The sequence below is a fragment of the Pogona vitticeps genome, chromosome 5 (genome assembly GCF_051106095.1).
Source record: "Pogona vitticeps strain Pit_001003342236 chromosome 5, PviZW2.1, whole genome shotgun sequence".
NCBI classification, from domain to species: Eukaryota; Metazoa; Chordata; class Lepidosauria; order Squamata; family Agamidae; genus Pogona; species Pogona vitticeps.
The window spans coordinates 126,018,826-126,140,721 of NC_135787.1; the positions used below are offsets into that span (position 1 = coordinate 126,018,826).

The window sequence follows — 121,896 nt, forward strand, 5'->3', positions numbered from 1 at the left end:
ATGGTCTTTCACATTTTCTTCATAAATATGTCTTTTTAGAGTACTGTGTGTAGTTAACATTTGTTGCTCCTTGGAATACGGTAAACGCTTTATTTTTTTTTCCAGTTGTCCCCTCCTCTGCATCCAAGTGAAGTTGCTGAGAGAAACTCACTGATTCAGACTTGCCATTAGTTGACTTTTTAGGGCGTCAGTTTTAAGAACGCCACACACACACAGCCTAGGGACACCATCCATTGTCCTGGTTCACTTTTCAGGGTTAGTGCAGACTGAGCAAGGCAGTCCTCTTTCCCTTTCTGTTGATTCAGATGTCAGGGGAAAAAAGAGGCTACCTACCTGTAACCATAGTTCTTCGAGTGGTCCTCTGTGAATCCACACAATTAGGTATTACTGCACCTGCGCAGGACCTTTCGGAAGTTTCTAGAGATTAAAAACATGTGATTAGTGGGACACGCTCCACCCGCCAGAGACCTCCTCGGTTCCCAAAAGTCTGCCATTGTTAGAGGTAAGTGTAGATGACCAGTAACGGACAGAGGGGAGGATGGGCGGGATGTGTGGATTCACAGAGGACCACTTAAAGAACTATGGTTACAAGTAGGTAGCCTCTTTTTCTTTGTGGATTCTATGAATTCACACAATTGGATGACTACCAAGCTCACTTACCAGATGGTGGGACATCACTGAAGTAAGGAGGTTTGGACAGCTCACTCTTTGCTTGAACAGCTAGCCGATAATGCAAGACAAAGGTTGACGGGGTGGACCAAGTGGCAGCACAGCAGATATGAGATGTCAACGCCACGTTGAAAGGCAGTTGAGGTTGAAAGAGCTCTGGTAGAGTGCGCGTGAAGAGCATCTCGAGCTGATTTGCCTGATAGCTCATAAGCTAGAGTGATTGTCTGGATAATCCATCTAGACAGAGTTTGTGAGGATGGTGCTGAGCCTTTATGAGGGCCATGAAAACATATGAAAAGTCATGGAGTTTTTTTTTAAAGATCAAGTCCTGTCAAGGTAAAAAGCTAAGGGGCACCTGACGAGCACATGGAGCATGCGCTCAGCATTAGTTTGAGGAGATGAAAAAAGTGAAGGTAAGATTAATGGTTGGTTTAAATGAAAGTTCGATACAATCTTTGGAAGAAAAGAAGTATCCGGGTAAAGGCTAACCTTGTCTTGAACAAATTGTATATAGGGTGGGTCGGATCGGAGGGTTGAAAGTTCACTAGCCCTTCGAGCTGAGGTTATTGCAACCAAAAAGACTGTTTTGAGAGAGAGGAGTTTGAGGTCAGTGGTAGCCATGGGTTCAAATGGAGGCTTTGTAAGTGAGTTAAGGAGGACCTGTAGAGACCACTGTGGGAGAAGGGGTCGGTGGGTAGGTCGCATGTTACAAAGACCCTTTAAGAATCCTTTTAAGGTTGGATGTGAGAATAGTCGGGCCGATTTGGAGTGTGGAGGTTGGTGTGCAACAATCACAGAGATATAGGCCTTCAGTGTGAAGTAAGACAATCCACAGTGAAAGAGATGTAAAATGAAGGTAAGAAGAATCTTTAGAGAGACTGGTGAAGATATCAAGTTATTGGAGGTGGTGAAGGAAGAAAATGATTTCCATTTCTGAGTATAGAGGAATTGAGTTGACAGCTTTTCAGCTCTATCGAGGACAGCCTTTAAGGTGGGAGAATCCTCCATGCTGTAAGCTTGAGATATATTAAATCTGGATGGTGGATCACTCTGTTGTCTTGTGTCAGGAGGTGAGGAATGGATGGGAGGTGAAGATGGTCTGATGACATCTTCTTGAGCTGGGTGAACCAAGGCTCTCTGGGCCACCATGGTGAGATCAAGATTGCATCGGATTGAGACTGATGGGGTTTTATGATTGTTTGTTGGATTAGTGGAATCAGAGGGAACAGATATAAGATCAAGAAAGCATCTCCCTGAGAGTGAGTGCCTATTCCTGCTCTTGAACAGTACAGGATGCACTTTTGAGTTGTGGGGGGAGGTGAAAACATATATTGTAGAGGGATACCAGTGGTTGCACAGTTGGTCGGAAACTGTGTTGTCTAGTGATCATTTATGCATTGATGTGGTTAGCCTGCTGAGATGATCTGCTAACAAATTGTCCTGGGTAGCTACATGGACTGCCACGGGAAAAACGTGGTGGGTGTAGCACCATTCCCAAAGTCTTATTGCTAGATATAGAAGGGAGAGGGAGTTTGTGCCTCCCTGTTTGTTGACATAGAATGAAACAGCCATGTTGTCTGTGGTGAGTTGGATTGCTTGTCCAGAGAGCAAAGGTCGGAAGGCTCGAAAGGCCTTGATTATAGCTAACAGCTCTAGATAGTTTATATGAAGCTGTTTTTTCCCCTTATAAGTATAGGGTAAGGTAGGGGACAACTGGAATGGGGGTGCCCTCGGAGGGGCGGATTTGAACGGATACACTAAGATCATTAATTTCCATAGTAATTCTATACATTCTATCTAATAATATTTCTACATATCAAAAAGAAATATAAAGATTGAGCAAAAGGGAAAATCAAATTTGGATTGTTATATTATTGTTTTGATTATTGATTATTTAGCGGATATTCTTTATCCATTTTCATATATTTTTCTTTAATTTCTTATATACCATGGCACTTTTCTTTTTCCCCAGGGGATATATTTCAGTGTCTTCCGACTCCTTCCTTCTCTTTGCTTATCTTGCGGGGCATTATTTTTGTGTGTGTAAATAATGAGGAAATTCTTCTGGCCCCGTCTATGTTCCCCTTAATTTCCTCCTCCTCGCATTCCGCCCAATCTGATAATAAGTCAGTTGTGACTTCTAGGAGGTCTTCATTTTGAGTTTCTAGTATATTCTGTATTCTCAGAATATATAATGCATTCTCTATCGGATTTTGAATTGCTGATGTCTCATATTGGTTTTGTCGGATTTCTTAAATCCTTCTGAAATTCTGTTACTTTCTCCATTTTCTTTTGCTAATCTAGCTGTCTTCTGAATCACTGATGTCTCATATTGGCTTTGTCGGGTTTCCACTTAAGTCCTTCTGAAGTTCTATTACTTTCTTCTCCATTTTCTTTGCTGGTTTCGCTGTCTTCTGTATTTCTTGATTTTGCTGTGTTACCGCCTCTTTCATTTGACCCAGTTTTAAATTTATATCCTCCTGCCGTTTAGAAAGGTCTGACACTTTAATTTTCAAATCCGAAATATCCGACTTAACTTAGTAAAACTTCCTATCAAAATTGGCTGTCTGTTGGCTGAACATGATGCTCATGAGCTTCTTGAAATTTTCTTTCATTAATAAAGAAGAGTGGGTTTCTTGCATCAGTCTCAGTGGTGTAATTTCTGGTGCTGGACTTCCTCTCCCCACCTTAAGTTTTGCAGCCATTTTTATAAGAACCTTTATACGACAGTTCTTCAATATTCTCCACTGGTCTCTGCTTTTTCCCTTCTCCCTTCTTATGTAGATTTAATGAATCCAATACATTAATCTAATACAAACCTTACAGGCTGGAACGACTGGTGTACAGAGGGCTGCTTCCTCCATTGAGGGTGCCGATATCTGAAAATTTGCTGAGTTTTGTAAGTCTTTGCTGTTTTGCAAATCTTATGTAAGTTGCCCATAACTTCATCAATTTTGTCATTAAATAGTCCAGCTCCATTGAAGGGAAGGTCTTCGAGAAGGGTTTTTGTGTCATCAGAGACTCCAGTGGATCTGAAACATGCATGGTGGGGTAGGGCAATGGAAGTGACTATTGCTTTCGACGCTGCATCTGCTGTGTGGCTGGAAGATATGCACTGTTGTTTAGCTAGGTTTGAAGCTTCAAGATATATGTTTATAGCTTCTGACTTGGTATCATCAGGGGCTGCCTGGAGTATAGGGAGTACCTGATTCCAAAGTTGGCGCTTGTAGGCTCCCATGGCAGCTTGATAGTTCGCGACCCTCATAATGAAGGATGTGAGTGAATAGAGACATCTCCCTAAGATATCAAGTTTTCTCCCTCCTCTATTAGTTGGAGCCACAAAGGACTTGTTCTGGGCTTGAGACTGGTTGGATTCGACTATAATAGAGTCTAAGGCTTATTTTTGAGGTGGAGGTTCTTCTACTGCAAGCTCTACAGATTTAGCTATTAGAACCATTCGGCTATACGAAGTAAAGTCCTCTGAAGGGGACGGTGGGTGGTTTTCTGCCACATCAGAGTTTGGAGTGGGAAGATTAGAGGGTGATTCTTGAGAAGTGATTGAAGAAGGAGCATGATTGGAGGTAGAAGAAGTTGGTGAAGAGGAATGGTATAGTGGTTTTTATGGTAAGGGTTTTGAGGTCGGGGGCTGTTGTGTGGAAAGTGGATCAGACTCAGACTGAGGGGGGTGGACCTGTGTAAGTAGTAGTGGCTTCAACAGATGAGGGGTGATGTCGACTCAGAGGTTGAGATGTAGTTGGTATCGACCATCCCAGTGTCATGGAAGGTTTAGACCATTTAGCCGGCGGGTGGTTGGCATGTTCCGGATGGGATCTCAAGGCTGGTTTGACAGGTCGAGGTATTTGTCGATAAACTGTGCTTCTGGAAGGTCGGTCATTATGTCGATATCGAGGTGGAGATGTGGAGGGTGATGGAGAGCGCGTGGGTGGATATGTGATGGCATATCTTACACATTTAGGTTCATCATAGTAAAGGGTCTCCTCGATATTGTCTCCATGGGAATATGTTTCATAGTGTACGTGGTACGGGTCTTGGTAGTCATCTCTCCGATGGTATTGGGAGGGTTCTCTATAATATACACATCCTCTGTGTGGTTGTTCATATTCCACAGGAGAGAGGTGTCTGTTTTTTGCTTGATGTTTGCAAGGGGGTGATCTCAGCGCATAGTCGAGCTTGGAGATTAGTGGAGATACTGCCCACCCTGATAGTGCAGGGCTGGAATGGGCCGAGGCTGGGCTGGATGGAACATCCGCCACTGAGGGGCCAATACTCCGAGAGAGGCTATCAGCCAAAGCAATGGGCTGGCCTAGAGGCGGAGATGAGACATTGCCTAGATCTGAGACAGTCTCTGGAGTTTCTTGTGAAGATTCTTCTACGATCGGCGATGGTATGGTCATCTGAGGTGGATCTGGGTGAGTAGGTTGTGAAGATTTTCCTAGTTTTTTTAAATCTTAGTTTTGTCTCCTTTGATTGAGATGGGTCCTTTGATTTTGGATGCTATGATGTCAGCTTCAGTCTCGAAGACTTAGGATGGTCTTTTAACTTTGGAGAAAGTGTGGCTGGGCTCAAGATCGAGCGAAGTGAGTCTTGCCAAGAAGCCGGTGGAGAGCCTGATTCCATCTGTGGAGTGGGCAGATGAAGAGATGTCTCCCAATGGTCAGATCTGAGATGCTGTAATCTCAATTTGAGTGCCAGTTTAGTTACCTTTTTACACTCTGCACAGTTATGGGTTTGATGTTGTTCTCCTAGGCAAAAAAGGCAACAATCATGCCCATCAGAGAGCGGGATTTTGTTAGTGCAGAGCACACACCACTTGAAAGGCCTGGGGGGGCATAAAAGAAGCGAGGAAAATGAGGAAGCGAAGGGAGGGGAGGGGGGAAATAAATCGAGAAGGAAAGGAGAAAATGGGGGAAGAGGAAGAACTCACGAGAGAACACCAACTTAAGTAAAAATAGCTGAGAGGCACGAAGGAATAAAGCTTTCAAAAGCAAAAGTGGTGGCTGTAGCTCATTGAAAGGACTGACCTGAGTGGCGGCTAAAGGTACTGAGGAGGTTTCTGGCAGGTGGAGCATGCGCTCCACGGGGGAACGTCCCACTAATCACATGTTTTTAAGCTCTAGAAACTTCCGAGAGGTCCTGCGCAGGCGCAGTAATACCCAATTGTGTGCATTCACAGAGACCACAAAGAAGAAACAAAAGCTTCCTCACTTGATTTATTTGCTCTTCCTTACAATAAAGCCTTCGTTTCCCCCCCACTCCCTTCCTGCTGTGCACTGACAGCTTTGCTGATTGGCTCATTCTTTCAATGAAGGAGGCAGTTTCTGCCCTGGCATAGGCTCTGAAGTACAGTTTATGGTTTTTGTTATTCAGACAACAGACAATTGGCTTCTCACTATATATAAAGTGACTCTCGTGGGAAATGTGCACATTACATACTTTCAATTTTTTAATATTAAAACCATGATGTCGGTATAATGAAACTTGTGGAAACAATCGGCAGAAATTAATTTGCTAGTTAGCGGTAATATTGACTAAATACTAAACTTTGCAAATACATCTTTTTAAAGTTTATGTTTAAAGACAAATAAATTCCAAACCTAATGGGATCTCAGTATTTGTATAGAGCTAGCATTTACTTATTTCAGTGGCTTGGTTCCCAAGCAACCAGGCACAGGTTTGAAGCTTTTGAATGTAACCCTACCCTCAGCCACCTAGATGAAACCATCGCCACTGAATTTGCCTATGAATGGACACGTACAGGGACTGCATGGTTAGCTGGAAGCTGCCCTGGCTCGTCACTGTTCTGTAGAACCCAATAACTGCAGTTGCAATGCTAAGTGTTCTGCCTTTGAAAGAAATGCCATTAAAAGTGTTCACCTCAATCCAAAGTAAATTAATTGCCTCGGGACTCACTGAAAGCAACAGAACAAGTGAATTAAACCTGCCTTAAATCTCACTGAATTGCTTTGCATCAGAAATGATAGAATAAAGGTTAAATATTCTCTGTGTCAGTATTCTTTTAATCATCCTTGGTTTCCTCCCAAATCCAATTAAACTTTGCTTGATTTTACTGTAAATTTAGTATAATCGTTGCATGTTCACTGGAAGCATACAGATGGCAGAAGTAATATTATTCTCATAAATCGTTTGTCCTACACAGAAAATGCATCAATCTTAAAATTATTCCAGAAGCACATTCAGTGCATGCTTCTTCACAAACGTCACAACTAGTCTAACATAAAACCTTTCTCATCTTAAATTATCCAGTCTTTGGTTACTGGTAACAGTAGTTGGAAATGGTGAGGTAATATGAATTTTTCCATTTGAAAATACCATAAGAGGAGAGGGGTATTGAATTATAGAAGTTAACCTTAGAAAATTCAGCTTGGTATTAACTGAAAATTAAAATTACTAAACTATTATTTTTAGTTGTCACTTACCACTGTAAATAGGATAGCAGGTCTTTTACTGTTACAAACCTCTTTAACAGAGCTGGGCAACTGGCTCACCAGTTGTTGCTTATCATAACTTCCATCTGTTCCAGCCAGTATGAGACTGACACAGGGGGTGGGGACCTGCTTCTGATTAAAGATGAATAGGGTTGCACTGCAGAAATTCAACAAACATTAAGGTGTATCCAATAGAGAATTGTTATCCTTCTTATGTGCCTTCAAGTCAATTCTGACTTACGGCAGCCCTTTCCAGGATTTTCAACATATAGAATACTCAGAAGACATTTGACATTCCCTTCTGAGGGCACTCTGGGGATGTGCAGCGTACCCTAGGATCTTTTCCTATAAGGCTCTTTTCCTATAACTGAACATCTAACCCTTGGTTCTGCAGTCAGGTGCTCTGACTCACTGAGTTAATCCAGTTCAGGAGAACATAAACAGATATGTAAACTCCCTGAGTAAAAGTGTGAATAGCTGATGGCCAATAATTTTCCTCAGTCACCTTAGAATAGTCTTTTGAATATATGATACCTGGAGGCAAAATTATGTGAATACTGAGAGGAAAAGGAGTGAGTGGAAGTATCTCCTTTAGAACAAATACTTCAGGAATATTTTCTCTATTGCTAGAGTTAATAAACACCAATGCTCTGGATCCATTCCAGTTGGGCTTCAGGCCATGCCACGGTATGGAAATGGCATTGGTCGCCATGTTGGATGACCTGCTGGGGAAGGCTGACAGGGGCAAAATGTCTTTGTTAGTCCTCCTCGATATCTCAGCCACCTTCAATACCGTTGACCATGGTATTCTTCTGGGGAGGCTCTCTGAGTTGGGAATTGATGGTCTGGCACTTGCCCAGCTCCAATCCTTCTTGGACGACTGTCCTCAGAGAGTACAGCTTGGGGAGAGTGTTTCAGCCCCATGGAGCCTCAATTGTGAGGTTCTGCAGGGCTCGATTATCTCCCCAATGTAATCTTGAGATTAGATTATAATGTATGGATGAATTGGAAACTACCCTGTTTCCCCAAAAATAAGACCTAACCTGAAAATAAGCCCTAGTATAATTTTTCAGGATGCTCATAATATAAGCCCTACCCCAAAAATAAGCCCGAGTTAAGTGAAACCCCACCCTCCACCATTGTGCAGCATTGTGCAGCAACCAGAAGATGACATGACTCTAATATAAAACATCCCCTGAAAATAAGCCCTAATGTGTTTTTTGGAGAAAAAATTAACATAAAAACCCCTCACTTCTCTCTCTCTCCCATCATGAACAGGCTTTGCATTAAAGATAGCAAGGTTGATAACAAGTTGCAGAAAAATACCATGAACTGTAGTCAGGGAAAACAAAATGGAAAGGGAAAAAAAGAGAAAATACTAATTCCTCCTCTTTGCCTGCCCACCACTTCTGTCTGTCTAACCTAAAGTTAACATTAGAGGGTGACTGTATGGGGTTTTGTTTGGTCTGCTGCAGGGAGGGGCTATCTCCTTTTGCTGGCAATTTCACTAACCCACAACCTCATAAAAAGGGACTTTTAAGGTGGTGGACCAAATAGGGTCAAATTGAGGTGCATATTCCATGTTGATGCAAAGAACACACCACATGGCATACTGGATCTCTTCCTGACCTCAAGTGGCTTATCAAGACCCCATGCTACGTTTCCCTTATTATTCCTATGTTCTGCCCCCTGTTGAAAGGGGATCCAGCTTCAAGTCACACATAGTATTCCCATGTGTTGGCCAACATAAAGACTTAAGGACTGTCATTAAAAATCACGAGAATAAATGCTCTGTTTTTAAAACAATTTATTGACAAGAACAGGAAAGACAGGCACTCCAAAAATACAGAGAAAGTGCTCTCATGGGGAGCTCGGCTCTTCAAAGCACTCAAGTGTGTGAGGTACACTCCACTCATTAGGACTCAACACCGTGGACCACTTCAGGTCTAGATCACTAACAAAACTGTGCTCTGCAGTTTTCTAATGCTATAGGAAAAATGCTGGGAGACTTTAATGATGTCAAAAAACAATGATTTAATGGACTGACTTCCAATTGTTGCTCAATCACTCTTTGTCTATGAAACTGCTACACACATAACTACATGTATATATTGTGCCTAAATTCTACAGTGGCCTCTTTTCCTAAAGGCACTAGCTATAAATTAAAAAGAGAAAACAAAAATACAACAGAGTCAAGGCAACTCTTAAAAACAATACATTGGTTGTATGGATGTCCATTTTTGTTTCAACATACATTCATGCTTTAACTGTACAACTTGAAAATAATAAAAGAATCACCATATTTGGCATCACAACTGATAAGATGAGACATGCAGAGAAGACACAGTTAAAAAAAATTCAGTGCATCATTTGTCAGAATGAAGCAGTTCTTAATGTTCTGTAATTATTACATTCGTAGTACAAGGCAAAACACCCCCCAGATAAACGTTTCTTCGGCATTATTTATCTGCTTTTCCATACCTTTTCCATGATCTTTGGATAGTAAAGTCTATGTTTGTGGTATATGAAATTAAATTGCAATGCAATATGTTTAATAGTCTTCATAGTACAGTATGGCAATAAGATAAGGATTGTCTGGAATTACTGTTCAATTTCAAGGCTGTCCATCTTTAAATCAGGTGGTTTAAAGCTGATCACTTCTTCGTACGTAAGTTCTTTAAAGGAAAGATAGAGAGGAGGAGAAATCAACGTTGATGTGAAATATCTTAATGTTAGATATTAACAGTTTAGATCTGGGTCAACCTCTGAAGGCATAAACAAACTCCATGAACTCAAAAAGAACAAAGATACTGATATAGGGAGAGGATGTCACAAGCTCTGTGGTGGAGCGCATTTCTACACGCAGAAAGAAAAACATTTAAATTCCCACTATCTATAGGCAGAAATTCTGCCTGAAGCTTTAGAGAGCATCCACCAGTCAAGGTTGACAGTGCAGGGTCAGATGGACCCATGGTTTAACCTGGTCTAAAGCAGCGTCCTATGTTCATGTATTCAAAGAAAACAGATCTCCCCCCCGCCAAACGCATAAGGTATGAATGTTTTCTAATTTCATTTGTTTAATTCATCAAGGGACTTAGACCAGGCTGATCACAAGGAAAGTAAAGTAGCTACCACAGGGCGCAAACATTGAGAGAGAACAGCTTGATGATGAGTTGCTGAAAAAAAGAACTTCCGTTATGCTATTCAGCTAGAATCCGAGCAGGAACACATTTCTCACAGTGTATGTGTTTATTGTTTTTAAATATGTTTCAGATGCCATACTACCTTCCCATTGTGAAAGTGCTGTCTCATTGGTTAAGTGGAAAGAAGATCTAGCTGCAATCTGGTTGGCTTTTTCCATGGAATGGGAAGAACTGCCAACTGCCTTCTGCCTGAGGTTGCTCTGCAAGGGATGGCTCGTCCCTAACTTCCTTCTGCCAGTAACTACATATGTAAGGACATGATGAGCTGGCTACTGCGCTATTTTAAAAAAGGCATGGCTAAAGAACACTGTATATGCAACTTTCTCTCAAACTGAAGATGACCTCCCCAATTTTATGTGAGAGATGTCTCATAACATAGACTGAAGGCCACTTGAGACTGTATGGTTCTCTTCCTAGACAGCACCACACTGTAAGAATAAGCAATGAAAGGCTTGTATGTTCTGCCTTCTGTGCAGGAATATTAACCTTAAGATCTGAGATAGGAAATATTTCTTTGATGGGCAATCTCCAGAATCCCACGGGCAGCATGGTAAGGGCCATGCTAGCTGTTGGGAGTCTGAAAGTTACATCCCCAAATAAAATAAAATAAAACATTTTCCATCTTTGTTGAAGACTATGCTTATATTCCAATCTCCATCTTAAAAGTTGAGGGTTGTTTCCATTGCTTCTTTCAATAGTCACACATCCAAGCCCTGACTGAGGTGAAACCCAATTCCTTCAATCAGATCAAGTGACTCTCATTTCACCAATATTCCTGAACATCTAAAATAGCCCTAGTGGACTGTGGCTTTTGGTTTAGATAAAGAGACTGGTTTCTCTTAAATGCTTTCAAAAATGGCTTTTTTCTTCTATATATTTCAAAATAAAGCTAAGGGGAAAAACCCCTCAAAGGCATAGAGAGCTACTGAGGTAAGTCAGGCAAAGAAGTTTCAGTTTGCTGTATTGCTCTTTAGTCCTTACAGTGGAATCAAGAGATTCTTTTTTTTAAGTCATAAAATCCTTCTCTCTCTCTGCCTTCTACAATTTTTTAGAAGACTCCACAAAGCTGATGAATAAATGGCAATTGCACAAGTCTTTACAGAAAAGTCTTATGTAAGACTGCCTAGGCACTCAATTATTCACTGGACGGAATGAAAGCATGTATATTCTCTTGAACATAGCAGCTGAAATATTAACTCTGCTGCTGTTTGGAGAGAAAAAATGAACATCTAGATGTGTCTCTCTGTACTCACTGAAATTAAATACCACAACAAGAGTTCAAGACACAACCTTTGGATTTCCCCAATCTCTCTTTGAGAGGGGAAAAAGCACATTCTGTTAGAATATATTTTCTAAGGCTGCATGAAATTTCACTAGCAGTCATGAAATACAGAACTACAAGCACGGCTTCCATGATGTACTTATATGCGTTTAAAACAGAGTATGGACAAAAATGTAATGGGGTCATAGTGTAGAAAAGCAAGTAGAGCTCTAGATCATGGCTTTCAAAATATGTGGGCATCTGCTTTCTGGACATCAGGTCAAAAGTAAAACCCCATTAAATTTCAATCTAAACTCTATTTTTCAAGTGCAGTTAAGTTGGTCATGAAACTGGAGCTTACAGTTCTGTACACTAAATTTTTCTTTTTAACCCACAGTAATTGAAAAGTCAGGCACAAAACATATTTATTTATTAAATTTATACCCCGCCCATCTAGACCGAAGTCTACTCTATTAAAAAAAAACTTGTTTACATTGAAAAAAACTGGGAAAACCCCTTAATATTAACTGTGCTTTCAGATTTCATTTGTCTGCATAGCCATTCTAAGGAAGCCATGGAACATGGAAAGAAAAGAAAGAATTGAATAGGCACAAACTGGTGGTTCGGCGGTTCATGCCAGTTCATTTAGTGGCCAAACTGGAGTTCAGTGCTTCAAAGCCCCACCTCCTCTGCCAGGCAGTGCCTGGGGGTGGCGGGGCAGGGAAGACAGGCTGCTGCCTCCAAGTGGGTGCCCACCAGAGGAGATGGGGCTTTGAAGTGCCAAACAACTATTTGGTTTGTGCCCATCTTTAAATGAGGACTTGATGTCTCACACCAGAGCAAATGACAGGCACGGAAAACCTCAGATCATTGAAAATGTAGTCATAATTCATACTGGACAAGATATGTTTATGCACGTAGGTGAGAAAGATAGTACATTTCCATCGGCGAATGTAGAAAAATAAGAGAACAATATATTGGTGGAGATCCTTTTAGTTGAACCTGCTGGTGTAACACCAGTAGTAGCACTTTCAGGACTGAACTGCTATTAAGTCAGCACAGGCATTTCCTATTGTACACCAACTGCATGACTCTGTATGGCACAGGAAAGACGTACTATGACTGTTCCACTAGCAATTCATCACTGAAATGTCCAGTAAGATTTCAGCCACTATTATTTTTTCCTTCTCAACTGTTTTTTTCACTTGTTAATCCTACATGAATTTACAATAAAAGCAAGGAACAGGAAGGCACAACATGTCTCGAAAACTAATCAAAAAATTAAAAGTATAACCAATTTACAAAATTGCTTTCATATTTATAAATATTCAGGGTGGCATTTCAGGACACAGACTGTTCGAGTTCTACTCACCTTCAAAGTCAGTTTGGAGCAAGATATTTTAATACATTTCCTAAAAACCTTCACATGTTGTTGCTTTGTCTAAGATCAGGATGAGACCAACAGCTTGCATAAGAGGCACTGGGAACTAGTGGTCCTCTAAATAATCTTGGACTACAACATCTATCATACCTGAGACTACTCTACTACCTGAGGCTGACGCATACTGTAGTCTAGCAACATCTGAAAGGCAGCCATCCCAAGAATTTTTCTCCCTTAATACTCCGCATTACTCTGTATACATCTGCAGCTACATGACCACCAGACTTGATCTGTGGCCTATTCTCAGGTATGTACGATGGCCCTTGTTGATCTTTCCAGCACAGGTCGAAATTCCAACAATGCAGCTATTAAAATGATTTTTTAAAAACTTTTCTCTCCCCTTTTTTTACTTTACCTTTCAAGTCCATTAAAAGCAATCCCTTACCTTTCCATTCATCTATAACCCGTTCTTTGTTCTCTATTGACTCATCATATGGGTCTGCTTCAGGTTCATCATCGGGGTCATGATACTGTACAAAGTAAGGGTGTGCAAGTGCTTCTGCAGCAGTTATTCTTTTATCGCTGTCCAAGATAAGCATTTTCTCAAGCAGGTCAACGGCTAAAAGGGATTTATTTTAAAAATAAAAGTTGAAGTTGCTGATCCATTTTACCTTAAGCAAAGAAAAGCCTAATTTGGACTTCAAAGTAACATTTTCACATGCCTTCCCAACCAACATCAAGGCAGTAATATACTTCTTTTTCAGGATCTCATGGGGCGGGGAAGGAAAAGGAATCAGAGCATAACCAACATGTTTATTTAGCACCATATAATGCAATATACTTATTATTCAGGAATAAGTTTCCAAGTAAAAAATGCATGCAGCCAACAATCACTCACACACACCGCTAAATTTCATGGTTTCCCCCTTCAGAATACAGACAAGGCAGGCTGAATGGGCAAGATTTTGCCCTCATTTTATGAGTATTTTGAAGAAATTAAATAATGATTTGTACACACATTTCTTTCACACTTGATGCTCTTATGTATTTCTAACATTTATAGACAGCCATTTGTCCACAAGGAATCCCAGGCTGGTTAGAGTACATAATGTTATAAAAACAAATAATAATACTAAAAACAAAATAAGAGGTATCTTTACAAGGCAAACAGCCATCAAACGTCAATACAGTGGTGCCTCGCTTAACGACGTTAATTCATTCCAGCGAAATCGATGTAGAGCGAAAACGTCGTAAAGCAAAATAAAAAAGCCCACTGAAACGCATTGAAAACCGTTCAATGCGTTCCAATGGGCTGAAAAGCTCACCGTCCAGCGAAGATCCTTCATAGGGGCGGCCATTTTTGCTGCTTGTAAAGCGAGGAATCCGTCCAAAAAAACAGCGGGGAGCCATTTTGAGCACCCAGTGGCCATTTTGAAAACCCGATGATCAGCTGTTTTGATTGTTGTAGTGCGAAGAATCAGTTCCCGGAGCAGGGAACTGATCTTCGCAAAGTGAAACAAACCCATTTAAAACATCGTTTTGCGGTTGCAATTGCGATTGCAAAGACATCGTCGTGAAGCGGATTCGTCATTATACGGGGTAATCGTTAAGTGGGGCACGACTGTACAAAGAATGTTTGCACTGATGAGGCAGCATAGAAATCAAAATTATTGTTGTGTTGTTATTAGTTCTGTATTTCCTCATCAGTGCAAACACTTGCTGTATTGTTAGGGTTGCCAGATGTCAGGCAAAAGGAGGACATGTCCTCCTTTTTAACCTAATGTCCTCCGTCAGGCAGGCAAAGATAAAAACCTTTAAAATGTCAGGCTTTTGTATATTTTATGTTATAATTTTGGATGGGGGGGAGAGGTGGAAGGACCCCCTTCCCCCTGGCTTTCCCCGTCCCCACCTGCCCGCCCATCCCCGGTATTTTGAAAAAAAGCCTTCATTGAATTTATTTTTAATTTTTAACATGACTGTTTCTTGGTCGGTTCACTAAGAGACATTTATTGGCAGCTATTGTAATAAAATTGTATTGATTGTGGGTTTAATCTGGAATGATTCAAATGAAACATTCAATATGTCCTCCTTTGTCCTCCTTTTTGTCTTTCTATGTCCTCCTTTTAGTACCCGTGCATCTGGCAACCCTATGTATTGTCATCTTCTTTTTTCTCTTCTTCCACATGCACATATTTTTAAAACAGAATTTTGACCCAGGGGTTTTAAACAAGGCTAATTTGATCCTGAAAACCAAGCAAAGTTAGCATCAACTGTCTTTTCCTTGGAAGGGCATTCCAAAGCCAAGGACCCAGAATTTAGAAGGCCCTGTTCTTTGTAAATGTACAACGTATTAATTTCACAAATGATATCTGCATATGGGCCTCAAGGTAACGAAAGGCACATTCAGCCGGCCCTAACAGCAAATTGGGAGCCAATGTAATTCCTTAAAAATCAGTACAACAGAGTTTCATCTAGATCAATCAGGGTGGATAAAATGTGACCTAAAGGCCTTACGCGGCCCCTCAGCCTCTGGTCCCTGCAGGCCCCACACTCCCAATTTTTGAAAATAAAAGTATAAAACAGGTTTTGCTTAGAAAGTCCCTTGCCTCCTCTAGAAAATGTGGGGGACAATGTTGCCATGTTTTCAGAGCCCCAAATACTCTGGGAGGGACCATAGCATAGGCATCCTTCAGTCTCGAGAGACTATGGGAGGGACCATGTTCAATAAAAACTGCATTTTGCCCACTAGATGGTGCACAGGGCCTTTTTCAGACCTTCTCAAATACAGAATCTCAAAAATTCTTACCTAAGGGGTTAGCACCACGAAATACTGCCTTCAAATCCTGTTGTGGCATGTGGGGTAGAGATTCTATGTACTTTCTGGCCTAAAATGAAAGAAGGCATAGATATAATTTTAAGTTTGTAGTAAAAAAATATTGAGCTGTGGAACATGAACACACATGTATATCTAGACGTAAGAATAAGTACATTTAATTACAATCAGCCATCCCTGAAGATCTGCAAGGTTTACAGGCATCATTCAGGAGGCAGAACAGTTATAGAATTACAGCCAGAAAACAGAGATTTGCCACTTTTTGATTCTCTTCATCAAACCCATTTCTGCTAAAAGGTTTTACGTAATGCAATCCCTTATATAAGCTCCTCTACTGAATACGTGGCCTCTGAACAGTTCTGGAGAAGTGAGCTAGAATGGGTGTGATCTCCAAAGAGTATCCATTGTTCTCCCAGACATATGTAGGAGTTATAAAGCCATTATCAATAGCTTGCTGTGAAAATTTTGCACAGTACTTGCAGGCAAAATCTCTCAGATCCATTCTTACTTGGGTGCTATAGTTAATACAGGTCCCGTGGATGTAACTATGGCTCCAGCTTGTCCTGTACTGATGGATAAGTTTCAGTTTTTGCAGCCTGATGATCTGGGCAGGGCCCTTGGAGAGGTGAAGGCTCCCACTTGTCTGCTATACCTTTGCCTATGCTGGCTTATAATATCTACCAGAGAGGGACTGGCCAAGTGGGTCCAAGGAGTAGTGAATGGCTCCTTGCAGCAGGGTAGGACCCCAGCTTGCTTAAAGGAGGCCGTAGTAAGACCATTATTTAAAAAACCCTCCTGGGACCCCCTGGTACGAGTAATTACTGGGCAGTCTCTAATACCCCATTCTTGGGCAAGGTGCTAGAGTGGGTTGTGGCTTCTCTGCTCCAGGGGTTCCTGAATGAGATGGATTAACTAGATCCATTTTGATCTGGTTTAAGGCCTGGTTGTGAAACAGAGACTGCTTTGGTCTCCTTGGTGGATGATTTATATCAGGAAATGGTCAAGGGGAGTGTGTCCCTGTTGGTTCTGCTGGATCTTTCAGTGGGTTTTGATACCATTGACCATGGAATCCTTCTGGGCTGTCTTTTTTGGGATGGGAGTTGGAGGTGCTGTTTTACAGGGGCTCTGGTCTGCTCTGGAGGGAGAATTCAGAGAATGGTGCTGGGGGACTCTTGTTCAACACTTTGGCTGTCGGCCTGTGGTCTCCCTCAGGGTTTTGTTTTGTCTCCTATCCTATTTAACATCTACATGAAATCACAGGGAGAGGATGTGCAGAGTTTTGGGGTTCGGTGTACCCAGTACACTGATGATACCCAATTTTATCTCTCCTTTCCATCTAAATCCAAGGAAGCTGTTTCGGTTCTAAATCAGTGTATGGTGTCAGTAATGGACTGGATTCCATTTTGAAGGAAATCGACCCTGAGTGCTCACTGGAAGGACAGATCCTGAAGCTGAGGCTCCAATACTTTGGCCATCTCATGAGAAGAGAAGACTCCCTGGAAAAGACCCTGATGTTAGGAAAGTGTGAAGGCAAGAGGAGAAGGGGACGGCAGAGGACGAGATGGTAGGACAGTGTCATCGAAGCAACCAACATGAATTTGACACAACTCTGGGAGGCAGTGGAGGACAGGAGGGCCTGGCGTGCTCTGGTCCATGGGGTCAGGAAGAGTCAGACACGACTTAACAACTAAACGACAACAACAATGGACTGGATGAGGCTGAATAAACTGAAACTTAATCCAAACAAGATGGATGTGCTCTTGGTTAAAAAAAAAAAGCAGATCAAAGAGAAGGGTTGCAGCCTGTGCTGGATGGGGTTACATTCCCTCTGAAAACACAGGCATGCAGCTTGGGAGAGTTCCTGAATTCTCCCCTGAGCATGGGTGCACAGGTTTCAGCAGTGGCCAGGAGTCCCTTTGCACAGCTAAAACTAGTCCTCCAGCGGTACTCACTTCTTGAGAGGTCTGATCTGGCCGCGGTGACACATGCCCTAGTTACATCATGGCTGGCTAACTGTAACACACTCTACATGGGTTGCCTTTGCAAAGTGTCTGGAAACTTCAACGGGTCCAAAATGCCACAGCCAGATTGTTAGCTAGGGCTGTTTACAGGGAACATATAACTCCCCTGTAAAACCAGCTTCACTGGCTGCTCATCCATTTCCAGGTGCAACTCAAAGTGCTGTTTTTAACATATAAAACCATAAATGGCTTGGGTCCAAGCTATCTAAAAGATTGCATCTCTTGATATGAGCCTGTCTGGGCATTAAGATCATCAGGGGAGGCCTTTCTCTCAGTCTCGCCACCCTCTCTGTTGCTGCTCCCAGACTTGAGAACTCCCTCCCATGAGAAGCTAGGCTGGCCCCATCTTTGCTGTCCTTCTGCAAGCAGGCAAAGACCTTTCTCTTCAGGTAAGCTTTTCTTTAATGACTGGTGAGCTGAAAGAAGTTTTTAAATGGATTGTTGTGTTCTGTCATTTTAAATGTCTTTTTATATTGAATTTTATTTACTACTTTAATAAAATACTTCTTTTATTCTTTTTAATATATTTTTTACTTACTGTTTTTAGCTTTTAAATACTGTTTTTAATGGTGTGAGCCACCTTGGGTCGTTTTAAGGAGAAAGGTAGGATAAAAATATTTAAAATAAAAAGTAATAATAAATGATTCACTTTAGAGGGATGGATATTCTTATCAGTGCCAAAACATACTGTTGCGTCAGTAAAAGGATTGATGTGCCATTCTTTCTCATATGCTAATAAAGATCAAACTAATCTCTGAATGTTTTTTTAGGAGTAGTATACTTTATTATGGTCAAAGACCAGTAAAACCAAATCAATATAAAACAGATACATATAATTATTGTTTAGTAAAGTCGGGCAGGGTAATAAGATTCCATTAAAACATGATAAAACAACGTCTTCTATCCAATTAATAACATAATATATCCTTAATATAGGTAAAACCTCAGGCAGTGTTATATTAAAAACATTATATTGTCCATCTAAAATCACCTACCCAAACATTTGTTTACGAATAACCATTGCTGCAGCACAGAATTTGGACACTTGTCTTGTACTATAAGGAGTATTGTCAGAGAGTAGCCACTGCACATAATCCTCCTCTGATCTCCCAGGAGATTTGCAGATAATAGGTGATAAAAGCTCCATGCGAAGATCCCGTTAACAAGTACAGAAAAGAGGAACATGACCAACTGATTCAACGTTATCACTATTACAAGGGCAGAGACAATCTGATGCAGGCAAACCTCGAAATCTTCCCTCCAGAAGCTTAGAAGGTAGTACATTAAGCCTAGCTAGCGTAAAAGCCCTTATGGCTTTAGATGACATAGTGCTGGCTAAATATGAGGAGGTGATAAAGGCAGATTTCTTAAGGAAGTTATATTTCCCTAACTGGCCAACATGGTCCTGTAGTTCAATGTCCCATACCCTTAACTTCACCGATTTAATGGCATCCGTAAGACCCATTGCTATAAGTATACTGAAAGAAAAGCCAATTTTTGGTATCTCTTCTGTTATATGCTTCTTCCACTTGCACTGAAAGGAAACCTCTGAATGATTTGTTGTGTCTGTTGTTTTCTATCCCATGTTCTCCTTCCCCTATCCCCACTTTTGTATCAATACAAAATTCAGATATGGATGTTAGCAGCTCAAATATGCTTATTTTTACAAATGACAAGTCACATCTTTTCTCTGTTACTCTGACACTCATTAATCTGCCACCTCCTGAGGCTATTTTCTTTTAAAAAGACACCCAACATCTATTGCATCTTCCTTATGTACATTCGAATATTCAATGTGCTTCAATTGGATTTCAACACTAGTTTGGCTAGATCTTGTTTATTTGCTGGTCTTTCCTACACGTTCCTTTAAGCTCCCCAAATAACTAATCATTCAGAACCCAGAGTGCTTAAATAATTCTGGGAATATCACAATTTTAGAGTAGCTCTCCACCTGAGTTAACAGATGGATACCCTTTTCAGTAGAACACACAGCAAACAGAATCTATTTATGCACTAATCCATGACATTAAGCCACATCCAGGCAGATGGGAGAATTTTACTTTTGATAATAACTGATATCAACAAGGACAATCTCTATTTTAGGAATCCATTGATGCCTATAAATCTGAAGAACAGTTTTTCCCTTCTAGCAGTAGAAGCCCATTAACCTTCATCTACTCTGGAGGACTTCGGGACCATCCAGCACATACTGGTGGTGAGGAAGGGAACATTTAAGTTTTGGGAACAAACATGTGCTCAGCCAACATTAGATGTCACCCAAAATGTACTGAAAGGATGATAACTATGATCTAGGTAAGGACCGCTACATCCAAACTGCATCTTCCCCCATGCATTTCAGAGAACTGGAAGTGTCATCCTTTGCCATGATAGTGGCAGGTAGTGATCAACTTGACTGCAGGGATGATAAATCTGGCCAGCCTACAACTCCCCAACAGTGTTGTCATTATGAGCTGTCACATCACTTCGAACTGATGGGTTTCTTGTGAATCAACAACCTCTGTGAGTACTTATCATTAATAGTCCTGCTCAGGCTTTGCAGACTAAAAGCTGTACTTTCCTTTAATTGATTAAATTTGCCCATGTTTAGGTCTTCCCTTTTTCCTACTGTCTCCCATTTTTCCTAGCATTACTGTCTAGTGCATGGGTGTCCAACCTTTCACCTTCCCTGGGCCACATTAGAAGATGAAAATTTGGTTTGGGCCACACATACATTCGGTTTGGGCCACATGGGGGGGGCAGCCCTAGCCGTCCTCCGCAGCCCCGCTCTAAGCGCGCTTACCAGCAGCTGCGATCTTAGACAGCAGAGGCTGCCAGCTTCGACTCCGGCGGCTTTATGGGGCTGGGAGGGGGTCCGCCTATTGATGGGGAGGGTGCAATGCAGTCACGCAGCCCCCCTGTCCCCTCCCCTCCCTCTCCTTCCTTCCTTCCCTCTCTCCCCCTCTACTGTTGTGACATGCCCCGGCCACATTCTGGCCGCAAGCGCCGGCAGTGTAACTTGAAACTTTGAAATTTCTTTAAAAATAAAAAATTGCACTGGGCCGCATTACGAGCTGACCTGGGCCGCATGCGGCCCTCGGACCGCAGGTTGGACAAGCCTGGTCTAGTGAGTCTTGTCTTCACAAGAGATGCCCAAACTGTGATAGCCTCAGTTTATACATTTTAGCTTCTTGTGAGACTTTACTTTTGATTTGGTCTAGAATCCATTTATTTGTGTGTCTGTTGATCCATGATATCAGAAAGGCTCTCCTCTAGCACTACACTAGGAATGAGTTAATTTATTTTTCCTGAAATATGTCTTTATTGTCCATCATTCACATTCATGCATTAGTCAGGAACACGACAGTTTGGATGATCTTGCCTTTATTTTCCAACATGTTCTTACACTTAAGGATCTTTTTGAGATCCTTCTTGAGCTCCTTATCTTAGTCCCAGTCTTCTTCTAATTTCTTGGCTCCAGTCTCCATTTTGACTTATAATAGAATCAAGATATAGAAAATCTCTAACAATTTCAATTTCTGCAGCATCAGCATTAAAGTTATGCAATTACAGTGGACCCTTGACTTACAGATGGCTCGACTTACAGACTTTTCGAGTTACAGACTTCTCTGGCTGCAAAATTTAGGTTCGACTTGCAGCTGGAGAATCGACTTACAGACCAGAAAAAAACAAAATGGAACAAAAATAGAATAAAAACCGCTGGTTATGGGATTAATCGGTTTTCAATGCATTGTAAGTCAATGGAGATTCGACCTACGGACTTTTCAACTTGCAGCTGCCATTCCAATACGGATTAATTCCTTAAGTAGAGGGTCCACTGTAGTCTACAGTTATTTTTTAAGATGTAAAAAATAGCTGTAATCCCACTTTTGTACAGATTACAAAATGTAAAAGGGGAGAAGGAATCCTATAACCAGAGGATTTTATTTTATAGGCATAATATTTTAAAATTTTGATTTTTCCACTATATTTGTTATTGTATTTGGCTATTATATATGCTTAACATAAATAATAATAATTGCATGCTGAATTGCATCAATTCTGACATATGGTGACCCTTTCCAGTGTTTTCTAGGTAGAAGATACACAGAAGTGGTTTCCCATTCCCTTCTTCTGGGGGTATCTTGGGATTGTGCAGCTTGCCCAAGGCCACACAGGCTGGCTCTACATACAGGAGGAACTGTGGGGAATTGAACTCCCAACCTTTGCCTCTTCAGCCAGATACAGTGGTGCCTCACTTAGCAACGTTAATCCGTGCAGCAAAAATCGCTGCTAACCGAAAACATCGCTAAGCGATTTTTAAAAGCCCATAGGAATTCATTGAAACCCCTTCAATGTGTTCCTATGGGCAAAAAACTCACCTTTAAGCGAAAATCCTGCATATGGTGGCCATATTCGCTGCCCGGTATGCGAGGAATCCGTCTCAAAACACAGTGAGTGGCCATGTTTTTTTTCTGGTGGCCATTTTGGAACCACCGATCAGCTGTAGGAAAAAGATCGCTATGCGATAATCGGTAAGCTTACCGATAATCGCAAAGCGATTTTTTCCTATTTAAAACATCGCAATGCGATCACTTTTTCGATCGCAAATTCTTCGTCGCGAAGCGGTTTCATAGTTAAACAGGGTGCTCGTTAAGAGAGGCACCACTGTACGTAAACCACTGAGCTCTTCAGCCAGCTGCTTAACATAAATCTATAGAATAACTATTGCTACTAGAGTGGACGAATAGTCCAGATAGGCAGGGTAAAAATCAAATAAATAAATAAATAAATAAATAAATACTGTTAGGTTGGCAAATGTTAAGGAGGACTTCACTACACATCAGATAAAGCTGTATGGTAAAATATGTCCTGGACCAGTTGTTTGGGATTATATCCAACAGTGCTTCAGTTCCCTGTGTATGCTCTACAAAAGCATGCTCTACAAAATGCAGTCTTCAGACTGCTTAGAGTCCTGTATTACAGACATTCAGAAGAGGAAGACATGATAAAGTGAATGATTTGTATCTACCACAAATCATTAAAAAGATAGCATTTGTCTCTGTCCTGGATTAATATATTGTGGAGTAAAGCATTTAAAGCATTATACAAAAATCAGTAATTTATCTGTCCAAAATTATTTGGCTTTACTTCGGTAGAATAGAATAATGGAGTGTTATTTCTACATTAGCATTTATACATTTTGTAACCAAGTTACCATCATTGCAACAACCAATTTGATATTTTTCATTCCCTTAATCGTTTGTTCACCAAATGAGAAGAGAATGAATCCCTCAATTACCCTTTTAATCCATCTACATTAATCCTGCAGTTACCCCTGTAATCACACAAAATATATTTAATAACATTTAAATGTGTGATTTGCAAAACAGGCTCTTATTCAAAAAAATGCTACTGGCAAGCATTTAAATACAAAGACATGTTCTGCTTTCATGTGCTCGCTTAACTGGCTGAAAGGCTACACTTACAGCTGCTAAAGGAGTCAGAATGAGTGCCCTCCAGGAGACCCATCTGTCCATCCATCCTTTGGTGTGTTTATCTTACTCATATTCCCAATACATAAAACAGAGCACACAACCAAACACCACATTTAGGATGTTTCCAGATGTTAATAACCCTACCTATTTTATGGTATGGTATTGGGGACAGGGAAGTGTTTGTTTATGATTCTGTCTTCAACAGATAACTCACCTGTACTTTCTCAAGGAAAACATATTCTGCTTATTTTAAAAAAGTCTGATAAGGAGAGAGAGAGAGAGAGAAACAGAATACTGTAGCGGCAAAATATCTTTTGATTGTGAGTGTTACAGACCCTCAGTCTTGGAGCACTTTTAGTCAAACTTGGAATAGGAAGGTTATAATAGATAGGACTTCAGTTAGTTGTGAGCAAATCTAATTGATTTTTCCAAGAACTCAGTGGTTTAGGTATGGCTGTAGATTCAGAGGTTGGATGTTCAATGCCACACTGTGCTCCCTCAACAAAGACTGGACTCAATGATCCATGGGGTCCCTTCCAGTTCTAAGATTATTATTATTTGTGAACCCTGGGTCCAACCCACTTTCCAGCATGAATTACTGCAATTTATCATCAGAGACCAATAACTCAGTCTGGACAATTGCACTTTTTCTCAAAGGTCTTGTTCAGTTCCTTATCAACACTCCCTTCAATACCATTATCTGTCACTATCAGCCTTTGTGGCATTATAATATTACCAGGTAACATGCCCTCCAACTTCTACATGGCAAACACACAATCACATCTCTATGCAAGAGAACAAACATATACAAATTGAATATAAATAATGGCTGAAAACCAGTAGAAAGTTGCAACTGGAGTAGGCCCACTGAATCAGTGGGAATTTGATGAGTCAACTCCTCTGTAAGTTCCACTGATCCAATGGGATACTCTAGTTGTGACTTAACTAGATTGCAGCCAATGGTAACATTGAGAAACTAGCTGGGCATTACAAGTAAGGTTACCTGTAAGGGTAGGGAGGAAACATGGAAGGAGCAAGAGCCATTTTTTAGACTGGGGGGCTGCTGGGGGGCTGCACTCCCCTATCTAAAGTGGGAAGTGCTATTTCCAAAATGGGAAATTGTATAATCATTCGGACAATGAAAATCAATGTCTTTCTTCAAGTTAATTTATTAAACAATGAATTAAACAGAATTAATTCATAGACTTCTACATTTGTTTAAGCATTTACACAGTCTAACTTTAATAAGGCAGCACTGAGGAGTACAAAACAACACAGTACCAGAAAAACAGGGGTCTGTGGCTCTCCGATGGCTAACAGTCCCCCAGACCAGACTGAAGCCTCCTAAATAACACCTAAGTTCTAAAATAACAAGATGCTTAATTCTCTAGAGAAGTGCAGGGGAAACACCTGGGAAGAGGGAGACAACTGAAGGCTCCCTAATTAAAATGACATTGTCCAAAAGGCTTGCTTGCTGCTTTATTGAGGTTCTGTTTTAGATGCAGAGGTTTGATGCTTGTTTTCATTTTTTAAAAAGTATTTTTCTGGGGAACATGGGAGATCCTGGAAGGCACAGGGGGTCACAAAAATGGCCTAGGGGCCAGCATTTGCCTATCTCGTGTCTCATGACACCATCAAGGGTAAAATGTTTTATTTGCTTTATGATTTCCTAGACAGCTGCACATCAAAATGTACCTGCATCTATAGAGACTGGCTGCAGTCCATGAAAGCAGACACCAAACAGAAATGGTTCTTCTTTGAGATGCATAATGAACTTAACCTTTCAAAAGGAACCTAACAAGTGGGAATTACAGTTACAATGCACTAGTAAAACGACTGACTCTTTCTAGCTCCATAATGGATTTTTAGAGACATTTTGATAGGAATTGTTCACATTTTATGCTATTTTAGTCCAGTCTATGGATTGTTTTAAAACAGCAAAAGAATAAAAAATTATTGAGCAATGCTGCAATAAACTGAGGCTCAATCCAGACAAGTCTGAAGTGCTGCTGGTAGGTGCCCCGCCAGATAGGTTAAAGGGCCATTTCCCTGCCTTAGACAGGATTACACTCTAAAGGACAGAGTCCGCAGCTTGGGGGTGCTCCTTGACCCGGGTCTGACTTTGGAAGCCCAGGTGGACTCGGTGTCCAGGGGTGCCTTCTTACAGCTGCGGAGAATATATCAACTTCGCCCTTACCTGGATGAGCGGAGCCTGGCAGCAGTCACTCATGCACTGGTAACAACCAGACTAGACTACTGCAGTGCGCTATACGTGGGGCAGCCTTTGAAGATGGTCCGACGACTGCAACTGGCACAGAACCGGGCTGCGTGGCTGGTAAGTGGTGCCACCGCACGGACTCGTATCACGCTGGTTCTGAAAAATTTGCACTGCCTGCCGGTTGCTGCTCGGGCCCAATTCAAAGTGCTTACTTTGACATATAAAGTCCTAAATGGCTCAGGACCTGGTTACCTAATGACTGCCTTCTTCCATATGAGCCTGCCCGTCCTCTAAGATCAGGCCAGGAGGCTCTTCTGAAGGTGCCATCCCTGAAAGAGGTGAGGGGGATGGCATGTCAAAATAGGGCCTTCTCAGCTGTTGCCCCCCAACTTTGGAATGCCCTCCCTATAGAGATCCGCCTGGCTCCAACACTCTTGGCTTTTCGGCGCCAGGCAAAAACCTTTCTGTTTAGCCAGCATTTTAATTAAACAGTATTCCCTAGCTGGCCACATGAGCAGCAGGACTTATTAATTTTAATGTTTTAAGAATTATTTTAATATATGATATTTTATATTGTCTTTTAAAATGTTTTTAAGTTTTAATGTTGTACGCCGCCCAGAAGCCACTGGTAATGGTGCGGCTAAAAAATATTGTAAATAAATAAATAAAATAAATGCATGAATAATGAAATGTTATTTTATTTAAAGAACAACAACTGTAATGAGCAATGGCAACAAACAATTTTACAAACACTATAATGAGCAACAGGAATGGACTATGTTTCTAAATTCATGTTTCAAGGTGTGTCTAGGACACATTCTGCTATAGCAGTAGGCAATTTGAGGTCCCAAGGCCACACCTTGAGCTCAGGATGGGCCTCAATCTAATTACAGAAGTCCTGGACAAACAACCAGTCAGGCTTCAGCAAGGGCAGTCTGTCCCATCTCAAATATCATACTGGATGGGAAGGGGTGGTGGAGGAAAGAGAAGTGGTGGTATGGAGAAAGGGTGGGCTGGCCTTTGCTGATCCCATCCACTGCCGGATACGGCCCCTCCCACTGCTGACACTCACTGATACATTATCCCTGAGGGAATGTGGCCTTCATCATAAAAGTGGTTGCCCAGCACTACTCTACTGTTAATCAAAAACACACCATGCATGAGTTGAAACCTTTCAAAGAGAAGTAATAGTATGAAATTTATGAACAAACACGGTCTATTTAAATATTATTTATATTAGACCTTATCAGAATGATGCATTTCTTTCTTAGTACAACCATAAAATTAATGTAGCATAGCAAGAAAGGTAGTATTATCTCCTATGACTGCTTTTATGAAGGACTCGCTTTGCATATAATCATCAACAGTTCATGCCTGTGATGATGTAGGTTCAAATCCCTGACAATTTATGATGCAGTATTACTGTTAGTTCTTCATGGTGCCAATCTCTTTTTATTCTTCTTTTTACTAAATAAACATAGAATCATACAATAACTGAATTGGAAGGGGCCTATAAGGCCATTGAGTCCAACTCCCTGCTCAATGCGGGATTCAAACCAAAGCAGATACGACAGAAGGTTGTTCAATTTTCTCATGAATGTATCCAATGTTGGAGCGCTCACCATTTCCAGAGGTAATTGGTTTCACCGTCCTATTGCTCTAACATCATTAAACACCTGTGTGTTTTTGCCTTTGAACAATGACCAGACATGAACTCCTTCACAAATCATTGTCAATCAAAAGTGCTTTGTTTCTGAGCAACTTGGGGAAATCAATATGAGAAAACTGATAGATTATAATGAAGAACTGATGACTGTAGTGGTAAACCGTAACACTTACGTGTTCTGATGAGATCTTCTTGAGAAGTTCAGAACTGGGTGTACCAACTACTTCCATTATTCGTTTTAGTTGGTCAATATCTGCAAGGATTTAAGAAAACTATAGGAAGAGAGAATGATGGCAAGTAAGTCCTTGTAAGAATGATGGCCAAGTAAGTCAAACCAGGACAGGAGAACCTGTGGCTTTTCAGATAGTAGTAACTCATCACTAGCCAGGCTGGTGGAGGGAGATGGGAATTAGACAGCCAAACCTACTGACAACCTCTGCTTACTCATGGAACCCAATAAGAATAGAAAGAATGTGGACCTACAGGTGTGAACATGAACAGCACTAAGAGAAAACACGCAGAGGGAGGAGGTCTTTGCCCATGCCACAATATTTCTTTATAGACACATACTATGAGCAGGCATGTGGAAACCGACACACAGGGTCACAGGGTAACCAAAGCAAAAAAACCCCAAACAGACTTTAAGACAGATAGATGGCTTGTGATCCTTCAGATGCTGCTGGACTATGACTTCTATCAATCTTCACCATTCACTATGCTAAGGTCTGTAATCTTAAAATATCTGGAGGACCAGAAGTTGCCCATCCTTGCTCTATGCACTCAGTTAAGGTAACAGGTTTAAATGAAGTCTCAGATTCTTACTCAAAGAGGAAAAAACACCACGTTTATATACTGTGAGGAGGTTGTTGAGGCCTGCACCCCAAGCAGGCGATCAGATCTTGCCTGGCACCCCCCAGAAGTCAACATAGACTACTAGACCTCAGGTGGGCAAAGTGATTGGCCTGTCCAAGAAGGAGAGGCAACCATAGGACCCACACCAGGGCCAAGGGACCAGGGTGACATTATATGAGCAGGTGGGGGCTATATATTTAGAGGGGGAAGAGGCAGAATCGAAGTAACAAAAATCGAGAGAGATGGAGGCAGGCAACTCAGAAGAGGAGGAGTATTGGATGGACACTAGGGAAACAATGATGTTTTCTTTGGAAGCTGAGTCCTGGCAACTGGACTTCTTTCTTACTAGGTTGAAACATAATTCGTTACTCACCCAAGTAGCTTCATCAGTCTGTACTTCGATGAGTAGCAAAACATTTCAACCCAGTAAGAAGTCCAGTTGCCATGACTCAGCTTCCAGATACCCTCAATTGGATGACTGAGAATTGTCACAGATATGATGTCTTCTTTGAGTACATCCTCAAGGAGAACTTGGGTCCAGTGGAGATCCAGGTTACTAAGGAGATATCAAGAGCCTGCACCACCCCGAGACCTAGACGACTTCACCTGAGACATCCAAATTGAATCCAGAAAGAACAGAAGCCACCAAAACCCATCCCAACTCCAACACCTTCACAGAAGAGGTGCTGGAGATGTCAGTGCCAAAGAGAACACCTGCACTGTCAGAAATAACCCAACTCCCAAGTGAGAGTCCAGGACCTGGCATAAGCCCTCCCTGAAAGAGGGCAGGGGACAAGGGCAGGGGGAAGAACTATCGGTGGCTCCTCAGTTCCTATTCCATCCATCCTGCTCAAGCTAACTGGGGACCACAAAGAGACTGAGCTTGCTCAGGGGCCACTGCAGGAAACCTGGCTCCCTGAAGATGGGATTTGTGGGGATGGGGTTGCCAGTGGAGAAACGAAAACTGTCAGTCCTACCTCCCTGTCAATTAAGTTAGGGTTGCCTCATCCTTCCAGTCTGGAGCCTGTGGATATCCATATGAGGGTTTACTTGCTGCTCTGACACTTGTTTGTCTCATCTAGAATAGATCCTTGAACAAACTGAATTGTCAATTTAGTTAGTTTTGTGTGTGTGTGTGTGTGTGTGTGTGTGTGTGTGTGTGTGTGTGTGTGTGTGTGTGTGTGTGTGTGTGTGTGTGTGTGTGTGTGTGTGTGTGTGTGTGTGTGTGTGTGTGTGTGTGTGTGTGTGTGTGTGTGTGTGTGTGTGTCCCTTTAATCTAGTGGGTTTACTCAAATTGGAAATAACATAAGGATTGAGCCCTATCATTCCAATGAATTAGCCAGTTGCACTACACTTCCAAGATAGGTGGTTTTCAGTAAACTCCAAAAGAGGAAAAAGAAGTGGATATTTTATCATGCCAGGTACTGCTGAAGCAGAAAGGGATCCTCTGTCTGTCAGGCAGGTTATGAATTTCTTGACAGCTCTGATCTCCAGCAAATGCTCAGACAACCACCACTGCTGTCTTTCATGCTGTGATTGTATCTAGGTCATTATTTAAATGAAGCATACAAAACAAATATTTTAGGTGCCCTCCTGTGGCTTAAAGACACAATGTTGTCACACTTTATGGCTGTTATTGCGTCCAACTGTGAAAAACAGCCTCTGTAACTATTAGAAACATGTTTGCTGTACCAATTTTTGGTAAATGACTAGACATTGCCTTAAAAGCAATTTCAGTGATGAGGGCAGAGGGAAAGAGCTGGAGTGTTATTTGCATTTCAGTAATTTCACTGTGGGCGAGAAGGATACAGTCGTTTCCAGGAAACAGGGCCTTCCCTTTCAGCAGCTCGGCCATGATGCATCCAACTGACCAAATGTCAACTGTCAAAACAAACAAGCCAAAAGTTGGGAGGGCTCTGCGTAAAAATGGTCTTTTGACTTACCCCGCACACGAAAGGTAGATTTTGTTATAGCAATATTATTTATTTTTATTTATTTATTTATTCAATTTGTATCCCACTCCCATTAGTGTCACAACACTACTCTGGGCGGGTTACAATCTCATAAAATAGAAAACGCAAATCAAAATAGAAATATTAAAAACTGAACACAAAAACCTTACAGAAAGAAGAAAAAAAAAGAAAACCAGATTGCACTGACTAATCTCAGAGCAGATGGAGAAAAAGAGAGGAGGGAATAGGAGGAGGGAAGAGGGGGAAAAAACAGCGGGAGGAAGGTGGTCAGCTGGGATTGTCGTGGAAAGCTTCTCTGAAAAGCAATGTCTTTAATTGCTTCTTAAATGTCCACAGGGAGGGGGGCTAGGCGGAGCTATTCTGGAAGCTGGTTCCATAAGGTTCTAGCCACCACAAAAAAGGCCCTACCTCTTAGAGAGGATTTATGATCCTCCCTTGGGTTGGTCACCCTGAGGAGCCTCAACTGGGATGACCATGTTGGTCGGGCAGATGACATTAAGTAGAGGCACTCCGACAAGTAACATGGACCAAAATCATGAAGCGCTTTGTATATGAGTGTCAAAACCTTGAACGTGATCCAGGACGCTATGGGCAACTAGTGGAGGCAAGCCAGAACTGGAGTGTTGTGGTCAAATGTACTTGCACCAACCACCAGTCTGGCTGCCGCATTCTGGACCCACTGAAGACTCCGGATCAGGTTCAAGGGAAGCCCCAAATAGAGGGCATTGTAGTACTCAATCCAAGAGATGACCAGGGCCTGCAGCAAAGTCCTGAGGGAGTCCTTGTCTAGGTAGGGGTGAAGTTGGGCAATTAGCCTAAGCTGGTTGAAGGCTGATCTGGACATGGCTGCAATATGGGACTCCTAAGAGAGAACTGGGCCCAGAAGAACACCCAAATTACACACTTAAGCCTCTAAACTGGATGGGATTACCATTCAGCCTAGGGACCATCCCCCCTAACCTATTGGAGCCCCCCCCCCCCGGAGCAAAACCTCTGTTTTGTCCAGGTTCAGTTTGAGCCTGTTTGCCCTGGTCTATTCCAGTACTGCAACCAGGCAACACTCCAACATCTGGATGGCATCCATTGCAGAGGTGGTAACAGAGAGAGAAAGTTGCATGTCATCAGCATACTGATGACCCCTTACTCCAAAACTCTTTATGACTCCCCCAACAGCTTAACATAGATATTAAACAGCATTGGGGATAGTGCCAATCCCTGAGAAACCCTACACCGAAGGGTCCAAGGTGACGACACCTCCTCCCCTAGCTGAACTCTCTGGACACAATCCTCAATGATGGATCAGAGCCAGCTCGATGCTAAGTCCCCAATCCCAAACTCTGAGAGCCTGTTCAGGAGGATACCATGGTTGATGGTATCAAAAGCTGCTGAGAGATCTAGGAATACCAACAGAGTGCATCTGCCCATCAGCTTCCCTTAAAAGGTCATCCTGCAGCGCAACCAATGTCATCTCAGTATCCCATTGTGACCTGAATCCAGACTGGAATAGGTCAAGGCAATCCTGCTCCTCCAGGTATGACTGCAGCTGATTTGCCATCACCCTCTTTTCACCTTGCTCAGGAATTGCATGTTAGTGACTGGACGGAAATTGTTAAGCTTGTCCAACAGTAAATGGGGGCATTTGATGATGGGTCAGATGATGGTTTCTTTTAAACATGAGGGAAGCATCCCACCCCCTCAGTGATGAATTAATAATGTTCACGACCTGATCATAGCCCCCTTCGTGGCTCCGATCAGCCAGGAAGCAGTGCACCTACAGCTAGCCATCAACCAGGAGGCTTCCTCGTCGACTACAGGGTCAAACTGAACCAGCTGGGCAGTGGGACATGGGGCAGACCCGGATCAGCTAAACTCTGGTGGAGTTAAGGTCGACAGAATATGCAAAGAACAGGAAAATATTTTAAGTCTCACCTGTCTGATTGTAATGCATCCAATTTAACATGATTTCTGGGGCTCTGTACCACCGTGTGGCCACATAACCTGTCATTTCATCATCAGTTTGCCGGGCCAAGCCGAAGTCTAAAATCTACAGAATAATGAATCAAAAATTATTTTTTTATACAGACATTTATACTTTCATTACTCTGGCTACTGTGATTTTATTTGAACCAGGCATTGCCAAGATAAATGTCTGGTCCCAATGTGACCCACTCCACCCCAGAAAGCTTCTATGTACCACCTTAGAAGATTTTGTTTCAAGCAGCTGGTCTTTACAATGGCTTTACATAGATCTCAGAAAACCACTGAGTAACTTGGCAAAAATATATGGGCAATTTTGCTAGATAATAATGTAATCTCTGTTACTTTTTATGGGAACTCAAAGTATTATGGAACACCTCAGATATTCCAGTATCCTAGAACATGCTAGGAAAGTTGAAGTCAGCAGGAAAAAAATATATAAAAAACCAAATATGAGGTGAATCAATCCCATAAAGAAAGCCACAGCCTTCAGTTTGCAAGAGCTGAGCAGAACTGTTTATGACAGGATACTTTGGAGGTAACTTATTCTTATGGTTACCATAAGTTGCAGTCAACTTAAGGGCACATAAGAAAAACAGTATATTTCAACATCCAGCAGGATACTCTGATAACTCTCTTCCTGAAAGAGGACTAAAGTTAGCAAAGAACCAACTATGAGGCTGCCTAGAAGAGTATGTCAGTGAGGATTGGGAGAATTGATGATGATATACAGAACAGAGTATCAACAATAGTGCTGGCGGCTGAAGGAGGATTTTTACTCCCATCTGAAGTTTTTATTAGTTTAACAGAGTGAAATAACACAAACCATTATTCCAAGCTTTCTCAATACCCTCCAAAGTATTTTAGATTTCAGCTACAATATGCCACATGCAGCATGGCCAATGGTAAAGGATCACAGGAGTTTTAGTCCATAATATCTGGAGGAACAAATGTTCCCTATCTCTGCTTTACCAAATGCATTTTTGTCCACAGGATCATAAGACACTGCCTTATACCAGATCAGACTATTTGCAAACCATGTGCTCTTCTACTAAGGAATTGTCTCTTCTGAGTTCCACCTTATCCTCCCCATGTGCAATCCTACTTGAAGGACAATTGCAAAACATACATGTAAGATGAGATGGAAACACAACATCCTGAAGATAAATCATCTAAGAATCACTTACAAACAGATCTTAAATCGTTGTTTTCTTGGCTAGCAGAACCTTATGGCAAACTCTGAGGACGTTCGGTTTAGGAAAGTTTATCAGAAAAGAAACTATTCTGCAACAAGTCACTAGTGAAGCTCGATTTAGCTTTTTAACATTTCATTAAGGAACATGAAGGAACATGAAGGAGAGAATTCAAGGGCCATGTAATTTGACATCTACCTTTTCATGGTTACGTGCAAAATGAGTTAAAAAGTGGGATCTCATAATGATAATGCCTTAATGCTAACTGGGTCTTAAATATGTGACTGCAAAACAAACTAATTCACTGCATGTTTACGGTCCTAAGGATGAAACCGATTTCTTTACAATGGCACCTTGATGCTAAATATTTGACCTGAACTATCTGGCTGCAACATCGTTTCAACTACATACTGAGCAAAAAAAAAAAAAAAAAAAAAAAAAAAAAAAAAAAAGTATTGTTCCATGTATGGGTATCATCATAAGCATTTCTTAGGGTGAATTATTCAGAACATCTTCTGAAAATACACCATGTATTGTTGGCATTGAGAGCTATTTAGTGATACCATGTAATAGGAAAGAGAAGAGTGTTCAGTTTCAGTCATTAGGATCTACATAATATTTCTGGACATGGATTCCACTTCAGATCAGGCTCATACTGCAAGACTGCACCTTTTGTTGCATAGCCACTGTGAGAAGTATTTCCCATGTTGGGTTGCAACTGTGTATGAGCAGTGATAGATGTGCATTAAGCACCATATTTCTCCATGTATACAATCCCCAATGTATAAGACGACCCTCAATTTTGACCCTTGCTGGAGGCGGAGAAGCAGTCAATGGGCAGCCGCGAGGAGCGGTCCAGCACAGCTGCTCTTCTGCCTTCTCCGCTGCTGCCACCTGATCACCTCCTCCACTGCCACTCACGGGCTTCCTTCTGGCAGGGGACAAGGTGGCGACGTGAGCTGGAGGTGAGCCCTGGCAGTGGCGCTGTAGGAGGCAATCAGGCAGCGGTGGCGGCAGCAGGAAGAGGCGGAGATGCAGCTGTGCTGGGCCGCCCCTCACAGCTGCCCATTGACTGCCGCCGCCACCACCCGATTGCCTCCTCCAGCGCCGCTGCAGGGGCTTACCTCCAGCTCATCTTGCTGCCTCGTCCCCTGCTGAAGGGAGCCCACGAGTGGCACTGGGGACAATGGGCAGCTGCAAGAGGCGGCCGAACGTGCCTGGTCCTTCACCTCTGCCTCCTTCCGTGTATAAGACGACCCTCAAGTTTTCCTCTAATGATTTTAGGGAAAAGTGTCATTTTATACACAGAAAAACATGGTACTGTCAGCTACTACTACATACAGTCATTTCTGGATTGGAGCCTATATTATTTATTTATTTATTTATTTTTGAATTTATATATTGTCCATCTAGCAAATTGCTCCTTTGGGCAGTGTACAACAAAGAAAAGAAACATGGATTATATAATTACTCTAAAATACTCAGCTATTGTGAGAATAAACACACAACCAAGATGGTGACAAGTAAAAAAAAAATCAGAATATACAGTGCAATATTCTTCTTCTCCTTCCTCCATTGTCCCAATTAACTAGGAAAAGCCTCTACAAAAGCTTCCCTAAAGAACTCTGTTTTTAGGAAATGTTTAGAGATCCAGAGGGAGGGCACCTGCCATAATTCCTGTGGGAGAGAATTCCGCAGGTAGCTGCCACTGCTGATAAAGCCCAGTTTCTCATTGATGTTCTGATGGCTTCTCAGGGTTTCAATATCCGCAGGTGGAAGGTCAAATAAGGGAAGCTGACCTAGGCAGGTCATTCAGGCACGTAATAAGGTCCCAAACCATTTAGGGCTGTATACAACAAAACCATAAGCTTGAACCTGGCATGGAAGCGGACTGGTAACCAGTGCAGGTGAACCAGAATTGGGGTGATATCTCTCAACATCCTCACCCCAGCAACCATTCTGGCCACTGCATTATCATTTTATACTTGCCTCTGTTCTCAAATAGATTATTATTCCTTTGGAAAAAGTGTCTTTATGTAACGCATTGGTGTGTGTGGGGGGAGATATAAGGTACATTAACAGAAGATTTCATCTCTCAGTTTACAGGAGAAAAAGTGGGATGCAAATATTCAATTTATTGATTCAATTTGACCCATACAGACAGAAAATATACAGTAAAACAATGAGAGGGACTACAGGGGGATAGGTACATTGAAAGATTAGGTAATCGGGACAACCTCCGCCCTCTTACACACTGCAGCTAGGAAAAACTTTGCTACCTGGTAGAAGGGTTTTAATCTAATAAGCAGCATTGTACTAACCTGTTCAGCAATAGGTTGTTCTTGATTTGGTCATAGAATAGGCAGTGTAAAAACGTATGTGCAAGAAATTCAGGGGACCCTTTTCCAAAAGGGCAAAATCTTTCTTGGCATGGGATCCCTAAAAATCTGCCCTGAGATGCAAATATTATTAACCAAACTTCCCAGTGTGGCAGTTGATATTTTGTACAATGAATCAGAAATATGGGTACCAATAATGTAATACCGAGTTCTATAAGTTAAACCACAAATCAATTCCATTTTGTTGATGGAATAGCTATTATCATAATAGCTTCTTACTAATGGGCTAAATCCAGTTTCAGTTCCAAGTAGAGTGAGATGCATTCAAATCAATGGGGCTTGTTAGCCAAGTTAGTAAATGCAAGTCTCATTGATTTCAAAGAATCTACTCTATTTGGGACTAAAATCAAATTTAGTCCTCTGTATCTTCTTTTCAAAATGCCATTTCTACACTGTAATCACAACTGTTTGTAAATCTGTCACAGCTACCTTTTCATCTACCTTTCTCAAAACGGAATTAATCTTTCATGCAAAAAGGCACCATAAAAATGGCAATGAAGGCTTTAAAGAAAAGATGACATTTTCAGAGCAACCCATTAATAATCAGAGAATTTGCAGTTATGAATTAAAAGATCGAGCATTTGGTATAACAGTTGGGATGTTGCCTTACTCAGAGTCAGACCCTTAATCCCTCTAGCATAGTATTGTTATCCTTGAGTGGCAGCAGTGACCCTCCACAGTTTCAATGAGGAGTGTCAACCAGCTCTACCTGGAGATTTTGGAGACTGAATCAAGGATCTTGTTCATGTTAATCAGGTGGTCCACCAAGCCACTCCCCCACATTTATCACATGCCATTTATTTGAAAGAGCAACAATTAGTGAAAATTTTGACATCTTATTTTCTTGCTCAATACGAAAAAGGTAAAAAACTGAAAACAGATGTCTGCACACAAACAGATGTTGCTCAGCTATGTATTTCCTCTAATATATATTTGGTCCAGATTTTATTCAAGTAATCAAAATAGCATGAATCCTACCCTTAATTCACAGTCTTCATTTACAGCTAGGTTACTGGGCTTCAGGTCCTGCATCAGAATGAATAGTTAAGAGTATTAAAAACAGGCTAAAGTTAATGAGGTCAGCCTTTAAAGCTGCAATCTGACACCCACTTAACTGGGAGTAAACCCCACTGAATTCAATGGGATTTGCTTCTGAGTAGACATGTATAGGATTGTGATGTAACTATTTCAGTACAGTGCATTGTACCGCTAACATGACTTACCCGGTGAATGATTCCGGCTGAGTGAATATACTGAAAAACAAAGAGGGAATAGATAAGGATTTGACCTCAAATCGAAGTGGTTATAGACAGAAAGAGATGTTGCTCTGTCTTCACTTCCAAGTTCGTAGCAAGCATGCTATAATACAGGTAAGAAAAAAACGGGGGGGGGGGGAATGGCAGAATAACCATAACTTGAAATTAGGACTTTTAAAAAGCCACAACATTGTTAAAAATGAAATTTTAATGACAATAGAACAGCACACTTTTTTTTTGGCCCAGTATGCAGTTCAATAAATTATACTCTTGAGCATGTACACATTATTTCCCTCTAATTACCATCTAACCACAGCCAGGTTTCCATCCACCTGAGATTCAAGGGGAGGACCTTCACGTCAGACAGCAGGACTTCCACAAATACTTAGATAACAATAAAACACACATTAAGTTTGACACAAAGTCTACAGAAAGATGATTGATTAACTTTGGATTTTCACAAACACAAAAGCCAAATGAAGTATTTAATCCTGAAATTCTTGTTATAAAGAATTGTAGCTAACTTGTTAAGATCACCAGCTTACAGGGTGCCTGTTTACATTTTCAGTTAGAGATAAGACCCAGTAGCAGGACCATGCCGGCTGAGTAGCTCAATGGCCTAGGTATCTGACTGCGGACCCAGAGGTTGGGAGTTCGGTTCTTTACTGCGCCTCCTATGATTACAGCCAGCCTGTGTGGCTTTGAATAAGCTGCATAGTCGCAAAGTGGACTCAGAAGAAGGGAATGATGGACCACTTCCAAATATTTTCTATCTGAAAACCCCTGAAAGAGTCAGAATTGACTTGGCAACACACGATTATTAGTATTAGCAAAAGGATGCATTTTCAACTTTCTTCAATAATGATTGGTCCATGCTTTGAGCACTGAAGAATTTTATTTCTTATTCAGTCACCAAACTCTTTCTGTGCAATTATATTTTTTAAAAAAAGAAAAAAGTGCTCTCCTAAAAGTTAGTACTTGGATCTGTATAAAGGAGAAGGGTCAACTTAGAGGCAAGAAGAAAGTAAAAATATCCTCCATCTATCCAAGAAAAAAGGAATACGTGGAGCGAGCCTGATGCTGTGCTAGTACTGCGTGGATCTTTCTGTGCTGCCTTTCCTTGACATTGTCTTGAGATAGCAGACAAACCATGGCATGACTTTTAAAATCACATCTTTTTTTTCCTTATTTTACCATTTCTCTGCTTGTTTTTTTGTAACATTTTGCCTGAAGAGGGGACCTGGTGTTTTGAAAAGCTGTACAAATTTTTGTGCCTTTTAAAGTTGACCTAATAAAACCATAATATGAATTTTGGAGTTCTTCACTGACATCAAATTACTTTAACTGAGTCACAGCCCTAGTCAAAGAAAGAGAGAAGGAATGAGGGGAAATGGAAGATTCCAGCTTCTTTGAAGTCGTCTATTTAAAGTAATTAGTTCACCTTTTAGAAACACACTACCATATAACTTTTACCTTAAGCCCTCGAAGTAACTGATATATAAGAAACTGTATATGGTCATCTGTCAATTTCTGGCACTTCACAATATTATTCAGGTCAGCACCCATTAAATTTGTGACAAGATACCTGCAAATATAAAACAAGGTTACTTATGACTTAGAGAAGCTATTGACTGTGCAGCTGTGTACAGCAGGACATCAAGAGAAAAATGTACAGGATGCAACCTTGTTCTTAGATATATTAGATATATATCCTGGGTATATTTTGTAATCTAAAAAAGTATTTTTGTTTGGAAACAGCTGGGTTGTGAGGCACACTGAATAGGCAGAAATCAGTGGAATTTGTATAATTCCAATTTCCAGTTAAGGTGTATAAATGTTTTATAGTCTATAACCATTAAAAATGGCTATATTAGATATCTTATCTAACACAAAGAATTGCTAAAGGTGACTGAACTCAGTCTAATATTGCTGTAATCACAGGTCTGGATGTAAACACTGGCTCCCTCTGTTCCAAAGAACTCCTTCCATCTAAAAAAGACTCTCTTTTATTGATAAAAGAGACGTTTGGATCCAGCCCACAGAGGTCAAAGGATAGTTTGGTAACAGTACACTGAATAACAACATACTCAGGTAAAAAGATTAGGACAATAGCATACAGCAGGAAAGGGGATTTTTTTTTTTTACTTTCTAAATGCTGTTTGACTCCAATTCCCATCAGTCCCTGCCAGCATGGTTAACAGTCAGAGATTATGAGAATTGTAGTCAAAAATATCTGGAAAGCCATGGACTCCCCATTCATAATGTAGGGAAGCAGCAATTCACAAAAGAAATAAGACAGGAATAATCCAGCAGAATGGTGTTTCATGATAACTTTTTATTCTATAGGTAAAGGGTTCTTAATCAATGCTTTATTTATACAAAGCCCCACAGTGCAGTTTCTTATTGAACATTTTAAACGGCACCCTCTGCAGCCCTGGTCCAGACAGAGATCCGGTATGTGTGATGAAGTGAACAATACTTCCAGCCTCTAACTTGGAAAAGTTACTTCTTGTACCAGAAATCCCAGAATGTCCCAGTTGCTCTGGATGTTGCCCATGCTGGCTGAGGGATTCAGAGACCTGAATTCCCCACCTCCATTTTTCCAAGCCACACACCTTCCAAAAACTTTTCCAAGCCACACACCTCCCCAAGGTGAGTGAAAAGATGAAGTCAGAAAAGAATTCATGTTGTATCATAGGTATTTACATGCATTTGAAAATCACCTTCCTTTTAACTAATGCAACTAATTACTAAACGTCCTTAACATTGGTTGGACAGTGTTTTATTTTAGTGGTTTACCAGCTATCAATATTTATGGCAAACATTACTTACACTTCATTAAAATTTTCTATTGATGTTGCAGGAGTAAAAACATCTAGTAATCCTATAACCTGGAAGAGAAGAGAAGAATCCTCAGTTTACCTAGAGAAGTGTATGAGGCGATGCTGCATGCTTACCACCATTTGTACCTACAAGTTTTTAGAATGAAGACAATAGGAATTCATATGAGAAGAACAGAACATACTTAAATCCAAATAAATCAGTTCTGCCTACGTCCGCATTTGAATTCTGGACCCACAAAAGGTGTAAAATCGCACATGTTAATTATAACTTGCTTTTTCCCCCCTTGTAGCTCAGACTGCATTTCACAAGCAAAGTGAATGCTGATTCAGTAGTTTGTCTTGACATTCTCCCAACACTTCAGGCATCTTATCTGGCTTTATATTTTGAAAATCCTACATGTCTATTTTAAAAGTAAATCCTAGAATAAATCTATAAAATGGAAGAAAAAACAAAAGCAAAACAAAAAGAACCCCCCCCCCAAAAAAACCACAAACCTACACTGCACATAACCATGCTTGAGAGAGGAAGTGGTGTCACCTTTTTTGTGCGTATTGGCTTTTATTGTAAATGCAGAGAAGCAGATTCCTCAGCTTCCATCTGAGTGGGGAGAAGGGACTAGTCTTTGAAACAAGACATGATGAAAATACTGCCACAGCAGGCACACTGCTCAAGGTATCTTTCATTGGAATGTCTAGTTTATGCATATCATCCTTTTCATAGTTTGGCTATAAATGTCAAATTATGGTTCTCTGAAAATGAGGAAGTGTGAAAAAAATCCACAGTTAGGAAGGAGCGTGCAAGACTATACACAGGTCCAATCTTCCAAAACATCTGGAAGACTGAGACTAGTGAATTGACTCGATGCACTGGGAGCAAGCCAAGAAAGTACAGTTGTGCCTCAACTTACGAATGCCCCTACTTACGACCATTTCGAGTTACGACCAGCTCCAACCGCAAAATTTTGCTTCTACTTGCGACCTGAGCTTCCACTTACGAACAGAAAAAGGCAGGGAAAAATTCAAATTTCTAACTGTAGGTGGCGACGAGGCTGCTTCTTTGTAGCTCTTTCGCCCCAACAGTTAGAAAGTGTGCGTGTTTGCAGGGAGGCTTCGGTCACCCTTATAAGGTAAGGTGCTGTTTTCTGCTTTTTAAAAAACTTCTGGGTGTTTATGCAGCATGGTTTTGAGTTGGGGGGTTATGTTTCTGTGCTGTGATGGGTCTTGAGGGTTTGGTTGCTTTTTTGGGGGGGTTCCCCATTTCTGATAGGTCTTGGAAGGTTTGTTTTTTTGGCTTCCCCCCCATTTCCGATGGGACTTGGGGAGGGTTGGTTGCTTTTTGGGAGGGTTTCCCCATTTCCAATGAGTCTTGGGGGATTTGTTTATTTTTTTGGCTTTCCCCCCACCATTTTCCATGGGTCTTGGGGGGGGGTTGGTTGCTTTTGGGTTCCCGCCATTTCCGATGAGTCCTGCATGCTTCCCTTGCTTTTTCCTTTGTTTTCTTTGCATTTCAGACCTGCCCCCTTTGCATTTCCGATCTGTTCCGTTTGTTTTCTGTGCATTTCCAATGGGTCTTGAACACTTGATTGCTTTTCTTTTCTTTTTTCCCCTTCGGCCAGAAGGGATTAATCGCGTTTCCAATGAGTCTTGCAGTGATTTGTGTGTGTGTGTGATTTTTTTCTTTGGCCGGAATGGATTAATTGCATTTCAATGCATTCTTATGGGAAGTGGTGCTTCGATTTACGACCATTTTGAGTTATGTCCATCTTCTGGAACGGATTACGGTCTTAAATTGAGGCACCACTATAATTAGTAAAAAGAATACTTATTTATGGAAAGTAAGGTTCCAGGTGTTTCAAAATGGAATGAAGGTTATGAGATATTAAGATGCAGGAGACCTGATTTCCTGTTACAGCTGTTCCTCCCATTATAATCAAATCATGTTCTACAATTTTTTGTACTTGCAGCAAGCACAACACATTTTTATATGCTGCCTGCAACCATAACTTTACAATTTTCATTGTATTATTAATGTGCCATCAACACTGTGGTCCTAAAATGAGAAAAAACACAGGTGTGTGGGACCATGTGTGTGTGAAGAGATGGCAATTTCCACATTTCCCAGTGTTTTAGTCCTCTTACTGTGCACACTATAGGAAGGTTGCTTGAGTTATCTTGTTTGGGCCTGCTTAAGATTTACATACATCCAGTGGCCTGGATCTCATGGGGTATGTGGTGTAAGAAGCCCTGTCAGTGATTTCTCTTCCTACACAGCATTGGCAGGAAAAAAAATGGATTCTTTCTCTCCTTCCTCTCCAGTTTTCCCGAAACCTAACTCTGGGGGATTTCCCAGTCCCCAGGAGCAGATACTAAGGGCATGGAGGGAATGAGAACAAGGAAATTGCAAAAGGAGACAGCTGGATTCTGGCCAGTATGCCTTGCACGTGCAGCTACATTAAGGAACCGAGATGCAAGAGACACTGGAATACAAGGGCCACAAACTGTCCTGACTCTTTGAAGAGCCCTGCACTAAGCATGTGCTCCTTATATGCGCATGTGATTGATTAAAGAGGAGCTTAACTGAAGGAAATGAATAATAAACTACAAACTTCCCATGAAAGATTTACAACAGAACAGTTTCTTCACTCACGTTTTCATGTTTCATATGCTTGAGTAATCTAAGCTCCCGGTAAGTCCTTCTGGCATGAATGAGGGACTGGAAAGGTCTTGAAAGCTTTTTGACTGCCACCTTCTGTCTTGTCTTGGTATCATACGCTGAACTGAAAATAATTTAGGAATAATTTAGTCTTCTATTTTTACATTTTCAGCTTCCCACTCACTCAGCCACCAACAGATATTTCTTGTAGTTTGCTTTTGTATTTGTTTTCCTTCATTGAGTTCATATGGAGAAAAGTACCTCAGTAACTCCATTGGCACCAACTACTCTGTATACTTCCATTTATCAGAAACCACCCATCTACACATCATACACATGGACACACACAAACCCACAACTGAAAAAGCCACAACATCAAAACATTCCAAGGAACTGAGTTTGTCTAATATGTGTGAACCTATGGGCTTCTATGCAAAGGAAACAATGATTTGATTTCTTTTTCCAGAGATGTATCATATCAAGAGGTTGAATGTATCAGGAACCACATCAATGCATTCTAAACTTGCAAGTTTCAGCTATAAAGGGAGATGAGATTGCTGTAGGACACAGAAACAGCCTAGGACAGGGAAACAGTGAGAGCACAAATAATTCTATTGTCCAAAAATTGCTCTTTATCTCTCATGAAATAACTATATAAAAACACTATGACTACGAGTTACCAAACCCAACAACCCTAACACACCAGTTCATAGAAATAGGCCGGTTGTTTTCACTGTGGATATGGCAAGTACTGACCAAACTTCTCTCACACACCTCTGACTGCACAAAAGGTATAATGCCATCATCAGTGGGGAATTGCTGTTGATTAAAGAGTTCTTTTCCAATTTCAAAGTACACACTGCTTGCATGAAATGAGATGAAGTTCTGTGCACCTCAAAACTGAAAAAGGGAGTCTTTAATCAGCAGCAATCTGCTGCAGATGGCAACATCATTCCCATGGCACAGGCCAAGTTCAAAAGAATTTCACCTGCTGACTGGTCAATCTTTCTGAAACAAAACAGATAAAATAATAGTTTGCATTTTACCAAGATCAGCTTGAATTCACTTTTGTTGGCTGAAATCCTTTGCTTAGTGCAGTTAATACACAATTAGAGTAGGCACACTGAATCAATGGAACTTATGGAGGAGCTGACTCACCAAATCTCTGCTCATTCAAGGGGCCTACTCTAGTTGTGACTACACTAAACTATAGGATTTCACTGAATGAATGAATGGGCTGGATGCTCTGGCTAAGTCCCACACAATGCCAGCACAAGCAAACATAGGTCGTTTTTATTTTATTTTTTAAATTCTCTTGCTGTTTGTTCCATACTTTTTGTTATCTCATGACAGCAACTCTTTACAGAAAACTCTGCTCTCAGTAAATTAGTCCTTTTTGTAATAACACAGAGGATTAATCCCAAGTTAGCACCCTTCTCACAACTATCATGACAAATAAACCTGAAAACTGGCTTCATTAATTTGGCTTCCTGTCTTCTGTATCCCCAAGTCAAGACTCCTTAGGGAGCACTAAAATCTGAATTCTGGGCCCCTTGTGAACAGGCAGGAGCCTCTATTAATTACAAAGTCTGCCACCCTGTCTAGGTGTATCAAGTGTTCATTATGCCTGTTGAACATTGATATGCTGTATGTAATCTTCTCATGAGCACTGTTAATTAACATCTCCCAAATTACAAGGCTATAAAAGGTTGCCTTGGGCGCCACTGACAATAAACAAGTCTTCTGTACAAATAGCTGAGGTTTTGATCACTTGTTTTAAGCCACAATGATTCTATCTCATAATTTTTCTTCCCAATCGCCTGTCATGCTTCCTGATCATTTGGACATTTCTCTCTCTTTTTATAACTCATAAGCTGAATTTGCTCTAGTAAGTGCTATCATTACAACCTGATGCATGCTGAAAATAAAGTCGACATAATTTAGGATTCTGACCCCGTATGCAATGGCTCCATCTATTGTTTGCAACTGTTGCCTAAAGGACAATGTCTGACATGAATTCTCATCTGTCAGGAACAAGAAGGAAAACCAGTGTGGGCATGCGCAAAATGTTACCATCATAGCAAAGAACAGGAAACTCCTGAACATGGAAAGCTCCATGCATGTACCACAGATCCTACTGAGCTTTGATCTGCATTTATTTTTTTCACCTTGATTACATCACATTGGTGGGACTTACTTCTAAACCATCTGTTACAAACAACGCTGGTAAACTGCTAGCCCCTGACAGTAATTCTGGGCCACTTATTGCAGGGTAGTGAATTTGGTTGGCTTATTAACATGGTTGGATTACTGTTCTTTTTCAGAGGTGTATATACTTGAAGCTCAACTGATCTTTCATGGATACCATCAACTTCTTTAGGCACAGGTCTGAGTGGAGGGGTAAAGGAAATGCACTGGATTACAGATCTATTTACCAGAAGTGAACCCATTACAGTCCCTACTCTTACTGAGCCTCTAACAAAGAAGCCAATGTCTTGGTTTGAGAAATGACAGATTGGTGCATGTATCTTCATATACATGAACAATATTTGAATAGAGGTGCACGGCCCCACACAACATCACCAGAGGTCAGTCAATGATGGATCAAGGAAATCTTATTATTCCTCCTGGAATAATTTATTCTGACACTCTTCTGATTGCTTATTATATACTATTAAAATAAGCCAGTTGTGTGCTGCTCTAGAGGATTTGATGGGGATCCCAAATGTACAGCTACATTTATATTTTTAATAGTATCATCTTCTTATGAAATATAATATTGAAGCAGTAGTAATAATAATGGTTTTAATAAGCTGGACCTTATATTTCTGGATATGCAACAGAGAAAAACATACTGTATAAAATTTGAAGTTCCATCAACAAGCCACCTCAAAAGTACAGATAGTACAAAATGGCAAAGTACCAAACATAAAAGTAAGAAATTAAAAGAATATGCCTATCCTCCTTCCCATACGAAACTCAGCAACTGGAGCAATTCCAAAATTGCCAATAACTGCCAATCTGCCTCCTAAAATTAAAAAAAACAGTTATTTTGCAAACATACCATCCGAAAATGTTTAGGACTTCACTCCTAATGTTTAGGTTTGACCCTTTGGTATGCTGTTATGCATGAGTAATGCTGAGAAATAAGAAATGCAATATAATAAAAACAATATACTTCTGGGAAGACATGTATAGATTTGCAACATTACAGTACACTTCTATGCATGCCTATTTCAATTTAAAAGAACTCAAATTCCTGAATAACTTCTCCTAGTGCTTTCACAAATATGTTTAAAGGACATATAAACCTATCTATGTCTCAGGACTGACATCAGGATTCCTTCATGCTGGCCCACCACTGAGATAAGTCAGATGGATTGGCATTTCTACTGTTGGCTTGAAGTTTATGGAACTCATTTCCACGAGGTCTATCCCATTGGCTATGTCACTGATTACTTCTGAACACATTTTTAAAGACTTTTCTGTGCAAGATTACTTTTAACTCATTAAAAATACTGTTAACGTCTAGATTTTTTTTCCTTTCAATTCTTTCATTTTAGGCTCAGCCTTAAACGACACTGAAGAATAGTCTGAACGGAATGTTAAAGGAGTTACTCTTTACTAATCTTCCGTGAGATATTTTCCACTTTGTGACTTATTTTTATTTCATTATTTTATTGCTATTTGTGAATTTTGTATCATATCTGTAAGCTTCCTTGAGATAACTTTGCCAGATAAGCTAACCTTAAAATAATAAATATGAAATAATTGAACAGCTTGGGAATCAAGATGGAGCCCTTGCAGAATCCCACAGCATAAATCCCATGGACCTGAACAACTGTCTTTCACCACCTCTTTCTGCTTTCTAACTGGACTACCAGAACACAGAGCCCTCAAAGGCATTCCTTATCTCTTACACTCTATGAGCAATCTCTCCTTCCAGCTATACATAATAAGAGCAAATAAACAAAGAAGTTCAAGGAAGGAGAGAATAAACTCCTCTCCTCTCATCTACCCTGTCTATATTCTCAGCCTCCAAAACCTGAAATTCATCTAAGGAGAGGTCAATAATTGCATGCTGTCAAGTTGTTTCCCACTTACGGCAACCCTCATAGAGTTTGAGGTATGTGAAATTTTCTAAGGGCATCTTACTTTTGCCACCATGGTCAGTTTCCACGGCTGAGCAAGGCTCTGAATTCAGGTCTCCAAAGTCCTAGTCCAACACGATCTACTGCAAGTCTCTAATTTGAATGACTGAAATCACGGAATCCAAAAGAAACCACATACCAAATCATCTAATGATGATCTGAGAATGAATTATGACTGTTGGGGGGATAGAATGATTAAATCGGTTTCTATGAGTATCATCTAGAAAGTATCCAGCTACACTTAAACCCTATCAAAATCAATGGTGGTTCAATATACACTTGAGTCTTATTTGATTTCAAGGGTATTTTACAGCATGCTCAATCCTTTCAGAATTCTACCTTGTAGCTGAAATCATTTTAAACCCACTGATTCACAACAGACAGCAACAAGGAGCCTATCATATTTATTTCACTGAGCAAAAATCTTTGTAGTTTGAAGCCGTTGTGGGTGTACTGTAAAAACATGCTTTACTTTTAATGCGTACTGTTTTATTGTTTTATTCTTCAAGTTCTTCCCAATTTTGTTTTTCAGAGCTTTGTTCCTAGAACAAAAAGGAGGAGGGAGGGAAGGAGATAAGAAAAAGTGAAAGAAGAAAGACAAGAGTCAGAACACATAGGAAAGCAAAAGATCGATACAGGAACAGTATCTAGGGCTTGCCTGTTTTGCCCTTCTTATCAGGAACATGCTGTTTTTTGCTTGTTTAACTTCTCTCTGCCCTTCCCATATCTCTTGGCAGAGTTTTCTAAATTTACTGTTTGGAATATAACTCTAAGGCTACACAAAAGATTCTGGGCATTGTAGTACTGGAAAAAGTTGCCTTTCCAAATTCTTGTCTCCTCTTCCCCATTTTTACATTCACCCCAAATCTTAGGAATTCAAAGAGAATTTATTGAGCCCAGTATAGTGGATCTCATGGTGATCACAATCGTTAGGCAAAAACAGCCTCCTCCATGTGCAGTCTTGGTGAGGAATGAGTCAGGAGTTCCTAATTGTAGGAGATGCAGACAGACGGTTCCTCGAGATAATGGGAAGTATCTTCTGGTGTATGCATACCATGCAAAAAGCAAGAAGGGAAAGAAAAGGCTCAACTGAATTCTATGGTGGCTACCTTTCCCCAAAACTGTTTGATTTGAATTTTTCTGATAAATAACCAATTAGTCCAAAAAGCACTGGGGATTGTTTCTTATCTCATCTCTGTATCCCTATACAGATTATTTTTTGCTACAGCTTTTTAAGGAGTTGCCCTTTCATCTCGTCACACTTCACTAGAGAACACCCAGGGCAAGCTTCATTAATGTGACCAAAAGTGTAATGGTCAAAATAAATGTTATGGCTTTCCTGTGTGCATCACACAGTGAGCAACTATCTCAATGACACCATAATTGGTCATGCCACAATAACAATGAAATATTCCCCAACGTCTAGAGACAGCTGCATGCAAGAAGATACAGCCAATATGTGGAATGATTTAGAGCAGTTGTTCATGTTTAAACTAGCTATTAGCAAACTCATTAAGTTAAAATAAAGACTACAGAAACAATTCCTTTGTCTTTTAACATGTTTTATTGTTTTGTGGAATTTCAAAGAAATGCATTATGTAGCTTTCAATAAGTCAAACAAGAGTCAAAAGCATAAATAGAACTACTGCACAGGAAGCACAAGACAGAACCAAAGTCTGCTATAGACACATCTTGGCTGATTTCTCTGTATCACAGATTTCCTGTAATCTTTCTTAGAACTGCAGAGCTGGAAGGGACCCTATGGATCATCAAGCCCAGCCCTTGTCAAGAGAAACAGTGGGGAACTGAACTCCCAACCTCTGGCTACACAGCCAGAGATGTAAACCACTGAGTTGTGTTTGCTTTAACCAATTTCAACACTGTGGTCACAGCTGCACATAGACAAAAATCATGGTTTAACAAATAAGCCAGATGGTTGTTGTGGGTTTTTCGGGCTCTTTGGCCATGTTCTGAAGGTTGCTCTTCCTGACGTTTCGCCAGTCTCTGTGGGCAGCATCTTCAGAGGACAGCAAGAGCACAACTTGCTGTCCTCTGAAGATGCCAGCCACAGAGACTGGGGAAACGTCAGGAAGAACAACCTTCAGAATATGGCCAAAGAGCCTGAAAAACCCACAACAACCATTAGATCCCAGCCATGAAAGCCTTCGCGAATACAAATAAGCCAGAGTTCATTCAAGCTGTAGGCATCCACATGCAGTCTCTTTCTTCACACTTGGCCATCCTTTACAGGTGCTGCTAATCTCACACAAGACATGGCAGTGTGTTTCTGGAGTAAGGAGGGATTTTAACACCCCTCTCCCTTTGGTCTAATGGTGATCAGTGATCAGGAACCCCCATGATTGATTAGGCATCCTTCAGTCTCAAGAGACTATGGTAGCATGCTCTGTATGGAGGACTTGGAACAGTGTCTAGTGTGGCTGAGAAGCCCAATTCGAGAGTGACAATCCCTTCTACATTGAGGACAAATACAATCTGTCCCCTGTCCAGCTCCCCAATTTTGCTGTTTTTGTGACTTCCTCTTTGCCTCAGCCTGCTGGACAACGATCTCTTCAAAATGAGAGAGGCCATGATGCAATGCCTGCCTCCAGGCTGAAGGCTCAGATGTCAAGGTTTCCCATCTGTTGAGGTCCATTCCTAAGGCCTTCAGATCCTGCTTGTAGATATCCTTGTACCGCAGCTGTGGTCTCCCTCTGGGGCGATTTCCCTGTATTAATTCTCCATACAGGAGATCTTTTGGAATCTGACCATCAGCCATTCTTACGACATGCCCAAGCCAACATAGACGTCACTGTTTCAGTAATGTATACATGCTAAAAATTCCAGCTCGTTCTAGGACTATTCTATTTAGAACTTTGTCCTGCCACGTGATACCAAAAATGTGTCGGAGACAACGCATATGGAATGTGTTCAGCTTCCTCTCCAGCCGTGTACATATTTATTTATTTATTTATTTATTTATTTATTTATTATATTTATATCCCGCCCATCTAGTCATTCGACTACTCTTGGCAGTCCAGGACTCACGGCAGTACAGGAGTATGCTCAGGACACAGGCTCTATAGACTTGGATCTTGGTATATGCCGTCAGCTTCTTATTAAGCCATACTCTCTTTGTGAGTCTAAAGAACATGGTACAGTAGCTGCTTTGCCAATGCTTTTATCCAGCTCAACATCTAGGGAGAGAGTGTCAGAGATCGTTGAGCCAAGGTACACAAAGTCATGAACAACCTCCAATTCTTGTGTAGAGATGGTAATAGAGGGAGGTGAGCCCACACCCTGGCCCATGACTTGTGTTTTCTTCAGGCTGATAGTCCAAATTCTTGGCAGGCCTTGCTAAAACAATTCATGAGTTGTTGGAGGTCTGCAGCAGAGTCGGCAACAGTGGCTGCATCATCAGCAAAGAGGAAGTCCTGCATGCATTTCAGCTGGACTAGAAAGATTGAAGAGCTTTCCATCTGATCTAGTCTGGAGATAGATACCTTCTGTTGCAGTTCCAAAGGCGTGTTTCAGCATGACAGCAAAAAAGATCCCAAACAGGGTTGGTGCAAGGACACAGCCCTGTTTCACTCCACTTTGGATGTCAAAGGGATCTGATGTTGAGCCATCAAAAACCACAGTGCTCTTCATTTTCCTCATGAAAGGACCTGATGATATTAAGGAGTCGAGGTGGACATCAAAACTTGGGAAGGATGCTGAAAAGGTTGTCCCTGATAATCAAATCAAAGGCCTTTGTGAGATCTATGAAGACCACAGAGAGTGGCTGTTGTTGTTCCTTGCATTTTTCCTGCAACTGTCTGAGTGAGAATATCATGTCAGTGGTGGATCTATTAGTTCGAAATCCACACTGTGATTCTGGATAGACTCTGTCTGCAAGCACCTGGAGTCTCTTCAGCACAACACGGGCAAGCAGCTTCCCTACAACGCTGAGAAGAGAGAGGCCAGGTAGTTATTTCAATCACCCCTGTCTCTTTGCATCCTTCATGTCCTGTGATATTCCACCTTCCCTCCAGCAAAGACAAAAGACTTCATACAGCTCGGTGGTAATGATATCTATACAGCACTTCAGCAAGGATGTTATCCTTCCCAGGTGCCTTGCCGGAGTCAAGGGAATCCAAGGCCACTTTTATTTCTGCTAAAGTTGGTGTGCTGTCCAATTCTTCCAAGACAGGCAGGCACTCAATGTTATTTAATGCCTGTTCAGTTACTACATTCTCTCTGGAATATAGCTCAGAGTAGTGCTGCACCCAGCATTCCGTCTGCTGTGCTCACTCCTGGATGATCACACCTGTAGCAGACTTCAAGGGAGCAAATTTCTTCTGTATTGGACCTAATGCCTGACTGATACCGTCATACATTCCCTTGATGTTACCTGTGTCCTCTACTATCTGTATCTGAGAGCATAGCTGAAGCCAATAATCATAGGAACATCTCCTGGCAGCCAGTTGGACTTGGCTATGAACAAGCTGAAGAGCCTGCAAGTTGTACTCACTCGTCGTTTAGTCGTTTAGTCGTGTCCGACTCCTCGCGACCCCATGGACCAGAGCACGCCAGGCCCTCCTATCTTCTACTGCCTCCCGGAGTTGTGTCAAATTCATGTTGGTTGCTTCGCAGACACTGTCCAGCCATCTCATCCTCAGTCGTCCCCTTCTCCTCTTGCCATCACACTTTCCCAACATCAGGGTCTTTTCCAGGGAGTCTTTTCTTCTCATTAGATGGCCAAAGTACTGGAGCCTCAGCTTCAGGATCTGTCCTTCCAGTGAGCACTCAGGGTTGATGAGTATGCTGCTAGAGCTCTCCTCTTATCCTCGATGCCTGGCATCAACTTCTCCAAATTGGCTTTGAACCTGTCTGCCGTCTTTTTGGTCTTCTTGCCAAATGTGGGCAAGGCGGTGTTATAAACAGTGTTCTTGAAATGTTCCCATCATTCAGGTGCATTTGCATCAGCCAGGCGTGGAAGGGTTTCCTCAAGCACTTGGGCAAATTCCTCCACTTTTCTTTGATCGTGAGTCTTGCTGATGTCAATTCGTGGTCTTCCTTCCTCTTTTGTATGATACAATCTCTTTGCTCGCAGTTTTACTCTACTACACATCAGGGAGTGATCAGTATCGCAATCAGCACTCTGGTAATTGCGTGTGATCGTAATACTAGGAAGGCTAGAATGTCTAGTGAGGATCAAATCGAGCTGATGCCAATGCTTCGATCTTGGATGTCTCCAGGAAACTCTCCAGGAAACCCCATGATTGCTACTGAAATAAACAAAAAGCAACACCATTCTGAGAAATATACTTTTGCATTTCATATACTAGTCTAGTCTGGCCCTGAGGGTAGGTAAACCACAAAAAAGAATGAGAAAGAAAAGAAATGAAAAGAAAAAGCACCTGAAGATTTAATCATGGTTACGAATGTGAAAGTACTAATTCTGCACAGGACTCGTGTAAATATTTTAATTTTTTTTATTAAGCACAGTATATTGGTGAACAAACATGGGCATATTCAATCATACTAAGCAGAATCTATGTTCTACAAAACTTAAAACATTCAAATCATACTGGGCCAACAAACGAAATCATTTCACTGGCTTTGCATCTTGAATGGTACTGGGCAAACATGGCAACTACCATCTAGTGAACCACAGGTAAAGATAAAAATGCACGGACAAAAATAAAAAGACAGAATATTGCTAATGGATTTTTTATAAAAGATAGCAGCCAACAGTTATCTGAATATGGCTACTTATTACTTCTGCTCCCAAACAATCTGGACTGCTTAGCTAAAATGAATCTCCTAAAACGAAATGAATATATCAGTACAGAGTCAGTAAAAGTCTGTAGTAGTTCATACAATTTTTAAAATTTATATATAAGTTTTATTCTTTTCTTTGGGGGTAGGATTTTGGGTAAGGGGATTTATGGTTAGGGGGTAGATATAAATAGGGAAAGAGTAAAATTCCAAAGAGTGAGATAGTACATTTACATCAGCTCATACAATTATACTCGAAAGGCAGATAAAAAGAAAAATCAAATGTTCCTGTACTGTATTACTATATTTACTAATCTATTTTTTCCCTAGTTGGACCTTTCACATCCTTTTTAGTCTATGCTTTCCAAGCTATCTTTCAAGTCTAATTGTGAAATTATTCCCTATAGATCCACCAAACATAATAAAATCCTCCTCCTGTGTTTTATGTTTCCCACACTTTACATTTTTATATCTTTTTTAGTTCGTGACATATTGAAGATACCACCTTTTACCAGATTTGAACAAGTTCTGACAAAAGAGGAAACATGTTCACGCAATGCAATAGCCATCCACTGCATTACCTATACAATGTTTCTATGTATAAATTTAAAGATAATAGCCCCCACACTATTAATTTCAATAATTGAAATTATTTAATTTTTTGACACACAGGTATTTATTTTTAAAGGCACAACCTAGGTTTACTTTTACTGAATACTCTTGGATGAAAATTTAAACAAATCCTCAGTGAAATCCATCTTTAATGAATGAGTTGTCAGCAGAAATGGTATGACAGCCAGGTGCATTACTTGTATGAAAGAAAATCTCCACATGGTACCTTTTAAAAAGAGTAAGATCTTATACTGTTTAATAGTGGCTAAATTCCACTGCATTATTCCAAAATAATAATTCTGGACAGTAACTCCAAGAATCCTCTAGTACCTCTTATGAAATTGGGGGCAGAGAACATATTGCCCCATAGGAGCTGTTCAACGGCCCATTAGTCCAGCAACATCTGGGGGGCTGCATGTTTTCTTCAACCCTGTATTACATAGTAGTGGCTTGCACTGGATCACAGCCAACCAGAGTGGTGTACTGGCCAGGCTACCCAGGAGACCTGGGTTCAAATTTCTACTCAGTCATGGAAACTCATTCGGGAGGCAGCAATGGCAAACGCATCCTAGAAAACCTATCAGATTGCCATAAAACAGGTCAGAAGCAATCTTATGGCATGTAACAACAACAGCAAGAACAAAATAGGATTACTAATTTCAGTATTCATCTGCATCCCAACTGTAACCAAGTAGACTTTGTCTGGGGGGGTTAAAAATCTAATAAAAGTACAGTAAATTAAAGTAACCAGTTCCGATACCTTATTATTCCAGCAAACAATAACATCAATGCACACTGGAAAGGGGTTATTCATCTACATAAGATCATAAGAAGAAGAAATACTGCTTTGATTATGGCACACATCTTTCAACTTCATTAACAAGCCCTTTACAACACTTAAAATTGATAGTCTTCAAGGATATGCAAAATGTAACTAAAATTTCACTGTTTTTTCTGTCGAAAGACAGTTAGTTTTTAAAATATCTTTAATGACTTGGGCATCTAAGCATTAAGTGAACTGTTTGCTGTGCAGAATCTCAACCTTGTAATATTCACAGACATTCATTTTATAGTGATATTTTGCAGGTAAATGCTGTTTCTACTGAAAGAAGGAAGAAAGTTTTACTTTCTCATTTGACTACTAATGCCCTAAGATGTTTACCGTGTTTTCCCAAAAATAAGACAGGGTCTTATATTAATTTTTGCTCCAAAAACGCATTAGGGCTTATTTTCAGGGGTTTATTTTATTTTATAGTCATGTCATCTTCTTCTGGTTGCTGCACAATGCTGCACGATGGTGGAGGGCGGGGTTTCATTTAACTGGGGCTTATTTTGGGGGTAGGGCTTATATTACGAAAAATCATACTAGGGCTTATTTTCAAGTTAGGTCTTATTTTTGGGGAAACAGTACTAAAACTGCCAAAACACGCAAAGAGCGAATCAGAGTAACATCTTTACTCCTAGTGCAAAGCTGTATTTCTATGTCAAAGAAGCCCAACAGTTAAAAAACAGATCCAATTGTGTTTTTCTTAATATCATTTTCCCCTTTCACAATTGAATATGTTATTTATTACAACTTTAAAAGAAAGTAATATTTACCAATCTCCTTCACAGATTGATGCCTTGTCGTGGCAAAAGGGCTTGAGTAATTCAGAGAAACTATGGGCTATGCCATGCAGGGACACCCAAGACAGACAATTCATAGACAAGCCACTCCATTATCTTTGCCAAGAATACCCCATGAACAGAAACAAAAGGCTAAAAGATATGATGCTGGAAGATGGGACCCTCAGGTCGGAAGACATCCAACATGCTACTGAGGAAGAGTGGAGGACAAGAAGCTTCAGAGCTAATGAAGTGGTTGGGCCAAAGCCGAAAGGACACTCAGCTGCGGATGTGGCTGGAAATGAAAGGAAAGTCCGATGCTGCAAAGAAAAATACTGCATAGAAACCTGGAATGTAAGATCTATGAATTCTGGGAAGCTGGATGTGGTCAAATAGGAGATGGCAAGAATAAACATTGACATCCTGGGTGTCAGTGAACTAAAAGGGACAGGAATGGGCGAATTCAATTCAGATGATTATCATATCTACTATTGTGGGCAAGAACCCCATACAAGGAATGGAGTAGCCCTCACAGTCAACGAAAGTGGGAAAAGCTGTAATGGAATATAATCTCAGAAATGATAGAATGATTTCAATACAAATCCAAGGCAGACCTTTCAACATCACAATAATCCAAGTTTATGCACCAACCACCAATGCTGAGGAGACTGAAACAGACCAATTTTATGAAGACTTACAACACCTTCTAGAAGTGACACCAAAGAAAGATGTTCTTCTCATTATAGGGGATTGGAATGCTAAAGTAGGGAGCCAAGAGATAAAAGGAACAACAGGTAAGTTTGGCCTTGGAGTTCAAAACGAAGCAGGCAAAGGCTAATAGAGTTTTGTCAAGAGAACAAGCTGGTCATCACAAACACTCTTTTCCCACAACACACAAGGTGACTCTACACATGGAAATCACCAGATGGGCAATACCGAAATCAGATTGATTATATTCTCTACTGCCAAAGATGGAGAAGCTCTATACAGTCAGCAAAAACAAGACCTCGAGCTGATTGTGGTTCTGATCATCAGCTTCTCATAGCAAAATTCAAGCTTAAACTGAAGAGAGTAGGAAAAACTATTGGGCTAGTCAGGTATAATCTAAACAAAACCCCTTATGAATACACAGTGGAAGTGAAGAACAGATTTAAGGAACTCGATTTGGTGGACAGAGTGCCTGAAGAACTTTGGATAGAGACTGGTAACATTGTACAGGAGGCAGCAACAAAAACTACCTCAAAGAAAAGGAAATGCAAGACAGCAAAGTGGCTGTCCAACAAGGCCTTACAAATAGCAGAGGAAAGAAGGGAAACAAAATGCAAGGGAGATAGGAAAAATTACAGAAAATTGAATGTAGACTTCCAAAGAATAGCAAGGAGAGACATGAGGGCCTTCTTAAAGGAACAATGCAAACGAATAAAGGAAAGTAATAGAAAAGGAAAAACCAGAGATCTGTTCAGGAAAATTGGAGATACTGTATTAAAGGAACATTTTGTGCAAATATGGACATGATAAAGGATGAAAAAAATAGGGACCTAACAGAAGCAGAAATCAAGAAGAGGTGGCAAGAATAAACAGAGGAATTGTACCAGAAAGATCTGGATGTCCCAGACAACCCAGATAGTGTGGTTGCTGACCTTGAGCCAGACATTCTGGAGAGTGAAGTCAAGTGGGCCTTAGAAAGCATGGCTAACAACAAGGCTAGTGGAAGTGATGGTATTCCAGTTGAACTACTTAAAATCTTAAAAGATGATGCTGTTAAGGTGCTACATTCAATATGCCAGCAAGTTTGGAAAACTTGGAAAAGATCAGTCTACATCCCAATCCCAAAGAAGGACAGTGCCAAAGAATGCTCCAACTACCGTACAAATGCACTCATTTCACACGCTAGCAAGGTTATGCTCAAAATCCTACAAGGTAGAGCTTCAGCAGTATGTGGACTGAGAACTCTCAGAAGTACAAGCTGGATTTCGAAGGGGCAGAGGAACTAGAGACCAAATTGCTAACATGCGCTGGATTATGGAGAAAGCCAGAGATTTCCAGAAAAACACCTACTTCTGCTTCATTGACTATGCAAAAGCCTTTGACTGTGTGGACCACAGCAAACTATGGCAAGTCCTTAAAGAAATGGGAGTGCCTGACCACCTTATCTATCTTCTGAGAAACCTATATGTGGGACAGGACGTAACAGTTAGAATTAGATATGGAACAATTGATCGGTTCAAAATTGGAAAAGGAGTACGTACGATAAGGCTGTATATAGTCCCCCAGCTTATTTAACTTATATGCAGAATACATCATCTAAATCCAAGGAAGCTGGTTTGGTTCTAAATCAGTGTTTGGTGTCAGTAATGGACTGGATTCCATTTTGAAGGAAATCAACCCTGAGTGCTCACTGGAAGGACAGATCCTGAAGCTGAGGCTCCAATACTTTGGCCATCCCATGAGAAGAGAAGACTCCCTGGAAAAGACCCTAATGTTGGGAAAGTGTGAAGGCAAGAGGAGAAGGGGAAGACAGAGTACGAGATGGTTGGACAGTGTCATTGAAGCAACCAACATGAATTTGACCAAACTCCGGGAGGCAGTGGAAGACAGGAGGGCCTGTCGTGCTCTGGTCCGTGCGGTCACGAAGAGTCAGACACGACTAAATGACTAAACAACAACAACATTTACCAATAATGTTAAAATAAATTCACAATGTCACAAAAAAATTCATTTAGAGAGATACACGACAAATACCTCATCCTCTCCCATGCTTTAATAGTTACTTAAATAGTTACAAAGTCATCCCACTGAACACCTCCATCCCTGTACAACAAAGGTGGGGAAAGTTTTATGAGGAGCAAAGATTCAGCCTTCTGCTATCCAGACAAGGTCAGGGGGCATTGGGTATATCGGGTTGAAAATCTGCTATAGAAAATAGATTTACATATTTACTATTTCATGAATGTCGTGTCAGCAGCTTTGTAGGAGCCATGAACATGAAAAGAAATTCCACATTGCATCCTAGAAACCTACTGTTGTTATACACCGTATACGACCACGACATAAACTATTGCATCAGTAAGGTCAAATCTATAGACCTGTATACAGGACTGATGCTCATCAACTCAAGTAGCTGCACAAGACCAAAATACAGCTCAGGAAACTCTCATAGGATAGACTCTCTCCACACCTTGATGAAAACCAGCATGCTTTTCCAAAGTTTTATACACTGTAACTTGACAAAATATATACATAAGGTTTAAACCAGGGGTCTCAAACTCAATTTACCTGGGGGCTGCTGGAGGCAGAGTCTGGGTGAGGCTGGGCCGCATCGGATTTTCCGCCAAGTGGAGCAAGACGCTGAGGAAGACACCCAGGGTTTCCTTAGCCAACAGACAGGTGGGCTGGCTGGCAGGCTGCAGTTCTGGATGGAGGGTGCAAGAGGTGCTATCTTGGGAGAGAGCTGGCGAGCGAGGCAAGGCTTTTTTTTTTTTACTTTTGACAGCAGAGGATATGTGGGTGCTTTGGGGGGGCAGGCAAGGCGGGGGCTGCAAACTATTGTCTGGCAGGCCGCAAATGGCCCCTGGGCCGCATGTTTGAGACCCCTGGTTTAAACGTTAACTAAGGTAATGTCATGATCAGATGCCTAGTATTTTTCATCCTGAAAGTCTCAATGGGTCACTTGTAGGCATGAAAAAATGCAGCACAGATGTCCTGAGCGCACACACTGAAGATAATCTTAGAATTGCACAGCTGGAAAGGACACTATGGTCATCGAGTCTAGCCCCTGTCAAGGAGGCAAAGAGAGGAATCAAACTCCCAACCTCTGGCTCTGCAGCCAGATGCCTAAACCACTGAACTATCCATCAAAAGCAAGGATGGAAAGATAAAATAAAACTACATATGCATACTCAAGAAGAGCAGCCTGTTCACATTAAGGGGTTAATAGCAATCCTGAAGGCAATGTGTTGTGAGAAAATCAATAAGAATGGCTGCCTTGCATAGCCAATCCTAGGCTGTTGTTTACAGAGTCAGGATAGTGGCCCATCCACCTGTCTCCTCACTATACCCACTGAGAGTCGGCTTTCTAGGATCCCGGAGTGAGGTTTCTCCCCACCCTGTTACTCAAGCTGCTCTGGAAACTGGAGATAACTGCCATTCAACCTGGAGCCTCCTCTACATGCAAAGCATGTGCTCTATCACTAAACTACATGCTAAAGAAAGATTGTGAGCCTTGTCAGATCCCACTATCCGTGGCCTATGGAATTCAGGGCAGATCTTGCCACAGCCTGACAACTCTTGCAATCATAATTTAAGATCCACAGCAAATGTGGCTACGGATTGTTACACTGCAGTTCTCTTTTTCTATCATAGTCAAGATACACGGACCGACATGATTCAAAATGTAGTGTGAAGACTGAAGCTGAGCTACCTTACCATCGCAAGATAGACTCCAATTTTTTTTATATTTATTTATTTATTTATTTATTTATTTATTTATTTATTTATTTATTTATTTATTTAGCTTCCTTGCTACATCTTGGGCCAGTCCAAGGTATTTTCTTGCCTCAGGTACTGCAAAATGTGTTCCAAGGTACAAAGTTAAAAGGTTTGAAGTGTTACTTACCCACCCTTTATTTTTATTTTGTTATTCTTTATACTTTGTCATAATTATGATTATTTTTGCTGTTCATTCACAAGTGTTCTCTTTGAGGAAAAAAAATAATCTCCACAAATCATCTGTGCTTCTTGTTTTGAAGACATGAGGCAGAATAGTATTGCCCTTGATGTTTTCTTGTGTTTTCTGGCTTTAGCCACTAACTCTTTCAGCTTATTTGAAACGTTCTCCCTATTCCTCTTGGTTTCTTCCCTTATACTGGAACAGAACTGCTGCTGCTGGGAAAGTTAACAATTAAGTCTTGTCATTAACTCAAGAATATTACGGCATTAGGGCATTTTCCCCCTTTGGCGTAGCACTGGCCTCTGTCAACACAAGTGGCTTTAGGATAAATTTTATCCAGAAAGTGAACAATTTGGAAAAGTCACCTTTGTGGACTACAGGAGGCCACGAGCATGCTGGCTGGAGGATTCAAGTTGTAGTTCAAAAAGCAAATGTTTGAAACTCTGAGCACTGATGATAACATTGTACTATTAAAGTTCTTTTGAAGAGTCAGTAATACTTATTAAATAATTCTTGTTTGTTCTTTCCTATAAACCACAGAATGCTTGAAATGAGCTGAATTCTGAACTCCACACATTTCTGTGCACCCAAGATAAAAAGCACAGTAGGAGAGGATCTGAGAAAGAGAGAAGAGGGTGAATAAAATGCCTGTAATTACCTAGGGTGCCTTAACTTGTTTCGAACTTACTTTTGCCTTCTGTTAAGCTCCTATTAAGATAAACCAATTAGAGACTGGAACAAGGAATTTGCTGCCCAGGAAGACCTGAAAACACACATTTTCAACACTTTTTTAAAAAAATAAAGTAAGCCTGTGTCTTGATGTTTAATCTGTCCCCTATGCATTAGCCACCAGAATTCCTTTATAAATCAAGCAACAAGGCATGTGAACCGCAGAATATGTACACACCACTGGGAAGCCACGTGCAGCCTGTGTGACACTACATCCTTTCACTTCCGTCTTTACAGCAAGAGGGAATGGCATTCTCGCTGTATGAATGATTTTTGAGTTACAGTGACACTCTAGAGACAGGAAAAATCACCTGCAATTAGTGCTTGAAGAGTAATAATCGCCAGCTCTTCAGCTGAGGGAGATTTTAGATAAAGTTTTCTATAAAGGCAGATATGACTCTAAGAACAAGAGCCTTCTGCATTTCCTCACCAGTGATGCATCTTTTCTTCCCATGTGCTCCAGAACTGCCTGCTTTGGCAAAATGAAAAGAATAGAGACATATTGTTCTACAATTTAATTTTCTGCTTTCAAGTCCACACAAGACTGCCCAGGGTTTCAAGCAATAAAGTACTCATGGAGTGGGCACTAGGTTTCATCAAACCAAGATTTAAGAGAGCCAGGCAACAAAGTCATTTCATCTTTCACAAGCTTTTGTGTGTCCAAGCGCATTTCTTCAGCTTGGACACATAAAGGCTTATGAGGACCTGTAGTTCTTCTTGAAGCATCTCATATTTCCAAGAAAGATAACAGTTCTAGATAACAACATATGAAAACCACACACATGTTGCAACTGAGCAACAGTTATATGTGGAACAAATGTTTGCCATTGTATGATCCTTCACACACATATAGATACACAGATGCACACACAATGGGTGTGTCTGTATAGAAAATCACACTTGCTAAGTTGCTCCTCCATTTTTTTAATGGGGGGGAGAGATCACCAGCACCACCCCAATATATGCAGCTCCTCACACCGTATTCCATTTCATTCCCAGGGATCTTTTTCTAGCCCAGCTCACAGAAGCAAACTTGGAGTGAGTATTGATGGCTGTAGAGGCAAGGAAAGGTGGGAAAACCCTTTCCCTTTCTATCTGCACAAAGAAGTTTAGTACTCAAGCTACTATGTTTACAATCAGGGGCTATTGGCAGGTTACTCACATGTAATTGTAATTCTTCTAATGGACCTCTGTGATTCACACTGTGGGTGATCCGCGACTGCGCAGAGCCTCTTTGGAATATTCTAGAGCTTCTGCAGTAGCAAAAAACACATTACAATAGACACGTCCCCCTCGGTATAAGTACCTTGGTGCCAGGAGTCTCTCTTCAGTTGTGTCAACCACTGCAAGGAGAAAAGTATTGCATGGCGTAACAGAGGGGAGGTCGGGTGGGCTGTGTGAATCACAGAGGTCCACTCAAAGAACTACAATTACAGGTGAGTAACATGCTGTTCTTCTTCATGGCCTCTGTGAATCACACTGTGGGTGACTAGCAAGCTGTATTACCTGGAGGCAGGGTGTCACACCAAGGTGGAAGCCAAAACAGCACGTCCGAATGCCGTGTCAGACTTCTGTAAACATCCAGTCTATAATGCCGGACGAAGGTAGATGGTTGTGCCCATGTAGCCAAGGCACAGATGTCAGGGAGAGGCACATCATGTAGGAATGCTGTAGAGGTCGCTAGTGCCCTGGTGGAATGAGGGCAAATAGCTTGAGGGACCAGCTGTTAAGCAAGCTGAATAGTAGACACAACCCAACGAGAAACTGCCTGAGAAGTGACTTGTAGGCCTTTCTTAGGAAGTTGATGACTGACAAAAAGGCATGGAGAATGTCGAAAAGGTTGTGTACGTGACAAATAAAAGGACAGGGCCCTCCTGACGTCCAAAGTATGAAGTTGTTTGTGGGTTATGGATGGTAACAGAAAGAAAGATGGGAGGAATAGTGGTTGAGAGAAATGAAATTGAGACACCACTTTAGGAAGGAAGGAGACATCGAGAAATGGTTTTACTTTATCAGGATAGAATTGTATATAAAGATAATCACGGTGTAGGGCCGCAAGGTCGCTTGCTTGGCAAACTGAAGTAACTGCAATGAGAAAGACCATTTTGAAGGTAAGTAAACGGAGATCCACTGAGGCTAGCGGTTCAAAGGAAGGCTTAGTGAGTTGTCGCAAGACTAGGGTCATTGAACATTGTGCAGAAGGCAGGTGAACGTCTGGGTAAGCGTGTGACAATCCCTTAAGAAAGCACTTGAGTGTGGGATGTCTGAAAAATCGAGCCACTGGAGAGGTCGGTGGTTGGTAAGAGATGACTGCCAAGAGATAGACTCTAATAGATGAGAGAGAAAGGCCAGAAGATTTGAGATGAAGCAAAAATCCGACAACCATGGAGAGAGATGGGTTGACAGCAGGAAGGGAAACAGCTGTAGTAAAAGATTGATTTTTTCCCATTTATACAGGAAAAGCCTTTCTAGTTGATGGAGGACATCCATCAATCCTCCACGCTGCCAGGTGCAGAGCAGGTAAGTTGGAATGAAGGATGCGGAAGTTCTTCTGCATGAGGAGGTGTGGTAGGTGGGGGAGGTGATAGATGTCAGAGGACAGGTGGTGTAGCACTGGGAACCAAGGCTGTCTTGGCCACCAAGGAGCAATGAGGATGGTGTTGGGTTTGTCCTATTGGATTCAGACAATTACCCTGTGGAGGTGCGGAAATGGTGGGAAAAGGTATGTGAGGGTCTTGGTCCAGCGGCCAACAAATGTATCTCCTCAGGAATGCCCCATTTTTTGCACAGGTGGAGAAAAATTGTTTGATCTAATTCCCACTCGTGGGGTTGTGTATGCAACTGAGAGAGCTGGCTAGGTTATTGTCCTGTCCTGCAATGTGCAGAGGTGTGAGGCATATGTTACAGAGCATATGAGGCATTCCCATAGGTCGACCGCCAAATAGAGGAGGCTTGGGGAATGTGTGCCACCTTGTTTGAGAATGTAGTACATGGTTGTGGTGTTGTCGGTGGCAATCTGGACCACCTTGCCAGTTAGAATGTTTCTGAATTCTCTGCATGTCTTTATTACTGTTAATAGTTCTAACTCGTTGATGTGGAGTGAACATTCTCTGTGGGACCAATTGGCATGTATTTTGAGAGAGCCACAATGTGCTCTCCAGCTGGTAAGGCTGCGTCAGTTGTGACCTGTATTTGAGAACATGGTTGCTGGAAAGGGCGTCCCATAGAGAGATTTGGGATGAAGCGTCACCATTGGTGTTATGAGGTGAGTTCAGGAGTAACCCTTAAAAGAGTTTTGGGAGGATCTGTTAGTGGGTCGAAAAGTGTGAGAAATCATTACTGTAGAGACCTCATCTTCAGGTGTACATGATGTATGACTGAGGTCATGGAAGCCATGGTCCCTGTACACGTTGGACGAGGATGGCAGGAACCAAGGCATGGGGGGGGTGAAGCCTTGGAGGAGGGAGATAAAGTTTTGTTGTTTGTTGAGTGGGAGGAATGCGCAAGCTCGGGTGAATAACCTTTGTAGGCTCATTTTGGATTTTTGCATGTTGACCATGAGACCGAGATCGCGAAAAAGGGATAAGGTGAAAAGGGTGTCCTGGCGAGCTTTGCGGTGGAATGAGCTACAAGGAGCCAGTCGTCTATGTATGGGAAGATGAGGATCTTTTGAAGTCTGAGAAAGGCAGGCACTGGGGCCGTGCACTTGGTGGAGACTCCTGGAGCTGTTGCAAGTCCGAAAAGAAGTCTTTTGAATTGGTAGGCTTGGGGCCCAAGTTGGAATCTGAGAAACTGTCTGTGGGAAAGGTGGATGGAGATGTGGAAGTATGTATCTCGTAGATCTGTGACTGTGAACCAGTCATTTTTTCTGAGAAGAGGTAGAAGAGATTCCACGGTTACCATATGGAATTTTGTGGTGATGACATATTGAATGAGTTCTCTGAGGTCTAAAATAGGTCGTAAACCTCCGTCCTTTTTGGGGACGGTGAAATAACGAGAGAGAGAAATGTTGTTTTGCTGTATGGGTTCTACTGCGTCTTTGATGAGTAAATTTTTTATCTCTTCTTGTAGAGTTTGGGACAGTGGAGTGATGATGTGGTGTGACGGAGGGAGTTGATGGAAATGGATGTGGTACTTGTTTTGGACAGACAGAACCCAGGGATCGGTGGTGATGTATTGGCAGGCAGGTAAGTGTTTCCATAGGAAGGGAGGCTGATTTGCGATCTTGGTCGGGAAAACGTCAAACATGATGTTTGGGTTTGCGGTTGTTGCACCTTTGGATAGGTTGTTGGTGAGGTTTCTGTTTGTATTATTCTTATTTAAAGTATGGTGTGCAGAAGGTCCGATGTTGGGATTTGTGTTGGAACCTCTGGTAGGAACTGTAAGGTTACCTCCATTGGTTACATTGGGGATGCTGTTGATAAGTGGGATAGACGCCCCACCTTTTGGCAGTGGAATGTTTCTTCTGAACATTTTCTAAGATGTCATCAGTTTCAGCATTAGAGAGACCAGTGCCATTGAATGGGAGGTCTTCAATACGTGCTCAGGCATCTTCACTGTTCTTAGCCAGGAGAAACGTCTGAACACGACAGAGGTAGCCATGGATTTAGCCGTGGCCTTTACCATGTGTTTGGCTGAGAACATTTGCTTTTTAGTGACAGAGAGACCCTCCTGTTGGAAGGTTTGTGCTAATACTTTTTTGTCTTCTGGTAAAGAATCAAGAAAAGTGGCCATGTTATCCCAAAGAAGTGCTGATATGCCCCCATAGCTTCTTGGTAGTTAGCTACCCTCATAGTAAAGCCGCTGATGAGTAAAGCCATCTGCCCATAGAGTCGATTCTCCGACTGTCTTTGTTAGGTGGAATAAGAGACTGTCAGTGTCGAGATCGAGATTGTGAGGCCTTGACAAATATCAAATTTGGCGTTGGCTGTTTCTGGAAAACAAGTGCTCCTGGGTTGTGTATCCGGTAGAGATTATTGATTCATTTCGAAACTGATAGAGAGGAGGCTGGTTTAGTCCAAGATCGCTGAGCAGTGCTAAGAACACATGGCAGCATGGAAATATGGACTGAGGGAGTTTTGTCCTTAGAAATGGGATCATAAAGGTGATCCGCCGGTTCGGTTGTGGGGTGATGGATTTGAAGATCCAAGGACTTCACCATGCGGATCATGAGTTAAGTGTAAGTTTGAAAATCCTCTGCTGGGGATGGAGGATCTACATCTGTGAGGTCGGAATCTGGTGATGTGAGAAGCACAGATGGAGTTTGCAGTCAAGAACCATGTTCTGAGATTTTGAGATCAAGCTTAGAGTCGATAGAATGTCAATTGACCTCAGTGTCGAGAGGATGTTGGTCATAGTAATGTTAATGGTGGTCTCCAACTGAAGAGTGTGGCATGTCCATGGACGTTTGTCAACGTTGAGTTGTCAAGCGGTATCAATGTTGAAGGTGCATCCATGGACAGAGGTAAAAAAGTTGGAACCTCAGTGTCAAAGTCTACGTCTCGTAGACTGCATGTCTAGGTTGGTGCCACTGTTGAGGGCTAGCAACCGAGAAAGATTGAAGTAGGGCGTCCATGGATCAAGATGGATATTGAGAGTCATTGATATCGGAACCAGTATCTCTATGGTGTCAAAAAGGCGGCTGAGGCTGATTCGGTGGACACATGGGTAGGTGTGTAGAGTAAATCAAGGCTGGGGATGGCGAGTGAGAGGAGTGGTCTCCATCATTTTGAGCTGGAAAATATGTGCTGCGAATGCTTCATGGGTGGAAACGTGTTTCTCAACTGCCCTGATTTTTGCAGGTGGTTGATGAAGAGTTATATGATGGCTGAGTGCATCTGAGTGATAAGGCCTCTTTGACACGGAAGGTTGTTGAGATGGAAGTTTTTGGTGCGATGTTGATACCAGACCAGAGGAAGCAGCTGGTCGAGCATCCGCAGCTGGCAGGTTAGAGAAGCACTGATCAGGACAAATGTCTACCCGATGAGCATGCTGAGTGTGGGATTGGTCGACACGTGCTTGTGGAATTGCCTCATATACTGGATGCGCTTGATAGCGCACTGGTGGCCATAGAGGCTGGCCTGATGGTATAGAATAGGTCACTGTGTCTGGCTGAGGATTAGGTTCCTCTCTCCGCAGGGAGGGGTCAGTGGACAGATTAGGAGGAGAGACAGAATGTCAGGGACTATTAGGCAAGGAAGTAAGACAGTCCACTCGCTTGTCCCATGTTGGTGACTGAGAAACTGGTTGATGAGATGGAAGTCCCATTATCAGAGGGCGAACCAACAGAAATTAAATCACTGGGTTCGGAGACCTGCTGTGGAGGGACTGCCAGGGTCTTTGATTTGGTTTGTTTAGATCTCTTCAGTTTGGGGGGGCGGCTGGAACTGGATCGGGAGGAGGCTTTCGCTATTTGGAAGGCTTCGATGTTGAAGTTTTCGATATCGACTGTTTGGATCTATGCGTCTTAGAAGTTTTCGATGAAGTGGAAGGTGCATCAGAATGAGATGGAGTAGTGGAGGGACGATGTTTTGATGATTCTTCAATGGTTTTTTCCATGGCTTTAGCCTGTGAGGTGGTTTTACACATAGGTTGAGCCATAGATTTTGCCAGTTGCAAGGCCTGTTCCCAGAGATGGAGTTTGAGTCGAGATAGGCAAGAATGGAAGACTCCTCGTTTAAAATTTTTACACCGAGGGCACGAGGAGGTTTGGTGCACCTTGCCTAGACAAAAAAGGTACTTTGAATGACCATCCGATAGCGGGATCTTATTATCACAAATCACTCTGTGCTTGAATGGGCCCAAAGGGGCCACGAACAATTAAGAAAAGAAAAACAGAGGGGGGCTGTGATGGCCGGAGGCTGAGGCATGGAGGAAAAAACAAAAAACAGTTCATAATATGTATCTTTGATTAATAATAAAGAGAAATAGAGAAAAATGTTTTAATTTAGCAGTAAAAAGAACTTGTTTCACTTTCAGACTCACAGAAGATAGAAGTACGAGGCTCTTCAACACGGCGGTTGAAAGAAACTGAAGGGAGAGTCCTGGCACCAAGGTACTTATACGGAGGGGGAGGGGTCTATTCTAATGTGTTTTTTGCTACCGCAGAAGCTCTAGAATATTCTGAAAAGGCTCCGCGCAGGCGCAGATCACCAACAGTGTGATTCACAGAGGCCACGAAGAAGAACTATGATTTTCACATCAATGCCATGTCTAGCACTAAGTGTCATTCTATTTTGAAACATTCCATGTGTGGACACAACAGTTTTTCACATAATATTTTTTTGTACTAGGACAGCAAAACAGGACACAAACAAAAACAGCTTGAATGGTACACATGCCATAAATCTTTTCACATCTATCAGAGATGGTGATGGTAGGGTCAGACTATGTCTCAAATATAAATGCCATTCCTAGGTCTGTATCTAATTCAGTGCCTGTGACAGTGAAACTAGTCCTTTAAAAGGAATTCATACCAAAGAATTATTGTGACCAAGAACAACAAGGTGACAAGTCTTTTCAACAGAACAGCCACTCCTTCTATGACTTGCTAGGCCTTCTGACCTAGAGATGTGACTAGGAATTACAGTTAACAACTTACAACTTACAAAACAGAATCTTTAAAATGTATTCATTACTTCCCAATGAGTTGAGGATGATAAACATGGGCTTTCTGATCAATTTTGTCCTCAAAATAACCATGTTATTTAAGAAATGGTCCTGTGAGTTTTACGGCAGAGAAGGGACCTGAATCCATCTCTTTCCAATCTAGGGATCTAAGAGCTAGAACACTAACCCTGAGCAGATGGGTCTAGATGTCTATGACCATTAAAACAGATCATTATATTTCATGACATTTGGGAATTTCATTTTGCATTCATAACACCCTTGGCAATGGATCTGATGTATAAACTGATAGGATAATTAATATCAGTCAAAATAATAAACCTAACAACAAAGCAGCTATCTACAAAAATCATAAAGCATTAGTTCGCCCTGGAGAATGAAAATCTGAGAAACTGGACCTCTCTATAATGATATTTGATGTGGAATGGAAAAGGTGTCTCTCTAGAAGTATTTATACCATATCACAGAAAACTGGTTATTTTTAAAATCATGCCTGTTGAAGAGTTTCATGTAATTTGAAAGTGTGCACATTCTCTTCTACACAGGGACCTTCCTACCCACATGCCAGTAGTGTTTCGACCACAATCTTTCATTTGCTGCTTAAAGTCTCAAGTCAGCACTCCCACTAACTAGTTTGCCATGAGGCACATACAAACCAACATCACTGAAATTGTGAAAGTAAGTGAGACACAGGAAAACTAGAGAGCATGATAACCTAAGGGCAATAGCACAAGACAGAAAACACCAGCTTTTCTCAGAAAGTTCCTATCTGCAAAATCCAGCATGTGGCTCTTAGTGACATATTGCTACATTTGCTTCTCAGAAACTAGATTTCTAGTTCCGATTCCCACAATGACTCTGAAAAATCACTGGCACAGTTACAACATCACTGAGCAGAGAGGGCAGAAAATAAACCAATGTTTTGACAGATGGATAGCTGCTAAACATAATACTTATTTCTTTTGTATTACTGAACTGTGCTACGTTTTTGGACTTCATCTCCTTCCATGCTACTGCCTCAAGAAATGTAACCATGTAACTTAGTGGCTACAGTAGCAAAATTTGCATAGCTACACAAATGGCATAACTTTTGGAAACAACCTGTCCAAAGTCAAGAAATAACTGTAAACAGTAGCGGCTGCATGCTGATCTTACAACTCAGTATGGAACAGATAATGTCAACAGTGATTTTTTTTTAACTTGGGGCAATTCACCTCCCAAAGTTACACCATTCATGCTCTGATAACATAACTACCTAAGGGAATTTTGGCCAATAAGTATCAGTAATGCCAAATCTGACATTCACACAGGCCTTTGCCTTTATAAAAATCTTGAGAATAAATTAATATGGTTACAATGTTTTGTGACATCTCTTGAGATCACTTATCTGTCTACATAACAACAGTATAAATAATGTGAGTCAGTGTAGTGTTGTGACAAGAGTGCTGAACAATGACTAAGAAAACCTTGGTTCAAACCACTACTTGACTCACTAGATGAAACTTGGCCCAGATTAGTTTGTCAGCCTGACCTCACAAGGTTGTTGTGAGGATGATGTGTGGGGAGGAAAGCTGTTTACATTGCCTTGAGCCCATGGGAGGAAAAGCAGACTGTAAACTGACTTGATCAATAAATGATAAATATTGCAAAGAAAGGGCAATACCTCAGTAGTAGAGCATGTGCTTTACATGCATAAGGTCTCAGATTCAGTTCCTTGACATCTCCAGCGACTACTAAGAATATCCTTCTTTGAAACACTGGACAGCCACTGCCAATCAATGTGCAAGCAACACTGAGCTAGATTGTTGAATCATTTAATCATCATCATAGCAGAACTTGAAGGGACACTATGGATCATTAAGTCCTGCCCCTCTTACAGAGGTACAGTAGGGAACTGAACTCCCAACCTATGTGGCGGGATACTGAGCTTTCCAACAATAATTTAATATAAGGCTTCATCCTATGTTCATAATGCATGCTTAGTTCTTCATGCATGGCTGAAAAACCTTTTAGGCGCAACAGGGCATGGGTCTCCTCTGGGATTCTACTGAAGGGCACAGCCTCCCTGTGGACATCTGAATAGGAATACAATCCACAAACATCTGGATGGCTGCATTTTGATACTTTTTGGGCACAAGTTTCCAGAATATGAAAAAAGAAGTAGAGTCAGCTATTTTAATACTTCCCTACACATATTAAAAATTTAGAAACCATTGGCCAGAATCCTATTACAGATTTATTTCTGTATGCCCATCTTTCCTCTATACACTTCTATATGTTATAGAAGCATATGCCTGCTCACTGAGGATTTCATGCCATGTATTTGATGAAGAAACAGTAGGGGGGAGAACTTATGCTGAGACAAATGCTTTGGCCTTAAGGTTGCCACTGACTGTATATGATGGAATGACTTTTGCTCTGCTGCTATTTTGTGGGAAGTTTTCCTCCCTTTGACCTTAAAGACATATGAAGATTTCTCAGATGTACAAATCTGCCTTATTAAAAATATAAGCCTACTTGTGTAACAACTTAATTTCATTACTGGTCTGAGATGACTGCTAAATGAATAATCCTACACCTTAACCCTAACCCTACACTACACCATTGGTGAAAAAAAAAGGAAAAAAAAAACCTTTATTCAGCCTGGAGGGTAAATCCATCCAGATGTCTTTGGTCCATAGTCACCTGATGTATGGAGGAAGAGGTTATTCCTCATGGGAGCAACTCTTCAGGGGTAAGGGGATGGAAGCTGTTTATTGTGAGCCATGTTTTCCAACTGGTCATATCTCATTTTTCTCACTGACAGTGGTTCTATGGCAAGGCAAGGACTCTGATTCAGATTTTAATCAGAAATTAAGCTGGAGGGAAAAAGGAAAAATTCAAGGCTTCAAACCTGAGGTCTCAATATATTTAGGCTTTTGGTCATCATGCATGTACAGCATGTTTGCTTACACACTAAATTTTTTTAAAAAAGAGCAGAAAGGGGAAGAAAACCTAAAGCTGGCAGAAGCACTTTGGCCTGAAACAAGATTAGAAGCTGGAAGATAAAGAGGCTGCATTCCGAGGAAGTAAAGTTTAGAAGGCATGAAGGCCATGCTCACACTGGCCATTTTTATCACATGGGCCATGAGCAGAACGATGACTGCACTTACTCCTTATTCCCTTTTTTCTACTAAGAAGAGATTTAAAACAAGAACACCTCAATGTCTGTACATAAATGGGAAGGGCAGGGCCTGTCCTCAAATAGTATGGATATAAACAAATATTTCCTAATGTTAAGATGGATCTTAATATTATATCTAATGATTTCATTTAGTCAGTACCAGCATGGAATAATCCACACAGCATGTTCCTAAGGGGGAAAAATATTGATTGGTGAACTCTGGACTTTGTTTTTCTGCTGTTTGGATTTGGGATCTATGGAGGGAGTGTATGCAGAGTGGCTGAAATCCAGTAGTATGTCATAACTACAGTAATCCCATTGAATCAATGGACCATGTGGAGGGATGACTCAGCAAATCTCCACCGATTCAATGGGCCTACTCTAGTTACAACTTACTATTGTATGCCAGACAATGTTTGCTGTCACTTTACTCAAAGCTTCACTCTTTGCTGAAGACAAAATAAGCGAAGTAAGAAAAGTTCACAGTGCCAGTGGCCTACCTTGATTTCATCGTACTCAATATTTTCATTTCTTTATAAGCAGAAGTCTTCACAAAATGATCTGTCATGATTTAAATTTGTCATTTTCCCCCAGTATGTTCCAATGAAACACTGTTTTCACTAGATGGGTGTTAAAATTTAAAGACAACAGCCACATGTATTCACATGCATTTTTTTAAAATTTGGTGATCCCATTACCTACTGAGGTTTGCCCCATCTATCTTGTCTCTAAGAAACAGGAGAGTCCACATCCCTCTATTCAGGTATATGAAACTGCCTTATTCCAAGGCAGATTATTGATTCATGTAGGCCAGTAATATCTACTCCAGTTAGCAAAGGGAATCAGTCTAGCTACTCGGGAATTTATATTAAATTTTAAGTTAGAGATTGAATTCAGAACCTCATCACACAAAGCAGGCTTTCATGCGTACTTGAAAGATCCGCTCCTATAAACCTGCCCACAGCCTTTTTGTATTTTCTGAGCCCTTGCTACTTGATCTGCATCCATGAGACTGAGGACTTGATGTAGCAATATAGCACACTGAAAAACAACTGAAGGCAGGTTGGTTTCTTCACTGATGGCCTGAAACAATACTATTTGGTCAAGCTTTTATTATTTATTTTATTTTATTTAAACATTTATAGCCCATCCTACATCACAAGATCTCAGGGCAAGCTACAAAGCTGTATAACACAATTTCAAAACATAAGGTATTGAAAACAATTCAAAATCAAACAGCAAAACATTCAGACACTCGAACATTAAAACCATTGCTCCAAAACCTATGCAAGCAACAATCGTCAAATCCCAAAGGCTCCAGTAAATAAGTATGTTTTGGCTTGGCACTGAAATGATGCCAGTGTTGGTGATAATCAAGCCTCCAAAGGGGAGGGTGTTGCATAGGAGTGGGGCTACTCCCCCATGTCTCCACATAATGAATGTTCTCAATGGGGGGACATGGAGGAGCCCACTCCCAGCAGATAGTGATCAGACAAGGTGATGTATATATATAGAGAGAGGTGCTCCTTCACATATCCGGGTCCTAATCTTTTTAGGGCTTTATAAGTCATCGACAACACCATGAACTCAGACTGGAAGCATATTGAAAGCCAGTGCAAATCCTTCAGAACGGGTGTCATGTGGGTTCTGAAAGATGCTCCTGATAGCAGCCTAGCTACTACACCTGCTGCAACTTCCATGTCAAGCTTTGAATGATTAATGGCACCCCTTGATTTCAGAGAGTTCTTCTTCCGTTTCCCTGACATGTCTTAATTTAATCTAACTTGGTGGATTATGGAAGTTGCACTCCTAGCAGCATCTAGAGGGCCACTACGGCCCACGGCCCTGCTCCAAAGAAATTAATCTCTGGTCTCAGCAGCAGCTATTGTTCAGTAAGAACAGACACAATATGTTCACTACTATAGCTGTGACATAAACAGAGATTGCACATCCCCAGCACAATGAATTCTAGGGATTTCCACCATACCACATCACATAACCAGGACATATAACTTACTGTGCCTTCTAATCCCATTATTCATTTACCAGAAGCATACTGAGTGGCATTCAGATGATGGAATCTTGAGTTAATATACAGTGATGGAAATGAGTTATTTACTGAGCACACAGAGGACCACAGTTTGAGCAGGGTGTTTGCTTGAAGGCATGGTGGCATTGGAATTCTTTGCACAACAAGTGAGAACAGCTCAGTTCCAGCAATATCATGTGGTGAGGTCTCAATAAAAGTCACCATGCAAAATGATTGCATTTGCTGGAGCTAATACCACCACTGCTGACAACCACAGATACAACACTTGGCATTAATATAACCCCTTTCAAGTAATCAGATCAACACTTCGTAATCTTGGCAAAACAGAAGCATATGAAGAGACTTGCTGGATCAGACCACCTGGCCCACTGAGTCTTGCTATGGTCAGGCAATACCTGTGAAAAGCCAGAGCTTGGAAAGTTATTTTTCTTTTCTAGATTACAACTCTCAGAAGCTACAACCAACAGAATGGGGGCAGCCTGGGAGCTTCAATTCAATTTTTTCTAAGTTCTGCAAAACAGTTCCCATGGAAGGCATTACGTAGTTCCCAGATGCAGGGGAGACAGGTATCAGGAGACAGGTATCTAGTTGTCTCATGTGCTCCCAGAGGCATCTGGCGGGCCACTGTGAGGTACAGGAAACTGGACTAGATGGGCCCTTGGCCTGATCCAGCAGGGCTCTTCTTATGTTCTTCCTAACCGTCCAGCCCAGCAACTGCTATACTGCCTCTCAACAAGGAGGTTCTGCTTAGTTAACTAAAGTTTGTGCTTTTCCTGCACAAACTCATTTGTTCTCATTTTAAAAAGCATGTGACATTCCAGATGTTGTTGGCCTGAAATTTCTGCCAGACCTGGTCAAAAATGACTACTGTTGGGAGCTAAAGCATAGCTACTCTTAGAGAGGCACAGGTTCCCCAAACCTATTTTAAAATCCTCTTGGCTAATCAGTGCCGATACATCCTGTGGTTAAGTGTTTCATAAATCAGTGATCTGGTATATAAAAGTAGTACTTCCTCCTGTGCTCCCCATCAACAGCAGCAAATTGCTGCTGCTTAACTGCTACATAAGTAAAACTCCTGTCTTTTCATTTCTTTAAATGAATTTTCTCCTTTAATCATATATTTTCTATAACAAAAACAAGGCTTCAGATTCTTTAAACTTTCCCCTGCTGAGCCATACAACTCATTCAATAACAATGGGTCTCTCTCTCTCTTTCAGAGTGATTTACCTTGAAGGAGGATTAGGTAGGAAGGAAGAGCATGGCCTTGAGCTCATTTCAGGAGAATTGGGAAACAAATGAAACTACTAAAGAAAGAAAGAAATGGCGAGGCTCCTCAAACTCCTGATCTTTGTTTTTTTCTGTGCCGATTTCTATTGCTACATGTTGTGTCTAAAACAGATTGGTATTCAAATAAGGCAGCACCATAGGCTCAAAATATTTTTAAAAATTACAATACTGGACAATTTCCTTACTGCCCATTTCCAAAGAATTTTTAACACAGAGTTGGCCTTTCTTTCCTCACATGCACAAATCCAGGTTTTTGTCCACCTGCTGAATCAATGGCTTCTATGTAAGTGAACTAACAAGTTACATCCATTAATGGGTCTACCCCAGTTGGAATTAATTATTAGATTTAGCCCCAAGTTCATATTTTCAGTGACCCATGCACCATAACTTCATGGTCTCTTTCCTGGACAATCATAAGAACCTATCAGAGTACATGTGAAATTACAAAAATGTTTTGTCCCTAGGTGTATATGTTTGCAGTTTATCACAGTGAATTATACTTGCTACTTTTGCTGCCCATTCACTTAGTCTGGACAGATTCATCTGCAGTTATTCAGAATTATTCACTGGATAATTTTGGAATTCATCTTGACAAATAATTTGGTAACCTCTATACACCCACACTCCCTCACTCTTCACCCCAATTTCAAATTGTTTGTGAACATGTGAGATAGTACCAGTGCCAACACCTTAAATAGATTTGTGTTTACTACTCTCTATTGTCACAATTGTCCATTTATCACTACTTCCTCTTGCCCCAGGAAAACAGGACATTGTACATGTGATGAAATACTATCGACAAATTATTTTCTTTATTATATTTCCATCCTATTTTTCTTCTGTGGAAACCCAGGGGGCCACACATAGGTTTACTTTATGCAAGTGACCCATCCTATACTGGACAGGCCCAGAGACTGACTTTGCTTTCATGTGTCTTCAAACCATGACCTAAGTCTAAACAAGTGAGAACCAACAACATTTTCATTGATAAATAAATGTTCCTGCCTTTACAGAGATAAACTAAGGCCACTACACACGGTCTACGACAAAGAGATGGGTGAAGAGGAAACAAGGAATTTATTTCAGACAAAGGATTCTTATGTCAGTGGCGACTGGAAAAATATTTTACTCATTAAAACATCCATAAGGTTCAGTTACACTGCTCCTAGTCACAGGAAGAAGACTTCAGATATGACCACAGTAGGTGAAGGAATAAAAACATCATCCTGCCAAAGTCCCATTCATGGGTAGAGTTCAGTGGTGAAAAGGGAGGTCTTTAAAAATAGGCTAGGGAAATCTTTTTCTGTAGCTGGCATGGCCTGGGGTTACCCCTAGCAACCCATGAGGAATTCCAGCCTGAATGGCATTGTGATTGCTGCTCAGCTGTGTGTCTCTGCTCTGAACCCCAGTGGGGGCAGGGCAGGGGCAGAAATACGGACACAAAACCCTGTGACACAAAGCACAGGGAGATAAGACAAAACACGCACACACGCATGGTGGCCATTATATTGTGCATATACAGTACTCTGCCGTCCAAAAGTATACACTCCATCTGCACACAGAAACAGATGGCCCAAGACACAAAGAGACAGGATTGTCTCTGCTATGTGCATATTTTTAAAATGGCTAAAACAACAAAGAGCCTTGAGGCATCAAGGAAGACCAAGACTTTTTCTGAAGACATTTGTCTTTTGTGGACTACCGTTCACTTCACCAGATGCAATACCTTCCTACTGAAACATCTGGTTCCATCACATTCCTCATGCGGATAATCCTGTTCTCCACCCCAGAAGGAATCACCTATACACAAAACTTGTCAGTTTCTGTACATACAGAGACACGCGTTTTCTCCTACAGACAATGTTATCCATTCCCCTCCTGGCCTACTTATGCCCGCAGAGGCTTCACACACCGCCCACCGGCTATTTTTCATACCAGGCTGCTGCTGAAAAGCAGAAGAACAGCCCTCCCGACGCACATTATACACACACCCTTTCTAGATGTTGCTCCAGCTCACCAAAAGGCATGCCAGCTCTTCCTGTATGTCCTCCTCGGCCCAAAACACCCCTTGTATATATGTGCACGGCTCCCCAGCATGTGTGCACATGGACCCAAGGAGGCTCCCGACCGAGGGCAATGACACACACACAAACACACACACACACAGAGGCGACACGATCGGATGCCGGTGACCATGCCTTGGGTCTGCCCGGCCCGGGCAGCCGGCAGCCCGGATATCTTACGACACCGGAGAGAGAGAGAGAACCGATTTCTTGCTCTGGGTGCCTCTCTTGTGCTGCCTCGGCTTTCGCATCTGTGTCCAGCCAGTTGCCCGAAAGGGCCGGGCAGGCCTAGTGGCTCCCATCCCAAGCGGCTGCTTCGCATTGTTTGCTCCCAGCTCCGGCGCTGAGCCTTTTTGCCCGTGGCTTTTTCCCCTCCACCTCTTTCCCGGCTATGGTGCAAAAGCGCGGCACCTGTCCTCTCTCCGCCCTTCCACCTACCACACGGAGCCGTACGCCCCGGAGCCCACCGGGGTCAGGTGTTGGTAACGCTGGGGCACCTCCCACACGGTCTTGTTCAATTCCTGCTTATAGAAGCCGCCTCGCTCGGACATTTTCTACAGCCGGCACCGCCGGCGGTCGGAACAGCAGCAGCAGCAGCGGCGGCGGCGGCGGAGACCCGGGGAGTTACAGCTGGAAGTGGAAGAGCGACCAAACCAGCCCGAGCCGGCCGGGAGGAGGGACCAGGGGGAGGGGAAAAGGGAGGCGACGAGGCCGGGAGGAGGCGGGCCTCGAAAGGGGATGAATGAAGTGGCGGCGAAGTGGAGGGAAAGGGGGCGAGGAGGGAAGGAGAAGGGCGTTCCCTTCCCCGGGAGAAGGAAGGGGGTCTCGGAAGACTCCCTCTCTTGCTTCTGGGTGTGATAGAAGAAGACGCTCAGGCGACAAGGAAGGGAGGCAGTGCCCTCAGGCCTGGTGTGCTCATGCACAAGGATAGTATCGGTGGTGAAGGATGGCCGGCCTTTGGTGGCTGACTATCCAAATCTTGCCTCCTCGCCCCACACGCGAGTAACAGCCCTCTTTAAACCGGGGGGGGGGGGGCGGCGGGAGATTGAGAGAAACCTTCCAGTGGTTTGGGACTGCAGATCCCAGCAATCCTAGCACTGCAGTCAAGGATGATGGAAGTTGTAGGCCAATGCAACCTGAGGGACTCCTGATGAGGAAGTCTGCGGATGAGGGTTCCCCAAGAGAAGGAACATGCCTACAAGTCAGTTTCCAGCAGAATTGTGCTTCCCTTGATATATTTCCCTCACAAGTAGGGCTTTTCGGTTTTTTTTTTTTTTTTTAAGATGAGGGAAAGGGTTTCTGGATGTCACTTTGGGTCATCCCTGGGTCAAAGAACCATTGCACATTTTATGTACAGTACTTACCTGGACAAACCAGAGTTAACTGTGGTAAATGCTTAAAATGCAAAGGTGGAGGTGTGCCTCTGGAACACGCTTGACAGGAACATAGGCTGGACTCGCACCAGGGAGCAGCAATTTACTGTGGGCTTCTGGTGCACATTCTGGGGATACATTTTTACCCCTTTGCACTTTTAATTATTTATTTATTTACAATATTTATACCCCGCTTTCCTCCTTAAAAAGGACCCAAGGCAGCTTAAATTACTTTAAAAAATATGTTTAAAGCTTTATTTATTTATCCATCTAGTCAAGCAGTGTAGTCCACACAATAACATTTATTACTGCGACAGTTCACAGAAAGGAAGCTCAAGACAGAAAGCAATATGAACATTAAGATGCAGCATAAAAACTGACCCCACTTCATTGCAGCAGCAACAAAACATGAGTGTACCCTCACTGTGGTCTTAACATGAGAAGACAGAAGAAACATAGCTCTGTCCTGAATAATAGGCTATGGAGTATTGATAAAGTTCTGGACCTATTTCTGCATATAAAAGTCCTATACTGTATATTACATTTCTTCACTTCTATGTAGTCCATTACACGTGTATGCCAGTTTCACACATATTTTGTGAGACCTCCTCCACTCCTCCATGATGACATCACAGAGCTGGTGGATGTTAGAGACCTTGTGCACCTCCACTTTCCAAGATGACCCACAGATGCCCAATAGGTTTGGGTCTGGAGACATGCTTGCTAAAGAAACCTTTATCCTCAGTTTCTTTTGCAAAGCAGTGGTCGTTTCGGAGGTGTGTTTGGGGTCATTATCGTGTTGGACTACTGCCCTGCAGCCCAGTCTCCAAAGGAAGGGGATCATGCTGTGCTTCAGTATGTGTTGGCATTCATGGTTCCATCAATGAACTGTAGCTCCCCAGTGCTGGCAGCACTCAGGCAGCCCCAGACCATGACACTCCCACCACCATGCTTGACTGTAGGCATGACACACTTGTCTTTGTATTCCTCACCTGGTTGCCGCCACACACGCTTGACACCATCTGAACCAAATAAGTTTATCTTGGTCTCATCAGACCACAGGACATGGTTCCAGAAATCCAAGTCTTCTTATCTGCAGCATATCGTATTGTTGTGTACCATCTTTAAAAGAGGCTTCCTTCTGGGACGACAGCCCTGGAAACTAATTTGATGAAGCGTGCAGCGTATGGTCTGAGCACTGACAGGCTGACCCCCCCCCACTCCTTTAACCTCTGCAGCAGTACTGTCAGCACTCATACGTCTACTTCCCAAAGCCAACCTCTGGATATGATGCTGAGCACAGGCACTCAACTTCTTTGATCAACCATGGTGAGGCCTGTTCTGAGTGGAACCTGTCTTGTTGAACTGCTGCATGGTCTTGCACATCCCCAGCTCCTCTGTTTGTTTTCCCTAACACCCCGGTTCACCTTTGGGCACAACTTTTTCTTTTCTTCCTTTTTATGCTGCCACCAGAGGATATTCTCCTCCCTGTATCAAATAGGAATAATGGATCAATGCTGTCAAATATAACGATGTTTATTTATAGGTTAATAGGTAAATCACATAAGGAAAATCATGGATGGTCCTGCATTATTCATTCATTAAACGTGCTTTGGATTTTAGATATGTTTACTTATATAGATTCATTTTAATCACGGTGTTACAATGTTCAAACAATTTTATTTCTTATTACTTTTAACTCCTTCAGTTCTCAAATACACCTGCTTTCCAAGTCCTTGTCGTAATCCTAACCTAACTGTCTATCTTAATGCTTTAAATCCCTCTCTATATCTCTGTCTCTTCTCTCTAACTCTGCCAGCAGTTTAGACATTAATGGCTGAGTGTTGCATTATTTTGAGGGGACAGCACATTTACACTGTTAAACAAACTGTCTACCCACTGCTTTACATTGTAGCCAAGTGTCATTTCTTCAGTGTTGTCGCATGAAAAGATATACTAAAATATTTATGAGATGTGATGGGGTGTACTCACTTCTGTGATGTACTGTACATAATGGATGTGTGTCCATTGGTCTTTGGTTCAGTCCAGGGATGACTTGTGGTCTGAACAGGATGACATTTTGTCCATGAAAAACCAGTTATTTTGTCTTATCTTATTTGTTTACCTGAGGTCTATCAAGCAAATCAATCTGTCTTAAGCCTGAAAGTAGATTTCGATGTTATGAACAAGAAGTGACAGAAGAAATGCAAGTTAAGGTTTATTTCCCCTTTGGATTATTATGGTGTCACAGGCAATGTGAGAGTATATGGTAGGATCCCTATCCATGGGATCAGTATCCACTGATTCATTTATCTGCTGCCTGAAAACGCTAAATAAAACATCTCAGAAATATGTATGTACACATATTCTCGGGGTATATTTACCAGAATTGGACATTAGAGGAAGCTAGAGACCATGCAACATATATCATTAGATACTTCTGAGGTTTTTCATCATCCATGAGAGGGGACTTGGAATTGATCCTATGTGGATAATGCATTCCTACTGTATCTCTCTCTCTCTATCTCTCTCTTGCGGGACTTCTGTGTGTATGCGATTGTGTGAGAGAGGTGTACACTTTTCCATTTGGCTTGGTACTTACAAACAATGTGGTATAAGAATGGGTGTGTGAACTATGGTTTGGAGCTAGGCCTAGAATTAGAGTTTGAGAAAATGCCAGAATGCAACATTTAATAAACTTTGGCTGTGTTGACCAAGCAATTCTGGGAAATGAAATCCAAATAAGTAACATTTCCAAGTTCAGGCTAGAATGCTGGATAATTGCAGGCTGTGAACTACAATTTAGGGTCAAACTAGATGCTACAGGTAATTTGTCATTTGAAGCTGTTATTGTATTCGCGAAGGCTTTCATGGCTGGGATCTAATGGTTGTTGCGGGTTTGTCGGGCTCTTTGGCCGTGTTCTGTCCTCTGAAGATGCCGGCCACAGAGACTGGCGAAATGTCAGGAAGAACAACCTTCAGAACATGGCCAAAGAGCCCGAAAAACCATGAAGCTGTTATTATTTAGTCGTTAAGTCATGTCTGACTCTTCATGACCCCATGGACCAGAGCACGCCAGGCCCTCCTGTCTTCCATTGCCTCCCGGAGTTTGGTCAAATTCATATTGATAGCTTCAATGACACTGTCCAACCATCTCGTCCTCTGTTGTCCCCTTCTCTTGCCTCCATATTTTCCCAATATCAGGGTCTTTTCCAGGGAGTCTTCTCTTCTCATGAGATGGCCAAAATATTGGAGCCTCAGCTTCAGGATCTGTCCTTCCAGTGAGGACTCAGGATTGATTTCCTTCAGAACGGATAGGTTTATTTTATTTATTTATTTGATTTATACCCCGCCTATCTGGACTACCAGACCACTCTAGGCGGCTATTGTTTAGTCATTGTTGCAGTCTTGTTCTCCTTGCAGTCCAGGGGACTCTCAAGAGTCTTCTCCAGCACCACAATTCAAAAGCATCAATTCTTCAGCGGTCAGCCTTCTTTATGGTCCAGCTCTCACTTCCATACATTGCTACTGGAAAAACCATAGCTTTGACTATGCGGACCTTTGTCGACAAGGTGATGTCTCTGCTTTTCAAGATGCTGTCTAGGTTTGTCATTGCTTTCCTCCCAAGAAGCAGGTGTCTTTTAATTTTGTGGCTGCTGTCACCATCTGTAGTTATCATGGAGCCCAAGAAAGTAAAATCTGTCACTACTTCCATTTCTACCATGTACTGAATGCACATTATTCTTCCAGAGATACAGTTTCAGCCGAGCTTCATACCTCAGAAATCAGAATTGCAAATAAAGCCTGTCTTGATGACCTATCTCAAAACAAATGAAGTTATTTTGCAAGCTATAGGGGATATGAAAAAGTCATGCTGTGACAATCAGCTACCTTTGAACATATAAGGAAGTCCTACTTCTAATGAAATGCTCTTTCTTAACCACAACTTAGTCTGGACCCTGGCTTTCCTCCTAGCAGCTTTACACCTCAATCCTTCTGCATAATCAATAGCCGATTGTTTTTTTGTTTTTGTTTTGTTTTTTGCAGTGGACATTATATGTTTTCCTCTAGAGTGGGTTAAAACAGCTTCCAATACAAATTAATAAAGTACCCAGAGCACCTTTCTAAATTAATTTTGCTAGAATTTTCCTTTGTCTTATTTTATGGTACAGACATCTTGCTATCAATAGAATTTTCATTAGCCTTTCAAAATAAAACTGCATTTCACCTAACATAGTCTTATTAAAACTTAAACATATTGTGAATTTGTGTGGCCCATTTTCAATAAGTTTGAGAGTATGAAAACAAATGAGCCTCTAGAGTCACAGATTATAGGTAAAAACAAAATAACAAATAAATAAAAATAAAAGAACAAATGGAAAAGACAAAAATGTGGTGGCACTTTACAGATTAATTGTTATATTTTAATGTGAGCTTTCATGGACGAGCCCACTTCCTCAGATGTAGTAAGAGAGAAATATAACATGGCAAATATTTATACAGTACATGGCATCAAAATACAGAGGTTGGTTGGTTGGTAAGAAAGTCATTCGGTAGTTAACAGTGGAGGGATAGCCTATTTATACAGGTATATTCCATTGACGTTTGCGTTGTAAAGGGTGTTAGAACATATGTCATAATAATGGTAGAGTAACATGGATGTTAATTATACTGAGGAGACTGGCCATTTACAGTTGCTAATGAACTTTTGTTTATAGGAGGTTGTCTGAGGTAATTCACACATCACAGTGATGTGCGAATTACCCCATAAAATGGATGACCACAAGAGCAACATGGCAATGAGTTAAGACTCTCTGGTGTACCTTAGAAGTTTTCAAGTGGATTTGTCGAGGAAGAAAATATATCTGGGTGGTACAGTACAGTACAATTATTGTAGTGTTATAGAAAACACTGTCAGTACTCTCTGCTTGGCAGTAATTAGATGGAGACCATATGTTTTTCCCAAATATAGTTTTCTTCCAGAGCTTGGAAAAGTTACTATCTGGGCTACTCCTCGTTGAATCATCTAGTGAGTCTGAGAGTTATAGTCTAAATGTAAATTTTCTGAGTTCTGATTTGCCCTTTTTTGAGTTCTGAGTTCTGATTTGCCCTCAGTGTTATGGAGTATTTGACCCTGTTGGTTGCTTTTCATCCAGTTATAATATGCATCAAATCACAATCAAACAAACAAATACATTTGCTTTTGATCATGTCTGTGTGAACAAAGCAGATTGGGTAGTAGTTTTCAGATTGTCAGAATCTATTCCTGCTGGTGGATCTTTTATGAAACTATCCATTACATAGCATTAAAAAGCTCCCCTGAAATGTGTGCGACACTATCAGTCTTCCCATCTAACATGGGACGGTATGTGATGTGTTCTTCTAGGCCATACCCTTAATTCAAGCAGCACAACAATGAACCCAATAAGCCTAGCTAGTTTTCCATTATATAAGGCTATGCCTTATATAAGTCTAAGGAACTGCCCTATTTCCAGCTGAGGCTATCCAAAAGCAGCTAAGCCCTATCTGCCCTATTCAAAAGGTCACAAGGCCTCTGTTTATGCATATGTGATATAAGGCTATGCCTTATATAATGCATTCCAGAATCTTGTGGAATACATTGGGTTTGTGAAGCAGGTACATGAATATAGAAGTAAATTGCTGGAAGTAGATAACTTGCATATTATTATGGTAAGTGATATCTACACATGGCAAGATACATATTTATTCTGATCTCTTTCCTGAGAGACTGATATTTATTTTATAAGCCGCCATGGCAAAAATATGTATAGTGATTGTACTCCAACTAAGAATGATAATTTAAGACAAAAGCTATGACTCAGATTCTTAACTTAATTAACCTGAAGTTAATGAAAGCAAGAATCTCCACCACCATGACAGGTCACTACAGAAATTCCTGCAGCTCTTTTGAATAAAGCAGGTTGAGATATTAGAGGACAGAAGAATGATCTAATATCTGGATGCTCTCCTTGCCTTATCCCATATTGTTCAGACATTGGTGACTAGTATCTATTGTGAGTGGTGTGACAGAAAGCAGAACAAGCAAGAGTGAGCAAAAGTAGGGATAAAAGTGGGTCTGCAAACACAGGTGTTTTATCTCACCCACATACACAAGGATACATAAGCAGTCAGTCAGGCAAACAATCACATATGCATAAACAGAGGCCTTGTGACCCCGAGGATAGGGCAGATAGGGCTTGGTTGCCTTTGGATAGCCTAAGCTGGAAGTAGGGCAGTGCCTTAGTCTAGTGGTTCCCAACCTTGGGTAACCCAGGTATTCTTGGACTGCAGGTCCCAGAAGCCTTCACCACTAGCTGTGCAGGTTGGGATTTCTGGGAGCTGCAGAACAAGAACACCTGGGTTACCCAAGGTTGGGAAACAACCCCCAAGGCCACATTTGGGAAAGCTCTGAGTAAATAACCAACTTATGTAAACTCTAGAGTGCAACTCTGGAACACAACTGAGGCCATTAAATCTTTTGGTCACAATCACTTCTCCAAATCTTCACCTTTCCCCACAAACTGGGGAGCTATAAAGGGATAGCTCTTCAGGGCTTCTTCAGCCTCTTATGTCCTGCTGGGACATAACAGTGGAAGAGTTACTTTACCATCTCTTCGCCTTTTGTTTTAGCAGAAGATACAAGGTAAAGCTTGGTATAACCAATTCAGCTCCTACAGCATACTTCTATTGCAGAAGGTATTTTGTGAAGTAACGAAAGGACAGAAGAGTGTAAGAGAAATGAGATGAGCTAAACGTGTGACGTCTGAGTGAGTGAATAAAGGGCCAGAAATGCCTGGATGGAAAAGTCAAGAAGTAGAGGTAGAAATGACAAGATAAACAGGCTCACAGTAGTGGAAAGTAGGTAAAAGAAAGATTCAACTTCATTCTGAGAAACCAATGAATGGGAAGAACAAGAGCCGGAGATTTGAAACTTAAATTTTTAAAAAAATAATTGCCTGCTATTATAATTCTAAGCCCCATAATTAATTATTGTAGTTAAAAATTCTAAATGTAATTCTTTGCTTTTCTATTTCTTGAGAATCACTAGGATCATGAATTTTAGTGGCTCTAACACACATCCACACACTATAAACCATACAAAACAAATTCTCCTTCCGTCTGTTGTGTGAGGATCAACAGCATGGTAGGGAGTCATCATTTGACATTCCCCCTACCCTGCTGATTCCCCTCATAACTAAAAAGATAATTAAATGGTTACAAGTATGCCACAAAAGGAGTGAAGACATCCCTCATTAAGCTACATTTGTAAATCTAATAAATTTATTGTTGCAGGAAAAAGGTCTCAATTACAAATAATATGCTATTTTCAACCTCTGGAAAAGATGGGTTGCCAGGCACACATTTTTATTTTTTTCTATTTATTTAAAATATGTTTACTGCACCTTTCTCCTTAAAAAGGACCCAAGGTAGTTTACATCATTAAAAGACAATACTGTACAGTATTTAAAAGCTAAAAACAGTAAGTATGCAAATATTTTTAAAAGAATTAAACAAATATATTAAAAACAGTCAACATCAATATGAAAAACACATTTAAAAGCAACGAGGAACAACAATCCATTTAAAAACCTCTCTCACTCAGTCACTAAAGGAAAACCTGCCTGAAGAGAAAGGTCTTTGCCTGCTTGCAGGACAAAAAAGGTGGGACCAGCCTGGCCTCTCATGGGAGGGAGTTCCAAAGTCTGGGAGCGGCTACAGAGAAGACCCTCTAGTGTGCCCCCATCAAATGCACCTGTGAAGATAGCGAGACGAAGAGAAACACTTCTGATGATTGTTAAACCAACATGCTCTGCAAAGTCTTCTGAATTTTATGTGCACCAGGGTGGTGATAAAATGTATGTCTTAATCTTCCCTGTGACTCCTTCCCTTAAGGCCTCATCTCATATGAGCTGGTCTTCAGTGTACAGCCAGTGTGGAAACTCTACATTTATAATCAAAAGCACTGAAGACTATTAACAATTAGGAGATAACTGATGCATAGGCTGAAAACAACGGCAAGGGGAATGTGCTCATGGTTCATGCTTCACTCTTGTTGAACAGTCAAAGGTTAGTTGCTTCTAATTTGTAGCTTACATAGGGGGATGCATATAAATAGGATGAATAAATACTTTCTCTACCGATCCTTTTTAGTAGCAATTTTCAGTGTCACGGTGCCAGAAGGAGTCAAATGTTTTTGGAAGTAAATGAAGCAGGGAGATATTACTTAAATTCCTTGGTGGTTTCTCTGGTGCATGTTTTTAAGAAACACACAAAACCCATATTTGTTTACAAGCATGTGTGCTGCAGGGAAGCAGCTGTTGGTGTTCTCTGGAAGGAGGCAACCCATTTTACTTTCATGAAGAAAGCTGTAGATCGTTATACGTGACATCACTCTTTTGCTGGAAAACATCTTAGCAATACTGTGGCTCTTACATTTATTGTATCAGCATATTGCATCCTTTCCAACTTCAGAATTTTCCAGCTTTGCTTCTGTACAAGAAGACTTACTCAGGTGTCAAACCTGCTGACACAGTGTGCTATGAGATCTGTGAACATGAGACCTTTACTTAACCTTGTCTAGATCATGTCCTAAAAAGAACAGTTGGCTACCTTAAAACCTTAAGTTTAATGTTGTTTACGTGCTGGGAAATGCACACATTCTTTGATTACCCATTCATCTTAAGATTGTTTGATGTGTTAAGTCATTATGGTTGCTATTTGATATATGCTAATTTTTATCATTAGTGGTAGTCTTTTGATTATGTCAGCTTTATCTTTTCTTTTTAAGTCAAAGTTGTGGAAGGGTTGAACAAATGCCTAGTGTTTATGGGAATAGGCTGGATGAGGACTAATTGACTTACTGTTGTTAAGTGATGGTGGTAGGAGATCTGTTCAGAATCAAGCTGCATCACTGCTTTGTAGGATGAGAATGCTGTTAGATATTGCTCTTACTCTGGAAATCCAAATACTCTCTGTGGTATCAAGGGACTTCACCAACTTAGCTTGATGTACTAGGTGCAATTTTTTCTTGGGAAATACAGTTTTGCATAGTTGCATAGTCGGATCTGATTACAACAATTCATTGTAGATGGGGCTGCACTTGAAAATTGTTTAAAAGCTAGAGTTGGTTCAGAATGTAGTGTCAAGATGAATAACTTATCTCTAAAGGGACTATCTCACAATTTGTTTAAAAAACAAAACAAAACAAAAACACAAAACTACAACCCTCCACTATCTTCCAGCTTGTTTCTGGCTTCGAATCAAAATGGTAGGTTTGACCTGTAAGGCCCAGTTTTGGTCAGAGGCTCTCCTCTATGTGGCCCTGTTTGTCTGAAGTGAGATGAGTGAGAAACACAGAAGGGATGGATAGGTAATAGTAGGCTAGTCATGAGACATTTGCCAGAAACATGCTCTTGCTGTTTCTCCTAACTTCTTAATACGGAATTTTAAATTTAATTTTATTATTCCCTCATTCTTTTGATTGGATGACTTTGTTGCTATTGTATTCAAGATCTGCTTACCTTTTAACTGCAGAGCTGGAAGGGACCCTATGAATCACTGAGTCGAACCCCTGTGAAAGAGGCTCAGTGGGGAACTGAACTCCCAACCGCTGGTTCTGCAGCCAGGGGCCGAAACCACAAAGCTATCCAGCACATTTAATTCTGCTTTTATTAATCTGCTGCATGTCTCTTTGGGTTTTTATTTTAAAATGTTTTTACATAATCAATATGCCACTGGTGACTTTAGCATACTGGTTGTATAGATTAGTGTAAGCTGTTATTCTTCATTGCTTTCATAAATGCACACTTAGACCAAATAACGGCAACAGTGGTGTCATGGTTAAAGTGCTGAAGAGAAATTTGGGTGATCCAGGTATTCGTCCTCATCCAGCTATGAAACTTGTTAGGTAACTTGGGCCAGTTACTCGCTGACTGTCGGAGTTCATTGGATGACGGGGGGGGGAGTAGCAGAAAGACAAAGGAGCCTATGCAGGGTGGAATAAGTAAAAGTCAGTGAACCTCACTGAACATCCTTCTGAGTAAACATACTTAGAGTTACACTATAAGGTTTGTCGTTAACAGCACTTCCATCAAGGGGTGCAGGGGAATAGCTGTTCCCTGATAACAACCAAAAAGTTTGAGGCCCTGCTGAAGGAACCAACGGTACAAGTTTGTGGTTGGCAGCCACTTCCTCCTTGTTTGTTATCTGAAAAAGAAAGAAGATCAACTTTCTTAGCTATCGCCTACTAGTTTGTGTGCTTGAAGGGCAGAAGCAGTACAATTCTTACTCAGTCCTGGATGCAGGACACACACTTCCACATATGCCACAGCTATTTCCCCCATCGTACGAGTTCTCTTGATTAGGGCTGAGGAGGTCCTGGGGCACCTTGTGGTAGTTGTTGTCATGTGCCCTCATGTTGTTTTCTGACTTACTGTAGCCAATGAATTGATGACCTTTAAAAAAGGTCCAATCACTGACAGTCCTGCTTAGGTCTTGCAAACTATCTTAGTGTCTCACAGATCTATGATTAGCTTTACTTTGTCAGTGACCTATCAGAAGAACCATGAAGTGATCTGAAGTACCTAATGCAATGGTTTAAGAAAAATAAACCAGAAATCTGCATGGTTACCCTCATTACAGCTGTTGAATATTTATCTACTTTAGAATATACTGTGTTTCTTTCTTATTAAATCTCAAAGTACTTTCTGAGCTTAACCTGAAGATTTGTTTCAGTGACCAGATTTCAACAGCAACATGCTGACCTCCCCATGCTTGCCAACTGCCTCTTTGGCAACATTCTACAGAGCCCCAAGGCCCACTTGTATTATTCCCATTAGCTCCGTAATTACAAGGTAGTCACTTCTTAGGAACACAAGAAATATTGCAGCATGATAAGGGTTCCAGAAATGCCATGGATATCTGGCTTGAACGTTTTATCAGACAAGTATTGTGTTCTTCCCGTCTCAGGCCTGACTGATAAATACAACAGTCTTAAGATGAAAAATTCACAGCACGTTCACTGTTCCTTACTAGCAGGGTGAAACCATGGTCTTCTGCTTTCTGATGAGGTCAAATCCCATGAGATGTTTATATCTACTGTTGCAGATTAGAGTGGTATCATTACGGAATACTTCAGGGCTGTCAGAAGATATCTACGTTCTCCAGTGCTCATTTAAGACCAGAAAATCCAATGAAGGACGGTGTCTGAAAGTTGTCCACAATGATACCTGGATATCACATTAAGTGAGGACACAAGGTCATCTAACTATAATCTGATTCATTATGCAGATACATTGTGATTTTTATGTAAATGGTGATACTTCTAACTATACATTTATAAATTAGCATATGCAAAAGTTATGCAGGTCAGTACCTTATTTTTTGGTGATGCATTTCCTTTATTATTATTATTATCAGCTACTGGTGATACCCATGAGCTGTCTTATTGTAGCTGCAAGTAGAACTGCTTGCCTGGGTCAGGTGGGAACAGGGAGAACAGGAGATAGCCAGTTGCTTGTCCCCGGGGTAAGTCATAGGTCATGCTATGAATTTTTTGTTCAGAGCAAAGGTCATGCAAGCTCAGTCCAGCACTTGACTGTTTATAATATGTTCATACATTTGGATACAGTGTGAATCAGTCTTTAGCAACTGTAATTTCATCACTGCCAAGGCTCAGCACTAAAATGAATATATGTAAATAGCATCAGGGTAACCATCTTCCAGTTACCTACATAAATCACACATGATGGGTGTCTTGTGGACTGGACTGGAAGATACCAAACCTCAAAATATTTTAGGGTGACTTCTCACCCTGGTCCTGAGCTGTCACTAGACACTCCTGATGAATACATTCTTTGCACAACCCACTTTTTCTGCTAGTTAGAGGGAAGTTTGATAGTATCTGAAGTACTAGAACTTTGTCACTCTGTCCAGTATACCACACTGAGGTCAGAAACAACTAATCCTCAGATACTCAGCGTGGTATAGTGGGCAGAGTGACAGGCTAGAAGGCCTGGGTTTGAATCCGCAATCAGCTACGGAAGCTCACTGGGGGTGTGGAACTGGTAAAACCACTTGTTAAATATCTCACTTGAAAGCCCTATTAGGGTCACTATAAGCTGGTTCCAACCTAATTGCACATAGCATCCAAAATATTAACACTGCAAGGGGAAAAACTGGTTATGACTGTAATTAAGAAATAATAAGGAGCTGTTATGATGATTCTGATGTAATGCAACCCTTCCCAGAGTTTCTCAGCATACTAGCCCCTTTTTTCTGGTGGGCCCTCTAGGACTGCGGAGCATGTTCACAGTCCCACAGGTGCAGGATGCCTTGTCACAAAAGAGAGACTGCCACATCCTTAGTTCATCAAGTATATTTTTCAGGCATCACTCTAACTACTTGTTAGCACTCTTTAGCCTTATATGTCTGAAAATGCACCCAGTTAAAAATATCAGCGGCAGATTTTGTAAACAAATTGATCTGACATGCTTTTCTATGTTTTGGAATAAATGGGGATGTGTCTCAGTCATTCTAGCAAATGGCGTTTGGGGAGTTTTGTATGAAAGCCTGGACAGTAGTACAGTTTGTCCAATATAATGACGTGCTTGACGAAATCACGACAATAACTAACTGATAACCTTTCTGTTTAATTTCCCTGCTTGTACAGAATTTGCAGTACAGAGAAACCATAAAGCAAATAATGAACAATAATATTTTCTTACAGTGTGTCCTGATGTTTCTCATTTATTTGCTAATCAGCAGAAAAAGTAACATTTTCACTGTAAACGCTGCCTTAAGCAGATTTGTTCTAGGAAGAACTGATATATATGTATTTGGCTTGCCTAAGTATCTATTTGCAATTTATGCCCAACCTCATCAATCCTCAGTTCCAAAATAAGTTTTCAAGGCTATGCCTTGAGTAACAATTGAACATATCAGCAATTACATTTCCAGGTGAAAAAAGGTTATTTTCAAGAAACGGCTACCCTGATTTTACAGCTTCATTCTAACATACAGAATAGACAATTCACACAGCTTGCAGTGGTTCATAATCAGCATTTTGAGTAGATTCATTTCTGATTCTGGTACTCCCCAGGATGATTCTCAGTTCTACCATGAGTTCAGGTGGCCCTAGATAAGCAAAACAAAACAAAGCAAAAGCAAAGCGTGCTGCTTATATACCGCCCCATAGTGCTTCAAGCACTCTCTGGGTGATTTACAAGTGAATTATGTAGGCTACACATTGCCCCCTCCCAGTGAGCTGGGTACTCATTTTACTGACCTCGGAAGGATAGAAGGCTGAGTCAACCTTGAGCCAGCTACCTGGGATTGAACCTCAGGTCGTGAACACAGTTTTGGCTGCAGTACAGTGGTTTAACCACTGCGCCACGAGGCTCAAAACAACTAATTGTCTCGGGCCACCATTAAATGTGTCTCTTGTGGACCTGTGGGAGAGGATTAAAAATGGAATTGTAGCATGGTAAGGTTCATTTAAAATTGAGATTATAGTGTGTGAAGTGGAGAGAGGAAGTTTAACTGTCTTCCTTTCCCTCTGCCCCCACCTTCTAGTCGTTGGCATAAACTGGCCACTGTGCTGCAGTGAGATAACGGGCCCTAACATTAAGAAGAGTGAGACAGTTTCCCCAGACAGCAGATGCTGCAAGATAGTAGCAAGATGCAGTCTGTTCTTTGTCATAACTCACCACTGCCTTCCAGGGAGGTGGAAGATGCTGACTCAGAGATGGGCATGAACTAAAAAATGAATCTGAATGTTTGTTAAAAATCCCTGGTTTGTCGGTTCAAGTTAGTCAAAACCGACAAACCTGAACTGGCCCAAGCCACCATTTTTTAAACAATTTAACAAACTTCCTGGTCCGTTCCCACCCCCACAGCCTGCCCCCCACACCCTTTTTTCACTGCTTTCTATCTGGTCCCGTTGTCTCTTCCTCTTCGTCCTCTGCCTCCACCACCATCTTAAGAGATGGCAGGCCTGGCTTCCCTTCCAGGAGTTGGGCTTGCTCTCTGTGTGCAGGCCCCTGCCTGTCAGCATCCAGCAAACCAGATTTGCAGTGATGGAGGAGGAGGCAGGACCAGATAGGGAGGTGACGAGAGCAGTGGGAAGGGGTGGGGGTAGGCTGTGGTTGTTGGGTTTTTGTTTTCCCCTCCCCCCAGAGACAAACTTATTAAAAAAACAAACCAGTTTGTGGTTTGTTTTTTTAAAAGTTTGGATGGTTTGTTGTTTACAGGTAACCACGAACCACCATGACTCACCATTTGTGTGATTCATGGTGGTTCCCATCTCTGGTGGTGCCCATCTCTAATGCTGACCTATTATAGTGAAAAATTCAAAGACCAGTCCAGTCAGATTTTGCTCAAGAAATTGAAGTTGGGAGATCATCTTCTTCTTTCTGTCAAGCAGAAATATTTATCTTGGGACACCTCTGATTAATAAGTGAAAAAATAGACACCAAAGGCTATGTTGCAGCATCAGGATTTTGGTCGGAGTTACAGTAGGTCCCAGTCAGAGTTCTAAAGGAACTCTACAACACCTACAATTGAACTGAACTGAAGAAAATTAAAGAAAAGAAAAACCTCTCATAGCACTGCAGTCCTAAAATCCACTTCACCAAATGTGTGAAGAGTTGGTAGGTTTGCACAGAATCATAGAATAGTGAAGTTGGAAGGGGCCTATAAGGCCATTGAGTCCAACCCCCTGGTCAGTGCAGGAATACAAATCAAAGGATATCAGCCAGGTGGTTGTCTAAAATTTCTCTTGAATATCTCCAGTGTTGAAGAACTCACCACCTCTGGAGGTAGAGGCACATATAATTGTGGGGGATTGAAAGCTAAAGAGATCAGAGGCAAATCATGACAATTACTTTAAAGCATTCTTCCTGAATTTGATGCTCACCAGATGTTTTGGATTCCAGTTCTCATTCGGTCGAGCCAGCATGAGCCACAGTAGGGGAAGATATAAATCATAACCCAAAACAACTGGAAGGACAATATGAGAGAAGGCTTTGATAAAGATTAAATGTAACACAGTGGAAGTACATGTCATGTCACTTAAAGCAATGCAATGTGCAAACTCAGCACTATAACTGGTCAGAAAGCATTGCTATTGATAAACTAGACATCCTGGCATTGGTAGGCTAATTAAACTTCTCCATAAGCTGTTTTTCTTTGTTCTGTGCTCTTGTTCTTGCCAATGCATCTCTCAAAATATCTAAGAAGACCTATGATATTATAGTTCCCTATCAGAACTGGGAGCTAAATACATAAATAAATAAAGAAATAAACAAACAAACAAATAAATAATAAAAAATAAAAAAGTCAAAAAGTATATACACATATGCCAAACCTGCATAAAATTTGAATATATGATTCTAATTTGTATGTGCAGATGCAATATTTGAAATAATGATTAAAACTATAGTTAAAATATTAAATACATTTCATCATTGCAGGTGGTCTGTATGTTTGCTTTGTCTTGCCAACCTGAACCTGTTGCTAACTGTTTATATGCATCATCAAGGCCCCCAACTCTCCTTCCCAATGGGTGTCCAGCTTGCTGGCTGGCTTTATTTCCCTGCTTTTTCGCAAATGGTAGATATAATAGAATGATACATTTTCTAAGAGTGGGCAGTGGGTGGAATATGTGCCCCCCAAGAGGTTGTTGAATTGCATCTCCCATTAACTCTAGCCAGTAGAGATTACAGTAAATGATGATAGGAGGCATAGTCCCCCAGTATGTGGAGGGCCACATGTTCCTTACTGTCCAGTGGAGGTTCCCTGAAAATAGAGGATTACCCTACACAGTTGTTCAGCAGCAGCTGTAAACCAGAGAATGGCCAGAGCAAGGGGGTGAGATCAAATTCTCATCTCTGGTATTCTCAGATGTTGTACATTTGCTGACAGTGAGTCCTGAGTTTGTTTTTGAAAAATCTATTCAGCTTATTTCAGTGGTTTTTCATAGACCTGTTTTGCTAACTGGTGTTCTGTATATATCGGGGGGGGGGGAACGGAAGGAATGTGTGTCTGCTCTTTTTTGCTGCACAAAGATCTCACCTAGGATCCAAAGTGAAAACAAAAAATAATATATTTCTTGTGCATTCTAAGGCTAGCTTCAGCTTGTTTCCAAAGCAGCAGCAACACCCCCCCTCCGCCTGCTTTTCTGGGAACCAGCAGCAGTGAGAGGACTCTGTGGAGGAAGGCCAGATCATCTGACTTCCTGGCTTCCTTTCTGCAGAAGTAAACAGAGCCCCCCCTCCCTCTTCCGTTGACTTGCCCTCCTTCGTTTTTGAAGGGGCAGCCCACATGGGGAAAGCGCATTGCCAGATCTTAGATGAGAAGGGAAATATTTCCTGCAGTCCCTTCTCCTACACTCCCAAGCCCCATGGCCATTTCCGACTTACAATCTAATCACAAAGGAAAACCTTCCCCAACACAGACGTCAGTAGAGGAAAATACAGAGGAAGCACTTTTGGAGCAGGGAGGAGAAGGAATGCCTGCAAAATAGAAAACTCCTTTGCTATCACCCTGCTTTGATGGCCTTGCTGGGCTGAGATCCCATTATGCATGGTTTATTTTAAAAATGTATTAGCTGCCTGCCGTACAGCAAACTGCTCTTTTAAAAAGTGGAAAAAAAAACCCTAAAAGCTAGACAAAATGCACAAAAATCTGGACAATAAAAGAGTCATGGAAGAGAAAGACTAAACTGAAACAGCTACAAACCCCAGGCAGTGTATCTGCACTACACAGTTGCATCAGTTCTCACAGTTCTTTTAACATGTCTTGTTACAGAATCCTGGGACGTATAATTTGGTGAGATACCTGAAACTCTCTGCTATGATTCATGGGAGTCCACTAGAGCTTTCTGACTGAGTGCATGATCTCTTCCTCTCCAGACACTGATGAAAGCAGTAACTGAAGTGTATGTGTGTGTGTGGGGGGGGGAAGGTGCTGTGGCGCTCCCCCTTACCAAGCGTGCTCTCCACAGGCATTTTCATAATGACCAGCCGGTCATTATGAGTTCTCTGCCAGAGAGGTCAGGTGTACTCCCTCTGGATTATGGCACAGAACTCTAAATACCTAATCATACAATAAACCACAGGATTTCATAGGATGGGGCTGTGACAGGTAAAGTGGTGTAAAATTGCTGAAACTGTGTCATGCAGAAGGGCACTTATAAATAGAATATATCACAGGGTTTACACACTTAGCAATGTGGCAAAAACATACAAAGGAATAAAAAAGGATATGAGAAAGGGAGAGGACTTTCCTGGCCTTGAGAAGATAGTAAAGTAGGTGCCAGGTGGACCTCTCTGGAGAGGGCATTCCATAACTAAGGACATGATCAGATGGTTAGAAAGAGGCACATCCAGTTGCACTGGAAGAAATAGCTTTTTAGGCTATTTCTACCATCCCATTTGCAACAGGATATGGAGCCTCAGGAGGGTATTGAAACAGGCTTGGAGGGTGGTCTCTTAAGGCATTTGAGATGAACTGACCCTTGATTGTGCCTCTTTGCTTCCTCTGTCCCCACCTGCCAACCACCTGGATCCCTGCACATGCTTTTCTGCATTGGATCAAGCACTGCTTGAACCAATGAGAATGCATTCATTTAAAAAATGTGACCATCAGAGGGATAGGAAAACACTGGGGATTGGGGAAAAAATTAATTTGTGTTGACTCATACATTGTGCAGTCAACAGATTACAGTACAGCACCCTTATCCACAGGATCAGTATCCACTGATTCACTTATGCATGGCCTGAAAATATTAAAAACCTTAACAGGAAAAAATCCAGAAAAATCTATTTTCACATGTATTCTCAGAACTGGCCACCAGAGGGATCCATGCTATGAATTCTTGTTAGTGGTCTCTGGCACCTTCTAGTGGCCAGTTCTGGCAATGCACGTGAAAATACTTTTTTTCCTATTTTTCCTTTTTCTTTTACCATGCTGTTACTAAAAAGGTTGTCTCCTGTATTCACAAACCTAACCTCTTCAGGGGTGAGATGCAGTGGTATCTGGTAACTCACCATCCATAACTGATGAAACATGTATCTGGGCTTTTGCTCAGGAACTCCAACTCCAGGGCAGGTACATATGAAGTCTCAGATACCTTGGCCCCAAATTATTTAAGATTTGAATTGAGCACAGTTCCTTGAGCTGCCTTGAATTGGAAGCTGGTGCAGTTGTATGCAGTGTTATATGCAGTCTGAAGCACATGTCAGGTAACAGTCTGACAACTGCATTTTGTACTAGCTTCAGCCTCTGAACACATTTAAAAGGCAGCTCTACACAGACACTCTTACAGTACTCTAATTAGGAGTTAGCTAAGGGATGGAGCACTATGGTCAAATCTACCTTTCCTAGGAAGAAACCACACCAGTCAAACACTGGCAAAAGGCATTCATGGCCACAGTCACCTGGCTTTCCAGGAATAAAGGTGGATCCAAAAGAACTGCTAAGCTGTGAACCAGATCTTTTGGGACAAAACATTTCTATTGTCATTCAAATATGTTTTAAACTCTTTCACCAAGGAGCTTGATTTCGAAGTGAGGTGGATTAGGCTGAGAGAGAAAAGGTTGTCCAGCAGGTTTCATGAGAGTCAAATTACTTGTTTTGTTAAGCACTTGTTTCGAAGGACATGCTCACAGCTATGCATTTCATTGCTTCCACGAAAAAGTAATTTTTCCATGAAAAAGTAATTGTGGGTTAAAGGGGTGGTGCAAGCTATCTTGCCCCCGTTGTGTAGGTATCACCCCGCCTAGTGCAACAATATCTGGTGGCAGCAACAAACAAGAGTAGTGGCAAGAGGATGGCATTCCCAGATGCCACCAGAAGAAGAAATAAATAGCAATGGTGAAGAGGAAGTGAGTCATTCATGCAGGAGGGCCCTTCCTGCATTATTCTACTTTACACTACCTGACTGCTTGTACAAGTTATTTGAGTAATGCTTACGTACTTCCAAAAACTGAACATTTGTTTGTAGCCAAAGCACTATGGAAGAAGTGGGTGCTCAAAATGGACGCACGGGCAGTTTTCCTGACCACTTCTCCAGCAGTGTCTTGGGTCTGAGAGTTTAGTGGTGATGTTCACCTTCCTCTTTGTTGTCACCTCCGCCTATTGTTTCTCCTGGCAATATTGGGAGATAGGCTGTCACCTCTCTTTTGTCATACTGTAATTGTTGCTGCTTTTTCTTGGGGAGGACAGAGTAGTGTGGGCCCTTTTGGGCCGGCCCTCTGGGGAATTCCAAGTCAGGAAGTGACAAAAGCAAGGAAAATGAGACCATTGTGTGCTGTGTTTCATAGGGATAAGTCCACAAGGCCTCAATCCTTCAATGCCATGTGGGAGGAATGGAGTGGAAAACGCTTTCCATTTGAATGCAGAAGCCTCCAAGGATAACTGTAGCCTGCATCCCCTGTATAGAGGCCAGGACTATCCTGGACTGAACCTGGCTATACCAGTAACCAAAGCACAACAGTTCATGGCTCAGGTATGTTTTCCCTCTCTCTTCTTTTAAAAGTTAAATATATTATTGTATATTTTGGAAGCCTATAATAAATAACGGTTGAATTTGGTGGCATCTGATGTGGAATTGCTTTTTTGTGTTTTTAAAAAAGACTTCTTTCCCAAGTCTTTTTGTTTGTTTGTTTTTTGGCCAATGTTTCGCACCAGCTCACCCTCTTCACATATAGCAAAAACAGAGCCACTGGAACTGCAATGCTCCCCCCCCCCCCCGCCGGCAAGAGCAACATTGCCAGCCAACCAGTGCAAAGGCCTAGTGCATTTTGAAAAAGGGTGGATTGGCACCATTTTAAAACCGCAGTAGGGCTTGCATTGTGTGGAGTGACAAATGTTGCTGTGAATTCAACTCGGGGTTTTCTCTGTGTGTAGTTACAGCTCAGTAGAATTTCAGCCCTTGAATCAATGGATTGTATGTAAGTGATGATTCACCAGCAATCAATTGGGTGCATCTACATTCCCCTGGACTGACAATTAAATTTAGATTCCCATCATAGATCATTCTATATTTTCTTCCTTTTCTCCAGCTCTTTGGAGCATCACTCCAGATTTCAGTAGGTTTGGATGAGTGGGAGAGAAGCATGCACTCCACATGACCAGACAACAACATGATAGTGTAACTAGTTTAATATAAGGACAATATACCTCTGGTCATGTGTAAACCCCTCTGCACTGTGTGTGTAGTCTTCTTTTTAGCTACACATAGAAAAAGAAGGAAAACAGAACACATAATGTTCCAGTCTGCTTCACTTTACAGTGACTTGTGCTGACAACTGGCTGGAAAGATGGAAAACACTTTTGAGTGAACGAGTGCCTGAGTTAAAACATTGTTGTTAGCAACTATCTTTTTCTTGGATATTTATTTCGTTTCTCCTCTGCATGGTTTAGAGTTTACATAAATTAAGATGCTGCCCATGCCTCCATTAACAGAAGCTAGGGCACTAAACATTAATTGGCTATTCTTAACTACTTTGCATTGCTTGTTCTACTGTAACCTTCAGAGTACACAAGTCATTGTCAGTGTGTAATAAATGCATAGCCAACACAGTAAGCTTGGCTACATGGTTTTGCCAATTCCTGAACTGGCTGGCAATCTCAGTGATTCATGGTCTGATTTCTGGATTTCTGAAATGTTTTTAGGCTATGCCAGTCAGTAAAATTCTGGACTGTGATCCTGACAATTAACAGAGGTTATTTCTGGAAAGTCACAATCTAGATGAGACAGTAAGGGGCAAAACAGACACAATGTTGGTTGCATAATAACATATGCTTAAAATTTAAAATTATACCAAAAATTTAAACCCTAAAGGGAGGGACGTGGTGGCGCTGCAGGCTAAACCGCAGAAGCCTGTGCCGTAGGGTCAGAAGACCAGTAGTTGTAAGATCGAATCCACGCGACGGAGTGAGCTCCCATCACTTTGCCCCAGCTCCCGCCAACCTAGCGGTTCGAAAGCATGCAAATGCAAGTAGATCAATAGGGACCATCTCGGCGGGAATGTAACAGCGTTCCGTGTCTAAGTCGCACTGGCCATGTGACCACGGAAGATTGTCTTCAGACAAAACGCTGGCTCTATGGCTTGGAAACGGGGATGAACACTGCCCCCTAGACTCGAACATGACTGGACAAAAATTGTCAAGGGGAACCTTTACCTTTACCTTTAAAGGTACTTTTTGACTGCAGGGGAAGCTTACATTAACACCCAAACTTTTACTGAATTGTGATCAGCTCTTTAAACTAAAAACCAAGTCTATTGATTGCATCAATACCTGGCCTGGCTCAATGGATAAAGAACTACGTGTAGCTCTTGATGCTTTGGAGGGCACATCCAGCAGATGATACAGTCAGAAGTAGTGAAACAAGGCAGCAGATTAGGTTTTGGAATCTGGGAGACAGCAGGCAGCAGGGTTTTGTATACCCAATTTGCTATTTCTTCATCTGCTTACTACCTCACTAAATTCATATTCTGTATTTCCACTCAAAATGCTGCTCAAGGCAGCTAAAGAAAAAAATGCAGGGGAAAAGAATGCCCTTATCAAATTAAAGCATTAAAGCACTAATTAAAAGACTAAAACAAATCAGTTAATAAACCTATCCAATAAAATGTACAAATGAAAGACAAATAATTGACTAGAAGGAGGAAAAAACATCACACACCAGATTAAAAACCTAATTAAAAGATTGATTGATTGATTATGTGCCATCATTGATAGAACTTATAACAACCACTGTCAGGGTTCCCTAGGTATAAATAAAGTCCTTTTTGCCAGTTCCCCCCTTCTCATGGCTTTCTAGGATTACATACATACTTTACTGTTACAACATCAAGCCATACATAAAACAAAACTGAATGCAGAGCTTCAAGTACTGACATATACTGCAAAAAGCCAAATCAAATAAACAAAAAAGCAATAAAGCTACAAATATAACAATATAAGACCAATGTCTGAGGGTTTGGCTATCTATTCTGGCTACTATGGCATGCCGCCCAAAATTTTGCTACCAGTTCTGTAGTAGTCCGATTTTGATCAATTAACAATTGGTTACAGTAGTCCGAGTCTGATTGGCTTGTCATGTCTTTTAAGAGAAGTGTAATATATTTTCCTCGAATCTTGTTATGCCTGTTACATCTGAGCATCATATGCTCAATAGATTCTACCTCACCAGATCCACAAGGGCAGAGTCTCTGTTCCCTCGGGATCTTCTTAAATCTGCCTTCCAACACCACTGAGGAAAAGGCCTCACATCTAGAGAGAGTAAAGGCTTTTCTAAACATATATGTCTCAAGCTGTGATAAATAGGCCATGGGGAGCAAGCGATATGTGTGCATGGGGAATATACTAAGATTTACTTGTCTTTTCATGTCCATTATTCTCTGTTTAAGGGCTGATTTCACTTCATCCCATTGCATTCTCAGTATTGCTTGTGGAGAGAAGCCTGTAACTTGCAATTTGTTTAGGACCGCTTTCAACCACTTTGATTGAAAATTGTCCTCTAGAAGTAGATGGGTTAATCCCTGTGATTGGAAATTTATTTTAAGCCAGTACTAAAGGGAGGCTACTGTAATTTTGGCTACCATTGTTAGTGAGCTTGTCTCTAAATGAATTTGTGCATTTGTTACGCATCTTGGAACTTCAAGAATTGCTCTAAGGAATTTAGTTTGAACCCGCTCTATCGGATCAAAGCAGCTAGATGAAGGCCCTATAAAGGTGCCGTAGAGAACCTGGCTGACCACCTTTGCTTGAAAGAGTTTTTGGGCTGCTGGAATATATCGACCCCCTTTGGAATGGTAGAACCTTAAGATGGCATTTGCTGTTTTTTCCCCTTGTATATGAGCCTTTCTGTCCCCAGTGGATTGAATGGCCATACCTAGATATTTTAAACAGGAAACCTGTTCAAGAGATTGCTCATTTATAGTCCAAGACCTTTTCTTTTGTCTTCTACCAAAGGCCATAATTGTTGTCTTCTGATAATTTATTTCTAATTCTTTTATTTTGCAGAAGTCTGCAAATTTCTTAAGGCCTCTCTTCAGGCTGATTGGAGTTCTCGCTAAAAGCACGGCATTGTCTGCATAAAGAAGGATAGAAATATGTCTTTGATGTAATTTTGGAGGGTGGACACTAGGAGAGTTCAGGTATTCTACTATGGCATTTATGTATAAATTAAACAGAGAGGGGACCAGTAAGCAGCCCTGTCTTACTCCTCTATAGGTGTTAATCAGTTCTGTTAAATTTCCTTTCCTATTGAGCCTAATCTGGAGGTTCGTATTGTCATGTAGCACATGCAACAATAGAAGTAATCATTTATCTATTGAGGTGGCTTCTAAATTGGCCCATAGTTGCTATCTCGAGATCGAATCAAAGGCCGCTTTCAGATCGACAAATGCAGCATATAACGAGGTTTGACCCTTTGACACATATTTCTCTATAAGGTGTTGGATAATGAGACAATGGTCCATAGTGGATCTACTCTCTCTAAAACCAGCTTGCTCTACAGCTAGCCTATTTTCTTCAACCAACAACATATGTTTAGGAGACTAATGGGGGTGATAATTTGCCAGCTCATCTCTTAGTCCTTTCTTGAATAGAGGTACTATTATTGCAGTAGTCCATTCTGCAGAAAAGAGGCCCGTAGAGTCAATATATGTAAATAATGCTGCAAGGAAAGGAGCCCACCAGTCAATATTCTCTTTGAAGAGTTCCAGAGGCAAACAGTCCGACCCTGGTGCTTAACCTGTTTTCAGTCGGGCAATATGGGATATAATTTCCTCTTGGGAAACTAGAGGCCAAACTGGTAGAACTTCAAATTCACCAGCTGAGACTGGTATTGGAGGAAAGTCTGTATAAAGCTGATTATAAAAGGCAACCCATTTATACTAGGAGACTGGAGAATCAATTTGGCAAGGGAGGTTTTGTTTCTTAACTGTAACCAATCACCAGAACTCAGAAGAAATTTTCTGTTTCGCAGCTAGAATTACTTCCGCCCATAACGAATGAGTATAGTCTTTTTTTCCTTTGATAAATTAGATGTTTATATGCTGCTTTTTGAACCCCAAGCTTCCTTCTCTAGGATTGTTGTTTGCCTAATTCATCAGCAAATCAGCGAGATGACAAAAGTAAGTTAAACAAGTCTTTTGGATAACTAATAGAGACAGAACTAGCCTTGCCACACACAGCCTCTTTACATCAACTCTCCTTACCTTCTTTGCCAAGAATGGAGAATGTGTGGCCCTCCAAATCTTGTTGGGTTACAGCTCCTATCACAATGCTCCACTAATGTATTGACTAGGCTGCCTAAGACTGATGGGAACTGTAATCTATGAATATCAGGAAGGCCTACCTGTAACTAGGCAAAGATGCCAATTTGATTACACTGTCTCACTAGTCTGTTTAGAAAACCAACGGGAACTTGTCTTGCCAAATCCTCTTGCTTCTGTTCTCTAATTGCTTAGTGCATCACTTAGAGCACTGGTTCTTAACCTTGGGTTACTCAGGAGTTTTGGACTGCAACTCCCAGAAGCCTTCACCACCAGCTGTGCTGACTGGGGTTTCTGGGAGTTGCAGTTCAAAAGCATCCGAGTAACAAAGGTTAAGAACCACTGACTTAGAGGGCTAAAATAGTAAGAGAAAAAAATACACATTTGCCTTAATGTGTGACCACATGTGCACAAGTCTGCCAGCTGAGAGTTATCCCACATTACTTTAAGCTGAATCCACAAAACCTGGTCACACCGCCAACCGAGTCACCAAGTCCAAAGTACAGTAGGTGAAGCATGGGGACATGTGACCCAGACCCAAGTACCATTCCAAACATGTTTGATCTCAGCCTTGTGCTAAATATGTTTGGAATGATACTTGAGTCTGGGTCACATGTTGTTAGTACAGCCTTGTTAGTACAAACCTAATGACTTTCTGTTTAGCTGGGTGTTGGAATGAAACCATCCTCATGGGACTCATCTAGGACATTGATCTGTCCTAGTCTGGGACACATAGAACTATGCATACCTTTAGGCTTTAGGTAGCAGAGTGCTCACAAGCTGACCAGTTCAAGGTATTATGAAACGCAGGTGGCCTGAATTGTTTCTGCATTGTTTTAAAAGATAATTTTTTAAAAAAAGTATAAAATGATTCACACCTTGTGGTTCATGACCCCTGTGGTGAGATTTGAACTCTGGGTTTACCTGTTTACATCTTATGTTCTTAAGCCTTGCCCGTAGGATTTGTTGTTACCATTATAAATGTTATTCAGATTCAGTTCTGAAGTTGATATGAAGGAGACTCTGAGAAGAATGGAAGCTACTGAACAGTAGCATGGAAGTTTCTCAGAAACAGGAGAATTCAAAAGAGAGCCCCATCTAATGGTTGTTGTGGGTTTTTCAGGCTCTTTGGCCGTGTTCTGAAGGTTGTTCTTCCTAACGTTTCGCCAGTCTCTGTGGCCGACTGAACAGAGCCCCATCTCTTTGTTCAGTCTTTTGCCTCTCTTGAGCCTTTTGAAATCTGTTGCTGAAAGCAGTCATGTTTCTCAGTTTGCTATTGATCTTTAAGTAATGAAATGTTTTTATTCTTTCTGCTACTAATGTCTCAGAGCAAGTTACTGAGACTATGTGTCAGTTAATGAGAAATGAAGTGGATCACTTTAGGGAACTTGAGGCTATTCTTCCCTGTGAATCCCTACACTTCTGCTGTGCAGCTAAAAGAATTTAACCAAAAATTCAAAACTCTGCAACAGGTTGGACCTTGGTACTGTAGTAAAAAACCCCAAAAGAGATCCTCCAAGCCAAGAGTTTGTTTACCTCTGGAGCATAGAAGCTGAAGATTAATCATAACAAAAAGGCAGAAACAGGAGGTCATACATATACAACGACAAGCAAAAGCAGTGAGTTATAGCTGCAGTTAAACAGGCAATATGTTTTTGTTCTAGCAACTACTAAAACATTTCCACTGGCATATATTGAATCAAGTTCAAGTTAACCCAGATTCAAGAAACTTTGTGTAGAAATCTGGAAAATATTTCCCACAAAATGAAAAAGATTCTGATTTTGCGTTCCAAAGCTAGTCTTTGGTATTTTGGCTTAGTCAACAGAGTGTTTTAAATATGTGCTCCTCCCTATTTATCTGCTTCTGTCTTATTACACCATCTGCCTTTTGTCACGGCTGCCAGCTTTTAATCTAGGCTATTTTCCCTTTACAAATATTTCCACACTGTATCCAACTCCACCCTGGAAGTCCTTGTGTAAACATGCCTATGATGCATTTGCCAAAACTACAGTTTATTTTTTTTAAAAAAAATAATAATAAGTAAAATACCCTCTTTCTTTACCATTAAAAGTACAATCTACATTCTGATATTTTAGTAGGTAAAGTGTACGACAATGGGTAAAATCCTGTGAACATAAAGTTATGTGAACAGGATTTTAGTTTCCAAGACTTCCTACAGCTCATTTTTACCCCGGGAAGCCTTTGGGAGCCTCAGGACTGGAGGGGGAGAGCTTTAATAGTAAAAGTAAAATTAAAAATGCTGCCACATTGCTGGTGATTCTGATCTCGGTGCCTCTTTGACTTTTAAAGACTCTCCCCACCTCCTAAGCCTCAGAATCTAAAAGAAGAGAGACAGGTAGCTTTTAATTAACTTAAATTAAATGCTACTGGTGCCAGCTGATGATAACACCAGCTTCTGATGTATAACTTTGCATGAACAGGATTTTGGTCAATGATCAATATTTCTTCCCTGTCCCTATTCTTACTTCTCTCCACCCCACCCCCCCAGCAGCACTGCTTGAAGTGTCCAGCTCCCCTTCTATATTCTGAATCAGGAGTGAGATAATTCGGAGGGTCCTGAGGCCAATTTTCCACTCCCAAAGTCCATTGGGAACCTCACTGGCTCTGCAAATGAACACAAAGTATTAACAATTCAAAACTGAATTTTGCTGGAAATCCATTTGCTGCTTCATTTTTGTTGGTTTGAGGGGCATTTTGGGGGAGGAGGAGAGTGGCCCTGTGCGATGTTTTTCTGCAAAACCACCACCCGTACAGGCTTCCAGGAATAGAAAATGGCATTTATTTTGCTCTTCTCTTTTCGGTAATAAGGACTATCAAAGAGTCATAAAAACGGCCTGGAGGAACACATGTACGCCCTGGGCTGCATTTTGCCCAAGTTGTTAGAAATAAATGTGAATTGTTGCATCCTTGGAATTTCTCTTAAAGCAGGTCTGGGTAACACCTGTCTCTCACTGGATGCACTGGGAGCTGGATGCTGCTGCTGAACCTCTGAATTTGATGCCACACTGATGGATTTCAAAATCATGGCAGCAGCAAAATTTCAGAAAGACCTTTGAAAGCAAGGACTGTGTGGATTATGCATCTTGTTTTTAAACTTTATTTAAAGCAAACTGTACTTGCAGGTGAGTGATTCGGCTTTAAGACAAGATAGATGTGCCCTTCATGCGGAGTTTTCAAATAAATTGCTGGGGAGGGGTTGCTGGTTTTAAATTTCAAGGTAGCAGAGATCTACATGGCACCTGTATGCATAAGTATATTGCTCTGTATACTTATGTATTAACGGGATTTAGAAACATATTAAATAATAAAATAAACAATATCTGTACCATTTCAAATGCTACTATTTATCATCTATTATATCCAATTAAAACAGTGCTCAGGGAAGATATGTATTCAACTAGCCTTGTAATTCTAGTCTGAATGCTACTGATATGATAGCGTTATTGGCTGTAATGATAATTCAAGGTTACATTAATAGCAGTTTCAGTCTTCTTACTTGCACTGTTATAATCCATTAAACATCATATGCATTGTAGCACAGATATCTATCTATCTATCTATCTATCTATCTATCTATCTATCTATCTATCTATCTATCTATCTATCTATCTATCTATCTATCTATCTATCTATCTATCCATCCATCCATCCATCCATCCATCCATCCATCCATCCATCCATCCATCCATCCATCCATCCATCCATCCATCCATCCATCCATCCATCCATCCATCCATCCATCCATCCATCCATCCATCCATCCATCCATCCATCCATCCATCCATCCATCCATCCATCCATCCATCCATCCATCCATCAATCCATCCATCCATCCATCCATCCATCCATCCATCCATCCATCCATCCACTGAGTTGTAGCACATAGAGTGGCAGAATAAGACTCAGAAAGCCTCACTTCAAATCCCTGCTCAGCCATGGAAACTTACTGGGAGTGTGAAATGGGTGAAATCTCTCCTTACATATCTCACTTATGTTGAAAAACACAGTAGTAATGTTTTACATTTTATGTACTGAATGCTAGTTCCAACTTCTTGTTGGAAAAAAGGTTTGAGACACTGAGACAAAATATAAATAATAATCTTTATCTAGTTCTCCTAGGAAGAAGGTAAACAGGACATCCTAAGAAAACAAGAAAAGTACTAAAACTGCATTACAAAAGATACCAAACAGTAAAGGGAATTAAAGGCGGTGGCACCTCAAGCAATGCTCATAAACTCAGGCAAGCACACACGGTCTCTGACTCGCTCTGTCAGTCAGCACCATCGAAGGGTGAAGGGGAGGGAGAGAGAGAAAACTTTCTAGAGCCTCATTGATTATAGGGGACAGGTAAGGTCTTTAAGGAGTGGTCAAAATGACCAGATTGGGGGGGTATAAATAAAAAATAAAATAAATAAATAAATAAATAAAGGATATTAACCCACAGTGGATAGAATGTTATATCTTGCAATCTTCCAACACTTCTGAGGGAAAGATGCCCTCTGGGAATCACCTTCATCCATCCATCCATCCATCTTATTTTAATCTTCCTTCCTTCCTTCCTTCCTTCCTTCCTTCCTTCCTTCCTTCCTTCCTTCCTTCCTTCCTTCCTTCCTTCCTTCCTTCCTTCCTTCCTTCCTTCCTTCCTTCCTTCCTTCCTTCCTTCCTTCCTCTTACTTTAAGCTTCATTCATCTTATTTGCTGCCAATAAAGGGACTCAAGAGGACTTATAAAGCATGTAAAAGGGAAATGTAGCAAAAAATACCATAAATTACAAGACAGAGATTTTGAGGGTGGGCGCCCCTCCTATCAGTGGTTTGGGAAGCTCTCTCTCTTTTGGGGGGGCTCTCACCACAAAGAGTGTGGTCCGTAGCTTGGGGCTCCATCTTGACCCAGCGCTTACCATGGAGTCCCAGGTAGCATCCGTGGTCCACACTGCCCATTTACATCTTCGACGGATTGCCCAGCTGTGCTCCTATCTTGATGTTGGGGTGCTCACCACTCTGGCCTATGTGCTTGTAATCTTGAGATTAGACTACTGTAATGCGCTCTACGTGGGGCTGTCCATGAGATTGATGTGGAAACTGCAAATGGTCCAGAACACGGCCACCAGATTATTAACTGGGATGAAAAAATATAATCACATTTCCCCCACTCTGGTGGCCTTACACTGGTTGCCCATTCATTTCCGTATTGATTTCACGGTATTAATATAAAACTCTAAAAGGTTTAGGACCTTGATACCTGACAGAGTGCCTGCTCCCACCTAGCTCTACTTGTGTCACTCAATCTAGCCAGCCTGGACGGTTGAGAGCCTTGACCCCGAAAGAGGCCTGGAAGGAGAGAACTAGAAACTGGGCCTTCTTGGTGGTGGGCCCTCACCTCTGGAACATCTTGCCCCTTGAGATTCACCTGGCACCCGCGCTGGGAGTTTTTAAGAACAAGTGAAGACTTGGTTCTTCAGCCACCCAGAGTAGATTAGCTGACTCTAGATGGGCAAGGTAAAAGCCAGGAAAATAAATAAATAAATAAATAAATAAATAAATACTACAGTACGAAAAAAGCAATTAAACATGTTATTATATTAAAATATCCTGTGAATAAAAAACATTTACAATGATTAAAAAGCCTATTAGAAAATAGTAAACATTTGTGCTCCTTTAAAATCCATCTTTTTGGTAGTCAGTCAGTTACCAAAAACCTGCTTGAACAGGAAGGTCTTTGCTGGCCAGTGGAATGATTATGGAGAAGAGACCAATTTGTCCTCCCCTGGGCGAGAGTTCCACCACAGCCTGGGAGCAGTGAACTATCTCTATACCTTCCTTTATGCCAGTCACACCATTTGCTTTTATCTCCCTCCAAGACCAACCTGCAGCATTTTCTATATTAGTGCAGGAAGGGTAAGAAAGAAAGATGCATAGAAGTTAATACTCCCTAAAAACAAACACAAAGGGGGAAAAGGCTACAAAAAGGACCAGCAAGGCCAAGAGACTCCTGGGGTTGGCAAGTGGTCTCCTTCTAGAGCCGCCTAGAGTGGTCGAAATGACTCGATAGGCGGGGTATGAATACAATAAATAAATAAATGAATGAATGAATGAATGAATGAATGAATGAATGAATGAATAATAAATAAATAAATAAATAAATAAATAAATAAATAAATAAATAAATAAATAAATAAATAAATAAATAAAAAAAATTCTTAGGTATGGGCCTCAGCATATATCCTGCGATGCTAGGTGCTGGCCTTGGTACTGTACTGTCTCCCACCAAAATTCAACCTCTTCCATTTCTAGGCCTTATGGAAGACCACACTCCTTGTATCACTCTTGTTTTCAGATTGCTTTAGATTCTATGTTTTAAATCAACATAGGCAACTCATGATTGGAACAGAGGGGGGCACTCTGATATGTTGGGGTGAGGTGCACTTCCTTCACATCAGCCCTCCCAATAATTTCTATCTTTGAAGACATAGACATATGTATATTGCTTCTGCCCCCATTGTAAGTTCCAAATGCCTTTCTGTATCCAAAAACAAAGGGGGGGGGGGAGGGGGAAAACATATATAAATATGAGTTTCATGCAAAATGTGCCACAGTTGTTTTCTTAGCTACAAATTTGAACTGACTGACTTAACAGTGTTTCCTGATTGACCGATTATGATTCTGCTGAACATACAAATATATTTGTGGCATTTCCTCTGTGGGCCCAGGAGAAATGAGGAACACCATGTCAAAGAAGCTTTGTAAGGAAAATGGCAGCTAAAAACATTGACTAATGAAACATTGTTAAGAATAAATCTTACTTATTTTGTTCTCCATCAAGTGACTGAAATTGGACTGTGCCTGAGAGACCAAAGAGTGCGTTATAGGCTTTCCACTACCAATTGTCAACAGAGAGCGCTCTGGGAAAACTCTTGCCTCAGATCATTTTTGCACTGCAAGCAACTGTGTCATCTGATACTCAGCCATGGGAATAGATGATTATTCAGCATCTCTACCCTCCCTTCCAATAACATCTCTCCCATCAATAAGACACCCAGTGCAGCTATCAACCCGAAATTTCCCAAACAAGAAAACCTATTAGATCAACGAATCCACCATGAAATTAGAACTGAAGCAGAAGCATTTTACTGTATGCACCTGAAACAACAGTAATGCGACACTAAACCACTGAGCAACTGTAGACTGACTACACATGCAGTAGAAGAGCCAGATCAAACACTGCCTTTCTAAATATTTCGTTTTTGAACACCAGCAACAAGTCTTCAGCTTCTGCTGGAACATCACAAGGATAGAAAATTAATAGGCTTCCAGCAGGAGAGAATCTCAAAGATTACGGGCAATAGTGGAACAATTACTTCCTTGCCTGGCATCCACCCCTCCTCAGACAACAGGAAAGACTGGAGCAGGCCATCTAAGGGGAAGCCTTTTTTGGGACACATGATCTTCCAGAAAAGGTTTCCCCTTAGATGGCCTGCCCCAGCCTTTCCTCATGTTGGAGGAAGAGCTTCCATTTGTTTCCCAGCCCACCTCACAGTACTGATGCTGCCGACCAAGATAGTTCTAAATCACCAGGCTCAGGATATCTGAAACACATGATCTTTCATTTATCCTGGACCTAGTGATTTAGAACTATCCTGGTCAGCAGCTACGCACTGTGAAGTGGGCTGGGAAACAAACTGGAAGCCAAAAGAGATTATTAAAGGGCTGACATTATATGGTCCATACAGTCAGAATCAGCATTGACTCTTACTGAGGCTTGTTGGATTAACTAGAGTTTCCAGACATTCATTATGGACATCTCCATGAAAGCGTGTTAAAGTTATCCAATATGTTTGACCACACTAAGTGCCTCAGGCTGGAATAAGCACCTCCACACCAACCTACAATAGAAATTTATTTGTTGCTCGCCTTAGGCTGAAATCTGGGAGATACTCCAGCTTCAGTTTATTACAAAGATATGTTAATGGATAATATAAACCTTTAAGAAGAGTTGAGACAGTCTGAAAAACCGGTCTTATGATAACAGATGATTTTTAACTCCTGTCCTGCTGTGACATGGGATGGACTTATGAAATGTTAAAAGAAGTGATGTACAAGATATACACCATAAAAACTGTGCAACCTCTATGGCATTGAGTTCATAAAGTAATGATATTTCTAGAAGAAGATGATGGAAGTTAATTTATCCAAGAGCTTAAAGTAGTTCAGTAATGTGGGAACAGAAGATCTCGGATCCATTTAATGTGCAACCAAGAATTTGATATAATAATGAGGAGAACAACTACTGTACAGAGAAAATTGCAACTTCACGAAAAAGAGGGACCAGTATCTAAACAGGGAAGAACTTCTCATTGCAACAACTACAAAATCAGTTGTCACTTTGCAACTTCTGAAAGATCCACCATAAGATAGATGCCTTGACCAGACATAAAAAGGGAGATAAACCTTCGTTCTCAAGAAAATGAGAAACTGGAGAAAATGCCCAGCAACCAAGAAGACTTGATTTGGCAATGCCATTTAGAAGTCACTTTGGAATATACCTAATAGGCCCCTGGGGGCCCCTGGCACATTTGAAGGGGTCCACAGACTGGAAACAATTCTTCACACACCACCTTATAATGTTTGTTACATGACTTATACAATCCTGATTCAGCCTATATTTCTTTCATATTGTGTTTGTGGCCGGGGCCAAAAAATGTTGAGAATGTCTGCTTTAGAGGATCATAGTGTAGACATTATACCTTTATTCAATCAGTGGTCCAGTCTGAGATTATCAGACAGCAGTCATAGGGAAAGAAGAAACAAGGCTAAAACTACACTCAGCCCTAGGTCAGCTTCTGCTGTCAACCTGTAAAGATAAAACAAGGAGACAACATATCACCAAATGCAGCAGATGACATAAATTGTGTACCTTTCTCTAGCTCCAGTACCTCTTGCCTCCAGAGTTCAGGACAGTGATGTATTCTGTCTTCATAAAAATTGTCAGTTTGGACAATGAGTTGGTTAAATATAGTAACATTGGGCAAAGGGTAACTCCTTGTAACAGGGCAGCCTTACCATTAGGCACAATGAGCTGATCATCTCAAACAACAGATGCTACTGGTTGACTGCAAAGTTCTGGAGGAAAGATAGTTTTGTATCCATCCTTTTAAGGAGCCTGCTCCCTTCAAGTGTGGTGGAAGATAGTAATCCACCACCATTGTTCAAGAAAGATTCAGATGCAGGTCCATTCAATTTTTGAACACAAAGTAGAAAGATGTAACTCATTGTTCCTTCTCTCAAGCAGAAGATTATCTTGGGCCAGGCCATTTGTGAAAGTTTCAAAATTGGCAGTGGGGAGCAACCTTTGGGGTAGGGTTTGGGAGAGGGTGTTGCATTCTAGCAGTGGGTAGGCCTACACATCAGGACCCTGGTTGGCAAACCACAATTGAAATCTCCACAAGAGTATTAAGTCACATCTTATCACCCACCACTGGCTGGAGCTAGCCAAAGAAATTTGGAGGTTCACAGAGGAATTCTAACAGATGCCATCTGTTTTATAGGCAGTAGGTTGTTCATCCTTGCTTTAGTTAGAAGAGAACTCATGCTTTTAGATGTGGGAGTCAGTGACTTAGGCAAGGAGGAGTAGCCATTGACAGGTATGAATGTCCCCAAAATCTTGATCTCCAAGAATGATTGCAGTCTAAAGAAAGGATAAGAACAACGGCAGCAATAATGAGGCATCAAATCAATTAAGAGTTATGGTGACCCTTTCCAGTGTTTTTTAAGTACACAATACTCAGAAATGGTTCACCATTCCCTTCTTTTGGGGGCACCCTGGGACTGCGCACATATCAAATGGTAAAATTCTTATAAGTGCTCTTCTAAGAAATTCAGACAGAAAAGAAGGAAAGCTGCATTTGTTTTCTAAATTATTCATAAAGCATTAGAAATAAGATATTGCCACTAGAGGGCTCTTGGTACTAGATAAATACGTGAGATTTTCCTTTGTGCAGTGCTATTTCATACTGTATGTTTTGCTGTTTACCAACTCTTCTTATTGAAGATTTAGTAAATCTGTGCTTCCTTTACAGGTGTTTGCATTCTCACAAAGTATGTAGGAGAGCCAGGACTGTTGATGCTCCAGCCTCTGCATGTTAATCCAAAAGATGAGAGAAGCATCTATGATGCACTACCAGAAACCTGCCAAAACACGAGACTTATAATTGTGTGGAAAACTCAGTGCACGTCATGGGCTCAGATTCTTGGGTCAGCATGTAGAGGCTTGTTGATGGGAGTGGAATGGCAATGCAGTTTTGTTTTCCACATGCACTGAGCTGGCACACTTGACGAAGGGGGTCAGTAACCCTGCTGAACTGGACAATCCACATTCATTAAAGCCTTACCTATCCTTTCAGTACTAGAAGCATGGAGGCAAAACAACTCAGAAATTTATTAGAACAACTCTTGAAAAAGCAGCAGGAACTTAAAACAAAACTCGGAATATTGCTGATAATTGTACATTTTTGTGGTACTTCAACCTTACTTTGGATAATTTCAGTCAGTTTGCTCTTCCTTCCATGTCTGACAGTGTAAAACAGGCATAATCTGTTTGGTTGTTGTGGGTTTTTCGGGCTCTTCAAAGAGCCCGAAAACCCCACAACAACCATCAGATCCCGACCGTGAAAGCCTTTGAGAATACATAATCTGTTTCTTAATAAGTTCGATCCTGATGGGTTCAGGTAGCCGGCTCAAGGTTGACTCAGTCTTCCATCTTTCCAAGATCAGTAAAATGAGTACCCAGATCACTGGGGTGGGGTGAGGCAAAGTGCTCCTTGCATAATTATGTTGTAAATTGCCCAGAGAGTGTGGTCTAGCACTATGGGGAGACATAACAGTCAAAACAATAGCAATAAATTTACTAGAACAGTTTGCCTCAGCTGGTGCATTCCTGTGAGAGATATGGCAACTCCCATAATTCCACCGACACAGAGTGGAGAAGGAGGAACTAAACAACAATGAGCAAGCCAATCTCACTGATTAAGATGGGGAGCTGCACAACAATTATTATTTACACATCTCGACAGATTCTTACTTAATGAATGTTTTAGAGTTCATATATGTATGAGACTATGTATGAGAGAGAATGCTTTATTCATATGTGGTCCCCAGTGGAAAAACTGTTCGAGGGATCAGTTGTTAGGGCCTATCACCCCCAATGGGAGTGATCTTCCTTATCTTGTTCTTTGTCTCCTTTTTTGCTGTTTTCGCTTGTTTGCCTCAGTAAGTGACTGAACCAGAAGAGGAGTGAGAAGAAAACTCCTGGATATTTCAGCCCTCTACCTCTTGAGAGCTGGTGTTTGGTTCCTGTTTTATTGAGCCAATGGGAGAGTCAAGTAAATGGTCACTGATTGTAGTAGTGTTGAGTAGGAGAAAGTGGGAATCTTATCTAAGCCTTCCTACCTGGGGGATAGGGCAGACCCCTGCAACGAGCCCTGTGTAGGAAAATACAATCATCTCCTTTTCCATGTTATTTTATTTCTATCTTCTGAACTTCTCCAGTCATAATGTTTACATTGTTCCCGGAGGAAATGGGTATATGGCTTGAAAACATGTCAGACTCTAACACATTACCTAATTCGTACCGTGTGCTTTGGAGGTTTCTTCTTTGTTTCCTTCAATCAAATTCCTTTACTTTCTGGAAGGGAAAAAAAAGCAGGGGAGGTAAACTTGAAGGAAATGAATAAGGTCTCCTTGTAACCTCATCAGTGGATGGTTTCTTCATTACTGTAACTGTCAGAAAAGTCTGAAAACTTCCCTCAGGCAGTTTTAAACATTAAGTCATTGGCCACAGTCCAGCTTGAATTTCAAGCAATGGATACCTTACACTGAGAGGCGAATCATAGTGAAGGTAGATGGATCATTTTGGAATGAAACTGCACACATATGTATGTTTTTTGTCCTTGGGTAAATAGTTCTTTCCTTTCTTGTATAATGTGGGTGGGGGGGAAATCCAGTGGAGAAAAAAAAATCTGATTTTTAAAATAACCATACCAGGCAACAAATCATAGGAAACATTCCCAGCAATGTGTCTATAGGGACAACAGATTCAGCTAACAAGCGGAAACGCTGATCCAGTTCCAACTGATAATACGCCCAGTGAAATTGCAGCTGCAGGCCATTGCATGCCAGTGTTTTGCTCAAGCCACCTGTAAATCTGTGGCCTTGGCCACTGGGAGGTGCTGTGCCACAGCTATAGGTGACCAGAATGTCTGTAGCATGACACAGAAATTAATTTGGAAATTAAACCGTAACAAAAGGAAGGAGAACTCTGTCTAAGGCAGGCCTAAGCTATTACTGCAAGTTGTGCCCCTCTCCCCCATAGGACTGGCTTAGAGCCATCAAGTTGAAGCAGAAAATCTACCAAGCACCTCACTACTTTCCTGGCAGTTATAGTACACTGATAAAAAGACAAATGATGATTTGAGAAATGCAAGAGTGATACCTTTATTGGACTACTAAAAGACTGAACAAACAGCTAGCTTCCACTGTTAATCCATCGTCTTCCTCAGGCTGTGCACCAAGAGTTTTTTGGATAGCTTAGGGGAAAAAATGAGAGTTTCCGAAATTCATGGCAGATGATTGTGGCAGATCTGCTTCTGAAGGTGAGTTCAAACACAAGCTGTAAATGTTAGTGGGGTGGGGTGGGGCTCAAACTTCACCCCAGGTAGCAGTTGGCCAAGATTTCTCACCCCAATTTTTCAAACAAAGAACCACGGAATGACTTGCATTTCCCCCCAACATTCCCATAGATGTCCTCTTACGACACCCCAAAGCTACGGCTTAAGGTGGCCACTTCGCTGTGCCTAAATCCTGGGTGGGCGCTGGCTTGATCTCAGCCAGTGTGGCACTAGGCATCTGGGACAGAATGAGACACCTCATTTTTGACAAACCTTCTGAAAGGCATGCTCAGAAAGAAAATGCTTCAAATACAGTTTCTCATCTAAAACTGCTTATATTCTGACAGCTAATATTTGAAACAGCTTTCCAAAGCAGTACAGATGTGAAGGATGAAGGCGTTATCTCTTGCCCAGTTTTTATTCAACACGGTATTTCAGATGGAAGGCATGTAGATATTTCAAAAGAGATTTAAGGTTTGTGACAATAGAGTTCAAATGGCTGTGCTAGGATAAATGCAAGATTAAATGGTTTCTACCTCCCAAAATCATTTATTCTAAAAGCATTTTATTATCATTATTTATTTAGGAATCATATCAGCATAGTCTGAGCAGTCAGCCTTCTTTCTTTCTTTTCTTGAGCAAAAAGGATGTGAGGGGCATGCGCCTGTTCAACGGTATCTACAGCAAATCTGTTCATGAGAATCCCTCTGCTATTCTCTCATAAGTGGGACAAGACAGCAAGAACGTCTCCTGGCTATTGTGTTTCTGCTACAATCAACTAGTCCCTCCCTGCAACCTAGACACACACATAGACACACTGTGTTTCCCTAAAAACAACACACAGCAACACTGGACTACACTGCAGGGCCGTCAGGTGCTCACCACCCAGCTATTGGGGTGTATGAAGCTGCAGACCATTACATGCCAGTGTTTTGCTCAAGCCACCTGTAAATTTGATCCCTTGTTTGTAGCCTATGCCTTTTCGACCACTGGGCCTTCCTCACAACAATATGCGTATACATGCCACTTCATTTATGTTTTTAACAGTGGTGAGATGGTATTATTTGTTTTTTGTTTGATTATTTATTTGCAAATTATCTTAGCAACCGTGAATAACAACAACAGTTGCTCCAGCTGTAAAAATAACAGTCTCTTTCTTTATGAGGAGAGCAGTTCCTTTACAAGAGAGATCAGACAGCAGAAGTGGAAAGAGACAGCTCATGAGTCTGCTGGGCAGTTTCCCCAACTGTCAGCAGTTTACCCATTTGGCTTGGCCGCCTCAGAACTGAAATGAGGTTGTTGAAGGGGACATTAAGGAGAGCAACCCTGCCATTCTCTCTTACTCTTATTTACTAGAGCATAACTCCCATTAAGCTCAATTAGATTTACTTCAAGAGACTTCTGCACTGTGTAATGTGTTCTATGCCCCTTTGGGTCATGTTTGGTGATGATGATGTTGTATGATGGGAGACGTTTGCCATTTGGGGCAAATTGGGTTTGTGGCTCTTGCTATTTTAAGGAACAGAGCTAGAAGTATCTAGTGCCTCAGGCCTGCCTGTTTTGTAACCCAGCAAAGCAAAAACGGTGCACTCCTTTCAGCTATCCTGCTTCTATCAGGTACTGGTTAGGACTGGTGGAAATTGTTGGGAGTCTAATAACCTCTAAACAGCTACTTAACTGCCTCTGTCTGTCTTATGTTCTCCAAGGCAATGGATCCGAGACATGGCAAAGGGAACTAAAAGCTCACCTAACTTGTTGGCCATTTCCTCCAATATTGGATTGCATTGCTGTTTCTCTTCAGATTTGCTTCATGGGAGTGCAGCAGTAGATGTTGTGCAACAGAGCAGATCAGCATTCCATAAGGCTATTCTAAAAATTGGGGAACCTAAAACAAAAAAGTATAACTTTGAAACTGAATTTCAGATAGGCACCAAATTTGACACAGATGTAGGAGACAGTCTGCCACACTGCCAGCCGGAAAAAGGGTGCCAGATCTTACATAGCCAAGGTCAGCCTAAATGCTGACAACACCAATGGCAGCCAAGATACTCTACAGGATCCCTCTTGTACTCAATACCATTCACAAAGTGACACCGAACAAGGGACAACTCCAGAAGCTCTTTTATTCATCAGTCAAACACTTCTCACACAAACACAAAGCAATTGCCAGGGTTGTTTTTCAACTGGTGTGAATGGTAGCGGGTGGAAGAGGGGATCCTGTAGACCATCTTGACTGCTGCAATTGGTGTTGTCAACATTCAGACTGCTCTTTGCTATGTAAAGCTTGGCATCCCTTTTCCTATTGGCAACACAGGCAGGATATTGTGCAGCAACGTCAAGCAATTTCCTGGCATTTTGAATTGTGGGTATAGAAGTACAATACTGTATCCCACATTCATAAATGAGAGGTTATTTGAAGAACTGAGTATCAGTGATTGCATGTTTCTTTCTTCCCTCTCTGTGTATTAGGGGGGCTAGAGAAAGTGTGTGTGTACAAAATCTCTCACCCAGTGTGGCCAGTATTGCCAGGAGGGGAGTTTTCCAAGGGTTTATAGTTCAGAGAGGAAATTTTCCAAGTTCTATACATTAGCATAAGTTAATGTTATGCAGATCTATATTCCTTTTTACAGGTGGGATAAAGGATCCGATCCACAATGTCATCATCCAAAATATGATTTGGTGTCCTTTGCACTGCTGCTCCTATGTAGCCAAAAACAAAATAAAAAACCGAAATCCAGCAGCCAAGGTAAAATGGAGCCCTGATGTTTGCAAATGTAAAAACAGGCAAGCCAGAAATGTTAAATAGGAGGGTCCTGCAAAACAGCTCAATGGGGACTGTTTTGGATGTCGAAATTGCAGGGGGAAGATTGGGTGGGATTAGAATGGAAGCACCCTGGAAAGCGACAGGTAGAAAAAGGGCAAAAGTTAGCCCGAAACAGGCACCTTTTCCTTTTAGCATCAGGCCCTTCCCGTTCCCTCTAATTCTGATTCTTGAAGTGAGGTGCAGAGGTTAAGGAACAAAATGACGCCAGTGATATGCAAGAGGGAAGCATTAGCAAACTCATGGAAACATGCAGGCTTGCAGATGTGCACACGATCTTTAGAGGAAGCACCCTATGCTTGGGAAGCTCCAGAAGAGCCTAGTGAGGATTGAGCAAGCTCAGTGTCCAAAGAATGCTCACTGTTTGGGGGCAGGGAAAAAGGAAGAGTACAGAATGGAGTATTCGGGGACTGGGGGGGGGAAGAAGCGTACAGCGCAGCATTTGTTTCAAATCCTGCTTCCTTCCTGCTCTGAGCAGCTTATCAGAGAAGCTTAACTCCCAGTTTGTACTCCATTCAGCACAGAGTTCCATCAGAGAATATGATAGAAATGTAAAATGTCTGCAGTGAAAGGTGTCTCTGAAATCTCCCCTTTTCCTCTTGGCTCACCTGGGGCAGCGTTTTTTTTATTTATTTATGTTCCTCACAGGCAGTGACAGAATTTCTCTAGATTCAACAGCTTACTCGTAAGTGGAGAGGACATCTTAGTCACTTTCAAACATGACTGAATGATGACAAACGCAACTGCTGGGGGTTGCATAGATCTGGCACTTCACTCAGATCTTCCATTGTACTAGTGGTGCTTCACGGAAAGTTTTTATCCCGACACTGCAATTGCTCTGCCTCATTCACATAGCCAGCCCTACCTTTAGGCAGCCATCATACTGGTAGAATCTTACATTACATTACATTAAAGTTATACGCTGCCTTTCTGTCCATGGAGGGACCTAAGGGGGTTCATGATCAATGGAAACAATGCAATAGACACAATTACAAATATAATATTGAAAAAACATTGAAGGTATAATAATATTTGGAACTGCCATTTTGAAACATAGGGGGGAAATGTACATACAACATCCCATAATAACACCAACTTGTCCAAATCAGTTCAAAGCCTACCTTACAAAGAAGGACAATAGGGAGCAGCCAACCAGATATTTCATTTATTATTACAGTATTTTCACTGCTAAAGATGAGCTTGAGGGATTCCCCCCCCCCATCTCAAGTGCCAATATAACTTTTCTGGCTTTGGTTGCTATGTATCTTGGGGTGGTTCCCGATTAGATTTTTATCGGGCTATTCCCCTGCCTTATTCACTAAATTTACAAGTGGTCCAGCCAACATTGTCTACTGATAATGCTTCCTCACCAACTCTTCTTACCTCAGAAAATTCTTTTGAGTTAAATATAGAACAGCTGCGGAAAAAAAAAATGCTCTTTGATCTTTGGGAGTGCTGGGACCGGACCACCTCCAAGCACCATAGATCATAGCTATTATGATTATGAAGCAGGAAATCAAACACGAACATCAGGTAATGTGGAAAAAATGCAAGAGGGTGAGTGAGAAATATTTGCCTCTCAATATTCAAGACTTAAAAAGATGAGGCATTAAAAAAATTAGGTTGGCTCTATTTTCCCTGAGGTTGTCCAACTTTTTTTTCATGACAGCACATTTTAGGAAGATGAAAGTAAGCTTTTAGTTTATTTTCATCTGCAAGGCTGAAATTGGTTTTGTTTTAAATTGGCTCCTAATAAAATCTCCTTTGGTCGGTATACTGGTGCCTGTCTTTCTTCTTCTTCTCATAAACCGCATGAAGTGGTGAAAAAATGAATCGTGAGATCAGGGTGTAATGCATGGGCAGTATGTATGATATATGTAAGATGCATTGGGCAGTGATTTGTAGTGGAACGGTGGGGTGAACATGAAAAGTCTTTCCCTTTGATAGGTGGGTTTAGGTAGGGTAGCTCTGTGAGAAAACTATGTGTCTTTAACTGAAAAGCTCCAGCACTCTCTCCAAATTACAATTCCCAGGATTAGTTGAGGAAAAGTTACTGCTAGTTAGAGCAGGATAAAATCAACATACATTTGTCATACAGATGAATGGACAACTGTCATGAATTGAAACCTCCTTGAATATTATCCATTGTAGGACTGACGGTTCTGGACTTATGTCAAAGCTGGACAGGGAAGTAGATTACAATACAGCACAGCATGGTAGGAAGCTCCATTATCTTCTTTTCTTCATCCTGCATTGTTTAAAACATTGCTTTAGTGGAAAGGCACCATTCCTTCTCCTTCACCTGCCTCAGCCCCAGATGTCCTTTCTTTGCATATGGCGGTGGGCATTCTCATACCCATACCACTGCTCATGTGAAATTAATGCTAGGCCCAAAGACAACCTCACAAAATTAAGAGAGAGGGGGAAATGCTCTGGGGTGTGTGTGTAGGCATGATGGCTTGAAGAACCTCTGGCACCTACCTATCTCTCCTGTTGAAACAGAATGGAAGTGAAACACACAAGAATTTTGTACAAAGAAGTGGTGCTCACTGGAATAATAAATGGCAGCTGTTTTCAAAACACATCAAAGTTTCAGTGGGCATATCAGAAATACACAAGAAGGAGGAAAGCAAAGCAAAGCCCACATCAATCCTGTTTATGTAGTATCTCTTTCCACCCACAAGTGCCTTTTTGTTAGATTCCTTCTGGGGTAAAATGCCATAGCTACATTTCCTGGGCAGTTCTTAACACCAGCAATTCATATGTTGCCTGCTAAGTTAATATAATAACTGGCTAAACCTGTTTGTTTCGGGTCCTAGAGTGGATTGAATTCATTTAAGTTCCAAAGAAATCTAATTTCCCTCCCATAATAAAATCCATCTATGGCTCTTCAGTGATTTGGAAATCTCTGCCAGGTGACTACCAATTTAATATTGTTACTTCACATTTTGTGCTTGAATTTAATGCTTAGCAAAAAGCACCAGACTGATGGCTTAGAAAGCATTTCCACTTTTATTAAAATAAATGGAGCTGAAAAAGCAGCAGCCGTGGCAGTGCTGGATACAATGCAGCATCCCGCTCTGGTGGGTTGCAGGCTGACAAATCCGTCAGCTCAGTGGAAAAGACAATAGCATGGCCCAGGATAAGGGCTTTCCGCTGAGACTGTCCAGAAGGCCAGTTGTAGTGCTTAGGAACGATCCACGTGGGGTGTTTAAGTATGACAGGCATAAGTTGGTCTGTTGTGCAAATGCAACACAGGCATTTGGTGAGTTGGGATCTTCAGTTTTACTCCTCTGTGCTACTGAAGCTTAGAGTCGGAAACTCTGCATTGCAGGGTGGTGGGAGTACGTAAAAAATTAATGCAGAACAAAAACAGGAAAAGAACAAGGAGCCCGACACCTTTACAGTCGATTCATTAAATAAAGGGGCAATATTTAAAATCACCAGGCTGCATTTGGTAATCTTGGGCAGCTGTTGGAGCTCAGGCTTCCCACTGGGGAGGAAAAGGACAAGAATATAGAAGAAGGCAAGCTGAGGAGCCTGGAAGTACTGTGTTTCTCTGAAAATAAGATAGGGTCTTATATTAATTTTTGCTCCAAAAAAAGCAGTAGGGCTTATTTTCAGGGGACGTTTTATTTTGTTCATGTACAACAATCTACGTTTATTCAAATACAGTCATGTCACCTTCTGGTTGCTGCACAGTGGTGGAGGGTGGGCTTTCACTTAACTGGGGCTTATTTTTGGGGTAGGGCTTATATTAGGAGCATCCTGAAAAAATCATACTAGGGCTTATTTTCAGGTTAGGTCTTATTTTCAGGGGAACAAGGTAGCAGAGTAGCAGACAATCTACTGGGGGAGTGAGATGTCAGTGTCGAATCAGACAATACTGCTAGCACCACTCGAGAAGCTGATAGCAGTTCCACAAAGATACGTGCCTGAGCAATCAGAAGTGCAAACCACATCAGTTTGGCTTCCCAACCACCAGTCACAAAACAAGGTACTTTGCAAAAAAAGGGAAGTGTGAGAAGTTGTGCTATGGTAATCAAATGTCTTTCAGCATCAAAGGCATTCCAACTTCTAACCATGTGCTAGATAAAATTATCAGGTCTCGGGACTTGGGCTGGAATCTCAGGAAATCACTGTGTTTCTCCTTGTATACTGGAATGGGGGCACAATCTTGAAATAAGTCACACTGATGGAGCAGGTAGTTAGCATTGTGAGGTGGCTTTAAAGCCTGTTAAAATCAAGATAATAAAATGAGAAATGGAATGTTTGAACAGTTTAATATTTGGGGTGAACAAATGAGATGAGAATAGGCCATTTTCAGTCAAGTAATTTCAATACATTTGGCAATGCAGGCTGGAGATTCTGGGTGTTGTACTCCAAAACATCTGGAGTGCCAAATGTTGGCCACCATTATTAGTGCAAGAGATTGTATTTAGCCGGTGTAACAGCCAGCAATTGAGAAGAGAAACAAAGAGATACCAAAATCCTGTAGAGGATAATACAGTACTTCACGTACAAGCAACACAGAAGTATCAATCTTAATCTTCCACAGGAAGAAGTACAGTGGGGTCTCGACTTACGAACGACCCGACTTGTGAACAATTCGAGTTACAAACCTGCCCTATAG

At 41.4% G+C, this 121,896-nt stretch overlaps 1 protein-coding gene and 1 long non-coding RNA gene across 6 annotated transcripts; both read right to left on the minus strand.

Moving 5' to 3' along the window:
* Positions 1-8,926: 8,926 nt before the first annotated feature.
* Positions 8,927-76,745, minus strand: LOC110089644 (mitogen-activated protein kinase 11). 3 transcript variants are annotated; one of them, XM_073000576.2, is made up of 12 exons: positions 76,514-76,745; positions 42,355-42,484; positions 39,697-39,755; positions 38,338-38,449; positions 36,832-36,861; positions 36,587-36,634; positions 31,969-32,083; positions 29,876-29,947; positions 27,388-27,467; positions 15,788-15,866; positions 13,427-13,600; positions 8,927-9,811 (listed from the first exon to the last, which is right to left on the minus strand). In XM_073000576.2, exons 1-12 carry the CDS (start codon positions 76,624-76,626, stop codon positions 9,738-9,740), a joined length of 1,086 nt encoding a protein of 361 aa, XP_072856677.1. In that variant the 5' UTR covers positions 76,627-76,745; the 3' UTR covers positions 8,927-9,737. The 3 variants fall into 3 exon arrangements, with proteins under 3 accessions (XP_072856677.1, XP_072856675.2, XP_078232889.1); XM_073000574.2 differs by lacking the exon at positions 76,514-76,745 and adding an exon at positions 76,030-76,218; XM_078376763.1 differs by lacking the exon at positions 36,587-36,634.
* A 13,720-nt stretch (positions 76,746-90,465) lies between these two features.
* LOC140707393 (uncharacterized) lies at positions 90,466-116,326 on the minus strand. Of its 3 annotated transcripts, XR_013536986.1 has the most exons (4): positions 116,190-116,311; positions 114,268-114,361; positions 113,408-113,460; positions 90,466-90,603 (listed from the first exon to the last, which is right to left on the minus strand). It is a non-coding gene; the product is annotated as an uncharacterized LOC140707393 (long non-coding RNA). The 3 variants fall into 3 exon arrangements; XR_013536988.1 differs by lacking the exon at positions 114,268-114,361 and having other exon boundaries at positions 116,190-116,326; XR_013536987.1 differs by lacking the exons at positions 90,466-90,603; positions 114,268-114,361 and adding an exon at positions 110,524-110,631 and having other exon boundaries at positions 116,190-116,326.
* Positions 116,327-121,896: the final 5,570 nt, after the last annotated feature.

Coding starts and splice junctions, on each gene's coding strand:
- LOC110089644 (XM_073000574.2), bottom strand. CDS start 76,208: ATGGTCACCGGCATCCGATCGTGTCGCCTCTGTGTGTGTGTGTGTTTG. Junction 36,862..38,337: donor AGTTACTTCGAGGGCTTAAG/GTAAAAGTTATA, acceptor TTTGTTTTTCAG/TATATTCACTCAGCCGGAAT. Junction 36,635..36,831: donor CAGCCGGAATCATTCACCGG/GTAAGTCATGTT, acceptor ATTCTGATGCAG/GACCTGAAGCCCAGTAACCT.